Source organism: Schistocerca serialis, chromosome 5, assembly GCF_023864345.2.
Source record: "Schistocerca serialis cubense isolate TAMUIC-IGC-003099 chromosome 5, iqSchSeri2.2, whole genome shotgun sequence".
In the NCBI taxonomy this organism is placed as follows: Eukaryota; Metazoa; Arthropoda; class Insecta; order Orthoptera; family Acrididae; genus Schistocerca; species Schistocerca serialis.
In genome coordinates this window covers 517,163,332-517,307,510 of record NC_064642.1, presented here as the reverse complement: position 1 = coordinate 517,307,510, position 144,179 = coordinate 517,163,332, and the positions used below count along the sequence as shown (strand labels likewise).

The window sequence follows — 144,179 nt, the reverse complement described above, 5'->3', positions numbered from 1 at the left end:
AGGAAAGCTTTGGGGAACATAGTATCAAATAAGTCAGAAGGGATCTGTAACATTCCATCATAATCGTTATGGGAATTGGAAACAAAACGACTATTCACGTCGTTATGTAGAATGTATGAGTCTGGCAATATACCGTCTCACTTTCGGAAATATATCACCCACACAATTCCGAAGACTTCAAGAGGTGCCAAATGGTAAAATTATCGCAGAATCAACTTAACAGCTTATGCATCCTACTTGCTGACAAGAATAATATACAGATGAATGGAAAAGAAAATTCAGGATGTGCTAGATGACGATCAGTTTGGCTTTAGGAAAGGTAAAGACACCAGAGAGGCACTTCTGACGTTGTGGTTGATAATGGAAGCGAGACTAAAGAAAACTCAAGACACGTTCATAGGTTTTGTCGACCTAGAAAAAGTGTTCGGCAATGTAAAATGGTGCAAGGTGTTCGAATTTCTGAGAAAAGTATTGTAAGCTATAGGGAGAGACGGGTAATATGCAATATGTACAACAGCCAAGAACGAAGTGCTCGCATTAAAAAAGGAGTAAAACAAGGATGTAATCTTTTGCCCCTACTGTTCAATCTGTACATCGAAGAAGCAATGATGGAAATAACAGAAAGGTCCAGAAGTGGAATTAATAATCAAAGTGAAAAGGTACCAACGATATGATGCGCTGATATTATTGCTATCCTGAGTGACAGTGAAGAAGAATTACATGATCTGCTGAATGGAGTGGACAGTCTAATGAGTACAGAATATGGAATGAGAGTAAATCGAAGAAAGACGAAAGTAATGAAAAGTAGTAGAAATGAGAGCAGCGAGAAAAATAACATCAGGATTGATGCTCACGAAGTAGATGCAGTTAAGGAATTCTGCTACCTAGGGAGCAAAATAACCAATGATGGACAGAACAAAGTGGACATCAAAAGCAGACTAGCAATGGCGAAAGGGGCATTCCTGGCCAATAGAAGTGTACTAGTGTCAAACATCGGCCTTAATTTGCGGAAGAAATTGCTGAGAACATTTGATTGGAGAGAAGCATTCTATGGTAGTGGAACGTGGTCTGTGGGGAAAAAATGAGTCAAATGGCTCTGAGCAGTATGGGACTTAACATCAGAGGTCATCAGTCCTCTAGAACTTAGAACTACTTAAACCTAAGTATCCTAAGGATATCACACACGTCCATGCCCGAGGCAGGATTCGAACCTGCGAGCATAGCGGTCACGCGGTTTCAGACTGTAGCACCTAGAACCGCTCGGCCACTCCGGCCGGCTCTAAGTGAAAACTGGAACAGAAGAGAATCAAAGAATTTGAAATGTGGTGCTACAAAAAATGGTTCAAATGTCTCTGAGCACTATGCAACTTAACTTCTGAGGTCATCAGTCGCTTAGAACTTATAACTAATTAAACCTAACTAACCTAAGGACATCACACACATCCATGCCTGAGGCAGGATTCGAACTTGCGACCTTAGCGGTCGCTCGATTCCAGACTGTAGCGCCTAGAACCGCACGGCCACTCCAGCCAGCCTGTGGTGCTACAGACGGATGTTGAAAATTAGATGGAGTGAGAAGGTAAGGAACGAGGAGGTCCTGCGGAGAACTGGAGAAGAAAGGAATATCTGGAATACTTTGATAAGGATGGAAGTATCTAACGAAAATTGTTTCCTTTTTAATAATTTGTGAAAGTATCAATGATAAAATTGTTTTAATTAAGTATTCAACAAACCAGCATCTGACTGCGTCTGCAAATTTGCTTCGTGAACTGTTCCATTTTGCCAGTCACAAAACATGTATTTGCCTCAGCAGTCAACTTTAAGAGAATCATGTCATTTGTGCAATGACATTAAGATGGTACTGACAAATTAACTCTTGGCCCTGATGTTTACTTAATGAAATTATACCTTGACTTGAATAATGTCAGTTGTGCAATGGCATAAATTTGTTATTTGAAATAACTTTGCTGTAATAACTTTACTTACACCAAAATCGATTTCAAACCATGAACTGCAGGTATATATTGCATAGAGGTCTCATTTTCTTTATGTTCTTTCATTTGTGGATAACTTTATTTTACCACTCATTTTCATATTCAATACAAGCAAAGGATGTGGATTATGATTCAGGCTGTTAGATTTAAACACAATGTTGATCTCAAAACATATATTGTTAAAGTTTTAAGTCATACACAAAACCTACCATTTCCATCATCTTTGCAGCACGAATCACTCTTACAATATAATTTACAAAACGCTTACTGTGTCAAACCTTGGATATACAAATCCTAACTCTGAGCATTATCTTGCAAAAACCATTTTGAAATCATTATATATCTTCTCTCACTGTGGTGCTAAAGTTTTTGCTTAGGGTAAGTGCACAGCGAGCGCGGCTCCTTAAAACTGTCCACACACGTCTGCTTCCTCCGGGCACATAGCTGCGACTCCCGAGTTTTTTACTTCATGCGCCCGGCTCTCTTAACCATCAAAGATCCTCCTACTCAAAGATGTTATACTCATTCCACCTTGCGGTTGGCAACTACCGACTTTATTTTCTGGATCTACCCTGATCAGACCCTAGCACATACCTTTCATAATCCCCTGGTCTGCTGGACCAGAGTTTTGTGGGGGGATCTGTGCAGTTAGTAAAGATTTCCCCACGAAATTCGTAAAAAAAAATACAGTGTAATATACAATACAGAATATACATAGTATTCCAATTAAAAGATATTACACAGCACTAAAATTCACCAATAGAAACATAGAATGTGAAGTAAAATGCATAATAACATTACATTGTCAAATTGCAGTGAATCAAATAACATCAAAATGTACAAAACAGAAACACATAAATGTGGGGTAAAGATGTCAGACACTTAGATTATTAAGAGAAGTGTATCAAATACCGTCAAAATTTGCAAAACCGAGGAAATCAATGTGAGGTAAAATCCATAAGGTATTTAGATTTCGAAGTTGAATTGTCTCAAATAACGTCAAAAGTTATAATACAGAAATGTGGGTAAAATGCAGAATATACTTAGATTTCGAAAGAGAAATGTATCATATAGTATTAGAAGCTACGAAATAGAAGCATAGAAATGTGGCATAAAGTAGCTCAAATAACATCAAACTTTATCAAACAGAAATGTAGAATGTGAGGTAAAATACATAAAATAGTTAAATATCCGCTAGAAGTTAACAGCAAATGTGCATAAATGTGTCATAGAGAACTCTTAATGCAAGTGAAGTAATGCAATAAGATACTTTAAGTAATAGTAGCATTCAACTTAAAATATATGTCACATTGGGTGACAGCATATATTGACTTTCAGTTACAATCATTATCTTGTAGTTGACCTAGAGTACACGCCGAGTTTCATTGACAATAGTAAATTAAGAAGACATGTCACGTTAGGTGATGGTTTACATTGAGCCTAATTGTAAACTGCAGTAAAATGTGGGGTCTCAGGTGAAGAAACACACTGAGCCACAACTAGTGTCCATTGTACAATCCACGTCACATCAGGTGACAGTTTACACAGATTCTAATGGCAAACCTAGTAAAATGTGGGGCCTCGGGTGATGAAACACACTGGGTCACAAATAATATCAATTGTACAACAGATGTCACGTCAGGTGACAGGACACACTGACTTTAATAGTGATCAGTAGTACAATAAGGTTGAAGAAGAGTGGGCATCAGGTGATGGGACACACTGAGCTATGATAGTATCAATTGTAGAATCTATGTCAAGTCTGTTGACAACACGTACTGACAATCAGTTTCAATTATGATATTCTGTCAGTCATAGAACACATGTTATGTCAGGTGGTAGCTCATCAAAAAATGGCTCTGAGCACTATGGGACTTAACTTCTGAGGTCATCAGTCCCATAGAACTTAGAACTACTTAAACCTAACTAACCTAATGACATCACACACATCCATGCCCGAGGCAGGATTCGAACCTGCGACCGTAGCGGTCTCGCGGTTCCAGACTGTAGCGCCCAGAACCGCTCGGCCACCCTGGCCGGCGGTAGCTCATCTGACGTACCCTTAAAGTTGTGATATTCTATTTGTTATACGACACATTTTACGTGAGAAGGTAGCTCACACTGACTTTCATTATATTCTCGTAGACTCACACCAGTTATTATGTCAGGTGACAGTTCAGTCTGAGTCTCACTTACATTTACGTAGACTCAGGCTACTCGTTATATCAGGTGGTAGTCCACTCTGACTCTTAAACACAATCATGAGATTCTCAAAGATGCAGAACGTATGTCCTGTCAGGCGACAGCTTAGTCTGATGCTAAGTTAAAAGCATTTACAAAATACCTTTGTCATAGTGACAGAAACGTAATCTTAGTTACATTGACATTATCATTGTACAAGAAATTAATATGAAAAGTAATGCAGTGGACATTTGTTGCAAAATTTTTATGTATCTTGAAGGTAACAATAACGTCACATACTCTGTAGTAATAACAGTAATTAGTTTTATAGAATCTATGTACAAAATAATTCCTACTAAAGGTAGTACACCATAATAATAACACTATGCAGTGGACATTTGTTACAAAATAAATGTTTGTATGTATTTAAGGTGAATAGAACCTCATATGGTCAGTAACCATTCTGTATTGAAATCGTCATTAAGACTTTTTTTTACAAATGAATATTAATGATTACAATAACCTGCACAGTCACAGTTGTCATTTTAAACTTTACATTAAGTATTGACAGGTAATGGTGTAACAAATTTTATACAACCTTCTTAAATAGGAGTTTTGATAAAGTCTGAATAAGTATTCTAACTTCACAGAATAAATCTCACTTCTTTTCAGTACAATTGTTAAAAAAATTGTTTACCTATAAGAAGACAGTTACACAGAATCTTGGAATAATGACAAAAATATCTAGAACCGAAAGAAGAGTAGACAGAGGACTCAGAAAGGATATGGGGCTGCAACACAACATGGTGTGTCAGTTAAAGAATAACCAATCCTCTACCACATCAGTTCTTTTTGTGTAGACCACAAGGTTAATCTGTTATCAAGTGTTGAAATAATGTCAATAATGGAAATTGTTTGTGAGGAAAAGAGTAAACAAATTTACTCAAATAAATGATAGGTAGAGGCAATAAATAGGATATTAATTACTGTAGCTGAAAATGATGGTAGTTATGGTACACCAAAAACATAATTGTCATGGAAACAAAACACAGTAATGTTACATTAATGTAGAACGAAAATACGAACACACTTAAGGAACAGGCATTAGGAATGGAAAAAACGCTGAATTCAGCCAAGAATAGGTACTGTCATATCTTCGAAAATAATAGTGCAACAAATCAAAAGTGTGCATAAATAGAACAATATATGTATAGTAAGTGGCAACATAATTACCGTCACAAAGCACATTGTTTAAAAGAGTCTAGCATGAACAAAACATAAGCATTCAGAGAAAGTCCGGAAATAACTGTAACAAAAAGTAACATGTCGACTTCAGATAATAAAACAAAAATAGCATGCCAGCACAAAACAAAACTTTTAACTGAAAGCATAGATCATAAATTTATATTAATCCTGAAATAGGTAACACTAACAGAAAATAAAAGTGTAGAGACACATAAAGCAAAGCATAGCGCAAGTGATAAACAATGAAATAGTAACAGATGATTATATAATTGCTTGAAAAACACGTGAAAAGAGAAAAAGGCAACATAGAAGGTAGCAAAGAGACATCATAAAAGAATTGTGGTACTTGTGGTGCTGTAGGTACCACAGAAAAAACGATTGAAGAATGCTTGTAGTATATCATGAAGTAAGCAGTGAGTGGATCCTCAACAATGAGTCCAAAAACTGTCCAAATTGGACTCTAGTAATTCCAAGTCATCATATTATTTCATTGATGGCGTCTGAAAAATAGCTGAAAATTAATAAACAGTATACAGTCGGAGTATTTGCTTATTATAAAAAGGAAAGGGTCAGAAATGAAAGTTACTTGGTACATCGTAAAGTAGTTGATACTTGTTCTTAAAAGCTGCAGAGAAAATTAGTTGTTAAATTGTGTTCAAGTTAATCGTGAAACTTGTCAGAAAATCAGCATCACCATTTCTGGAAAATGTAGAACAACATTTCTCACACTTCATGTTGCTATGGTCGTAACTTCAGCACACAGTATTTGCTAATCATCACCTGTAATATCTAAGATCCAAAGCCTCAAAAAACACTCACTTTCTTCAAATATCTTAAAACCATCAGAATCATTAGTCTCATCTTCTTATATACATTGTCAGTACTCATATTACATCCTTTAGCTCGAAACCCCTAAGTGAACTACAGAAAAATTGATACCACTAGCTTAATATCAACATACAATGTGGCCTTCGTTCCTATAAAATCTTGTTACAGTTAGTGTAATTGTGCCATATAAACATAGTTCAATGTAGTCAGTAACAGAGGTAATCATCCAACAAACACTAGGAGCAAAGATATCATATAGAAAGTATCAACATCAATTTGATGACCGAAATTCTCAACTGTAATCTCAACTTCAAATGCCAAGGTGAAAAGAGTTTAACAGAAAACAATAATGTAATTCATCGCAATGTACTGAAATAATGCAAGGTTATTACAATAAGTAAGAAACCTATAACGCTCTGGAAAGAAAGCAGGTAACACTACTAAGCTGTCTCCAGAAAAAGATGTCTCTGAACTCATGTCTTTATCTAATGCAAGAACAAAATCAGGTGCTGTTATTTGCAGCTTTTACATGGGAAAATATTCTGAATGTTTGCACGTTGGAAAAGAAAGGTGCGCGACCCAGGCCTAACGACGTGAAAATGGTCTGTCCCACCAGCGGTGCATGTTGTATCCACTGTGGTCTACCACTGGCTGTGATAGGAATTTGTGCCACACAAGACCTTAGGAGGGTTCCAGGCTACCGCCACAGAGGCGCTACACGTCCGCAAACCATGCCTGGGACAGGGAGACATAATACAAATAAAATAGCTGGACATATGTAGCTGGGATTTGCTGTAATAAACCGAAGTAGTGAACCCTAAATGTTACCAACGAAAACGGTACTGACTATTCAATGAAATGTTTGCAGTTTGTGATATGATGTACACCACGCGATTTTTTGTATATAGTGTTTGGATTTCACGTGCATCAGGATGTGTTATACGGACTACTCGATATGGACCATTATATAACAGAAAGAATTTTTGACATAGATTGCAGGCTTTATGGGACAGCCTGTGGGAGTGGACCAGAACTTTGTCTCCTACTTGAAAAGAAATATTCCTCTTTGGTGACTTCACTTGGCGCAGCTGTTGGTCAGCAGCTCGCTTAATATTGTGTAACGCAGTTTGAATAATCTCGTGATTCCATAGACAGCGAGACTTCAGGAAACGTATGATTTCTTTAATCTTGTCAGGCGGATGTCGATTCTTTAAAAGAAGATGTGGAGACAACTGTGTGGAAGTATTTGGCAATGAATTTATTACCTCCTGAAACATGTGAAGGTATTTGTCCCAATAGTTGTATCTTCCATGACAAAAGATCTTACATAATTTCACCAATTCCTTCATTAACCTTTCTGCAGGATTCGATGAAGCATGGTATCTGGAGATATAAACGGGGAAATTTTGTGAGTCTAAAGGGGGTACATCGCCAAGTGCACGAACGAAACTGCAGCCCACTGTCGGAGATTACTGATGCTACATGACCCACTTCTTTCAGAAAATGTTTAGTAAAAGCACATAAAACAGTGCAGGCCATAGCTCTACGTAATGAGGTGAAAGTGACGAATGGCGAAGTTAATTCTATGCAGACAAAAACATAGGCATAACCTCTGTTTGTAGTAGGAATTGGGCCAAATAAATCAGCAGCCACTAGCTGATGAAGACGTAAAGGGGTGATTGGGAATGTCTGAGCAGCTGAGGATACAGTGGGTGGTTTTGCTCTTTGACAAAGTCTGCATCTTGAGAGGACTTGGCGAATACGTTTTTCCATGTTGAAAAAGTAAGATATTTGTTTGAGCAGCTGAAAACATTTGCACAGTCCATAATGTGCGTAGCTACGTATCATGTTTCATACGGCGGAACAGAATCATGTTATGTATTAAGTAATACTGTCGCAGATTGGTGTTATTAACATCGCGACATTGTTGTTTCACATATTTCCAGATCGAATCCGTACCCTGTTCTGAAGCAATGTTGTGCAAAGCATTGGAAACAAAGTTTTCATATGCGACCTGGCGCATGTATGGCAAACTGAAATTGTTATGGCGAAGGGTGTTGACTGGATCAGTATTGTCGGTGTCTAAAGCGCGTGACACAGCATCAGTTACGACATTTTGAGGTCCTGGTACATACACAATGGAAAAAGAGAATTCTTGTAACAAGAGAGCCCATCTCGCTAAACGACCATGAGATAGTTTAGCTGACGTCAAAAGTTCTAGTACTCTATGATCTGTGTATACTTTGGTGCGTCTACCAAAAAGAAAAGGTCTAAATTTGGAAAATGCCCATACAACAGCCAGAGCTTCTAATTCAGTGATGGAATAGGTTCTTTCTGAAGAAGATAATACTCGACTAGAAAATGTGATGTTTTTTTGTACCTTAGTTTCACGTTCAATGAACTCTTGAAAGAGATGAGCTCCAAGGGCTGTGTTTGAGGAGTCTGTTGAGATGCAAAAATCAGTAGTAAGATCGGCGTGGGATAACAGGGGTGCATCTATAAGAAACTATTTTAGTGTCTCAAATTCCATTTGAGCAGTATTATCTCAATTCCAGACAGAATTTTTTCCTGTCAATTTACATAAAGTTGGCGCATCTAAAGCTTTGCTGTTAATAAACCTGCGAAAAAAGTTTATCATTCCAAGAAAACTGCAAAGTTGCTTTTTAATGCGAGGAATCGGGATGTCATGGATTGCTTTTAGCTTATCAGGGTCCAGTGGAATTCCGGATGATGAAATAAGATGGCCTAAAAATTTGATCTGAGCTTGTCCAAAATGAGATTTTTCTAAATTTACTGTAACACCGAAGCTAGAGAACTAGAAGAAGTTGAGACAATATTTCATTATGCTGTTGCCAGGAAGAAACGGAAGTGAGAATATCGTCCACGTAAGTGGTAATCCTGTCTTTCAAATGAGGTGCCAACGTAGTACGTAGTCCACGGATAAAAGCTGAAGATGAGATTGTTAACCAAAAGGGGAGTCTGCTAAATTGGTAGAATTGACCAAAACAGAGAAAAGCTGTGTATTTGCGGCAGTTGGGATGTAATTCTATTTGGTGAAAACTGGACCAAAGATCTAAGGAGGAAAAATAGATACGCCGCGAAACTCTTGTAAGATTTCATCCTAAGTTAGTGGCCTATCCGTCTCTGGTATGATAATCGTATTTAACTGTCTTGAACCCAAAACAAGACGAATTGAACCATCCCGTTTAGACACAACATGTATTTGGGAATTGTATGGAATGGTAGCAGTTTCAATAATATTGTGAACTACCATATATTGGATTTCCTGTTTGACTTTGTCATGGTGAACTAGCGGTATCGGATAAGGTGGAACAGCAAAAGGGGTATAGCTTTTACTTGAAATTCATATAAAAAATCTTTAATTGTGCCTGGAGCCGTGTCAGAAAGATAGAAAAATGGGAAAACTCAGTTAAAATGGTATGTAAATCTTCCTTTTCTTGAACTGAATCGACTACCTTGATTTTATCCTGAATAATGTTACCAACGTCTGGTGTCGTATCGTCATTGTCAATGTTTGGGGAAGGACAAAAAATGACGTCAGTGTTACGTCTCTCGCGTCCGTCGGCCGTCGTAATTTAATATATTATTATTGTTATTATTATTTTTTTGATTGTTGCCGACTTACGTGGCGGGCCTTCATAAAAATGATATTTAAGTTGAACAATGTAATAAACTTTTCATATAAATTTCCTCGGCTAGTCAGTTGACGTTAAAGCAAAAGATCTTTAGTTATTAATTACAATTGCGACCCACACACGCGCGAGAGTATTTTTCTTACCTCCGTTAACCATTGTATTGTAGTCAGAGTCCTGGCTCTGGGTCTCGGCTATGCTACTGAAAATAAGAATCTTAAACCTAAGTATTTCTGCAACTTCGTGCGGCTGTGGAGAAAAATTAATATTATGCTAATAGCGGGCGAGTTTTCCGCTTCCGCTAATTTTTCATAAGTTAATATCGCCACGTAATGGCGTCGTTGGCTGCATCGGCCGCTGCGATTGTTGAGCTGTAAATTACTTGAATGCAGGTTAATTCAAGGAAGGCGGACATGAAATCGGGATCACCTCTTACAAATTAAAAGTGCACAATAATATTGAATAGTTATATTATATGTTTAACTCATACAAATATGCTTACATTTGTCAGCACACGCAAGATGTCCCTCTAGACACATTCAAGACAAGCGAAGAAGTAAGGTCGACTAAAAAATTAACAAAAGAGTGTAACTGGGCGTCTCTTTAGATCATTCTGTCATAAATTATTTCTTTGCAATCTAAACCTACACAGAGAAATTGTTATTTTACGGCTACATGAAAAAAAAAAATCTCTTACAAATTATGAATGTCTTCTTTATAAATATTGTCTTTTCGTAATATGGCACTGGGGACGCTATATTGCCCCCCGAAATGTTTATGTCATAAAAAATGTTCGTGTTTTTTGACATAAATATTTCCACTTTCATGTCCACAGTGTCCACACGCAGAGTTTTCTTTCACAGTTTACGTATGTCACATCGTATGTTGTAATTACTGAGGTGCGTTGCACACAAAGTGTAATACAGATGAAGTTCAAGGTATACAACCACGAGTTAGTCCGGAATATTTGAAGTCCCAGGGGTGTCAACTGTTCGCTCCCCATTTGGCGCGGCCGTAGGGAAACCTGGGGAAAACCTCGGCGGAGCGACAGACTAACTGCTTTGGTCACTTTCACTTAATTGTTTCTGGAATGTCATTGGAGTACAGGATGTGCATACAAATAGTTTTGTTGCACTATGCAAAAAATGAGGTCATTATAACAATTGATTGCGGTGTCGTTGATGATCTACGCCGCGACGTTTGGCTCGCGACGGCGTCGGTTGGTGTGTTCGGTGCTCGGCGTTCGCGGCGACTGCGGAGAGGTCAACGCCCGCTCGACGCCAGCGTGTGTCTCGCCGTCGCGGAACGTCAGAATCAGCTGATCGGCTGCACCGTTGGCGATGCGCTTCTGTCTCGGCCGGGCGTGGCGGAGTGGGATGATATCCGCCCCCCGCTCTTGTTGGCAGGAGTCAGCTCTGCTACGCATCTCCGACGTAGTACATGAAACATACACACAACCAACGTAATATTTGTTTCCCGCCGCAGATGGTTACGCTAGTGGGAAAGAAGAATTTATTAGTGCGGCAGAAGTTGTTAAGTTTTCGTCAGTTTCCGAGTGTCAAGCCAGCACTGTCTTGCAGAATACATGACATGGACCTTCTCCCGTGAATGCAGTTTTGATGCAATACTGTTTCCATCATACGTCAGTTTTTGTCTTGACAAAATTATTTATGTTTTCGCCGCACTCGCAGGCACTGGTGAGTGTCCCAATACGAGTTTAGCACAAACATTCGCCGTTTCTGCGGTCGCTGTTTTGCAACAGTCCACGCATCGCATTCCAATCTCGCATTATTGTGCTCACTGAAACTACAGTCTGTCCCAAAAATATTGACTGTGGGTTCACTTCACGTTAACAGTTCACATTTATAGGCAAATTCACAGTTTTTCGTGCGTAATATTGGCGTTTGGCGTCCTCACCGCTGTTGAACGTTCAATACTAGCACCTCACTGTCCATATCACAGTTTCACCTTCACAGTTTTTCACACTGCTTAAAGTAACTGTTTCGATTAGTTCACAAACACTAATGTATTTCATTCAGTCTGAACTGGATTTTGGCTAGTGCTGGATTTTACCAGTCTCTCGCACTAATTATCTCTTTTTATTTTCCACTTAGAGTCGTACTTGCCTTCAGATTTTTTGACTATACAATTGTATTTCCGTCTCATCTGAGGTAAGTCCCCATGTCATGTCTGCCCACTCATTGCGTACTTGCTCTCCAGAGCCAGGCTCGACTTTACAAAACTTTGCCTCTCGCATTATTGTAGACATTTTATAATCTAGGCCTAGCGTGCAAGTTCCTAGATTAATGTTAGATTTGTGACTTTTGTTTGCACTACAAATTCGTGCAAATCTCTGCCTTAGCAGATGGCAATATATTTTAACAGTGCATAGCGGTAGTCGCGTTTACTGATTTGCTTTGTACCTTGTCCATAACACATGAGGTACCTTGGGTGATGTACACCCTGCACTCATGTTGTTTAGTAAATTATGATTGAGCATATTTCAAGATCGGTATAGACATAAATACATGAAACGACTTATACACTATAATATTGAATTTCATAAGTTGCATTACTACTACAGTTCAAAAATATTCATGACACACTAATGAAAAATTCTTTCATCGTTACATGCTGTTGACTTTTTTTTTTTAAACATTTTTTTAAAGCATTTTTAAACATGACATTTGTAAAATATTCTTAAACCTACGTTCATTTTTTTTTTCAAAATGCAATTGCTTAAAAATACTATTATTCCTTAACATCTACAAAATTGAATCGCACTAATCTTGTGTGCCTCATTGTCTTTAAATATTACACTAAAATCGGAACATTTACACACAGAAAAAATACACTATAAACTTAACCTACTACACACAAAGGTAAACGTTGCTCTACTGAGCAAACTTCTTTAAGTCTTTGTAAGTATTTTTCTTGTTTACTTCGTAATTGCCTCCTTATTCGACCACAGGATGATGTAGTTTGCGTGACAGAAAGTATCGTGAGGTACCACTTCGATGTTATAGGTGTAGCCCTCGATAACACCAGGTTTTTCCGAAAACACATTCTCATAATCTGTAAGTAGCTGAGTCAATTCGTTTTGTTGTGCTTCAGTCAAATGTTCTGACTCCCTAACTTTCATGGCTATCAGTTTCCTTTTTTTTCTTCTTTATCTTCAGTAATAAATTCTTTAAAATATACTTGTCTTGTACTTAAGTCAGAATATAAATTCATTACCTGTATTCCTTCGAATCTCGTTTGAAAGCTCCGGCAATATTTACCGTGCACTTCCCGTGTCCTCAACAACGGCAAAACTACACGTCTATCCTCATTCATAAGGCTTACTTCCCCGCACAAGAGGTCGATTTTTGCGTCCCTCTGGCGTAAAAATTCCATCCCCAGGATGCAAGCAACACCTAATCCCTTAACTACTAGGAACGAGCTTTTCATTGCTTCATTTCCTACCGTAAACTCGACTTGCACCTGGTGCTTTATGATATGAGATTGTGCACCTATTGCACCTGTTACACGACAATTCTTCACTGGCAATACTGGTATTCTATTATTTTGACTCAAGTACTTGTAAAAATTTGCACTCATGACATTGGTTGACGCACCGGTATCGACTATTATCTGTATTGGTGCTCCATACATATCTGCTTGCAATATAGCCTGCACAACACTTTTGTCGGTTCGGTTACACTTCTGCGGTATGTCTACAAGTTCCTTTTCTATTTTTGTTCCTTCATTGTATCTCAGCATACAAAGTTTATGGCTGTCATCCGTGAATGTGCCCTCACTACACCATCCTGCAGCCAACAACGGAGAGCGTATTGTGGCTGTCTTTAGTTTAACGGATGAGCATTAGTGGGTTGACAGTTGTCTGTCACTTCCACTAACCTCACATTGTGGTTCTGGTTGTTGTTGTTGCTACTGTTGGGTTGCCCGCCCTGCCTCCCCGATGGTGTATTTTGATATTGTGTATGGCTCTGGTTTTGCGGTGGTCGGTTGTAACTTCCTGACATGTTCTGTGATGGACCTGGGTTGGCGTTCCATTGTGGCGCTGTGTTTTGTTGCCACTGTGGTGTCGGTTCGTTACGACCACGCCACTGGTTTCGGTTGTTCCGCCATTGCGGATTGCCGTTACCATTATATCCATTACTCATGCGTCCATCATGATGTCTCTTTCGATTTTCACGATTATAACCGTTGCCGTTATAACCATTGCCATTGTTTGTGCCTTGATTCTGTTGCCGGTGCTCTTGCCTATTCCCGTTACCATTTGGTACTAAGTTACTACCGTTACTGTGGCTGCTATTGTAATCGGCTTTGTGTTGATTATAGCCTGCATGGTTCCACTTGTTTTCGGTTTTCATATCTTCGATCAATAGGTCAACAGAATCCACTATTTCCATGAATTGTTCTATATCGTATTCCGGCACATTGATGAAATATCTTTTAATTTCACTGGGCAACTTCATTTTTATTAATCTGATTATGTCACGATCGGACATTGGCTCGTCCCAGTACCTGGTTTTGTTTATATACTTTTCGAAATATTTGCGTAACGTTCCCATCTTAGGATTGTACATTTCTGAACTGTACAACTCCTTTCGTAGTCTTTCTTGGACGCTATCGGACCAGAATTTTTGCAAGAATGCACCTTCAAACTGTTGCATCGTTAGACATTTTTCGGACACGTCGGTGGCTCACAGTGCCGCGTCACCTTGAATAAAGGAGACCACGAACTGTATTCTTTGTCTTTCCGTCCATGTCCTGGGAAACACATTCCTGAAGCTCTTAATAAATACAACAGGGTGGACATTTCGTTTTTCGCTATTGAAGGGTTGGAATGTCCTGTGTTTTATTACATTGTCCTCTTTTTTGCACATCTGATTGCTACATTCTGGGACATTCATCACTTCGTGATGTGCGCTGCACGGTATCGCGTGTTGCTCGTGCTCATAATTCGCATTAGGTTGCGGTTGCGCACTCGCACCCTGGCTACCGTCAGCGTTATTATAGTAATCAGTACGCGGAGTCTGATTCATGATCTGTCCGCCACTGTTTACATTGCTTTCCAACGCAGACAGTCTCCGCGCGACCTCCTGTTGCCAATTTGGCAACTCCGCAGTCACACGGGACTTAATCTGTGTTAATTCGGCATGTAGTGCGGCAGCGCTGGCGTCAATATTTACACTCGCGGCCGCAGTCGCTTGTTCTACAGCTGTTTTTACGTCGCTTTCAATCTTTGCAGATATCTCGCGATCCTTTACTTCTAGCCATTCATTTAATTCTTTTTCTACTTTTTGAGCTTGCACTTCCAAATATGCGTCAATACTTTTCCGTGCATCTATCTCCACATTATCCACGCGGTTGGTTAAAGTCTGGACATTGTCTTCAAGCCTAGCCTGCGATATCTGTAATTTTTGCATCTCTCCGGCTAAGCTTTGCACAAGATCGGGGATCTCTTTGCACGCATCCCGCATCTCGGCTAGTTCGCTTTGGATCCTATCTAGTTTCGCTTCATTGCGCTGCTCTTGCTCACGTAGCATCTGAGCCAGTTTTTCGTCTCTTTATTTTTTCCCTCTGTTCTGACATTCTTTCCTTTTCCCTTTCTTTCAGTTCTCTTTGTTGCTCTTGCTCATGGAGCATCTGAGCCAGTTTCTGATCTCTTTCCCTATCTCTTTCTTCTAACCTGCGCAGAAATTCTGCAAATGGGTCTGCAATCCGTGAGCATACTGGTGCCCCGCTTAATCTAGCACTCGATTGGCCCTCCTGCCCAGGCAGTGGAGTTGTTACTCTATTCCCATTCTGCTGTGGAGCGTCATTCACCGTCCACAGATCCTCGCCCCCCGCTCCGGAAATTATGTTATCCGAGGCGGTGGCTTGGGATTCGTTTACGTATTGCAAATGATCCTCACTTTCCATATTAACAGAATTTTGTTCTTCTGGTACGGATGCTTTAGGTTGTCCTATCTTACCCATACTAAATTCACTTTAAGCCACTGACAAATCTTTAACACTGATACACACACGATTAATTATCCCCTCCAAAAATAAACATATAAATACACAAAACACCGAAGGTATCTCATGTGCACATGGGTTCGATATTCCGCACAGAGCTACACAGGATACTTGCACAATAGGCCTTACCTTACTTATTTTTCTTTCTCGCAATCCTCTTTCTTTTCTACACTTTTTCCTCTCCAGATCTCCTCAGGGTGTGGTTTTGTTGTTGTGCATGTAAAAGAATTCATACAAGCATTAATATTTTACAACAATTAGACACATACATAATTACATTCATTACAATAGAATCATATTAATCGGGCCCCAAAGTTGCGGCGCCAATCTCGCGTCCGTCGGCCGTCGTAATTTAATATATTATTATTGTTATTATTATTTTTTTGATTGTTGCCGACTTACGTGGCGGGCCTTCATAAAAATGATATTTAAGTTGAACAATGTAATAAACTTTTCATATAAATTTCCTCGGCTAGTCAGTTGACGTTAAAGCAAAAGATCTTTAGTTATTAATTACAATTGCGACCCACAAACGCGCGAGAGTATTTTTCTTACCTCCGTTAACCATTGTATTGTAGTCAGAGTCCTGGCTCTGGGTCTCGGCTATGCTACTGAAAATAAGAATCTTAAACCTAAGTATTTCTGCAACTTCGTGCGGCTGTGGAGAAAAATTAATATTATGCTAATAGCGGGCGAGTTTTCCGCTTCCGCTAATTTTTCATAAGTTAATATCGCCACGTAATGGCGTCGTTGGCTGCATCGGCCGCTGCGATTGTTGAGCTGTAAATTACTTGAATGCAGGTTAATTCAAGGAAGGCGGACATGAAATCGGGATCACCTCTTACAAATTAAAAGTGCACAATACTATTGAATAGTTATATTATATGTTTAACTCATACAAATATGCTTACATTTGTCAGCACACGCAAGATGTCCCTCTAGACACATTCAAGACAAGCGAAGAAGTAAGGTCGACTAAAAAATTAACAAAAGAGTGTAACTGGGCGTCTCTATAGATCATTCTGTCATAAATTATTTCTTTGCAATCTAAACCTACACAGAGAAATTATTATTTTACGGCTACGTGAAAAAAAATCTCTTACAAATTATGAATGTCTTCTTTATAAATATTGTCTTTTCGTAATATGGCACTGGGGACGCTATACGTCTGACGAGAGCTGAGACTGAATGAAATTAATTTTGTTAGGATCTTCTTCTGCTTGCAACAAATGTCCAAAAAGAATCAAACTCCATCATCCCAGAGACGAATCCAATGATCTTCAAAATCTAAAATTGTTTGTATTTGTTCAAAAAATCGATCCCCAGAATGACGTCTGTAGTGAGAAGCGGAACTACACTCCTGGAAATTGAAATAAGAACACCGTGAATTCATTGTCCCAGGAAGGGGAAACTTTATTGACACATTCCTGGGGTCAGATACATCACATGATCACACTGACAAAACCACAGGCACATAGACACAGGCAACAGAGCATGCACAATGTCGGCACTAGTACAGTGTATATCCACCTTTCGCAGCAATGCAGGCTGCTATTCTCCCATGGAGACGATTGTAGAGATGCTGGATGTAGTCCTGTGGAACGGCTTGCCATGCCATTTCCACCTGGCGCCTCAGTTGGACCAGCGTTCGTGCTGGACGTGCAGACCGCGTGAGACGACGCTTCATCCAGTCCCAAACATGTTCAATGGGGGACAGATCCGGAGATCTTGCTGGCCAGGGTAGTTGACTTACACCTTCTAGAGCACGTTGGGTGGCACGGGATACATGCGGACGTGCATTGTCCTGTTGGAACAGCAAGTTCCCTTGCCGGTCTAGGAATGGTAGAACGATGGGTTCGATGACGGTTTGGATGTACTGTGCACTATTCAGTGTCCCCTCGACGATCACCAGTGGTGTAAGGCCAGTGTAGGAGATCGCTCCCCACACCATGATGCCGGGTGTTGGCCCTGTGTGCCTCGGTCGTATGCAGTCCTGATTGTGGCGCTCACCTGCACGGCGCCAAACACGCATACGACCATCATTGGCACCAAGGCAGAAGCGACTCTCATCGCTGAAGACGACACGTCTCCATTCGTCCCTCCATTCACGCCTGTCGCGACACCACTGGAGGCGGGCTGCACGATGTTGGGGCGTGAGCGGAAGACGGCCTAACGGTGTGCGGGACCGTAGCCCAGCTTCATGGAGACGGTTGCGTATGGTCCTCGCCGATACCCCAGGAGCAACAGTGTCCCTAATTTGCTGGGAAGTGGCGGTGCGGTCCCCTACGGCACTGCGTAGGATCCTACGGTCTTGGCGTGCATCCGTGTGTCGCTGCGGTCCGGTCCCAGGTCGACGGGCACGTGCACCTTCCGCCGACCACTGGCGACAACATCGATGTACTGTGGAGACCTCACGCCCCACGTGTTGAGCAATTCGGCGGTACGTCCACCCGGCCTCCCGCATGCCCACTATACGCCCTCGCTCAAAGTCCGTCAACTGCACATACGGTTCACGTCCACGCTGTCGCGGCATGCTACCAGTGTTAAAGACTGCGATGGAGCTCCGTATGCCACGGCAAACTGGGTGACACTGACGGCGGCGGTGCACAAATGCTGCGCAGCTAGCGCCATTCGACGGCCAACTCCGCGGTTCCTGGTGTGTCCGCTGTGCCGTGCGTGTGATCATTGCTTGTACAGCCCTCTCGCAGTGTCCGGAGCAAGTATGGTGGGTCTGACACACCGGTGTCAATGTGTTCTTTTTTCGATTTCCAGGAGTGTATTAAGATGTAGCATATAAGATATGTGTATCGACTTGAAATTGCAGACAACATTGCTGTTTATTATCTATACTTTTGCCAGGAACAGCACCACTGACCTTAGTATGGGAAAGTGTTGGAATGCTAGAAACAGTGGCGCGTTTTTGAAAAGCGGCTTCACTAATAAGCAAAATGGGATAACCCGAATCAAGGACTGCAGAGAATTTGTGTGTGCTTATCGAAATATTAATGAGAGGATGATGAACAATTGGTTGTAGTTCGATTAATTCCTGCAGAAGGTCCTCTCGTATATCGTCACAACGGATAACGTGTGATGTAAGATTTTCAGAAGAATCATGGCACAGCTCGCGCTGCAGCGAGCACACGGTAGGCAGAGCAGTTAGTTGCTATTGTTGGTGTTTTGTCTCACGCTGATGATCTCCATTGTTTCGTGGATTTGGTGGAAGAGCTTCTACTAACTGTACTGTTCTACCTGATGAATTATTGAAATCATGTCTGGGGAGGAAACAGGAATCAGGCTGATGAAATGGTACTCGTCTGTCATTGCTGTAATGCTGTTGGCTATCATTGTTTTGTCATTAGTTATGACTTAGATAATTATCATTGCTATTTGAAAAATTCTGTTGACTGTACCGATGAGTGGGTGGGGAGTCAAAGGTTCTGGTGCCACATTTGGTTTCTTTGTACAAAGGAAGTGTTGGAATTATTACGCTGATTCTCCAAGTTTCTCTGGTTGTTACTGTTCCGCCAATTATTTTGTGGGGTATTGCCATGTTAACTATTGTGGAACGACATTGATGGAATAAGATGATAATTGTGATTCCTGGATGGGTAGGCATTCACAACATTCTGCTGATACTGGGGTTGTGGAAGAAAGAGTCTTGCATTTCCATATTGGGGTCTATTATTCGGAAACTGCCTGCTGTTATTACGGAAACGGTTGTCTCTATTCTTTTGTGTTTCCGGGAAGAGAGTTGACTAGATCGTGTATTGTCTGTTTCATCCAGTTCAAGAAGCTGTAAAACATCACGAAAAGTCTTCAAGTTTTCTGTGCGATTCCCTGTCTGCAAAGGAACTCTCAATGATCTACGTAATTTTGAAATTCAAAGCTGAATGAGACCAGAAGGGGTGTAAGGTTCAGTTAAATGTTGATTCTGTTGAATCGTGTGGTCAAAATATTGTGTCAAAGTGCCAAATTGTGAGTTATAAAAAGGTGGTCTATTTAGCAACTGATCTTTCACAGCACGCTGTGAAGTCGGATTCCAGTAAGCATCAAGGAATTGTTGTGGGAATGACTGGAAAGACAAACATTGCCGTTCATTGTATCTCATTCGTGTTGCTGGTTCACCCTCCAAGAAACTGCAGACAAGTTCTAATTGATGTGCCACTGGCCAATTTGGAGGAAAAGCGAATTTAAATTGCTGAATCCAACCAAGAGGATGTAATTCATTCGAGTTTAAAATTTCTTATCGACAGGAAGTGTTTGTAATCTACATCGTCTTGGCGTAGAAAAGAAGGAGTATCATGGGGAAAAGGAAAATTGCCTGTGAAGGTACTACTTCGTACAGGGTAATCTTGTGCAAATGGAGCCTCTGAAGATAAGAATGGCGCCGGTTGTTGCTGGTATGCAAACGGATTTTGCTGCTGTTCTGGGACAAAATTAAAAGGCGCATTGTCATACTGTAATTGCTGCTGATTATCGGAGAGTATACTATGAATTGAGTTGACTTCTCGTTTTTGTGTTCATTAATAGTGATTTGTTTACTCTTAAATTTAGCCAGAGATTGGTATTCAGTTGTCTCTGAAAAGGGGCGTGGGGTTGTCTGATCTAATTCATTTTCTGCTTGAGCTTCCAGAGGAGCTACTCTTTCTGTTATATTTTCTAATTATGAGTGGAATTGCTCAACCTGTTTACTGACCTTTATTTTAAGCTGAGTGACGTGAGATGCCAGGGATTGGGTACATGATTCTAAGGCCTGTATGTGCTCAGAATGAGCAGCGGAAGTTTGTTGCAACTTTTCTATAGACTTAGGTGGAAGTACTGCATTGATTCTGTCCCTAAGGGCAGTAAAGTCGCGCTTACGCATTTCAATGATATCCTGTAATTTATTGTCAATTACTTCTTAAAATGTGTCGATAGTATGGGTTAATTTCTGAATGTTACCGGTAAGTTTTCATCACGTTTAGCATTGTCTGCACGGTATTGAGCAAATTGTTCATCACGTTTAGCATTGTGTGTTCGGTATTGAGCAAATTGTTCCTCACTCGATGTGTCACGTTCGCTCAGTAGTCGAAGAAAATAATCTAATTTACATTCAACTAGAGCTGAGGATGTCACCTCAGGATTTGGGTGTTGCAGCTCATTTTGCTGGTGAGGGTTGATAAAAGCTGTTAGAGAATTCTCAGGTGAAGCAATTTCTCAGTCAGTGGAAGAATATTGCAAGGGAAACAGGTTGTCGGAATCAACCACATGGCTTTGTGAAGGCTGAATTAACATGAACGAGTCATGGGAAACTGTTTCTAATTGGCTTACTACTATTCTGATAATCCGAAGGCAGAAGAGGAACCGATGCGGAATTTTGTGACTCTGTGGCATCATTACTTGCCGCAGTATTGTTGTCAAATTCCTGATCACTTTGTGAAGTAGGACAGTTAGTTGACAAAATTAGGTCATTGGGCGGTTGTTGTTGCTTACGCGATTTTGAGGAGCTGCGTAACTGCACTTTATCACCCTGTCGATTTGTTTTGGAAATCTTGAGGGAGACAATATGGCGGACAAAATCTCAAAATGGTCTTAATTCACAAGATGATATTTTGTACACAAAAAGTAAAAGAATTAGAATGGACACATAAAATCAGTATAAGCAGAAGCTAGAGCTAAAATAAATATTCACAACCGTAGCAGCAAACTCAATATTACGCAACTAGTGATGCAGCGCACAGCTGAAACAGTGGTGGCGAAATGAATGCTCGAAAACAAAGTCCACACTTACAGAAAATATATCCAAGAACGTCGCCACAGAGTATGTCGCCAAGTGAAAGTATGTAACCAAAATTGTTTCCTTTTTATTTTGTGAAATATCAATGATAAAATTGTTTAAAATTGATTATTCAACAAACCTGCATCTGACTGCATCTACGAACTTGATGCTTGCACTCTTCCATTTTGCCTGTAATGAAAGATGTATTTGCCTCAGCAATCAAGTTTAAGAGAATTGTGCCATTTGTGCAATGGCATTAAGATGGTACTGAAAAATTAACTCTTGGCCCTGATGTTTACTTAATGAAATTATATTTTGACTTGAATAATGTCAGTTGTGCAATGGCATAAAATTTGTTTTTCGAAATAACTTTGTTCTGATAACTTTAGTTATACCAAAATCGATTTCAAATCATGAACTGCACATATACACTCCTGGAAATTGAAATAAGAACATCGTGAATTCATTGTCCCAGGAAGGGCAAACTTTATTGACACATTCCTGGGGTCAGATACATCACATGACCACACTGACAGAACCACAGGCACATAGACACAGGCAACAGAGCATGCACAATGTCGGCACTAGTACAGTGTATATCCACCTTTCGCAGCAATGCAGGCTGCTATTCTCCCATGGAGACGATCGTAGAGATGCTGGATGTAGTCCTGTGGAACGGCTTGCCATGCCATTTCCACCTGGCGCCTCAGTTGGACCAGCGTTCGTGCTGGACGTGCAGACCGCGTGAGACGACGCTTCATCCAGTCCCAAACATGCTCAATGGGGGACAGATCCGGAGATCTTGCTGGCCAGGGTAGTTGACTTACACCTTCTAGAGCACGTTGGGTGGCACGGGATACATGCGGACGTGCATTGTCCTGTTGGAACAGCAAGTTCCCTTGCCGGTCTAGGAATGGTAGAACGATGGGTTCGATGACGGTTTGGATGTACCGTGCACTATTCAGTGTCCCCTCGACGATCACCAGTGGTGTACGGCCAGTGTAGGAGATCGCTCCCCACACCATGATGCCGGGTGTTGGCCCTGTGTGCCTCGGTCGTATGCAGTCCTGATTGTGGCGCTCACCTGCACGGCACCAAACACGCATACGACCATCATTGGCACCAAGGCAGAAGCGACTCTCATCGCTGAAGACGACATGTCTCCATTCGTCCCTCCATTCACGCCTGTCGCGACACCACTGGAGGCGGGCTGCACGATGTTGGGGCGTGAGCGGAAGACGGCCTAACGGTGTGCGGGACCGTAGCCCAGCTTCATGGAGACGGTTGCGAATGGTCCTCGCCGATACCCCAGTAGCAACAGTGTCCCTAATTTGCTGGGAAGTGGCGGTGCGGTCCCCTACGGCACTGAGTTGGATCCTACGGTCTTGGCGTGCATCCGTGCGTCGCTGCGGTCCGGTCCCAGGTCGACGGGCACGTGCACCTTCCGCCGACCACTGGCGACAACATCGATGTACTGTGGAGACCTCACGCCCCACGTGTTGAGCAATTTGGCGGTACGTCCACCCGGCCTCCCGCATGCCTACTATACGCCCTCGCTCAATGTCCGTCAACTGCACATACGGTTCACGTCCACGCTGTCGCGGCATGCTACCAGTGTTAAAGACTGCGATGGAGCTCCGAATGCCACGGCAAACTGGCTGACACTGACGGCGGCGGTGCACAAATGCTGCGCAGCTAGCGCCATTCGACGGCCAACACCGCGGTTCCTGGTGTGTCCGCTGTGCCGTGCGTGTGATCATTGCTTGTACAGCCCTCTCGCAGTGTCCGGAGCAAGTATGGTGGGTCTGACACACCGGTGTCAATGTGTTCTTTTTTCCATTTCCAGGAGTGTATATTGCATAGAGGTTACATGGAGGCTTAATTAAATATAATGCAAATAATTTAAATTTTTGTAGCTGACTGTCTAGTTACGCAGTCTTGTAACCAGTTGGCCCTGACTAGTATTACTCTGCAATCTGACTGCATAGAATAACAACAAAGAATGAAAGGAAATTTCCGATAACACAATTAATTAAGTCCCCAGCAACTATAAAAGCTACGAAACAACAAAGCACAAGTGTAACTCTTCTGTGTGTGGAAGTGTGATTCAATGTACACATCTGGCACGGTTCTTCCTCAATACGACAAGATGCTTTAAACGCCAATTACAATGAAGTAATTAAAAAAAACAGAAATACTATGATTGCACATAGAAACCAGAATTACACTCTAATACATGAACACAAGCCAGATGCTTTGTTGACTGAACCTGTGACTAAGTGGCATTGTTAGTTACGAAATTTAGAAAAAAAAAAAAAATGTTTTTTACCTTCATATATATTGACGAAAAATACACTCTGATCATTACAACATCGCCATTCGAACAACATCTGCTGTCTAGCCCATCAAAACAACTGCACACGACGTGGCCTCAACTAGTACAGCTATCGACATCCTCTCAGCAAGCACTGCCCACGGCATCATCTGAACTACCACTGCCCATGGCAACTTTCGAACTACCACTGTCAGTGGAGGCGGCAGAATAAAACTCTTTGGCGCAATCTCTGGCGCTGTGACTCAGTGTAGCCACCATTCCTATGCCCCTCCTCCACGGGCTAGAATTTGATGGTATTTTTGCCAGCATTGGTGGTGAAAATACCACCAAATTCGTCAGAAAAATACAGACAAAAATAGAAGATAATATTAATAAGTAAATATCACATAACTAGATAAATTTTTTCTTTGCACTGACCCTTCAATAACCTAATATATAAAATACAGTAAGGAATGCAAATGCTTTCATACATGTGATTTTACATAATAGTTTACACATATGTCATTTAATCAATGGCACCAGTAATGACAAATAGGTGTAGGTAAGAATCTCATAACATTTCATAAACAATAAATACACAAAAAAAATCAGTTTATACAAATATTCACATAAAATCTTGTCAATAGTTCAATAAACAAGTAGCACTCCTCAGAGTAGTTGACAGTTCCAACAGTAGCACCCAGCAATGGTCAGCAAGTGCAAATAGCAGTCTCATAACATTTCATCAGTAGATTTCAAACAGCTCCAACAGTGGTATCCAGCAATGGCGAGCAGGCGTAGACACCAACAAGTGACATCATTTCAGTAGAAACAGTTCCATCAGTGGCACCCACCAATGGCGAGCAGGCGCAGACACCAACAAGTGGCATCATGTCAGTAGAAGCAGTCCATCAGTGGCACCCAGCAATGGCGAGCAGGCGCAGACACCAACAAGTGACATCATTTCAGTAGAAGCAGTTCCATCAGTGACACCCAGTAATGTTGACAGGTACAGACAGCAACAAGTGACATCATCAGTAGTAGCAGTTCCATCAGTGGCACCCAGTAATGTTAACAGGTACAGACAGCAACAAGTGACATTATTTCAGTAGAATCAATTCCATCCGTGGCACCCAGTAATGTTGAACAGGAGCAGACACCAACAAGTGACATCATCTCAGTAGAAGCAGTTCCATCAGTGACACCCAGCAATGTTGAACAGGTGCAGACAGCAACAAGTGACATCATTTCAGTAGAAGCAATTCCATCAGTGGCACCCAGCAATGTTGAACAGGTGCAAGTAACAGCCCATAATATTCACTATCACTAATCAGCCAGTTCATCAGAGTTTATCAGCAGAAATTAAACATCTCCTAGTGGCACCCATCATGTTGAACAAGTGCAGGTAACAGTCCATAATATTCACTATCACTAATCAGACAGTTCATCAGAGTTCATTAGCAGAAATTAAACATTTCCCATCATGTTGCATAAGTGCAGGTAACAGTCCATAATATTCACTATCACTAATCAGACAATTCATCAGAGTTCATTAGCACAAATTAAACATTTCCAAGTGGCACCCACCAATGTTGAACAGGTGCAAGCACGAATAACAGTTTGAATGCACACACAATTGCTTTTACAAAATTATGAATAATGCTCTTACACGAAACATACAAATTATAATAAATACACAAATGATATCAGATAATTGTCATATTAAATATTACAAATACACAAATATCAGTAAACCTATAATATTTATGGGTGTCAGTGCAAGCTACAACAAACAAGTAAAATAATATTTAGGAGACAGGTCGGTACCAAGTATTTGGGATTAGGAAAGGAAAACACACAAAACACACTCACTCATAAACACACAAAACACACTCACTCATCTTTCATCCACGTTAAGTACTACTGTGTAATTGAATAGCGTGAATTGTGTAAATGCAATTCTGTCAAAATTTGATGTTCAACATGAGTATCAAGTAGTAGTGGCACAGTGTATAACAGTCAATAATAGTTAGTCAGCGTCATAGTCTTCATGTCAAGACCAATATTTGCCATGCCAAATCAAATGTATGGTTGCTGAACAACTGTCAATGTGTCAAGATATGCAAATACTTCCTCTCTCAAAAAAAAGTATATACTGCTTAGTGATTTAACAAAATGTGTGTGTAGACGATCTTCCTTCCACATGAGTGTTCTAGTTTGCCATCTTCATCCTCCTTGGTCCATATAAACCAACAAAAAAATATGCTCCTCACTTACTTCACCTCTTATCCACCAAAACTCCAATAATCATCAGCATCACATAAACTTAATACTTCAATAATACCTCTTACATCGATACATATAAACCTTATCATCAATATCATTTACCTTACCTCTTGTCCACCAAAACTCCACTAATCATCAACTTCACACAATCTCAATGCCTCAATAATACCTCTTCAATACGTCGATACACATAAACTTTATCGCCAATATCATTTCACTTCCATAACAACTCTTTCCTTTAGTCAGTCTCCTCAAACATGTACAGATAAAATCCTAGTGCAAACGTCAATTCATCATCCCATACAATCTGAAGACCCAGTGTCGACACACAACCTCTGTGTAATCCATCTGACCCAAATCTTCTATGCATTATGAATTATAAAATACATTTTGGTTACCTTTCCATCATTAAATAAAAGAAATTCATACATGACCTCTAATAGCATTTAGTTTGAATAACTTTCAGTAAGTAAGTACGAGTACGGAGAGTGAATGATCGTAATACTTCACAGTGTGTATACCACGTCAAGAATCATGGCAAAACAGAACCAAACATGTGGAGTATTTCTTGTGTCAAGTGTCACTTGCTATTTCAATTGCTCACGAAGAATGCAGTGTAATAACTGTCAATGGTCTGAACCTAGTGTTGGTATTTTACGTCGTTAGCTTCCTTTCTATTAGCATAAATTTATACAGCTTCTATAAAACCTCCAGCTCATGTGACTTCAATGAAGTTTCTTTTACCAATGTCGTTCGTAGAATTATAGCAGTTCATTTTCTTATCTTAAAATATAAAGCTCTGGGCGTAAGCAAAACATGCAATAGCGAGTAAATATACTAGTACAGAACATAATGTCAACAAATGGATGTACCACAATCCCTACAACGAGGCTCTGCCAAGCGAACAATCTATAATTAATACCGTAGTGTGACCCAAACTCCATGTTTGTACACCGTATATCAGCATTTCTATATACCAAATTAAAGAGTAGTTATGACAACAAAACAGAAATGTGCAAATATGCAATCCATATGCAAAGCAGCAAATATATACCTTACACAATAAACAGGTCACTAGCATCATATCAGCATAAGCAAATAAATGTTCATATGTAATCTTAATAAGTAAACATGAAGGCGCAAGCAGATAAATCACAAAGTATGTATAACCTACACATAACCATATCAGCACAATTAATCAGGTGACAATTATAATTTAAATAAATACGCACAGCAGGCACATAATAAAAAAATATGACATCAGTGAAAAAGCAAAGCAGCCAAGCGGTGCATAATATACACAAGTAACAACCCTGTCCATTAATAAAACATTGTCAAAATCAGCAAATGTACGCAAGCACGTCACTTCACAAGTAAATTCATAGAACATAAAATTTAGCACAAAGTATAAATCACGTAATCACGAGCAGCAAATTACGTCTAAAGTACGTACCTAAGTGGAAATATGTTACCTGAAAAATAAACTCAATTAATAGTTACCTTTTTAGTTTATTAGTTTCTTCTTCGAAACTACATTCTTCCTGAAAATTTCTCGATAGCAAGTCCTCTTAACGTCGGACACACACAGAATTTACCTGAAGTTCTTAAATATTTTATACAACCGTATCCTGAAAAATACTGAACGTTAATAACATAATTTATCAAGTCACTATAGCTTTATACTGAATTTAATCAGAGAAATTAGACTGTGTATTTGTTTACGACTGTCAGTGCATTCGCACTGAGCGCTCGATCAGCTGTAGGTACGCGTGACGTAGGAAGTAATTGTTTCCGGTCAACGACTACCTTGTGCGCCGCGCAGACTTGACTGTTGCTTTGAGTATGTGCCGCCGCCGGAACACGGCTTGTACTCTCTGCATGTTTACGTATAACTGTTAGTTTCTCAGAAGTCTGTCATTCCAAAAAAATTTTAACGTTCGATATATGATGTATTCCCTTAGAGCGCCGAGATTTAAGCGTTTCTACTTCGACAGTGTTATCATGAATAATTTTGCGAACTCTATATGGACAGTTATAAAGCAGAAAAAATTTGCGACACAAGCCTTTTCCTTTGTGAGACAAACGATGAGACTTAATTAACACCTTTTGACCAACTGACAAGGTTTTTAAACGACCAGGACTTTTAGCTGATTTCTCTCTCCTACCAGCCGCAGATGCAATATTTTGCAGAGCCAGGTTCACAACTTCAGAATGCCGCAGTTTCCGTGAAGGCGGAAAAGGAACGATTTCAGAAATGCGATTTGTCGGTGCTTTATTTTTTAATATCAATATAGGTGGTAGAGAAGTTGAATCATTAGAGAGTTCATTCAGAATGTTTTGAAGAATATGAAGATACTGATCCCAATTTCTGTGATTCTGATGACAATAAAGTCGACACAATTTATTGATTTCCTTCATTCATCTCTCTGAAGCGTTAGATTGAGGGTGAAAAAGTGAAATGAAAATTGGTTTAATCTTACGACGCCGTAGAGTACGAAGCCAAATTTTAGAACGAAACTGTGATCCATTATCTGATATAACTTTATCAACATGACCCATTTCTTTAATAAAATTTTTGATGAAAGCATTAGATACTGAACGAGCTGTTGCTTTGCGTAAAGGTGTAAAACACACATATTTTGGTGTCAATTCCACTGCTACCAAAATGTACGCAAAACCATTAGTAGAACGAACCACTGGACCGAACAAATCGACTGCAGCCATCTCGTTTAATTTCGCTGGAATGATAGGAAACAACGGTGCTCTGTGGGAAGTAGTTGGCGGTTTAGCCTTTTGACATAATTTGCATTTGGCAAGAACAGATCGAATACGTTTTTCCATATTACTGAAGTAGCAATTTTCTCGTAATTTATGAAAGCATTTTGTGAGACCAAAGTGTGCATAACTGAAATGTGTATACATAATTAATTTATTAACCCACTCATCAGGAATGCAAACTAACCAAACAGATTTGTCAACCGATTTTCGTTTAAAAAGAATACCATTGCGAACTAAATAATACTGTCTAATCGCTACACTTTCCTTTCTCCTCCACTTCTCCTTAATGTCCCTCCAGATTGCATCCTTGTTTTGCTCCTTAGCGATGTCCTGGAGCGAAGACGAAATAAAATTTTCAAACGCAACACCTTGAATATACATCAAACAATAATTTTTTTCTTTGCAGTCCTCCTCAGCACTTTGTTTCAAACTCGTAGGTGCACGTGATAAAGCATCAGAAATAATATTTGAAGAACCCTGTATGCAAACAATTCCTGTAGATACAGCACCCATCGTGACAATCTTCCATGTGTTAATTTTGTTGACGTAAAAAATTCCAGAGCTCGATGATCGGTGTACACCTTAGTATGTCTGCCATACAAAAATATGCGAAGTTTTGTGAAAGCCCATACAACAGCCAAGGCTTCAAGTTCCGTAATCGAATAATTCTTTTCTGATTTTGAGAGAACGCGACTTCCAAATGCAATAGTTTTCTGTACTACAACGCCGTTTTCTTCCATCTCTTGAAATAAATGTGCACCTAGGCCTTTGTATGATGAGTCCGTCGCCAAACAAAAATCTTTAGATAAATCCGGATGTGAAAGAAGTGGAGCAGCAACTAAAGCATCACGAAGTTGTTCAAATTCTGATTGAGCTTCCTCATCCCAACGCCAATTAGAATTCTTTCCAGATAGTTCACATAAACGAGGTGTGGCCAAATTGTCCAATCTAACAAAGCGTCTAAGAAAATTACAGACACCAAGGAAACTACGAACCTCACGTTTTGTAGTAGGAACAGCATAATTACGAATAGCGTATAGCTTCTCTGGATCAGGGAGAATACCTTCTGTAGAAATAATATGACCAAGAAATTTCACCTGAGAACGACCAAATTCAGATTTTTCCAAGTTCACTGTAATGCCAACTCTTGCAAAAATACGTAATAATGAATCCCAAATTTTGTTATGCTTTAAACAAATGTCTGTCGTAACACCAGACAAAGTGCAACTGACAACAAAATACGATAGCAACTGGAGCATTTACGTTCGAAATGAAAATTTAAAGTACGCAACTGACAGTAATGTGCAATCCATATCTTAAAGTGATTGACTCCTTCTCTAGATAGATTGATAGTTGAAGAGTTGTTTTGATAGATACAAAGAATAGTAAAAGAGTAGGCAGTGGTGCAGAAAACTAAAAGGGAAATAGCACCACTACAGCTCGGGGCCCTGTGCACGCTACGGCACATATTCACTTAGTGTAGCGAATCCCCTGAGGACTTAAATAGCCACACATAAATTCCAGTTTGTGACTTAGTGGCAAATTTGGCGGAAGTGCGTATGTAAATTGATCTAACCATGAACAAGCATGTATGTCATTCTTAGAATTGCGAAAGATCTTAAATTTCCTAACAGTTAAAAAGTGTTTACAGTCAAAGTTTTCCCCTCATGGCGACAAAGACCTACCGCGTCTGTCCCAGTCCGAAAGTCGATTATTCTCAAGTTCGCGCGCCTGGCGCTCTCTTGTTGCATCTCGTAAATGAAATACATTATTATCTTCAAAACCCGCTGCTATCGGTGATTCCAAATTTCTTCTACCGTCTTTTCCTACGATTTTGCTTTCAATTTGTTTGACTTGCTGTCGTAATGCCTCAAATTCCCTTTTAACACGTTCATTAAATTTTCCCTGATTTTCAACATGTTTATTTATGTTCTGGTACTCTTCGGTTTCTGCAAATGGCAATGGAGCTGTATTATCTGAATCTCTGTCCCCATTTAAACTAAGACTTGTCAGTTTATCTGAAATCTCCTTAACTCTTTCCGATAAGTCACCTATCTGTTCTTTCTGTTTATTTACGTCTTCCGTAAGTGTCGCGACTCGGGTTTCGGTATTGACATATTTAGTAGTTAACTGTTCACATTGTTGTGTTAGGTTATTTATTCTGTCATTTGGTACGGATTCCTCGATTCTTTCAAATATACTCTTTCTTATCGTGTGCACGTTGTAAATTTAACTCTGAAAATTTTTGTACTATCACGCGATCTCTTTCTTCCTGTTCTCTATCCTGTTCCTTTTGTCTGATTTCTATTGAAATTAATCTATTATTGTGAGCATTCAAAATCGGTTGTACCTCTTCTCTAATTTCTTTCTTTAATTCATCTCTCATGTTTTTAAAACATATCCCTATTCGTGAGTCTAACCGTGTTTCCATTTTTTTCATCTCTGTTTTTATCTGAGATCTGAACTGTGATCCCAAATTTAATATTGCACTCATCAACTGTTCCATATTAACTGGTTCGAAATTCTTTTCACCCCTAACATTTCCCGCAAAACCAACTTCTTTCGTCATAGCTGTATAGGTATCTGTGTTCGATACTATTCCAGAATCTTCTGTCGTTACTCTCGTATTCTGAAAATTTTTTGATTGTGAAAAGTTTTGAGTTGGTACCGGACTATTTTCCCTGCTTATTAAATTGTTTTCTACTTCATTATTCATCATACTGTTCTCCTGTGTTGGCGAGTTCGCCATGTTAACAATTTCGTCATTCTCACTATCCATCATTTTTGTCTGTTTCATCGATCGCGTAATCATTTACAAAACATACAAAACTCGTCACTATACGAAAATTACACACAATATGACACTTTATCACCAACAATACCATTCACACGAAATGCTTCCCTCAAATACGATTAACGAACAATTGAAATTTTCATAATTGCACAAAATTGTCAAACGCATATACAAGACATCAAAAATTAAATTCTGCAAAAATACCATTAGAAGAAAGAAAAGACAAATACAACTGTTCTCTACCAAATCTACACATGCAATATAGACTACAGTTACTAAACTACAAATTACTTCAACAATACTACTGTCTGCTATTTTTACTATCAGAGGATTTCCAAGGGACGATCCGAAGCAGCGGTCGCCACGTGCATGGGGGCTTCATTAAATATTACGCAAATATTTTCAAGTTTTACTCGCTGTGTGTCCGGTTACGCAGTCTCGTAACCGGTTGGCCCTGACTAGTATTACTCCGCAATCTGACTGCATAGAATAACAACAAAGAATGAAAGGAAATTTCCGTTATCACAATTAATTAATTAAGTCCCCAGCAACTATAAAAGCTACGAAACAACAAAGCACAAGTGTAACTGTTCTGTGTGTGGAAGTGTGATTCAACGTACACATCTGGCACGGTTCTTCCTCAACACGACAAGATGCTTTAAACGCCAATTACAATGAAGTAATTAAAAAAACAGAAATACTATGATTGCACATAGAAACGAGAATTACACCCTATTACATGAACCCAAGCCAGATGCTTTGTTGACTGAACCTGTGACCAAGAGGCATTGTTAGTTAGGAAATTTAAAAAAAAAAAATATTTTTTACCTTCGTATGTATTGACGAAAAATACACTCTGATCATTACGACATCTCCATTCGAACAACATCTGCTGTCTAGCCCATCAAAACAACTGCACACGACATGGCCTCAACTAGTACAGCTATCGACATCATCTCAGCAAGCACTGCCCACGGCATCTTCTGAACTACCACTGCCCACAGCAACTTCCGAACTACCACTGCCAGTGGAGGCGGCGGAATAAAACTCTTTGGCGCAATCTCTGGCGCTGTGACTCAGTGTAGCCACTTTTCAAGGTCTCATTTTCTTTATGTTCTTTCATTGGTGGGTAACTTTACATTACCACTCATTTTCATACTCAATACAAGCAAAGTATGTAGATTATGATTCAGGCTGTTAGATTTAAAAACAATGTTCATCTCAATGTATATATTGTTAAAATTTTAAGTCATACACAAAACCTACCATTTCCAATATATTTGTAGCATGAATCACTCTTACAAAATAATTTACAAAACGCTTACTGTGTCAAATCTTCGACATACAAATCCTAACTCTGAACATTACCTAACAGAAACCATTTTGAAATCATTATATATCTTGTCTCATTTACGTACTAAGGTTTGCTTAGGGCAACTGCGCAGCAATCGCGGCTCTTACCTTAAAGCTGTCCGCATACGTTTGCTTCCTGCGGGCACGTAGCTGCGACTCCCGAGTTTTTTACTGCGCGCACGCGGCTCTCTTATCCATCAAAGATCCTCCTAATCAAAGATATTATACCCATTCCACCTTACGGTTGGCAACTATCGACTTTATTTTCTGGATCTACCCTGATCAGACCTTAGCACATACCTTTCAAGAAGAAGGGTTTGGGGGTTAGGACGTTTGTTAAGACACGAGGCAATGGCTTTCATGGTACTAGAGGGAGCTGTAGAGGGCAAAAACTGTAGAACAAGAAAGAGATTGGAATACATCCAGCAGTAATTGCGATTAAGAGGTTGGCACAGGATAGAAATTCGTGGTGGGCCGCATCACGACTAAAAAAAAAAGTGGTGAGACATCCACTTACGTGTGTGACATTTTTGATCCAGAAAAGAAATCGTGATATCACATTTCAATGACGAAAATTTGAGTTTGATGAAAGTGTACGCAAAATTGATAGTGGAAAGAGATATTTTCTCTTCATCGTACCCTACGTCGGAAATGGATTTTCTATTCTCTTTATCATTCCCTGGCGACTATTGTAGCAGTTGGGCGCTCGGTTGCAGCATATTTCGAGAAGAGGTTTCCCTCACCAAATAAGCGCGGACCGCGCGGCAGGCTGGCGGCGCGGCCGTGCATCACACAGCTCAGCACCGCACTTGCTGCTAAATTGGCCACTGTGTTCCGAAAGCTCATTCCCCACTCCCGCGCCGTACGAGCCCCCTGCCAGCTGTTTGAGGGACTGCAATTTCCTGCGCCGCCCACGCTGATTTCCATTCTTCATCAGATACCGGCGCTCATTAATCAAACGGAGATAGCAGTCTAAAATTCCCGTCACTTGCCGTAGCCATCCTTATTTAGAATGAAACGCAGGTGCACTGCTATTCCGGATCCCTCTGTCTTAATTACGCTGTGTGTATAACAATTATAGCGTAACACATTTGCGCGGCGTACTCGCAGTGGTGATCTCACTCACCTCTTTCCGTTGTGACTCACATGAAACAAATTTTAACACTCACTTGTACGTTCTGCTTATCCAACCCCATTTCACGACTAAAGGCTAAAAACGAAAATAGCCGCGTCCACCAAACACAAACGCAGCTACTGTCATCATCGCTCGGTCCTAATTACGAAACCCGAATGTATCAGAACATTTCATTTCATATCTTAAATGATCTGTGCTGTGTTCAACGATAAATCTGATTACCGTCGGCGGTAAGTGCGAAGTTTGTAGATTAATGTCGTCCACAGTACAACTGACCACACACCTCTAAGAGAACACGTGTTGCGTGATTACTGTCCAAGGGGGGTCGGACGAGTTACGAGTCACGGCAGCTGTTATCTATCGTGCTAACATGTGGCATCACCATAGTGTCAGTAAATGCATTCGAAAGACCATAGCAAACAATACCGAAATGACCCAAAAGATGGCGACGCATGCAAGGAAGGCTCGGTATCAGCACTTGAAACATTCGCTGTGAATTTGTCCGTGCTACAGGATCGAAGTAAGCAGAGTGGAACAGCGTGCGTAGGCGAAAACTGCAGACAGAAATGCTATTCTGTGTCATGCGGCATTGCCAGCCGCTTTGGGTGACAGGGCACTGGTCTAGCGAACAGTTGCGCGTTGGATGGAGGCTTCTCGGTGTTGACACGCAGCAACGACGGGCTCACGGTGGAGAGGGAGTCCCATGTCCGCCATCGCTGACCTATCCGTGGCTTTTATTGAAGTGTATAAAGACGACCGACGTTTTACTGTGCAGGACTTATTGACGCAGCGGGTACGTTGACGACAGCAGCGTTCGGCATTTTACGGCACTACGTGAAGCTTCTGGATGTACCGATGCATTTTGGTGTCTGTTGTCCACTTTTTACGACATAACACCAATGTTGAGCTGACGTCAGAATTTTAAAATCGTTGATAATATTGGTCTCTTGAGGCGGAAGGAATGGGAAACTTTTTTGTAATTACACTCCTGGAAATGGAAAAAAGAACACATTGACACCAGTGTGTGAGACCCACCATACTTGCTGCGGACACTGCGAGAGGGCTGTACAAGCAATGATCACACGCACGGCACAGCGGACACACCAGGAACCGCGGTGTTGGCCGTCGAATGGCGCTAGCTGCGCAGCATTTGTGCACCGCCGCCGTCAGTGTCAGCCAGTTTGCCGTGGCATACGGAGCTCCATCGCAGTCTTTAACACTGGTAGCATGCCGCGACAGCGTGGACGTGAACTGTATGTGCAGTTGACGGACTTTGAGCGAGGGCGTATAGTGGGCATGCGGGAGGCCGGGTGGACGTACCGCCGAATTGCTCAACACGTGGGGAGTGAGGTCTCCACAGTACATCGATGTTGTCGCCAGTGGTCGGCGGAAGGTGCACGTGCCCGTCGACCTGGGACCGGACCGCAGCGACGCACGGATGCACGCCAAGACCGTAGGATCCTACGCAGTGCCGTAGGGGACCGCACCGCCACTTCCCAGCAAATTAGGGACACTGTTGCTCCTGGGGTATCGGCGAGGACCATTCGCAACCGTCTCCATGTAGCTGGGCTACGGTCCCGCACACCGTTAGGCCGTCTTCCGCTCACGCCCCAACATCGTGCAGCCCGCCTCCAGTGGTGTCGCGACAGGCGTGAATGGAGGGACGAATGGAGACGTGTCGTCTTCAGCGATGAGAGTCGCTTCTGCCTTGGTGCCAATGATGGTCGTATGCGTGTTTGGCGCCGTGCAGGTGAGCGCCACAATCAGGACTGCATACGACCGAGGCACACAGGGCCAACACCTGGCATCATGGTGTGGGGAGCGATCTCCTACACTGGCCGCTCACCACTGGTGATCGTCGAGGGGACACTGAATAGTGCACGGTACATCCAAACCGTCATCGAACCCATCGTTCTACCATTCCTAGACCGGCAAGGGAACTTGCTGTTCCAACAGGACAATGCACGTCCGCATGTATCCCGTGCCACCCAACGTGCTCTAGAAGGTGTAAGTCAACTACCCTGGCCAGCAAGATCTCCGGATCTGTCCCCCATTGAGCATGTTTGGGACTGGATGAAGCGTCGTCTCACGCGGTCTGCACGTCCAGCACGAACGCTGGTCCAACTGAGGCGCCAGGTGGAAATGGCATGGCAAGCCGTTCCACAGGACTACATCCAGCATCTCTACGATCGTCTCCATGGCAGAATAGCAGCCTGCATTGCTGCGAAAGGTGGATATACACTGTACTAGTGCCGACATTTTGCATGCTCTGTTGCCTGTGTCTATGTGCCTGTGGTTCTGTCAGTGTGATCATGTGATGTATCTGACCCCAGGAATGTGTCAATAAAGTTTCCCCTTCCTGGGACAATGAATTCACGGTGTTCTTATTTCAATTTCCAGGAGTGTATTTTCATGTGGTGGAGTGAGCTTATATCTTGGGCGTCCACAGTGTTACAAATCAGCACCATTTCAACCTCCTTCGAAAATTGTGTCTTAAAGGAATTATCAGATGGAGTGACAGAGCTATCGATTATTTATTTAATATTTTTTTAAATACACTACTGGCCATTAAAATTATTACACCACGAAGATGACGTGCTACAGACGCGAAAGGTTGGTGCCGGTGGCGACACCTACAACGTGCTGACATGAGGAACGTTTCCAACCGATTTCTCATACACAAAGAGCAGTTGACCGGACTTGCCTGGTGAAACGTTGTTGTGATGCCTCGTGTAAGGAGGAGAAATGCGTACCATCACGTTTCCGACTTTGATAAAAGAGGAACGCTGTGCTGGATCCCAATGGCCTCGTATCACGAGCAGTCGAGATGACAGGCATTTTATCCGCATGGCTGTAATGAATCGTGCAGCCACGTCTCTATCCCTGCGTTAACAGGTGGGGACGTTTGCAAGACAACAACCATCTGCACGAACAGTTCGACGACGTTTGCAGCAGCATGGACTATCAGCTCGGAGACCATGGCTGCGGTTACCCTTGACGCTGCATCAGAGACAGGAGCGCCTGCGATGGTGTACTCAACGACGAACCTGGGTGCACGAATGGCAATACGTCATTTTTTCGGATTAATCCAGGTTCTGTATACAGCTCATGATGGTCCCATCCGTGTTTGGCGACATCGCGGTGAACGCACATTGGTAGCGTGTATTCGTCATCGCCATACTGTCGTATCACCCGGCGTGATGGTATGGGGTGCCATTGGTTGCACGTCTCGATCACCTCTTGTTCGCATTGACGGCACTTTGAACAGTGGACATTATATTTCAGATGTGTTACGACCCGTGGCTCTACCCTTCATTTGATCCCTGCGAAACCCTACATTTCAGCAGCATAATGCACTACCGCATGTTGCAGGTCCTGTACAGGCCTTCTGGATACAGTAAATGTTCAACTGCTGCCCTGGCCAGCACATTCTCCAGATCTCTCACCAATTGAAAACGTCTGGTGAATTCTGGCCGAGCAACTGGCTCGTCACAATACACCAGTCACTACTCTTGATGAATTGTGGTATCGTGTTGAAGCTGCATGGTCAGCTGTACCTATACACGCCATCCAAGCTCTGTTTGACTCAATGCCCAGGCGTATCAAGGCCGTTATTACGGCCAGAGATGGTTGTTCTGGGTAAGGATTTCTCAGGATCTATGCTCCCAAACTGCGTGAAAATGTAATCACATCTCAGTTCTAGCATAATATATTTGTCCAATGAATATCCGTTTATCATCTGCATTTCTTCTTGGTGTAGCAACTTTAATGGCCAGTAGTGTATATTTCACTCAATTACGAGCCAACGCGTTGCCATCTTTGCTTCTCTCCGACTCATCGAGAACCTATGTCAGCTCCTACAGCAGTAGCGGCTCACTTGGCTCAAAATGAGATCACAGTGATAAATCTCTGATGCTGCATCTTACTTTTGACATATCACTAAATATTTACTTGAAACGGACTTCATGTACGGTCATCTACTAGAGGTAGACAGCAGTAAAATACGTTATAGATATAGACAGTTACTCAGAACGACAATAGCGAAAAATTCAAAAACATTAAACTTCACATTTAGGGGCAGAATTCTGTTGCGATCAAATGCATTATCCTACTGTTTAAAATTTTCTGTGAAATCGTACTTAAGAGAGAACACAGTCTCAAATGAAGTTTTATTTTGTATGTCAACCGGAGTTAATAAACTTCCAATTCAATAGTTTTGTCATAGACGACAATTTGTACCAGTCGGTATCTACATGGTGTGAGGAAAAACAGAGCTTGACTGATACTAATCTTTACACTAAATCAGAAATAATGCAATAAAAATTTTAGGTCAGCGATTCCATATGATATTTATTTTCACACAAAAGTCGCTCAATAATACTTGTAACTGTTGACAGTTTATACGTCGTCAACTTTACGCAAGAAAATCCACGTACATTTATGCACAACCATCCTGACGACAGAGTTCATGCAACAAGCCATATTCGGATTGACGTATCACATAGATGCTCAATATTTGTTAATGGTGCACGTTAGTTTGTAAATCCATTGTTCCGCAGTAAAAGGGTGATAAGTATTGGCACAGAAAAACATAACTTGTGAATAACTTACGTATATATATCCTTATATAAATGTAATTGTAATTTCATATTTCTATCTGTTTTAAGCGAGCGTGCATGTGATGATGATGATGATGTTCGGTTTGTGGGGCGCGCAACTGAGCGATCATCAGCGCCCGTACAAAGTCCCAGTTTTTACACAGTCCAGTCTGTCCACTGTCACATGATGATGATGATGATATGATGAGGCCATCACAAACACCCAATTCAGGGTTAGAGAAAACACCGACCCGGCCTGGAATCGAACCTGGGACCTCGTCAAAAAGTGCATGTGTGTGTGTTACATTACCCAGGTCATAAACAAGAGAAAACGTGGGGCTGCCTGTGTATAGGTTCAATAATAACATCAGTGTAGTCTCTAGTACTGAATAATCTTTGGACGAAAGAGTAGCAGGGGAACTTGCACCATTTCAAATGTTTGTCACTGGCTGGGACAGAAAGTAGCCAGTTACACGTATTTAAGTGATCGTTAGGGATAGTCAGTCATACGAAAGCGGTATCAGTTGCAGTGTTATTTAATAAGATAGACGGGCATATTATTAATGATAATGAAGCGTACAAAGTAAAGAGCCTTTGTTAAAAAAAATAAGCTTTTTTTCGTCCTTCCTCCCTGGCCACTTTGCTAGTAAGTACAAAGCTCTTACTTGAAAGATTTGGATAGGGAAGGTAAAATCTGGTAATATAAGAGACAATCACACAGTTCTCATCAGACTACGAAAGGGAGACGAAGTATCGACTGTAATGCTTTGTTGCCACAGCTGTTGTCTATATTATCGACAACATGGATAGACAGCAATCTCGTAGGGTGCTGAGAGATAGTGCGATCCAACTGGCTAACAAATATAGGGGCATGGTTTTCAAATAATGTTCTCAATTTGTCATTATATTTAATTGGAAGGTAACGTTAACCTATCAGTTGGTGGCAGCTTATAGTGTCAAATTACTCCGTTATATCTTAACTGAATTTTAATGATCTGTAGTTGATACATTTTTCAACACATTGACGGAAAAAAGCGACACCAAAAGTTATTAATGTAGAATAATGAAATTTCTGGAATACATTAGTCTAGGTAACAATTTAAGTGATTAATATTGCAAGAACAGAGGTTAATGTAAACCCATTGCAAATGTGAAATGTTGGAACTTTAATAACCGATGTAACTACCAACATGTCGAATGAAAGTGTGTAGAAGTGCGTGCATTGTGCTGTACAGCTGCCAGATGTCAGTCTGTGGATTGGAGTTTGTGGCGTTCGCTGGGTTATTCAGTGGTTTGGTATTTAACTAATTTCTAAATGGAAATGATAATCTTATTTTATTACATTGAGTAATTACTAAATAATTTTTCTCCCGGCTAAAGATTTGATCAAGTTGCTAAATAACTCCAAGTTAACGTCGTGTTTAAGTGTTGTCTGTAAGTTGTGTAAGTGTCACAAAATAACAGTTCATACAACAGATTCTATACAACTATTGATCAAGATGGAAGCAGTTATCTTCAGCAAAACGATCATTAAAACCATCGAATATCAGCCGCGCACAACACTGACGTATGTTACCAGAAACAATATTCTTCGCAACTCGTGCGTAATTAATTTCGGCTCCATGCATCAGCTAGAAAAGTTTGTTATAACGATCGTGCTATGAGCACTGTTTTTAAAGAACCAATCTGATGCGAATTATTTTCATTAAAATGAGTTCGGGACCACCGGTGCACATTTATTTTTACACATTTGTATCACCTTCGGCATTTATTCTGCAGAGTTGCGTAATTTGAATTTGCCGCTGAGATAATTGTTACGATGGCGGCAGACAATTGATAGAGGCTTTCTATTGTTAGACAAAATAAGTAAGTATTTGAAATGATTATTTAATTTTATAAACTATACGTTCATATTGTGCACTATTTAGACCTCATCAAGCAAACATTTGATTTGTTTCTAAGGAAAACACAGACAAGAACGTGATACAAATCGCTATCATCAATGGCTGCGCTCCTTGCAGCTGAAAGAAATAATTAACACAGATAATGCTTACTGAGAGAGGAATTAAAGTTACAAATAATTATTCACTCACATTTATAATAATAATGAACTCTATTTTCAAGTAATAATTAACAAATAATTACAATTTCTTAACAGACCTCAGTTTGATATGCGTCTTGCGTGCTGAACCAACAAAAGCCAACCAACAAAAGGTAAAAACAAAGGAAGACAAACGCAGATCATAAAAGCAATTTACAATTATCATTGTCTTTGTATGATACACATCGATATGTCTAATTACATCGTAGAATATTATATAAATAATTAATTCACTATTTTTTTCATATCCCGTATACATAATGTTTATAACTGTTAGAGGCATAATTTCCTCTCGTCGCACTGTAACGTAAAATTTATCTCGTGGATGTTACAATGCCCCTTGGGCTGAGAAAAAATTAGTTTATCTATTGTATATTTTTTTTATCAGTCCACGTAACCCACGTAGATTTGCTATTCTCAAGATGCATATGTTTAGTTTCAATGTTGTTTTAGACATGACAAAATTATAGTTGAATCGACTACTTTAAATGACTTCAGTGACTGTATTATCTCGGAAATTGCTGCTGATACTTCCCGGATTAACTTATCCCCCCCCTCCACCCATTTGGGTTCACTGGACTCGGAAAACCGGGAATAAAACCGTCCAAGGGGCTTCAAGAAAATACAGACACCTACTTTTAACAGTCAGGCTTGACACGATTGTAATAAAATATGCTGGAAATGCAAATTTATGACTCTGTTGTAAGCATCTGAGACAAGGAATGTTTCTCATTTTGGTATGTCACTCATTTATCGAATGTCATAAGAATTTGCTGCTGACGTCGTAAGACCGCCCTCGTGTCGAGCCGTTGGACCGCAGACAGGTAGTGGCTGGTGCTGGACCGTCCCCGGCCGAATCGGTGGGGCGTCGGCTGCCGTCGGCTGCACCGTGGTTTGGATCTGCTGCTGGCTAGAAGTCGCGCTGCAGCAGGCCTTGTTTCTCCTTTGCCACATCCCACAGTTTAAGACGGGTACACGAAATGTCAAAATATAAGCATCAGTGACAAGATAATTACTATTCTCATCCTGTGGAAAAGTTTATTAGTGTCCATTTCACTTGCATTCACACGGATGGAATTAGACTGTTTTTGGAGTATGTTCTGTATTTTGACACTGCTCAACACAATGTAGTGATTCACATGTAAGTTTATCACAATATGCACATTTTGAACACTGCACCTTTAATCATACAGTTGTCCGTAGTGTGCTTCGTTTACTTAAGCGGAATGTAAATATTTTCGCGACGCGCTGCGTAGCCAACGTTACATTATTGTTTTGCCGCGCGGCTGGCTGTACAGTCTGTCACATTAAATTTGGCACGCGGAGACGTTTCATATCAAACTACTAAAGGTCATCAGTTCAAATTAACTATTAATACAGCCAACAGCACTCAACGTTCATAGCGTTGCTGCTAACTTTGACGCTCCAAGAGCGTTCATAAGGTTACGTGATCACAGTTTTTATCACTGTTCGTCATTATTCACAATATAAATCACAGTTCTTCACGCGTCCACCAGTTCCTGCGAAACACGTTTCACTGTTCTCATTGCTGTCAGTAGTTTTCCACAGTACTTAACAGACAATCTATATGCAAATGACACTTTTCAAGGTATGAGGTCTGGTATACTTGCACATAAGTTCATATTACCATGACTGAATAACAAAATTTAAAATTTTACACTGTCACATGAACATGAGACAATATAAAACTTTCAGAATCTGCTACATTATCTTGACCATGAGATCATTACTGAACTGTCCAGATAACAGTACATTTCCATTTTTATTACAGATACATATATTTATATATTTTATTTTTTTATTGGGATTGTTATTTACCATGTTTTTGGGACAGATGTCCATGTTCGGTTTATCTAACAGGAATGTTGCTCATAAGAGCATTTTAAATGACTTTGTAATGAAACCGTGTACGTAAATCAGTACACATTCAGATTTTGCTTCACTAGTGGTGAAAGCAGTTTATTTTACTTTTTATTTTTTTTTTTTTCAGTCACACAGCTCACACACCACCAACACTCACTACGTGTGTAGGACTACATGACTCAATCCTATGAAAATATTTTTGTTATATCCATTCTACGAACAAATATATTATTTAAGCATTCTAATCATTTCTGTGCTACGTATAGAAAGGTAAAATTCCTCACATTTAATGCAATTACACTCAAGTGTTTATCAAGTTATTTGTCCCCTTTAGAGTAAAAATACATTTATTATGGAGATTCTCTACTCCTTGTTCAAATAATTCAAGAACATTACAGGTAATACTTGACATGAAAGTTTATAAACTAATACATACATAATATTATCACATTGTTACTGCTAATTATTTTACCATAAACATTATATTTACAGTTATGGCGTAGTGCACTTGCACTTCTGATTGGTCCTTTGTATATTCACTTTGCTTTTCTTAGTGCAGGGGACCGAGTATGATGCTGTGCAATAGGTCTTGTGCGGATATACTTTCATACTATACTGGTAATCTTTTATGATTCCAGGGCGTTCAGAGAATACTTCGAGGTACCCGGATAATAATTCTCTTAATTGTCCAGCCACAAGCATTAATGCAAGTTGCCTCCTGTACTTTCTCTTCTCTTGTTGTGACGATGTCACTCATGTTGCTGGGCCCATCGTTATTTCCATTTTTGTGACACATCTGTGGGTGCTTATGATCCAACACTAACAACTTCTGTTCGCTGACAGAAAGATTCACTTTTCTCATCAGCAGAAGGTTCGCACCGAACTCTCGATTCAGCATTAATGTTATGGGTCGCTGTTGGTACTTAAGTGCACATGTCCCACAGACGAGATCAATTACAGCTTCTCTTTCCCGAAGGAAGTCAAGACCCTGAAGCACCGGTACTGACAAGTTATCCAGTAGTAGGAACGTGCATAATAAGCGATCATTTCCCAAGGAAACTTCCACCTGTGTCTGGTATTTTATACGCTGTGCCTTTTTTCCCAATGCCCCTATAACTGTACAATTTGCAACCGGCAAAATCGGCAATCTCCTTATCTCCCATACCTTCTTGAAAAACTGCGTGTTCATAACTGATACATTCGCACCTGTGTCAAGCAGAACAGTAGTTGTTACACCATTTACAGCTCCAGTGACACTTGCTTGGATATTTTCCCTTTGTGGCTTAACAGAGACAGCAGGTTCCTGATATAGCTCATCTTCGATCCTGTTGCCATCCTGATACCGTATCATGTTTATTTTTTGTTCTGTCGACCTATTGCCTTCATTGTTGGCCTCGGTCACCTGGCGAAGGCCTACAGGGACCGAAATTAGTTTGTTGGCTTCTGAGTGTTTTGTTTTGTTTCCGAAGGTACCTCAACTATTCTAACATTTTGTGAGTTTTCAGTCGGAGGAGGCCTGCTTGGATCCCACCACGGTGGATCTTGATTGCTTGGTGTAGGTATAGCCTGTACACAATTTATTAGCTGACCTGAATTGATAGAATTTTGCTGCGGCTGCCAATGACTTGGCCCTGGCTGCCCCAATATTCACTGTCACCCCGCATATTTTTAGGCTTGTCTTTATGTGGACTGTCTGACCTGTTGTCATTTCGTCTCTTTCGGTTGTTATTGTTTGGGTTTTCATTGTGGTACGGCCTCTGATTACCATTCGGTTGTTGGTGTTCTTCGGCCTTTTGATAATTACTGTTACTATTATTAGGATAACCAAAATTTTGGTTGTAGGGATTCCTACCACTAATATTATTATTGTATTTTCCGTTATTATACGCTTTACTTTTATTTTTCTTTCGACTACCTTCGCCCCTATTTCCATTATTTGCATTTAATGAATTTTCTATTAGGACTAATATTATTGCTGATCACGTCAGAATTTTTTCTGGCGTCTTCTTGCACTAGATCCAGAGAATCAATTACAGACAGAAATTCTTTCAAATCGGCGTCTGTAACAATAAATAATTTTTCTCTAATATGTATGGGTAATCTAGCTTTTAACACTCGCAATAAGTCTCTGGTGGTTACTGGCTCATCCCTGTACCGGGTCATGTTAATATATTTTTCAAAGTACTTTCTTAGGGAACCTCTCTTCGGATAGTACATTTCTGCTTTGTAAACAATTTTACGGAGTTGCTCTTGAGTAGACGGTGACCAGAATTGATCAAGGAACGCCTTCTCAAAGTCGAGGAAAGTCTCGCTAGTTTCTGCTGCATTTAATACCCAGAGCGACCCATCACCAGAAATATGTGAAACCACAAACTGTATTTTATGTTCTTCCGACCATGATTTTGGAAGAAAACTTTTGAAGTTTCGAATGAAGACTACTGGATGTATGTTTTTCTTGCTTTCTTCGTTAAATATTTGAAACTGTCTTCATGCATCAAAGTAGTTAAGTGCATGGAATTGCTAAAATTCGCAGGTGGTGTGGTTACTTTATTACAAGTACATTCTATTTCACTATTATTGTTCCTTGGTGTCACATATTGCTCTGGTAATATCGGTTGATTACCAAAATTTGGTCTTCTTTGTGGTGCATTAATATTCGCCGTCAGATTATCTGCGATCTTTTGCCTGTCAGTACTAGTGTTGTCATAACCGCATACTGTCAGATTTTCAAAGTTTTGATTTTCAGAGCTCAACACCCTGGCTACTTCTGTTCGGACTTGCTTTCGGATTTCCGAGGGAATGTCCTCCTGCATTGCTTCCACAGCGGTAGCCAAGGCTTTGAATTGGTTCACTAGTCTACCTACTTCAGTTTGAAGACTATTGACCTGAACTGGAATGTTTGTTAACGGTTGAATAGTGGTTTTTACAGCATCGATCTCCTGCTTAAAATGGGTAGTAATAGTATTATCACGATCGACCGACACTTGATTTATCCTACGGACAATTTCTTTATTTCTTTCCAGAAGGATATTATTTATATTTTCCATAAATTTCTTTTCCTTTTCTTGGTCCCTGAGCTCCTGTTGCGGTTTTTCTATAAGCTTTTCCTGTCTACGTTTTCCTTTTCCTGCTGACGTTGTCTTTCACGCACCTGCTGTTTAAGCTCGCGTTGTTTTTCACGCTCCTGCTCTTTAATAGTAAACTTTTGAAATAGTGCTGTTAGCATATCCTGTATGGACATAGCTTGAGCATTGATAACCTCTGCCCCTTGCCCAGAAGAAATATTGTCATTAATTCCTAACTGGTTGAATCCAGGAGTGTCAGTTTGTTTTGGTAACTCCTCGGATTTACTATCACTCGGGACCTCAGTTTCTAAATTATCGTTCATAATTAAATTTTCTAATAATTCGACAGAAATATTTATAGATTGTTCTACCTGAGACTCTGATGTCATCTCTGCGTCAGTATGTTCATTCGGTTTATTTTTATTTTGTTTAACCATTCTATCACCAATGTAACACAACAAATATATAAATCACTAACAAGCACCAATTGACACAAAATAATCTTGTAACTAACACATATACACAAATAAAACTCAAAAATATTATTCTCGCAGCCAGAATATTTAATTAATGCTACTTATGGCTGCAAGTACTGATTTTAATTTGGGATTGTACACGCACCGAATGTTGTTACTGTGCTGCTATGTATTTAGTGAAAGAAGATGTCAATGCCCATTAAACAAATAAATAAACCATGATTAATAGTTTGTTTTGATACCCCATGCCTATAATAGATCACAATTTCAATTATTAAAATTAATAAATGTGCATTAGTGGCCCCACGTTGGGCGCCAGTGTGGTGTTCGCTGGGTTATTCAGTGGTTTGGTATTTAACTAATTTCTAAATGGAAATGATAATCTTATTTTATTACATTGAGTAATTACTAAATAATTTTTCTCCCGGCTAAAGATTCGATCAAGTTGCTAAAGAACTCCAAGTTAACGTCGTGTTAAAGTGTTGTCTGTAAGTTGTGTAAGTGTCACAAAATAACAGTTCATACAACAGATTCTATACAACTATTTATTAAGATGGAAGCAGTTATCTTCAGCAAAATGATCATTCTTCGGCACTTATTCTGCAGAGTTGCGTAATTTGAATTTGCCGCTGAGATAATTGTTACGATAGCGGCAGACAATTGATAGAGGCTTTCTATTGTTAGACCAAATAAGTAAGTATTTGAAATGATTATTTAATTCTATAAACTATACTTTTATATTGTGCACTATTTAGACCTCATCAAGCAAACATTTGATTTGTTTCTAAGGAAAACACAGACAAGAACGTGATACAAATCGCTATCATCAATGGCTGCGCCCCTTGCAGCGGAAAGAAATAATTAACACAGATAATGCTTACTGAGAGAGGAATTAAAGTTACAAATAATTATTCACTCATATTTATAATAATAATGAACTCTATTTTCAAGTAATAATTAGCAAATAATTACTATTTCTTAACAGACCTCAGTTTGATATGCGTCTTGCGTGCTGAACCTACAAAAGCCAACCTACAAAAGGTAAAAACAAAGGAAGACAGACGCAGATCATAAAAGCAATTTACAATTATCATTGTCTTTGTATGATTCACCTCGATATGTCTGATTACATCGTAGAATATTATATAAATAATTAATTCACTATTTTTTTCATATCCCGAATACATAATGTTTATAACTGTTAGAGGCATAATTTCCTCTCGTCGCACTGTAGCCAAAAATTTATCTCGTGGATGTTACAAGTTCCATGCCTGTTGCACTTGGTTAGTCAATACAGGGACGGTTATTACTGGTCGAAGATAACAGTGGAGTTGTCGTCCGGTGATGTCCAATATGTGTTAGATTAAAGGCAGATGTGGTGACAGAGCAGACCCAAGCAACATATCGACAATATGCAGAGCATATTGGGTTACTACAGAGCTACGTGGGGGAACGTTGTCCTTTTGGAAAACACCACATGGAATGCTTTTCATGAATGGCAGCACAGTCGAATTACCATATTACTGCAAATTTGCGGTCAGGGTGTGTGAGATAACCACAAGATTGCTCCTGTTGTCATACGGAATCGGACCGCAGACCATAACTGAGGTCCAGGTCCAGTGTGTTCAGGGAGCAGACAGGTTGGTTTCAGATCCTCAACTGGCCCCCTCCTGTCCAAAAGCGGCCATCGGTGGAACATAGACAGAACAAGATTTCATCATAAAACACATACACCCTGCGCTCCAGTGAGCTCTCGCTTGACACCACTGAAGTCGCAAGTGGCAGTGGTCTGAGGTTCGTGAATGCACGCTACAGAGCTTCTAGCACGGAACTGTTCTTGAAGTAACCGATTCGTAACAGTTCGTTGTCACTCCGGTGCTAATTGCTGCTCAGATTGCGGCTGCAGGTGCAGAACACGATGGTCTTCCCTCTCGGTGTGCCACGTGGCCATCAGTGTCTTCCTGCGACTACCACTGACAGCAATTAATTACAGTGGCTACATTCCTGCGAAGCATTCTGCAACATCGCAGAAGGAACATCCTGCTTCTTGTAGCCCTATTACACGACCTCGATCAAACTTGTGAGGTGTTGATAATGGCGGTTTTGTCCCCTTAAAGCTGTTCTGCACTATCATCAACTCACCACACCCAGTCTCAAAGGTAACTAACGCTCACGACCGTTACAGCATGTATTTAAGGCAAGCCTGATTTGCATCCTCATTCTGGCGCTACTGCAGCCGCTCCTATGTGACTGGCGCGAAATGTCAACAGAAATCATCTTCCAGGTGTAGAAACAGGCCTACCAATTTTAATTTATGTCGTATGACTACTGCTTGGTGTTGCGCTTTTTTCGGACAGTGTATTTTGTGCTACTAGTCATATGTCGGCTCTGTTTTTTGTTGGGAACACTACCTACTTCGTTAAGGTTACTGGCAATTAGCACGCATGATTTCGCTCATACGTAGAATTGTTTTGTTTTTATCCTAACACTACCGAAAAATGCAGTGCTTCACAACAGCTAAATATTCATGTGAATAGGATATACATCCTAATCTATATCGCACCCTCTCTCTGTCCATCACCTACTACTCCTCCCTCTGCCCTCCCTCCTCCCTATCACTGCTCCTCGCCCACTCTCTGTACATCTCCTCCTCCACCCTCTCTCTCTGTATCCATTTCCTTCTTCCCCCCTCTGCCCATTTTTTCTTCTCTCCACCTTTTGACTATGAGCTTTGTTTACTGTTACTGTCAGCGAAACCTTGATCAGGAAACGATGCTGTCGAAAGTGAAAGTAAATTGTATACATGGTACGACAAAATTTCTCTTGCTCCTGCTTCTATGAGGCAGGTAGCTACAGTGACATTTCACGCAGTGTTAACCTTCGAATGTGTAGAATTACAAACTTTCAGACTATTTAGATTTCATAGCAATATTCTAATCATAAACCGGTAAGCCATAAATATAACTATCTTGTTTCCTGTTAAAACCAACTGCGAGGAAGAAAACAAACAGTACATTGTTATGTATACAATTTTTGTTTAAAATTATCTATGAGGAAAAAAAATATATGTCTAACGTTTTAATGCTCTGTCATCATTTTTGAAATCGATTAATGGAAAGGAAATAAAATCGCATATTTTTTACGGCATACCAGGGAATTATATTTCCATTCCCACTGTCGGTTTTAAGTGACACCCTGTACATTACAGTTTAATAAGGTACACAGCCTATTTTCGTCTGAATACGAGGGTGAGTCAAACGAAAACCTTAATTTTGTAACAACAAATCGAAAGTTCGCGCCGTTATCCTGTAAGTTGGTAAGCGTGCTACAAACAGCGTGCAGAATCGTCTGCAGGTGGCAGCATAGTGCAGATGCACACATACCGTCGCAGTATCAGTATATAAATGGCCGCCCCATTTGCAACTTGCATCAGGGAAGAACAGCGTTCTGTTATTCGGTTTTTGCGTAGTGAAGGTTGAAACCTACTGAAATTTATCGACGAATGAAGGTTCAGTATGGTGATACATGTTTTTCACAGCAGCAAGTCTATGAATGGAGTAGGAAGTTCGCAAATGGTGTGACTTCAGTGGAAGATGCTTCTCGTCCAGGTCAGGCACAACGAGTTGTGACTCCACAGAACATTGCAGCAATTGAAGCCTTAGTGAAGGAAAACCGCTAAGTGACAGTGAATGACATTGAACTATGTTTACAGATTAGTCATGGGTCCGCACACCACATTGTGCATGATGTGCTCCAGTTTCACAAAGTGTCTGCAAGATGGATGCCACGACAGCTGACTCCTGAAATGAGAGAATGACCTGTTGATGCATGTGAAAAACTTCTTCGGCGCTTTGAATGAGAAGGTGATGGCTTCCTTCCAAGAATCGTTACTGGGGACGAAATCTGTGTTCACTTCCACCAACTGGAAACGAAGACAGCGGGCAAGGAATGGCGCCATTCCTCATCACCAAAACCAAAGAGGCTTCGAAGAGAACCATCAGCAGGGAAGGTTATGCTTACTCTTTTTTGGTACGAAAAAGGCGTTGTTTTGGAGCACTGCATGCCTAGAGGGACCACTGTCAACAGTGCATCATACACAGATCTCCTAGAAAAATCATCTGCGGCCTGCAATCAAATCAAAGCGATGTGGATTGTTGTCAGCAGGTGTCCTTTTGCGACATGACAATGCAAGACACCAAACTGCCCGTACAACAGTTGCAACAATCACAGACATGCATTTTGAGTGTCTGTCTCATCCACCATACTCACCAGACCTTGCCCAAAGTGATTTCCATATGTTTGAACCACTCAAAGACGCAATGGGAGGAAAGAAGTTCTGTTCTGATGAAGAGGTACGCCACGCGGTGCTTGAGTGGTTGTGCCGACCACCAAAAGAATTTTTTTATAAAGGAATTTATGCACTTTTTAAGCGCTGGAGGACTTGCATTGAGCGTGGGGGAGATTATGTTGAAAAGTGATACAGCTTTGTACCACTTCTGCACAATAAATAATATTCAAAAAAATATTTAAGCTTTTCATTTGACTCACCCTCGTATTTAGTAGAATATCGTGGAATATTTTCACGTACATCGGTCAAAAGTTTTTTTCTAAAAACGTTTCCTCTCTCTCTCTCTCTCTCTCTCTCTGTCTGTCTGTCTAATGCTGATGAGCCAAAACATTATGACCACCTACTTAATTGGGTGTTGGTCCACTTCTGAAACGCAACTTAGCAGTGATTCTGAGTGCAATGGATTCGACATGTACTTGATAGGTTTCCGGAGATTTGTGGCACCAAATGCATACGCACAGGTCACGCACTTCCTGTAATTTACGGGCCGATGGTTTATGGGTGCAGAGCTGGCACACGACAGCGTCCCAGTTGGGTTTCATGGGACTCAGATAAGAAGAATGTGATGGCCAAGATATCGACGTCAGTTGATATAATGCTACCCAGACCATTTCAGCACGATTCTAGCCTTGTGATAAGAACGGTTATCTTGCTGGAACATTCCGCCACTGCTGAGGAAGACATCAAGCATGAACTGTTCACGAAATCCAAAGCTGTCATCGTCCTTTCGATTACTACCGCAGACCCCATGTAGACCCAGGTGAATGTATCCCATTACATAATACTGCTCCCATCGACCTGCGTCCGTGGCGCGCTGCGTGCTTCGAACAGCCGTTCGCCTGGACGACGATTATCGAATTATTTTAACAATAAACGGGTTCATCCGACCAGGCGAGACGATTTCGTTTATCCGCTGTCCAATCTCGATGACCCCAAGCCCACTGTAATCATTACTGACCATGTTGTTGGATCAAAATGGGAACATGTAGGGGTCCTCTCCTGTGGAACACCATTTTCATCACTGTGCTTTGAACCATGTGCACCAAAACACTTGTGCCTGCGCCGGCACCGCAGTCAGTCGTCAGAGCTGTCACAGATTGCAGCCTGTCTGGTTTGGAGAGCGGGCAAGCGGCCGATCCGTATGTTTCGTTATGAGGTATTGGCGTCCAACTTCTAATTCCTATTCTTGGTTTCAGAATTCTTCCACCAATTTTCACACATGCTCACGGCAGTAGCACTCGAACAGCCGAGATGCTCGCTCCCAAGCACTGGGCTACAACAATCTGGATTTTGACCAAGTGGCGTAAGTCCGCGGATTACCGCATTTGCGCTAGTTTTCCGATCCACCATTGGTGTCTTCTCCGTTCTTATACTTCTCTTACCGCGTCACGTGTCCTCAGCGTCATCAGGCAGCATAGAACTTCACAACGGGTAGTGGTCATAAACTTTCGGTCCATCAGTGAAGAAATATCCGTTATCCTGCCGCAAGATGCCATCGCTGTTGAGGAAGTCATCAAGCGTAAGGTGTTACAGGTAGTCCGTTCGTCCGTCTGCTAGAGTATCGTATAGAAGTCTGAAGAATGCTGGGCAAAAAATTTCTAGATTTTTGGTAACGATGTTAAACGACGACTTGTCTTTATATGGTTGTACAGATTAGGTTTATGGTTAGTCGATGAAATGAGAAGACTCGTTTTCGAGTGGTGGTATTTTATCCCAGTCACGTTTGCAGGTTTTGCTGATCTAGTGTTGTATTTTGCTACTGGACAAGTGAACCTGCCCAGTACAACCTGCTCGCTGTTCGGAACTTTGTGTTTGTGTGCGCCTGCCTGGCACATCCTGACTCCTTGTTCAGGGTGGCCAGGTAGCTTGGGTACGTAGAAGCGTAGCCCCTCCCGGAAGTTTCACAATGAGCGGAGCGGAACACGTTGTGTCGTGTATCACACAAGCAGAGTGAGAGTAAAATGAAGGTGATTTGTGTATCAAATTACTTGTTTCCTGTGAAACTAACTGAATAGATATTAGAGAGTCTACAGACTGGTTTGATGCGGCCCGCCACGAATTCCTTTCCTGTGCTAACTTCTTCATCTCAGAGTAGCACTTGCAATCGACGTCCTCAATTATTTGCTTGACGTATTCCAATCTCTGTCTTCCTCTACAGCTCCCTCTAGTACCATGGAAGTCATTCCCTCATGTCTTAGCAGATGTCCTATCATCCTGTCCCTTCTCCTTATCAGTGTTTTCCACATATTCCTTTCCTCTCCGATTCTGCGTAGAACCTCCTCATTCCTTACCTTATCAGTCCACCTAATTTTCAACATTCGTCTATAGCACCACATCTCAAATGCTTCGATTCTCTTCCTGTTCCGGTTTTCCCACAGTCCATGTTTCACTACCATACAATGCTGTACTCCAGACGTACATCCTCAGAAATCTCTTCCTCAAATTAAGGCCGGTATTTGATATTAGTAGACTTCTCTTGGCCAGAAATGCCTTTTTTGCCATAGCGAGTCTGCTTTTGATGTCCTCCTTGCTCCGTCCGTTATTGGATATCTTATTGCTTAGGTAGCAGAATTCCTTAACTTCATTGACTTCGTGACCATCAATCCTGATGTTAAGTTTCTCGCTGTTCTCATTTCTACTACTTCTCATTACCTTCGTCTTTCTCGGATTTGCTCTCAAACCATACTGTGTACTCATTAGACTGTTCATTCCGTTCAGCAGATCATTTAATTCTTCTTCACTTTCACTCAGGATAGCAATGTCATCAGCGAATCGTATCATTGATATCCCTTGAAACACGTATGTTGTGTGGTGGCGATGGCAAGGCATTGCAGAATCTTTGACCAGAGAGCTGTTTGTCGTGGCTAGTCTGCGCTTGACCGCGCGAGTGTTACGAGCAGTAGTCTGTCGGTAGCAGTAGGCCAGTGTAATCTATGGGTAGTAGTAGTCGAGTTCAGTTGCGAATGGCAGTCTGTTAGCACTAGTAGTCGAGTACGGTCGCGAGCGGGACGCAGCCGCAGGCGTCGACATGGGTCTCCGGTCAAGATGCTGAATGAAGTATATTGTTAATTAAGGTAACCAAGCTGCATTGCGCACGTCAGATAATGTAAAGTTTATTTATTGTAATTAATTTTCAACAAGTGCCCCAACAATAATTTTGTTTTCAATACATTCTAACAAAACAACCATTTAATTGAACGAACGATCTCCTTCCATTTCCTTTAAAGAAAAGTTTCAGTTAAATTAAAAAAAATAATAATACTTGCAATGCATTTCCTCCAAGCCGTGGCTAACAATAAGAGCAGAAAATTGACTTGCAGTTTCAATGAGGTAAGAAATTAATTCTGATTTTTGCACAGGGCCAAAGACTGATATGTCGGTCTAATTGAGTTTTCATTATCGCTGAAGTTTCATTAGCATTGAGTTGTCTTTCATTATTTTTGTGGGAGCTTACACTTGAGACAGATTGCGATTTTTCAAACATTTAACTGTCATTGTCAGTACATTTCATGCAGGGAGGTTACACTTAGCTCAATGACCATTTGCATTTAAAATAATATCTTTTAAATTTCGGTGGGGAGGTTACACTTGGTGACACCCAGTCCAGGATCGTATTTCGTTGAGAATCTTTTGAAAAACAGTCAGATATCTGCTCTTATTTGCTTAGATATAATTAGGATTTGGCGCAACGCTTTTACTAATCTTGTGACTTTCTTTCTACAGGTCAACGGCAATTCGTTGCTCTGTTGTATTTGTGTTTGTTGCCTTTTTGCATTTGTGCTTATTTGTTTTGTGAATAATTGTGACTATTGGGAAAATGCCGCGAAAGACTGTGAATAGTGTATCGCGAGGTATTACGAACGAAATTACCAACTTAAACAACTTCACCGATAGGACTTGTGACACGCAGTGCAATGATGACAATCCTGCGTTCATTAACAGTCAGTTCATTCCAACCAGCAATAATGATGTAGATCTTAATGATGAACAAACGAACTCAATTGTCTCCTCTGTTAATGTGACGACAATTGATGACGCGGGGCACTCTATTGTAATGCGCGCTGCCGAGCTTAACACACCCGATTTGGAGAATTCAAGTAACGTACAGACAAATATTTTTAATGAAAATGAACAGGATACACAAAGTACGCCGGATTTATTTAATTCCGAAATAATGACTGATAGTGTACATTTTTGTAAAATGCAGAATGACCAAATGGTCGCACAAAACGTGACAATTGCACATATACCACCACACAGCACTTAGAATGCAACAGCTACTTTTGATTTGAATCAATTTATGGCAGTAATGCTACAGTTTAAGAACGACCTTATTGTAAATTCCAAACAACAGAATGAAAAATTAGACAAACAGAGTGAAGATAACAAACAATTTAAAGAATATCTCAAACAACAACTTAGTGAACAGAACGAACAGTTAAATGAAAAATTAGACGACAATTCCAGACAGTTAAATGAAAAATTAGCCGACAATTCCAAACAGTTAAATGAAAAATTAGACGACAATTCCAGACAGTTAAATGAAAAATTAGACGACAATTCCAGACAGCTTAGTGAACAAATTAGAGCCGTTGCCGCACAGTGTCATGACACTAAGGAACAGCTGCGCGAGGAAATCGATGCTTGTTCAAGAAAAAGTAGCGAAGAAATTAGGTCTGTTGCTCAGGAATTAAGGGAAATGCAAACAGCTACAACAGAAACACTTAGAGCGGAAATTAGTACAGTCGCTAAACAATGCTCTGAAAAAGCTACACAATTACGCGACGAGTTTAAAGCAATGACAGCAGAACTTTCGCGCACAATGGATGAAAAGATCGACGCGAAATTCGACCAACAGAACACTCAGATTGACGAACGCTTTAATCACCATATACGAAACAGTGATACGCGTTTCCGTAAATTTATTCAGGATCAAAACAAAGTAAAACGACAAGTAATGGAAACAATCACAGCACAGAGACAAGAAGACAAATGTAAATTGTTCGCGAAAGCGAAGACATATGTAGATAACAATATTGCTACAGTGTCCGACAAAATTAATACTATCGAACAGTCGAACACAGAATTACGTGACGAAATTTGCGATCTTAAATCGAAATCAGACACATACACAACAGATTTTCAGACAGTGACAGATAGACTCAAACAATTAGAACTAACACAGGATTCCGATGTAATTCAAGCTGACGTTAAAAAACTGAACGAAACTACACGTAAGTTGCAAAAACAGATTACTGCGTCTGATTCTAAAACCGATGATCAGGTTAAAATACTGACTGAAAAATATGATGAATTGGCCAGTCGTATTGACGTTATAGAAAGTAGTAATGACAACAAATCACACCATACTTCACCGGTTTCATTCAGTCAAACACCGGAATTTCAAAATCTACAACAGACAGTCAATGAGATCGATTCAGCTAATCACTCATTACGGAGAAATTTGTCAAATTTACAGCAAGAGGTAACAGATATGAAAAATATTTCAGTTAATAACTCAACACAGCAGACGCCACTTTACGAACATTTGTCAGACTTACGCAGTGCGTATAATTTGAGCAATTTACAGCAACTACGCGACTTAAAATCTGAAAAGCTACGCAACTTGAAATCCGAAATAACACAGACGAACAGATTCACACACAAATTCAGTGACGAGAACGTTGATTATAAGCAATTTGCATTTGTAAGAAAATGTAAGGAATTTAATAATGGCAGAACACAGATACACGATTTGCACTGTACACGACAATTTATTTTTGTACTTTCACCGCTATTACCTGTAATGGAGAAACTAGCTTTGAACCTGAGGCGACAATTTGCTATTGTATTTTCATCAGCATTACCTATTATGCAGAAACTGGAATTAGCAAGAATACAGCGATTTACTTTTGGAATTTTACCGCTATTGCTTGCAAGGCAAAAGCTAAAATTTATTTGCAGTGCGTAAATTACCTCAGGGGATTCATTACGCTTTAATGAATATGTGCCGTAGCGTGCATAGGGCCCCGAGCTGTAGTAGTGCTGTTTCATCTTTAGTTTTCTGCACTGCTGCCTTCTCTTCTACTATCCTTTATATCTATCAAAACTGCTCTTTAACTATTGCCCTATCTAGAACTAAGAATATGTAATGAAAACCCGATATGACAAATCTTTTACCGAATGTAACAATTTTCAGTAGGCACTCCCGTAATGACAACTACCGCCGTAATTTTAATTACAGATAAAATCGTAATCATCAGTATGTATAAAATTTTGAGCAATCGGAACCACATTTTTGTAACAATAGATGTTTTTCACTACAATAGCATGAAACTCAGCCGCTTAGCATACCTAACCAACAATGCAGTCTACAAGGTCAACCAAACTTTAATATTTCGCCGCGTGCACGTATAGTCCCAGATCCAACAAATAGTAACGCACGGCAGCAAAGGAACAACTACGTACAGAAAACACAGTATTTCAATTCCTATCGCAATGCACCGTATAGGAATGACTATTACGACAGACGTAAAAATAATGAGCACAATTATCAGCGTACATTTAATAACAGTCTATCTTATCAGCAGCAAGAACATTAGCAACAACAAGTAATCATGAATGAACCAGGCAATAGGTGTCATCTATAGCGTAACACATCAGTATGAAATAACAGAGCAGTTCAAATAGTCGAAATGCCACAGCATCCTCCCGTAAATAATAGCACGTACGACAGAATTTGACCAGACACAGTACAGGTTGCATATTCCAGTAACGTAAGCAATAATTTAGACACGCAGAATCTTGTTCACAAAAATGTTATTAATTTTGACGCCATCCGACACACGTTTGCATTAAAGACAGAATCACGACGTACGTAGACGACATTCTCATTGCAGAAGCTAACTGGTCTGAACACAATCTGATTCTTGAACAACTGTTACAAACTTTTCGTGCACAAGGACTTACAGTTAATCTTAGTAAATCGCACTTTGGCAAAACTTCTATAAAATTTCTTGGACACGAAATTCAGCAGAAGGCATTGCGCCAGATCCGGAAAAACTTCAAGCTCTACGTGACATTACTGTTCCTACGACGAAGAAGCAATTACGCAGTTTTTTGGGTTTAGTTAATTTTTTTCGTAAATTTATTCATCACTCCGCTTTAGACACGCCTAGATTATGCCAATTAACAGGTAAAACAGTATTTGGTCTTGGGATAAGCAAGCACATTCTGAATTCATGAACCTGAAACATGCTTTGTTGAATGCTCCACTTTTATCGCACCCAGATCTTACTAGAAATTTTTCCATTGCCACCGACAGTTCCAATACCGCTTTAGGCGTACACATTTTCCAGGAAATTGAAGAAGATGGCTCAACAGTAATTAAAAACATCGCATTTGCAAGTCGCATTTTGTCACCCGCTGAACGAAATTATTCCGTTACAGAATTGGAAACATTATGTGTTGTATGGGCTTTTACGAGATTTCGGCAATTTCTTTATGGCAGACATACCACCGTCTACACAGACCACAGAGCGATACAATTTTTACTTTCGGCTAAATTCACTCACGACAGATTAAGCAGATGGAAACTTTGTTTGCAGGAATTTAATTTTACAATAGTTCACATTCCTGGCACACAAAATGTTATAGCAGACGCACTACCGCGTTCTCTGAGCAACAATCAGCAAGACGTAGCAACCAACTTCTGCAAAGCAAATTTCAGTGTCATGTACATTCAACAAGTTGCATTTGAAAATTTTATTTCGTCGACATTACAAGACATAGCAAAAGAACAAAATAAAGACAACGTGTGGAAAGAAATTAAACACCTTTGGCAAGATAGGAATAATGTTACGATTAGAAACCATTACACTGTACGCAATGACATTCTGTTTCGCCGCTCTCATCCAGTCAGCAACAACTGGTTATTATGCATTCCTGACGAACTGGTTAACAAATTAATCTGTACACTCATTTAAGTTACGCACATTACGGACCCAGAAAGTGTTTTCTTATACTGAGACAGAACTGTTATTTTACCAACGTGGAGAAACGTATACGACGAGTTTTAGCGTCATGTAAAATTTGCCAGAAAGCTAAGTCAGACACCACTTCACATATTCCTCCTTTATATCCCACTGTACCTGTTAAATTAAGACACATGGCAGCTGTAGACATTTTTGGTCCGATTCCGAGAACTAACAGAGGTTTTTGCTACATCTTTGTCGCTGTTGAGCTCACTTCAAAATTTGTTACTTTCACTCCGTTACGCAAAGCTACAGCTAAAACTGTTTCGAAAGCATTTGTAAAACCTTTTCAATTTCATGTAGGGCATGTGATGAAAGTAATTTCTGACAATGGATCACAATTTCGTTTTGCTACATGGACACGTATGTTACGAGCTAGAAAAATTTCTCCGATCTATATATCCAAGTACCATGCTTCTTCGAACCCCTGTGAAAGATTAATGAAAGAAATTGGTAAGCTGTGTAGAATATACTGCCACAAAAGACATATTGATTGGGACACACACATATTCTCATTCCAAGGTGTAATTAATTCGATACCAAATGAGTCCACTATGCTATCTCCGTCTGATATACTGAAAAACGTTGAACCACCAAACAAAATTAAAGAATTAGTAAACTTCCCTACCTGTCGTCGACTAAGACACCATGAAATAATTGACATTGCGCTGAACAACATCAAATGTGCCGCAGAGCATCGGAGAAGACAACAATTACAGGTTTGTACGCGCCGAGACTTTCACGTTGGACAGAAGATATTAATACGTACACACTATTTATCCAGCAGAATAAAAGGTAAGTGCAGTAAATTTGAACTTCTATACGCAGGTCCATATCGGATTCGCAGCATTCCTCACCCCAATGTTGTACACGTCGAAACTTTGAGAACCAGAAAATCCAAAGGCAATCACCATATCTCAAACATTAAACCGTTTATTGAATGAAACCACTTTATGATGTAACATGCTATGATGCCATTTACTAATTTTTTTATGACCACTTATGCAATTATATTCACATGACTAATTACTGATGATTATCGTATTTTTTCTTGGCAAGTGCCCGGCAAGGTAAGGTTAGCAGGTCGCTCTTCTTGTCGTTACACATCAGACCGTGCACATTTTCCATTTTTTTGTGTGTATGATTGTATTCTAGTTTTGTTTGTATGCACTGTGAAATAGTTAAGGTATAACACACCAGTTGACTTTGACACATTTTTGCCCTATGATATCTCAACATCGTGACTATTTACATTTTCCTTTTTTTTGCTGCTGCATTGTGATTGTACATTTTTTGCCTTTGAACACTGTCTATGCTTTTGACGTATTACGTTTTCTGTCATGTTATGCTGTATGCTTAATTGTGTCACCATTAACCAGTCATTATATAGTGGGTATATGATTTAAATGCAAGACATTAATCTTTGTTCATCATTTTCAGAAAGAAATAACGTGTAAAGGAAATAAATTAAACAGAAATGGGAATTTCACCTACGGAATAAACGAAAGAAGATGCAATAACTTTATGAGGAAGAGTAAATGGATCAGGATTAACAAGCATTAACAAGAATATGCTATACACATCGTAGAATAGCAGTCTTAACTAATTTTTTCTTTCAGAATACAAGGTGATTGATGCAGGCTGTCAGACAGAACTACACATCTTAGTTTTAATGATGAAATATGCTAGAGATAAGGAATAGTTGTGTAATGAGTAATGAAGTAATTTTTTTTTTGCAGATGATAACACAGCTGTACAAAATAAAATTTTTTTTTCGTTGCCAGGGAAGTTTGAACGAAAATGGGATATTGTTATGATACTCATTCTGAGTATATTTGTACTTTTTCCAAATTGGCTCTGGTTTTTGAGATATAGGTTATTTGTGGAAATGAGAGTTTCATGTGGATAATATCGACTGCAGGGTCCATATATGGTGTAATGTATTTGCTACCTGTTTTTTAATTAGTGATATTGTACTATCTTTATTAAACAATTGTGCTCAGGGAGTGCATCTGTGTGGTTGAGGATTACATCATGCAAACATCACACTGTCAGCATGTGTTCAGTCCTGTTGTGCGGTGCGTGTGTTGAAGATATTGAGGGTTGTGCAGATTTGAATTCGGCGGTACTCGACATTCATTTGTTGGCCGAGGTAATCCTCGCAACAGCCGATAGGTAGCGTTCAGTATAAACAAGAAAAATGGCGATGGTCGAAAGTCACACACATGTGCAGTGCAGCTTCAAGGAGATAGAACCTTTTCATCGTGACGTAGCAAATAAGAGGTGAGTATTCATTTCACACAAAACAATTAATGATGTTTGTTGGATGTGATTGACACGCAAATGCAAGAAATTTCTGCATAATATGTAGTATTTGTGCAATTTTGTTTTAGGAAAACATGAGTTCTTCACGCCGTCTTTGCGTGAACCATCCAGATGAGTTCTGCTACATTTGTGGTGAATACGTTCTTCAAAAGAACAGGAAGAATATCACTCCTTTTGTGAAGGAAGCGTATCTGGCATATTTCGGAATTAAACTTGGAGATCAAGACAAGGCGTGGGCACCCCATAAAGTTTGTAAATGCTGTGTGGAGTGCTTACGGCAGTGGACAAAACGAAAAAGGAAAAGCTTAAACTTCGGAGTGCCTATGGTATGGCGAGAGCAGAATAACCATACAGATGATTGCTATTTTTGCATTGTTAATGTGAAAGGTTTTAATAGGTTCAAAAAACGAAAGTGGGAATATCCCGATTTGGAGTCAGCAAGAAGACCGGTGGTGCACAGCAACGATGTTCCTGTACCAACCTTCACATCATTACCCACGCTAACATCATCAGATGACGATGTGCACGGCGAGGAATGTACAAGTAGTGGTTCGGAATACGAAGGACGTGAGACACAACCCCAGCAGTTCGACCAGAAGGAGCTCAATGACTTGATACGAGAACTCAATCTTTCAAAGCAAGCATCAGAACTCTTAGCACCCAGGCTTAAGGAAAAGAACTGTCTTCATCCAAGTGTTAAAATAACAGCTTACCGGACCAGAGAAGAAAACCTTCTTCCATACTTCAACCAATAAGAGGTTATAGTGTATTGCAGCAATATACCTGGACTTTTACTTGAATTGGGGCTGCCGGAATATAGACCAGAGGACTGGCGTCTCTTCATAGACAGTTCCACTAGAAGTTTAAAATGTGTTCTCCTACACAATGGCAATCGTTACGCATCTATTCCAATTGCCCACTCAACAAAACTTTGTGAAGCATATGCTAACATCAAGATGGTTCTGCAGAAAATTCAGTATATGCAGCACCAGTGGTTGATTTGTGTTGATTTGAAAATGGTGAACTTCTTGCTTGGACAACAAAGTGGATACACAAAGCACCCATGTTTTATCTGCATGTGGGATAGTAGGGCAAAGCACGAACATTGGAAGCAGAAAACATGGCCTCCAAGGGAACATATGGCTGTTGGTGAAGCAAACATCATTAATGAACCTCTGGTTAGTAGGGACAAGATTGTTCTTCCACCATTACATATTAAGTTAGGACTAATGAAGCAATTCACCAAAGCTTTAGACAGAAATGGTAATTGCTTCACATACATCTGCAATACGTTCCCTGGACTCAGTAGTGAAAAACTTAAGGCAGGAATATTTGATGGTCCTCAAATTCGCAGGCTCATCAACGATACCAATTTTACAAGTGTCATGACTGTCACTGAAGCATCGGCCTGGAACAGTTTTGTCGCTGTTGTAAAATGTTTTTTGGGCAATCATAAAGCTCCCAATTACGAGGAACTGGTCCAAAATATGCTCACTAACTTTCAAAACTTAGGAGCTAACATGAGTATAAAATTGCACTTCCTTCACAGCCACTTGGATCGATTTCCTCGTAATCTAGGTGATTTCAGTGAGGAACAAGGAGAGCGGTTCCATCAAGATATGAAAGGAATAGAGGAAAGATATAAAGGAAGATGGGACAGGCATATGATGGCAGATTATTGCTGGAATCTGCAACGTGACTGTTCTGAAGAGACCTATAAAAGGAAAGCGTGCAGGAAGCGGTTCGTCATGGACGGAAAATGATATACTTATAGAGAAACTTTTCAATTATGTTTTATACGTGGACAAATGCCTATCAGGTTTTCATAGAAGCTATTTATAAAGATTATTTTCTTTTTTCATTGTAGTTTGTAGCGCTCGAGTTCAGTATTAGCAATTTTTTCTAATTTTTTGAATAAATCATGCATTATCTCAAAAACTAGAGCCAAACTGCATAAATGGTTGCTATATTCGTTCTCAGCACCACTAACCCATCCTAAAGCCACTCAAATATACTTGGCAAGAAAATGAGTGTTGACCAGTGTAATGAATGCTGATGAATAATGATGAAGAATATGCTACTATGAATAATGAAGTTTTTCTTTACAGGTGATGGTGATAATGGAGTTATGATGATATAGATAATGAAGTTTTCTTTGCAGATGTGGATAATGTTGAAATTATGTTTATGCTATGTAGTTATTTAAGTATTTGTTGCAGTTCGTTTTGGCAGCAGGTGTTATATTGCATAGTATAATGACTGAAGGTTTTGGAAAGGACAGCTATGGAACACATTTTTATACACATTTCACTACCTGTTAATTCGAAGTTCACTACTTTTCAGCATAGTATGCGTTTCTTCTTTCAGCTCAATAATCCATTTTGTATTTTTTCCAGGAGAAGCCTATCATGATACTTACTAAACCTGTTACTTATTAAGCCTATACTAGTACTTGCATTTTTTTTACCCACTTGTGTCACAACCTTGCTACAGCTGACTCATGACGAATGACGTTACACATTTTTCATTTACAGGAACAACCTAGAAGCAATTTTTTTTTCTTTTTTTCTTCTTGCTTTCCCTTATAATTACCCAAAGCAATGCATTGCTAACTACCTGGCACAGAAACACAAAAAAATGTATTACTAGTCCCAAATAATGTTACTAGTTTAAGAGAATTCTGAATAATACTGATCAGCTCTGAATAGTATGCCACTTCAGTAGTGACTTCTTCATGATACAAAAAAATATATATAAAATAATGCTTTGTAACTGGCTAATAACTGCCACTGTTTATTGTAATGAGACTACTTATAATGCCCATGATTATTAATGCTATGACTGTAATTAACTGATTTTTAATAATGACACCTTAATGATCTGAATAACACTGAATGATGAACAATGTTTTATACTATTCAATACTTGCTGGCCACTGAGTGCCAATAATTAATGTCACTAAATGAATTATATTATTAATTATGCCATTAATTAGCTCCTGTTTTCAATTATGACTTTTCATGTTTTGGTAACTGGCCACTGAGTGCCAATAATTAATGTCACTAAATGAATTACGTTAATAATTAGGCCATTAATTAGCTCCTGTTTTCAATTATGACTTTTCATGTTTTGGTAAATGGCCAATGAGTGCCAATAATTTGTATCACTCAATGTATTATGTTAATGCGAGGCCAATAACTGACTCTCCTTTTCAATGAAGACTTCTGATGAACATTATTCTGTCATACTAAATATGCTTTGTAACTGGCCAAGGACTGCCACTGTTTATTGTAACACGATTACCCATGATGCCAATAATTTAATTTTATGAACATTATTCTGTAATACTACATACTTGGTACAGAAATGTTCAATAACTGGGCTATGAATGCCGCAAACTACTACTGTAATTCTCAATGAAGCCTATTATGTGACTTAATGTCCTTCACCTTATGAGCTAACTACCCTGAATTACTGCAATATCCATTTGTCCTGTCCATCCTCATGATCATGGAGCACTATATTTGGTTTTTGCACTAATTCTACGTTGGTGTGCCTTGTAAGAGCATGGTGTTGACACGACATGCTGTCCAACACCGTGAGCGATGAAGACGTTATTATGGTCCCACTGTTTGGTGTACCTGATGTACTGCCAAAATGATAACAGGAAATATTACTACGACATTTCAGTGTCTTGGATACACTGATAAATACTTCTGGGAAAAGAACTGCAAATTGTCTCACTTGGTGTTGTACTTCTCTGGAAAGATATGGACTTTTAGTGCAGCTTCGTGCAACCTAAGTGCTACAACCATGATGCAATCCTTCCTATTCCTTCCCTAATTCTTGTAAAATGAAAAAGTCATATACAGTACGTGTGTATTTTTGCCGTTTATAATACATTTTGTGATTTGTTGATGTATTCTCAACTTCACTTCATGTACACTTATGTCAGTTGTCAAAATGATTTTTTACCTTTGCGTTTATTTGTTATGAAAATGTGCAAAAGTTTTTCAGTGCACTTACATTATGTGTTAATATGTTTTCTACTGAACTTCAGTGCCTGTGCACTTTTCTCATTTTTTAATATGATTTGTACTCATTCTGTATGTTCAACACTTCAGTGCGTATGCACTTATGTCATTTGTTACTCCTTGTATATACATTTCGTCATTTGCTAATATGTTCTGAACTGCAGTGCATGTGCACTCATATCACTTGTCAACATGATTTTTTTTTTGTCATTCTATTTATTTGTTCTGAAAATGCTAAAGAATTTTTTCAGTGCGTGTGCACGTTATTATCCATCAAATAATTTGTATATACATTTTTCTGATCTGCGAATATGTTTTGTACTCATATCTTGTCTTTGTCTGAAATGTTTTGTACTCGGTGCATGTGCACAACATTTAATTCATGTACTACATCTAAATATTCTGTTGATTAATTAAAGAAAAAATTTTGCCGCGCTTGGCAAGTCCAAATGACTCACCATCGCTGCCAAATTTTTGCCCCCCCAGTGGAGGGTTATGAAACACGTATGTTGTGTGGCGGCGATGGCGAGGCATTGCAGAATCTTTGACCAGAGAGCTATTTGTCGTGGCTAGTCTGCGCTTGACCGCGCGAGTGTTACAAGCAGTAGTCTGTCGGTAGCAGTAGGCCAGTGTAATCTGTGGGTAGTAGTAGTCGAGTTCAGTTGCGAATGGCAGTCTGTTAGCACTAGTAGTCGAGTACGGTCGCGAGCGGGACGCAGTCGCAGGCGTCGACATGGGTCTCTGGTCAAGATGCTGAATGAGGTATATTGTTAATTAAGGTAACCAAGCTGCATTGCGCACATCAGATAATGTAAAGTTTATTTATTGTAATTAATTTTCAACAAGTGCCCCAATAATAATTTTGTTTTCAATACATACTAACAAAACAACCATTTAATTGAACGAATGATCTCCTTCCATTTCCTTTAAAGAAAAGTTTCAGTTCAATTTAAAAAAAAAAATAATACTTGCAATGCATTTCCTCCAAGCCGTGGCTAACAATAAGAGCAGAAAATTGACTTGCAGTTTCAATGAGGTAAGAAATTAATTCTGATTTTTGCACAGGGCCAAAGACTGATATTTCGGTCTAATTGAGTTTTCATTATCGCTGAAGTTTCATTAGCATTGAGTTGTCTTTCATTATTTTTGTGGGAGCTTACACTTGAGACAGATTGCGATTTTTCAAACATTTAACTGTCATTGTCAGTACATTTCATGCAGGGAGGTTACACTTAGCTCAATGACCATTTGCATTTAAAATAATATCTTTTAAATTTCGGTGGGGAGGTTACACCCTTCACCTTGTATTTTAATTCCATTGCTGAACCTTTCTTTTATTTCCATCATTGCTTCCTCGATGTACAGATTGAAGAGTAGGGGCGAAAGGCTACAGCCTTGTCTTACACCCATCTTAATACGAGCACTTCGTTCTTGATCGTCCACTCTTATTATTCCCTCTTGGTTGTTGTACATATTGTATATGACCCGTCTCTCCCTATAGCTTATCCCTACTTTTTTCAGAATCTCGAACAGCATGCACCATTTTATATTGTCGAGCGCTTTTTCCAGGTCGACAAATCCTATGAAAGTGTTTCGATTTTTCTTTAGCCTTGCTTCCATTATTAGCCGTAACGTCAGAATTGCCTCTCTCGTCCCTTTACTTTTCCTAAAGCCAAACTGATCGTCACCTAGCGCATTCTCAATTTTCTTTTCCATTCTTCTCTGTATTATTCTTGTAAGCAGCTTCGATGCATGAGCTGTTAAGCTGATTGTGCGATAATTCTCGCACTTGTCAGCTCTTGCCGTCTTCGGAATTGTGTGGATGATGCTTTTCCGAAAGTCAGATGGTATATCGCCAGACTCATATATTCTACACATCAACGTGAATAGTTGTTTTGTTGCCACTTCCCCCAATGATTTTAGAAATTCTGATGGAATGTTATCTATCCCTTCTGCCTTATTTGACCGTAAGTCCTCCAAAGCTCTTTTAAATTCCGATTCTAATACTGGATCCCCTACCTCTTCTAAATCGACTCCTGTTTCTTCTTCTATCACAACAGACAAATCTTCACCCTCATAGTGGCTTTCAATGTATTCTTCCCACCTGCCTGCTCTCTCCTCTGCATTTAACAGTCGAATTCCCGCTGCACTCTTAATGTTACCACCGTTGCTTTTAATGTCACCAAAGGTTGTTTTGACTTTCCTGTATGCTGAGTCTGTCCTTCCGACAATCATATCTTTTTCGATGTCTTCACATTTTTCCTGCAGCCATTACGTCTTAGCTTCCCTGCACTTCCTATTTATTTCATTCCTCAGCGACTTGTATTTCTGTATTCCTGATTTTCCCGGAACATGTTTGTACTTCCTCCTTTCATCAATCAACTGAAGTATTTCTTCTGTTACCCATGGTTTCTTCGCAGCTACCTTCTTTGTACCTATGTTTCCCTTCCCAACTTCTGTGATGGCCCTTTTTAGAGATGTCCATTCCTCTTCAACTGTACTGCCTACTGCGCTATTCCTTATTGCTGTATCTATAGCGTTAGAGAACTTCAAACGTATCTCGTCATTCCTTAGTACTTCCGTCTCCCACTTCTTTGCGTATTTATTCTTCCTGACTAATGTCTTTAACTTCAGCCTACTCTTCATCACTACTATATTGTGATCTGAGTCTATATCTGCTCCTGGGTACGCCTTACAATCCAGTATCTGATTTCGGAATTTCTGTCTGACCATAATGTAATCTAATTGAAATCTTCCCGTATCTCCCGCCTTTTCCAAGTATACCTCCTCCTTTTGTGATTCTTGAACAGTGTATGCGCTATTACTAGCTGAAACTTGTTACAAAACTCAATTAGTCTTTCTCCTCTTTCATTCCTTGTCCCAAGCCCATATTCTCCTGTAACCTTTTCTTCTACTCCATCCCCTACAACTGCATTCCAGTCGCCCATGACTATTAGATTTTCATCCCCCTTTACATACTGCATTACCCTTTCAATATCCTCATACACTTTCTCTATCTGTTCATCTCCAGCTTGCGACGACGGCATGTATACCTGAACTATCGTTGTCGGTGTTGGTCTGCTGTCGATTCTGATTAGAACAACCCAGTCTCTGAATTGTTCACAGTAACACACCCTCTTCCCTACCTTCCTATTCATAACGAATCCTACAAAAAATGGCTCTGAGCACTATGGGACTCAACTGCTGAGGTCATTAGTCCCTTACTACTTAGAACTAGTTAAATCTAACTAACCAAAGACATCAAAAACATCCTGCCCGAGGTAGGATTCCAACCTGCGACTGTAGCGGTCATGCGGTTCCAGACTGCAGCGCCTTTAACCGCACGGCCACTTCGGCCGGCTACGAATCCTACACCTGTTATACAATTTTCTACTGCTGTTGATATTACCCGATACTCATCTGACCAGAAATCCTTGTCTTCCTTCCACTTCACTTCACTGACCACTACTAAATCTAGATTGAGCCTTTGCATTTCCCTTTTCAGACTTTCTAGTTTCCCTACCACCTTCAAGCTTCTGACATTCCACGCCCCGACTCGTAGAACGTTATCCTTTCGTTGATTACTCAATCTTTTTCTCATGGTAACCTCCTCCTTGGCAGTCCCCTCCCGGAGATCATCATGACACTTATTCAAATACAGGCCACATGTCCTGTGGATACACGTTACGTGTCTTTAATGCAGGGGTTTCCATTGCCTTCTGCATCCTCATGTCGTTGATCATTGCTGATTCTTCCGCCTTTAGGGGCAATTTCCCACCCCTAGGACAAGAAAGTGCACTGAACCTCTATCCACTCCTCAGCCCTCTTTGACAAGGCCGTTGGCAGAATGAGGCGGACTTCTTATGCCGAAAGTCTTCGGCCGCCAATGCCGATTATTTATCAAAATTTAAGCTTAAATGCAGGAATGCAGAAATCAGTGGCTTGCATATGAATAGCTACTTACACCCATAGTTCGAGTAGTACCTCTGCTCTAAGGAGTGAAGTGCTTGTGCAGAGAGACAGCGTGCTCGACTTAGGCATAAGACTTTGGTACTTGACAATGTTGTGTAAGTACATTCAGGTGAATGAACCCACCCAGCAGCCGCCACAGTAGCAGAGGCTGCTAATGCACACTAGTGTGGTGGAGTGCAATTGACAGGGAGAAACAGGTTCGAATCCTGGTAAAAGAATTTGTAAATCTGTGGTAAGATCTTGTGGGACCAAACTGCTTAGGTCACCGGTCCCTAAGCTTACACACTACTTAAACTAACTTGCGCTATGGACAACACACACCGACGCCCGAGGGAGGACTCGGACCTCCGACTGGGGGAGCCGCGCGGAGCGTTACAAGACGCCTAGACAGCGCGGCTACCCCGCGTGGCGAATCCTGGTGGTGAAGAAGCTATTAATCACAGTATTTCACCACAAGGAAGCAGAGATGTTGGCTAGCAGTTCCTGATCAGCAGACATTACGCCATTATCCTGAATAAACTCCCAATCTCTTCATAATGTGACCTTACTGAGGGGTCACGTGGCTCTCTTGTTGGTAATCCAACCGTGTGATGGGTACGTTCAGCACGGCGAACCCCTTGCTATTTTTCGAAAGAGTCAGGATATTTGTCGGAACCAGGTTCCCTCTCCCCTATCGTCGCCATTAACAAAGCGAACATAAACACGCAAATACACCATATACATACTCACTATCGTCACCTGTACTTGAGACAGTTATACCTGAGAAACATGAAATGGACGCAGCCCAGGTAGTGTCAGTTGGAACAGCTTGTAGCAAGTCTTCAGTCACGTGCTTCATCATCAGCATAATCACTAATATAGACATTCGTGCTCAGTCAGAAAATGTAATTGTTTTGAGTTCTCGCTCAAATAAACAACAATGAGGTTAAATAAAACAGTTATTGAAGTTTCAGAATTTTTATTTCTTAGTAATGTCCTTACAACAATAGTAGCTGTAAATAAGTCACATCACTCTATTTCACTTTTTCCTAATCAAGCATCCGCCTTCGCGATGACTTTTCCAAGCCAGCCATATATTGTCTGAAAGAACAAAAACACGTTTATTCGTAACACATCCAGTTGCATTTGTATGTTTTTATCAACATATGCTGAAAAACGTATTGAAGATTTGCTGTGTGGTAATTAATCGGTAGCTGTAAAGTAACAAGGTAAAATGTTTTAAAGCGATATCGCAACATCATTTCTGGATAAAACAGAGGTTTAGAAAAACCGTGACTTGATAAGATTTTATTAGACTGTAGAATCAACAGAAGGAGCACAGCCAAAACATACTGTAATCTAAGTGGAAAAAAATAAGTTGAAGAGCTTACCGCCAGACGTTTATTTTACAAGTACATTGGATCCTGCAGAAAGGGGTATATGGAAAATGTTACGAAGACAATGATGTACATATCATTTAAGTACTGTAGTACATCGTGTCTAGTTTTCATAATCTGCGATGTTTGTGATCTTCGTCCGTGGTCGCGTAAGAGTCCAGAGGCGCTAAGAGCGCTAAATTTAAAATATTTTCTCGCGGCACTACGAACAATATTATACGAAGTGAATCACCGTTTTAATATCGCCCCTCTTTTGTTGTTGTTCGTCAGGGAATCAATTATACTAAGTACATATACGATCTTTAGATGAATAAATTATTGTTATAGTTCAAATTTATAAACGTTCGCTAATTATTTATGACGGTATCTGAGTCACTGATGCTAATGGAATAGTAACTAACAAGAGAAGGAGTCTTGCTGTTTAGGAAATATATAATTTGTGATGTATTTGTCATTCTGTCTGAAGTGAAATGACCTGAGACGGTTGATGCTCATTTTATTTTGGTGAAATTTCGAAGCAGCAACTCCGTGATTTGTTTCAAATAATTCCACTATTAGTTACATATTAAATACAATGCTTTTGTGCTGCATGTCATCGCCAATAAAAGCATATATTCTATCATTTAATCTGCTTTTAAATACGTGGCACTTTATAATGCAACACAATGAAATGATTTAACATTATGAAATATTACTGAAATACATTGGTAATGTTGACCATAATAAATGTAAAATGGTGATTTTTATGAGTTTCATTGAGGAGAACCGTCAATAGAGTAGATGGAGTTGTTCAATAGAATGGTGTTTAATTCAACCTTACACTTCACTAAATTACACGTAAGACATTTAATATACTCGGAAAGGTTGCAGAACGAATGAATTCATGGTTGCCACTACTTTCTGTAACAATATTAAGATCCTAAAGTCTTTATAGAATTTATCTTTGAGTCTAGTAATATATTTACACTATTTGTTGGGAAATGTCAAATATGTGATAGAACAAATGAGACATCTACTTCCACATCTGAATCTGCACACCACAGTCTGCGTTATGGAGGGTGGTGGAGGGTACTTTGTGCGCAAGCATCACTTCACTTCCTCCCTTTCTTGTTACGTGGGAAGAAAGACTGTTGGTAGGCCTCCATTTGACCTCGAAATCTTAATTTTCCTTTCATGACCTTTTTCCGGAATATACGCAAGGAGGAATCAGTACAGTAAACCACACGGTTACCCACAACGCCACTCATGTAGCGTGTGCCACTGGAGTTGGGAAGCTTTCGCGCTCACTAAATAAAACGGACGAAACGCACTGCTCCTCTTTGGATCTTCTGTAATTCCTCGATCAATCCTAACTGTTATACATCTTACAGTGACTAACTAAACTGAGTGCTTAAGCCACAGTATTTCTTATCACGCTCGGCAATGGTGTATCTACAGAAAATCATTGCTAGCGAAGAGTGGGAATTTTGTAATGAATAAAAAATCTATTTCCCGAAATTCGAGAAAGAGCGAAGGATCCTTTTGCCCCACTGCCCCCCGACCCCACACCCCCACCGACCTCCTCCTATTTCGAATGCCTGCTGGTGTGACGTACTTAATATTAGCTCTCTGTTATTACAAATAAAAATGGTTCATATGGCTCTGAGCACTATGGGACTTAACATCTGTGGTCATCAGTCCCCTAGAACTTAGACCTACTTAAACCTAACTAACCTAAGGACATCACACACATCCATGCCCGAGGCAGGATTCGAACCTGCGACCGTAGCGGTCACGCGGTTCCAGACTGAAGCGCCTATAACCGCACGGCCACACCGGCCGGCTCTGTTATTACAATCGTACATAAAGTTAAGTCATTTCATTGTAATTAATTTCAGTACAATCTACACCCTTTAATTCCTCCCACATTTAAAAGAGCCCCGCCCGTAGAATTCATGTATTTTAAGACGTAGCAAGATATGAAGGCGACTTTGCGACATGTTTTTTTTTTTTTTAATTCTCTGCTCTTTTTGTAAATTAAAGAACGGTTGCGAGCAAAAGATTGTTTCCCATGGAAGGCACTTTGTTCATTCTAAATTTACTCATAATAAGAGTTGGTTCTGATGTTACATAAAATACATTTTCCGTTACTATACATAAAGTTGCTTGAAATTATCCGTATTTTTTAATAACGATCTTGTATACGTTCGTCTGTTTCCCGTTTTCATAACTGGCTTCTCTTTTAGAAATAATCCACAGCATTCCTAACAGCATAAATCCGAAGCTAGGACCACGTCCTTTTCGCAGAGACATAAGACCTTTTGTGGGTGATGGCCTCCACTTCCAAATTCTTTAAAGTCCAATGCCAGAGCACTGCACGGATTACTTTTGCGCGTTTTCTGAAAAGCGTCTGATGTAACTGAAGCGCCACAGTGGATGTGTTAGGTCGAAGTACTTCTAGACATGTAATTTGTTTCATAAAAACATCAATGTTCCAATTGATATCAATTACTTAAAACATCAATAAATATGCATCACTCATATACGAAATACTTTGCTCTTATTCGGAATCTATGACGAATATGAGATCATTTTCTCCTCAACATTGATTTTGACATCCTTTTAGTGACTTTTGTTTTGTACGTAAACACGGTTCAACCAATATATCATATACATGGTTTGTATGCACACTATTTTGATCCACTGAGCCCTGCTGAAAGTTGGCGTTCCTCATCACTGTTTATTGACCAAAGATTTATTTGAGGCATTAAGGTACTTTGTAAATTTGACGTAGGCGTTGTTTGACGCCATAAGAATGACATCACAAGCCTCCATAACAGCAGAAGTCGCTTCAGAGAAAGGTTGATAATTACGGAGTTTTCCGCGAGCTGGACCAGTTACTATGATGGGAGCAACAGTTTCAGCGGATTCGGTTCTAATAAACAGTATGGTGGCAACACTGAGAAGACACAAAATGAAGGCGAGCTGTGCGGTTTTTGTGGTGCCAATTATTAAATTGTAATAAACAAACATCACAGAACATTTATTTGTTATTCATGAATTTCTAAATCGTCTCAAACATAATATGAAGATATTGACTAGCAACTTTGGAAAAGCCAACGACTACAACATAGGTATGTCCACGGAAGTTACAGATTTGACAATCGGCTGACTGGGCCTCACCATTCACGAACAAAACATGGAATCAAAGCCAAATCTCAATTTATGAGAAGGAGTCGAAGGTAATATGTGTGCCGGAGGTTACTTCTTTTGGTCATCAGTCATCTCACTGGTTTGATGAGGCCCGCTATGATTTCCTTTCCTACGCAAATCCCTCCGTATCAGAGTGGCAATCAGTTATTTGTTGGATACATTCCACTCTTTGTCCTACTCTGCAGTTTTTGCACTTTGCATCTCCTTTTAGTGCCATAGAGGTTACTCCCTGATGTCTTCACCCACGTCCTACAATTGTGTCACTCCTTCTCGTCAAAGTTTTTGACCTGTTCCTCTGCTTGACAATACTGTGTAGAACCTCCTCATTCATTACCTAATCTGACCGCCTAATTTTCAACGTTCTCCTGTAGCACCACATCTGAAACGCTTAGATTGTCTTCTGTTCTAGTTTCCCCACAGCTCGTCTACCATAACCATTCAATGCTGTGGTCCAGACGTGGATTCTCAGAAACTTCTTCCACTGTTTAGGGCTGCCATTTGATGCTAGTGGACTTCGTTTGGCCGGGAATGCCGTCTTTGCGTGTTCTGCTAAATCCCTCCTTGCTTCGTCTGTCTAGGATTATTTTGCTTCGTAGCAGAATTCCTTGACATCGTATACCTCTTGATTCCCATTGTTGATGGTAAGTTTCTCACTAATCTGATTTCTGCTACTAATAGTAACTTTCTTCTTTCTTCACTTTACTCTCAATCTGTGATGTGTGCTCATTAGAATGTTCATTCCATTCAACTCGTCCTCCAGTTCTTCCTCAGTTTCATTGAGGATAACACTAACATCAGCGAATCTTATCAGTGACATCTTCTCAATCTGTATTTCACTCCATCTCCTGAACCTTTCTTTCATTTTGTAGGACAGCCACAAATCTCAATCAGTATTTTTTACTTGTTAGTTTAGTTCAGTTTGACAAGGACGTCGTAAAAACCTGTGAAATTTACATTGTGTAATTTCAAAAGAACGAGTTAAATTTCCAATATGATAACTTACGTTCAAACTAATTGGCTTGTTACCTTGCCGAAAACAGAGATTAAGCTGGTGGTAGGTATCTCTAATGTCTATGATCATGTCTTTTATACCAGTTTAACATTCCATACCCTAACACTTTCTAAGTTCCACAGTTTCTGACGATGCTCTTGTTAAACTGCGTGATACTTTCCAATAAAAGACATTGACTGCAGCTTACGACTGTCTTACAAACTTTGTTTCAACAGTAATTGTTGCCTATAAGGAATGGCTGTTCTCGCTTTCTTTTATTTCCGCCATTGCTTCTTCTGTGTATAGACTGAACAGCAGCAGATACAGACTATAGCCTTGTATCATACCCTTTGTAAACCGAGCCCATTATTCTTGGTCTTCCATTCTTATTGTTCCCTCTTGGTTCTTCTACATATTGTTTACTACCTGTTTTACCCCGTAGCTTATACCTACTTAGTGATAATCTAAAGACTCACTGGTTGCACCTCAGGCTGCCAGCTTACCTCATAGCCCCTGGCCTCCATTCCCTCGGACAAGCAGTCGCCTGCGACGATCCCGCATTCGCAGTAGCCGCTGCATCCTGTAACTGTGATACAAAAAGGCACAACGTCAGCGATTGTAGCACATGCGTGACGGAACAGACGTGTCATTTTCCTGCCATCTAGCTTCATAAGATTATTGTCTCAATACACACAACCTTAAACAACGGTTTAAACAAAGGACGATTCATACAAAAGAGGCATGTAACAGAACTTCAATAAACACCTACATCTACGTCCATACTCCGGCAGCCATCTTACAGTATGAGGGAGAGGGTGTTTCTGGTACTACCACCTCACCATCTACCTACTGCTCCCTTGTCTGTTTCACTTGCGAAGTCGCTTGCGTAGAACGACTGCACATCAACATCTGCATTAGCTCTGATGTGTCTCATTGTACAAAGTTTTTTATTAGGTTGCCTTCTTGTCTCTCCGTCTGTTCGGCACAGATTCTGTAATTGATTCTAAACTAACTTTCCGATGTGCTAGAGTTACGGAACTTATAACATAGCTCAGATCTGGAACAATGCAGTAAAAATTCGCTTTCATGTCTGTCTTATCAACATGGGTGGGAATGGGAGACAAAATGATTGCTAAAATCTGAAATCTCACCTGCTCTGCAGGACAGGCGTGTTGTTCAGATAGTGGCAGAATGCATTCGAGGTGCCCATGGTTGAGCAGAGAGAGGGAGGAAGAGGAAATAGATATCACTTTCTTGTCTGTTTGCATTGATTTTAAACTAACTTCGTGATGAGCTGGAAACTTGAAATTTTAAATATGGCTGAGAACTGGAAGGCAGCGCAATATTAACTCTCTTTCTTGTGCAGCGTGTGACGGAGGACACATTTCTGTACCTATGCCATTTCGCGCTTTTCCTGTTCTAGTCATAAAGGGATCGCGGGAAGAACGATCGCTGGTGCCCTCTGAGTGAGTTTGATTCTCTCTGATTTTGACCTTCACTCTCTTTTTCGCGAGGTATACAGAGGTTCGTTCAGTCAGGTGAAGAGAAACTGAAATAAGCCGGAAATTCACCACATGTCTGCGTTGTAATGTCATCAAAATGTTTGAAATCGATTGAAAATTTCAGACACACGCATAGAACAATAAAATTCAGAGAGAGTACGGTCTGGGAACACTGGAGCGACATATCACTTCCTGCAATATGTCTTCATGAAATGAGAATAATTATTTAAATGAAAATTAATTATTAATATGTCACATTTTTAATCGGAATAAAAAGTATAAAATAATTTCTCCCAATCACCACTTACAGATAGTCCTGATAACTTGTGACGAAAATACTTCTAAGATTTAAAACGAAAAACATCGGGTGCATGCAATACATAATTGGCACATGAATACTTCACCTCCTTACTACTGCACTGGTTGCTAATTGACACAAGCGTAGTTCACCAACTTACTATTATCTGCTGCATGCACTCCAAGTTTTTAATTTTAAATGTTACAACTAACTTCACGGCTATTAAAACTTCCTTAATTTCGTCAGTTGTATTTCTGTGGGGTTATGAATCTCTACGGGGCTAAGAAAAATTATTTACACTCTTTAGTTCGATTTAAAAACGTGGTCGATTAAATATTCATTTTCATTTGCTTGATTATTCTGTTCCGTTAAGAGCGACGTGTTGATTTCTATCTGCGAGGAATACAGTCACAAATCTCGTCTGGGACTCGAAAACTCGTATTCTGTTTTTCTAAACGACAATGAGAATTAAAGCAATAGCCTTCGTCAAGTCAAGGAAGACAGCATGAATCTGGGCGTGATGTCTACGCCTCCCTTGTCTCATGATTGAACAGAGTGAGCTGAATTTCGCTACATCCCTGTCTGATGGATCCATGTTGATATTTAAAGACAACTTTTTAGTTCTTCAGGAATGCCACAATAGGTGATTATAAAATATGTTCAATAATTCTTAGATTGATGTCAGCAACATAGGCCTGTCGCCCCTTCTTTGAAGCAGTAATGACGTGCACTTTCTCCAGGTACTAGTTGCCTTTCGTTGCCCCCGTGACATACGATGAAGTACTGCTAGAAGGGGTGCAAGTCCATTTGCATGATCTCTGTAGTTTCTCACAGACAGAGTACACGCAAATAATTTGGACAATACCTGTGCAGATGGCGTGGTAAGGAAGCGGACAGGAATAGTGCTGGGGGATCCGTTGTGAACGGCTATTGCACAGTAGGAGAGGTGGATTTAGACTGCTGAAGCCTACGCAGAAATCGTAAGCTAAAACTAGCGAGTAAGTAAACTGTCTAATTAACTGGTTATGTCAAAACCATCAATAATTCGACAAATGTAGATATTCAGAGACAGTGTTTTCTCCCGAGAGTACCAAGAAAGCAAGTCCAACCACATGCTGCCAGAATGAAATCTTATAAAACAAAAAAGAGGAAAAACGGTTGAGTAGCGGACAATGTCGCTTACTACGATACTTACAATGCAAAATAAAGAACATATGTCACGTGGAAGTTGTGTCAGTTCCATGACAACCTGTATTACCAGAAACAAAATTTTCTTCTACTTCTTCCACATATTTCCGAAATAGTAAGGCCTTGGGATGTACTGGTAACTATGCTTTATTCCATTTATTCAGCGATTGGAAACGTTAGGTGTTCTTGCAGTACTTTCAAGCGAAGTTTTCAGTGTGGTTTTTGCTTGCTCCTCTGTTTCTTCTGGCATAAATTTATTGGCATTGTGTATAATCGCACGTGCCTGCTTATGCAGAAATTCCACTACTCCTGCTGTGTGCGAAGACTGCGGTGCCACTCTGTGTAGCAAAGAGATAGGAATGAGAACGGTCGAAGTACCGACCTTGAAAATGACAGTCAATTTGGGGGCCCTACCTTTGGAACAAAGGTGCTGAATAACATAGAGCTCTCGACAAGAACGCTTTTCAGTTCAGGAAACACGTTATTTTTTGCATTCGTTACATCATCCAGTCCAGTCAACTTCCGCTACTGACGATCGCTTCTCACGGTGTCGATATGGCATCATCTGCACCATCAGAGTAGCACAAAGCAAGGGGAATTTGTTCTGAAAGAAGGCTGCCTTCCAGCCGTCAATAGTAGTGTTAGTGCTGTGAAAAACGTGTGAGCGAAGCCATTGTTATTCGAGTAGTAGCTATCTGGTTGGCATTAGTAGTGGGCAATTAATAGTAATTAATTGTTTTTTCGATTATTTTAATGAAGCAGTTAATCGTATCGACTGATTGTATCCTGAAAGCGATTATTCGATTAGTTGTTATGTTGCGGTTTATTTATTTCTATAAATCATTGTCCTAAACTTACTTTTTATGATTAAAAAGCTTGTTCTAAGAGAACCGGTGTTATCATACTTCCATTCCTCGATTGTTGGACTTAGTAAATTCATTTACCTGTTAAGTATCGTTTTCTGAACTTTACACGGTAATGGTAACTGGGGTACTGAAGTACATGATTGTCTTTTACATTCGCATTGTTAATTTTCAAGTTATTCATCAGATGCATTATATTTCCTAAACGTTCAGGGACTTGAATCACAACTTACATTTACATCAGCCTTTATCACCTTCTTCAAAATGTTTCAGTACTTCACTTGTTTTTCTTAGTCCCACGATTTTATTTTAGCGGCAATCTGCACGTTGGAAAGTGTACCACAATAATAAAGCTAGGTTACAGAAGTAATTCCGACTGCCTGAAAGACGGGCGGGCAGAAGAGGGTAAATAACACTGCTGCCCATGTAGTCTCACCACTACATGGGAGGGTGAATGTTTACTTATTTCCGTCCTGCTTTGATTACTCTCTGGTTCGAGCGCATCGTACCAATTAGCAATTATGGTATAATAAACGACACATGTAACAAGGTCTGTTGACAGCACGTCACAGAGACGTTCAGGTTCGAACACACGTGTTACTTTTACTTCTCAATAGACACACACAACAGAAGACTATGACATGCTATATAAGAGCAACTACTGTTAGATCTCTGATGTTGGCAACATCTGTGAACAGAACACAATCGGCATGAAATGTTCCGCCTTATGCGAACGTTATGCAAAGAATACTAGGGAAGAGTCCGTAAAGCTATACCTATACAACGAGTTAACACACAACAGACATCAAACAAAAAAGGAAAAATTGAAGTAAATAATCTTACGGGTGTACGATTGTGTAACATTAATTAACTTCAAAGAAATATCGTTATATCCGAATTGATTATCAGAATAATTACGATTAATCGATTAACAGCAATTAATCGCCCAACCATAGTTGGCAAGTTAACGTCACAGGAAGTGAACACTAAGGCAGTGTGCGCGGGAAATAAGATGAAATGACTGTTGAATACAAACCCTAATGAGCATTAGTCGGAGCAGTACGCGTAGAACAATAGAGTGAAGTAGTTCTTCAGAGCGTCGTAGTCTCAACAATCAGCCACAACGCTGACACAAACCTAACGGTGTTAAACAGTGGCAGTTTATCCGTGTGCCACGTGTAGCACATCTGTACGAATGCGTAGTGTCTGTTCTTTCAGACAAGTCCGAAAGAACAGATACAACGCGTTCATACAATTGATTCGACCTTCAGTGCGATTGCGCAATATCGTTCGGCCTGCAGCAGGAATCTAAAGTTAGCGAGCATGTTGGACATGGAAGGGGACTGCGTATAGGTGGCTCTAGGCGGGAAGGATAGTCTCCCCGGAAGAGTGTCGAGACAGTCTGCGCACTTGAGACGAACACCGTGACCGGATGGCGCAGTGGTGAACGCAACTACCTAGTCAGCAGGAGATCCGGCGTACGAATCCCGATTCAGCACGTGGGGCACACATTTTCACTCATCGCTGCTGATTCTGCATAAATTCCCGATGCAGCTGATTTCATCAATTTCTTCCATCACCTTCAATTTACCATACATAATGTGTACTAACTCACTACTGGTTCGGTGATGTTTCATCATCATGCAGATTTCTACTTAAATAGTTACCCATAATTCTTTTTACATGATTCAGGGAAACTACAGTAAACAAATTAAAGATCCCTGGGTGTGGAGTTTGCACGAAGATTGTTTCGAATGTGAGACCAGCCTCAGCTGCTGAGACACGTTATTCAGGACAGAGGTTGGAAGGGAAGTAGAGAAGTAGCAGGGAACTGGATGCTTAAAAGGAGTGATCGGGCAGATCATCTGGAAGTGCACTCGTGCACTCGTAGACCGATGACGGAGTTCGAGTACCGGTGTGGCACACACGAGGAATAATCATAAAGTTTTAATTATCACCTCAGAAAACTTGATGATGAAGTTTATTCGTACTCTACATGTTGACGCTTCAACCTTGTATGTATCAGTCTGCATCTTGGCTTTTAGGAAGTTTCCACTTCGTTGTCATTCTGCAAATGCCTACCACGCAACATTTTCGTCGTACGAGGAAGAGTCCACTGGGTGTCATGTCAGGACAATACGTGAGTGTGAGGCAAAATCTGGTAGCCCCAAGAAGCAGCACGTTGGACTGTGTCCTGTGCAGAATGAGCACGGGCTTTGACGTGAAGCCAATAAACCTTATAGCTCCCAGTGAGCCTCCTCTAACTTCGTCAGGATATGCCACAATTACATCTCTTTGACGGTTTGCCTCTTACGAGAATAATCTGTTAGCAACACACCACGGCAGCCCTAAGAACGCAGCAGCACCTTGCCCGATGGTGGCTGCGTCTTCGCCATTTCGGTACTAAGGATTCTAAATGTTCTCACAGCTTGCTTTGTTCCTCTGTCTCGGGGTCGAAACGGTGCACACAGCACTCCCCTCCCCCCCCTCCCCAACTGATTCGATGACGAAAGAAGTCATCTGGATCGGCCTGACCCAGCTGCGACATTTTCGCTGCGTCATCGGTTCAGCTGGCCTTTTCAGTGGGCATGAGCTATCGCGGAACCCAGCATCCGGAGATCTCTGTAATGTCCCGAATGCGTGCAAGATGTTGTAAACTGTTCTATGAACATGATATTCTCGTTATCCACTATAGCTTCGATTGTGATAAGGTGGTCTTCAAACGCTAGGGGCTCCTCTTCTCTTGTGATCCCCGTCATACAGACTTGTTTGACCTCACTGGAACCAGCTGCCGCATCTAACCACTGTGTCACACGATGGCGCGTTGTTTCCATACATTTTCATCTAGCGTCGATTGTGGCAGCGTTTTTTTACTTTTCAATTGAGGAAACGGCTAATTCTACGGTACTTCACTTCATCAAAGGGCTGCCCCATTTTGTTTATGCTCATTCAACGGCGCGATATGATACTGTGGTGCCAAGATGACAACCTTACTTAGTAAGTGCTAGTAAACTGCAATTAGTCAGATTACGAAGAGGAAGGAAATACCGTACAAAGAACTGACTTCGGGGGCAGGCACAGGCGCAGGAACAGCTGAGATGCCACCGGCAAGCGAATGTAGGATGCAATAACGTGTTGGAGGGAGGAGTTGGGAATGAACTGGTACGCCGTGGTCGACGCTGCCCTGTAAGAGGCACAGACCAGATTCAGAACGACGTTTCACGCCGAGACGGAAGCTACCTGCCTCCTGCTGCTGAAAACCTACCACGGGTGGCTGCAACTGAGTCGCGACATAACCAAACTTGCGTCCTCAAAAACCGAGGGCCACCATGGACAACAATAGCCGGACACGCAGTCGCAGACGACCCAAGCGGACCAGCCGAAGTTCCGCCCAAGATAGTCGACATCGGAGCAGTAAAGGCGACACAAGTCAACGTGGAGCCCCTCCCGCGGGCGATCTCAAAGGTCGCCCCGAGAACAGCGATCAGTATGACGGTTGAGAGCGAAATATGTGGTAACTCCAGCAATTCCAACTAGGGTTTACGGAGGCCTCCCTCGGACAAAAGGTGACTATTGGAGTTGTTCCAAATCCCCCCACCCCCCTTATTCACAATTGGGAGATTAGTCCACCCATAACCCAATAGTCCCTTAAAATTCGAAACGAAAAGAAAATTCCAAATTAGTACACATGCATGCAACGTAACTTAATAAAGGCCAGACTTTGTACCCAGTACTTCAGAAGACTGGAAAGAACAACGTGCAACTTGCAAACTCTCAAGGGGCCCGCTCCACCTCTCCCTGAAGGAGACTGAAAGGTGCGAAAACAAACAGACAAGCGGTCATTTCATCAGTGCACCTAATGATATCAAGGTGGACGCTTGCTGAAATATTATACCTACTGGACACTGACTTCCGGCCGTTCACACGTGAACTATTTCGTCAAACCAATACCGAATGACGTAACTGTATTTTTTTTTTCAGACGATTATGATTTTCCTACTTGATTCTTACAGGCACATTTGCCGATAATGTTACTGCAAAACACGATGGGCCACGAGAGAGTTTCCTAAAACAGTTTCCTGTAAGGAACGAGCGGTAATAGACTCAGAAGAAGATACAAAGAGTAACATATGAGACATGGTTCGTACCTTTCCCAGCGCAGCTTTCGGCGACTTCGATCGCAGCTGCTTTGTTCTTCTGGTCCTTCATTAGCTCAGGACAGTGATTGATGTGTTCCTTCAGAAGATCCACGTCGTATTCACCATCAGAGTTGATCTGAAAACAAACATAACGTAAAGAATTTTGCAGTGATAAGTGACAACACAGCAAGTAGGGAACTCAAAGAGACCTTTGGGGAAAGGAGAAGTACCTATATGAATATTAAGGTGCTCCAATGGCAAGCTGATGCTAGACAAAGGAGGGAAAGCTGACAGACGGAAGGACAACTTAGACGGTCTTTACAGTGTGATTCCTTGATGATGTTACAAACTTTCAGGTACGCTGTGGAAGAGTAAATGTATCAATTTGAGGCAATGGACCCTGGCCCGCAAACGACTGGGTCCCAACCAAAAATGTTCTAATATCTGTGATAGAGGAATGAATATATGTACCAGTACTGCTGTTGCCAAGTTTGTAGAGTAGTCAGTCCCGACGAACACTGAGATGTAGAGGTTGGCATACTATGTACTGATATGAACAGTCCTGGTGTGCAATGTATGTGTCATAGCAGAACACTGTGTTTACAACTTGACGTAATAACTGAAATAAATCGTTGTAGCTACGTCATAAGTTGCATTAAGAAGAGATTTCTTTTATTTCCTGATGGTGATTAGTTTTGACCACCTATGTCCAGGATCAAATAATCCATTTAGTAAGCGTAACAATTCAAGCGAAAGCCAATGCACAAAAACTGCCCTGCGGTAATGGTCAGAGCAGCACTATGGCCGACTTAACCACAGTAAAAGGACAGACGCAGGTGCCCGACACTAGTCACTATCAACAAATAAAGAAGGATACTTCTTAATGCAGCTTATGATAAAGCTGCAATCATTTATTTCAATTTTAAAACAAGATGCGGAATTATTTTTCACCTGCTGCATGTTGCAAGTTCGTTGATGTACTAACGTCGTTCAGCCCGAATCAAATGGAGTTGCAGGCTATGGGGGAACTAGGAGACATGATTTTCGTATGTGGACAAACAAATGGAAGCAGCGGAGAATCGAGCGACTTTCCAACGATTAAGTGAATGAGGGCAATTCGTACCACAGTACGACGATCGAACCCTTCGACGAACTACACGGGCTCCCAACTTAGATGATGCAGTGCTTGCTCGAGTGGATGACGTGCTTGCAGTCACCAGTCTATCAGCTGCATTACTAATGAATGTTTCGCAGTATTATGTGGCGAGTATTAAGGATACCATCAACAGAGAGTGCATGCTTTGAATCCTGCTGACTTCGAACTTCGTGTTGTATTCAGTCAACGAGTCTTTGGGAGCCTTGCAGTCGATCATCTATTGCGCATGTACATTTCACGGACGAGGCCTCTTTAATCACAGATGGCACGCTCATGACTTGCAATAACCATGGTTCGATCGATGAGAATATCTACGCTAAAGTTATCAAGAGCCATCAACACAGATTATCCGTCAACGTGTAGGCATATTCAGTTACAATGTAAATGGTCAGTTTCTTCCTTGTCCCCGCTAAAATGCACTAGTGTATGAAGCATTAATGAGAGACATAACACTCAGGTTCCTGGAAAATATCTGACTTGTTATTCGTGAACGGATACCGTACTACGTGATCGAGGCACATCTCATTTTGGTCTAAGAATTCGTGAACACCCGAATTAGCCATGCCCTGAAAAGTGGATAGGCAGAGGACGTCACTTAATTTCTCCTTGTGGGGCCATGTGAAAAGTCTTGTGTACGAGACGAATGTCGAGAATGAAGAGGGACTCCTGGTAAGAATTCTCGCTGCCTGCAACACTGGGGTATTAGGATGGGTATGACTGTACAGCGATGCCATGCCTTCACTGACGGTAGGCGGACTCCATTTTGAACACCTGTTGTAAATTTTACAGTTTGTGAAACAGGTAAATGGAATTCATTATTACTGTACCGCAGACTTAGGATTTTCGATCTCTCGACTCCAAATTATGTACATCGTTACTAGTCCATCAACAGGGAGAATTCTATACGTCATGGCTAAGGTGCAGATGTTGGGGCCCTTGGTTTGACCCCTGTGCGAGGTTATGGCGGAAGTGGAGTAGATTTTCGCTTACAGCTTTCGGCTCCGGCGTTTCCGGACTAGGGTACTTTACCTCAAACTTGACACATTTATCCTTATACATAATCCCTGATCGTTTGTAACATCATCACGGAATCACCCTATACAACGGAAACAAATTTGAGGACATTATTACAGAAAGAGAAAAGGAAGGAAATGAAGATGAAATGGGAGATATAATACGTTGAGGAGAATTTGAGAGGCCTCTAAAAGACGTAAGTCGAAACAAGCCCTTGGAGAAGACGGTATTCTTTCTGAATTACTGAGATCCTTTTATAAGCCAGCCATGACAAAACTATTCAGTCTTTCATGTAAGATATGTGAGACAGTTTAAAAGCACTCTCCACACCTTACCGGTGAACTAGCCAGTTGGTACTGAACCTAGCTTACTCCTCTTCAAATTTCACCGTTCCACAATCACTATGCACTCGATCATGATGCTGACTTATCAAGCCCAAACTCTTTTACCTTAACATCAGGGCATTCACTGATCAATATTCTTTAACACAGTATTACGCACCAAATTATACAAATAACTCAGCAACTTTGAAAACTATTACTTTCCAATTATCCTTACCGTCTGTACACCACAGCCCCATTCTTTCTCTGTTAGAACCCCCTGATAACTACTACAATAATGCTTAAGTGCAGAAAGTGCGGGAAATAAAATATCATCTCTAAACTTATCTTATTGTATGCAAAGAGTAATGCGGTTGGGGGGGGGGGGGGGGGGGCAGCTGCTTGCTGTTTCAACAACATGGAAACCTGTAGCCTAGAGGGTGAGTCCCTGGGTCGTGGCTAGAGCGAGAAGGGAATGCCTCCCAGATATGACTGATAGAAGGGAAATAAAATGCCTTCCACTGAGCAAAAGGCACACCAGCGTCTGATCCACGGTCGAAGGTTGCTGACAGCGTCTGTCTCCATGTCAGGAGCGGATGACATGTTGGGGGCAAACAATGGAATATCACGTGACAAACCTCCTGGAGAACCACATGGACACATTCACCGCTAAACGCCCCGTACTTTCAAATCATTCCTCAACAGGCTGTCGAGGAGGGCAGTTTTGAGTGGGTCCACGTTAAAAACGAATATAAGGAGTGAAAATCAGTGCTAGAACATGAAATATTCGAAGTGTATATGAAGTGAGAAAACTAGCAAATGTGATCCATGAAAATAAACGGCTTAGTGCCTCATAGTCTCAGAGTGTATTTCCCAGAGTATTAAAGATTTTATCCCATATTCCGATAAAACTGTCTTTTTAAAGCTGAGTGCCAGTCCAGTGAACATCAACATCATTCAAGCTTACGCACCAATGCTGATACTCTTGAGCAAGAAGTGGACTCATTCTATGACCAAATAAAGAAAGTACTTACCCTTAATACGAAATTAATATAATATTAGGAGACCTCATAGCCATACTGGAAAACAATGGGAGACCCCATAGCCAAATTGGAAAAAAGGCAGATGTGTACATTTGTTAGAATCTTTTGCTTTAGGAACATGAAACGAGAAAGTTAATCACCCAATACAATTGTGCCAGGAACAAAACATGAAATTCGCTGATAATTTGTTCAAATTACCACGAGGATGCTTGTGCCATATAGCTATACATGGAAATATACGGCAGACAGCAAGGTAACGTTATTCGCAACTAGACAGACTATATTTTAATCGATAAGCGTTTTGGAACCTGAGTCACCAGACCATCCATTTCTTCCAGAACAGATGATCCATCTGGCCATACTCTACACTTAGTGTCTCTAAAAACAAAACTCGTAAAACAGAAAGCTAAACCTAGGACAGTAAGCACTCCATCTTCAGGCCACGAGTGGCCTACCGGGACCATTCGACCGCCGTGTCATCCTCAGTGGAGGATGCGGATAGGAGGGGCGAGGGGTCAGCACACCGCTCTCCCGGCCGTTAAGATGGTATTCTTGACCGAAGCCGCTACTATTCGGTCGAGTTGCTCCTCAATTGGCATCACGAGGCTGCGTGCATCCCGAAAAAGGGCAACAGTGCATGGTCGCTGGATCGTCACCCATCCAAGTGCCGGCCATGCCCAACAGCGCTTAACTTCGGTGATCTCACGGGAACCGGTGTATCCAATGCGGCATGGCCGTTGCCCAAACCTAGGACAGTAGCTTATGAAAAACTGAAACAGCCTGAATTGATAAATCAAGTGATCATATATATCAACAGTAAAATAGTGACCACAAAGACCTCCTTGATTGATGAAGAGAACTATATCAAAGTTAGGAAGAGATGAAAACATTATGATAACGACTGCTTAAGAGACACTAGGATGTGAAAGAAAAGGGGTTTTAAAAAGAAATGGATGCCTGATGAAATTCTTTCATTGGTGGGTGAACGCCGAAGGCAAACCCAGACGGATCTAATAGTTTACAATAATTTTTAGGAACATACGTGGTCGGCAATCAGAACAACAGAATATAAATTGTGGCATCTCGAATATGAAGACACTGAAAGCTTGCAAGTTCCCCATGATGTTTTTAAATTATATAAAAAGCTACAATATGGAAGAAGAAATGTCTCTTTGGTAGCCAACAAAAATTATAAAATAGTTCCTGATGAGACAGAGAAGAAAGAGATATTGAAAGACAGTATCAGGAACGTCTTTCCAAATGACAAACGAAACGCTGAGATTTCTACGAACGATAAGGTAACAGGACCTTCAGTTATGAAAAAAAGCGACCGATAAAGCCACACGAAACTGTTAAAACAATGAATCCACAGTACCTCATGAAATTCCATTTGCACTCATTGGACTTCTTGGTGAAGAAAGTATAGGAGTCTAGTACAAACAATTTTAGCAAAATTTGCATTGCTCCTAATTTCAATGCCGTATCAGCTTTCATTTCCTTGCCAAGAAAGGCGAATGCTCTAATATGTGAATTCATAGACTCATTAGTCTTATGAGCTATTTGCTGAAAATATTTCTGAAAGTCATTCATCGAAGGTTATTTGAAAGGTGTGTGAAATGTTTACGTGCAAGAGAAGCGCCGGCCGAAGTGGCCGTGCGGTTAACGGCGCTGCAGTCTGGAACCGCAAGGCCGCTACGGTCGCAGGTTCGAATCCTGCCTCGGGCATGGATGTTTGTGATGTCCTTAGGTTAGTTAGGTTTAACTAGTTCTAAGTTCTAGGGGACTGATGACCTCAGCAGTTGAGTCCCATAGTGCTCAGAGCCATTTGAACCATTTGAACCAAGAGAAGCAATAGTTGCAGTACAAGTTCAAGTGAAAAAGTGCTATGTTCAGGATAAAAGTGTGAGCCTTTCTTGAATTGATTACAAACAAGATTTTGATTGAGTACAACATCATAAATTTACGAAAATTCTCAAAAGAATGGGTATAGACGAGAAAGACATTCGCTGTATAAATAAAGGTCATCAACTTAGTTACTTCTGTAGAGGGTACGGCAAGCGTGCGTTATGTCACCTCTGCTATTCAGTTTTTTACTCAGAGAATATATTTCAGGAAGCACATTGTGATTTAGAAAATGGCGCAAAGGTTAATAGAGTCTTCATCAACAACATTCACTATGCTGAGGATACTGTGCTGATTGCTGATGAGTCAAATGATCTTCAGTAACTCGTCAACGTAGTAGGAGATAACGACACGAATCTACATCTGAATATTAACACTAAAAACACGCGTTTATAATTGTCCCAATTTAGCATAACGCCTTTAAAAATGCAGATCTACGATTCAATGGCTCCGTAATAAAAAGAGTGGACAAGTTTAAGTACCTTGGAATATGGTTCTGTGAAGAGCAGAGATAAAATACCGCTAAGAAAACTTCAGTAATGCTATCATAAAATTCCAGAAAATTAGATCGGTACTTGCACACATTTCTGAAGGATGCACACTAACATACGCCAAAAGTAAAGATGATCAAGGCATTTGAAATCTGCTTTCAGCGCAGAAAGCTTAAAATACCTTCTACATTGAGAATAACTAACATCTAAGTGTTACTACGATTAAGCAAACAGCGAGAAACGTGAGCACCATTAAACAGAATAAATACTGTATACTTAGGACACATCGTGTGAAAGAGCAAATATACACCTCTCCAGATGAAAAAGGCAAGGTTGGGGGTGAAAGAAGAAAAGGACGAAGAGGAATATTTTGGTTATGTAACAAAGCAGTAGACAAGATTACCAAGTGCAGACCAACTACTACAAACTTCGGATCATAGAATAAAGATAAATACCGTGGTCACCAACTTCCATTAATGGATAGGCAGAAGAAGAAGAAGAAACATCCTCAGAGTTCAAGAAGAATGTAATAATACCAATTCCGAAGAAGGTAGGTGCTGTCAGGTATGAATATTGCCGAACCATAAGTTTAATGAATCATACTTGTTAAACACTGACGCAAATTTTGATCAGAAAAATGGGAAACTAGCGGAATTCGACCTTCGGGAAGATCATTTTGGGTTCCGGGGAAATTTAGGAATACGCAACAGATGCTGACTCTAAGACTTATCTGAGAAGAAAGCCTGAAAGAAGGCAAACCTAATTTTATAGCATTGTAGATTTAGAGAAAGCTTTTGAAAATGTTGATTGGACACAGTCTTGGAAATTCTGGAGGTAGTAGGGATAAAACACATGGAGCCAAAAGTAATATATGGCTCGTGCAGAAAGAAACCAGAAGAGTCGAAAGACGTGAAAGGGAAGCATCAGCCGCGAAGGGACTGAGACAGCGTTGTAGCCTTTCCCAGATGTTATTCAGTCTGAAGAATGAGCAAGCAGTAAAGGAAACCAACGAGGAATTTGGATAGTTCAAGGAGACGAAATAAACAGTTTAAGGTTTACAAACGGTATTTAATTCTATCAGAGACGGCAAAGGACTTGGCAAAGCAGTTAAAAGGAATGGATAGTCTCTTGAAAAGAGTTTGTGAGATAAACATCAAAAGAGGTAAAACAAGGTTAATTCATTTAATAAATGGCATTATTTTTATGCAAAGACAAGGACAAGGCTGCTTGCTTTTTACATTGTTGTTGTTTCGGTCCGGTATCGAAAACCGCGCTCATCGTCAGCGTACATTATGTTGCGTGCTACAGGTTACGTATTATGGGAGACAATATGTGCTTATAACCTGTGGTGTTTTGCTTTAATGTCTATTACTTACATGTATGATGGCTACAAGACACTTCGAACACAGAACTGAAATTATGTTCCGTTGAAATAAGTCAGATGGCGCTGACGGAATTTGAGCAGAAAGTTAGGCGTCAAATAGTAGTAGACGATTTCGGCTGTTTGGGTATCAAAATAACTGGCGATGCCAAAAGAAGTGTCCACCAGCAACAAAAATCAAGAGCAATGAAATATTTATTTCATCAGTTATAATAAAGTACCTTAAATCATTTCTGGTGTCATTAAAGTCCAAGGAATTTGAAAATTTGTTTTTTTCCTCAACAATAAAGCAAAAGTAATTGGAGAAGTTGTTGACCCTTCCCTCATTTCTGTTTGAAAAAAGAAGCTACATCGTATCTGATTTTCGTTTCCTTTGACCTGCTGCAGGACACCAGTAGCCTCTAACTGCAAATGGACCTCCGGTGGCGTGTCTGTGACATCAGTTTGTAAACGTCACCAAGAATGTATACTTTGCTCAGAGGGGAACGAAGACACGATCAAGACTTATGAATTGTAAGTTATCTCAGAGTCAAGGATCTATTCGAGGTGGGTGGATTCCTTTCCTTCATAGAGAAAACCTTTGTTGAGAAAACCTTGGCAGTTACTTACAGTGATTGATCGTTTCTTTCCATCCTACTGGCTGTGCTTAAAATTTTTTACAATGAAATTGTTAATCACTGACGATAGGACATAAATACATAGCAGACAATACAAACGAAACATTGAGTACTAACAGTGAATATAGAATTAAATCAGGACGGCATAAAATTTCGGATGCTGTTCAGGAATATATTCTGAGTATTTTGCTATAAGAAGTCTGTGGTGTCCGGTAGCTCGTTAAGGAGTAATTACGTTTCTCTTGATTTGTTGCCTCCATTTATTTTTTAATTTGTATGGCCTCAAAATATCTGATCAGCGGTCCAGATGACGACGATGTGAGCTGTGTGTCTTGTTTGGAAACAATCTAGCTCCATTCATATGTTCAGGTTGCGTCAAGAGCTCGTGCAACACACTGACAACTGGTGGCACCATTGTCAGAAATGGTAGGTAATACATTCTCTTCCAGTTACCGTGTTCTCGCATATCTCGTACAGTTCTGCCACGGGATGATCCAAGTTCTCGTAGGAGCCCACGTAGAGATGTAAAACAAATGTAACGTTTTTGCCGTCGCTGAGTATTAGGTCGACGTGCCGTTCTTCCGTTGCATCCAGTTGACCCATAGACAGTGTGACATAGGCCAACTCTCAATCACTAAACCTACCCTTCTATGCATGTATTAAATCGGGGACCTAGAACCGACGGAGAGGCTTCGTCCCACCATAGCCCTCAGTGGTTCACAACCCCACAACTCACATCAGTCCACCCACCCCACCACCGCCTCCCACTGAACCCAGGGTTATTGCGCGGTTGGGTGTTTGCGTGGCAGAATAATTATGGCCTACGCATACGTGGAAACGGTGTTTGCGCAACGATTGCCGACACAGTGTAAGTGAGGCAAAATGAGGAGAACCAGCGTGCATTCGCCGAGGTAGGTTGCCTTAAAAACCATCCACAGACTGGCCAGCATAGCGGACCTCGACGTTAATCCACCGGGCAGATTCGTATCGGGGACCGGCACCCCTTCCCGCTTGGGGAGCAGCGCGCTATACCGCTCGGCTAGCCGGGAGGGCAAACCTAACTATACTGCCCTGTATCATTGCGTATGTCCAACCACCACAGGGAATCTGTGAGTAGTGAGCATGGAGGACGTGGACAGGGACTGTGGCTAGATAGCGCTGGGTCAGCCGAGAGGCGTGCAGAGATAGTGTGCACAGCCATGATGAGAACCGTGTCTGGCTGGCGCAGTGGTTAACGGCCGGCACGGTATCTCAGCGTGTTCGGTCAGAGGGTTGCTAGCCCTCTGTAATAAAAAAAACTGAGTAAAGGAATCCACGATCAACTTGAACGGATGTCTTGTGACGTCCACCCGGACCAAACGCAACGAACAATACCGAAAAAAAATGTAAAAAAAGGTTCGAAGCCCACTGATGACGATATAAAAGAACGCAACTGCCTAATAATCGGGAGACCCCGAGTTCGAATCCACGTCCGCCGCACATTTTCATTTGTCGCTGCTGATTCCACTTAATGCAGCCTAGCATCTGACATCAATAACCTCTTCTGCTTGCCTTCTCTTCCCCCCCCCCCTTACCCTTAATTTACATATCATGTAAAGTGGGCGTCACTGTTCTCAACAGCAAGTTGTTGTTGTTGTTGTCTTCAGTCCAGAGACTGGTTTGATGCAGCTCTCCATGCTACTCTATCCTGTGCAAGCTTCTTCACCTCCCAGTACCTGCTGCAACCTACATCCTTCTGAATCTGCTTAGTGTATTCATCTCTTGGTCTCCCTCTACGACTTTTACCCTCCACGCTGCCCTCAAATGCTAAATTGTGATCCCTTGATGCCTCAGAACATGTCCTACCAACCGATCCCTTCTTCTTGTCAAGTTGTGCCACAAACTCCTCTTCTCCCCAATTCTATTCAATACCTCCTCATTAGTTATGTGATCTACCCATCTAATCTTCAGAATTCTTCTGTAGCACCACATTTCGAAAGCTTCTATTCTCTTCTTGTCCAAACTATTTATCATCCATGTTTCACTTCCATACATGGCTACACTCCATGCAAATACTTTCAGAAAATACTTCCTGACACTTAAATCTATACTCGATGCTAACAAATTTCTCTTCTTCAGAAACGCTTTCCTTGCCATTGCCAGTCTACATTTTATATCCTCTCTACTTCAACCATCATCAGTTATTTTGCTCCCCAAATAGCAAAACTCCTTTACTACTTTAAGTACTGTGAGCGAATGGAAAAAATTTGTTCGAATTCGCGACACGCAGCGCATACCGTCGACATTTACACTGTTGTGCATATGCATGGTGTAACTATATTCCATTTACAGACCTTGAGGATAGGTTCCTTACAACAAAACAAGAAATGGAAGTCTGATAAATGTGGGCACTAAAATGTATACCTGAAGAGATGTGAGCACTTGTTCATCCTGGCTACTGAGAAAGACATCTCTTCCACTGAAATTTTTCTCCTTTTGGTTCATACTACTTCCTCCCAAAATGCGGAAAGAGCTTGCAGTAGAAGAAATGTGTTTCACAGTATCAAAGATTAACAATTGCTCACACCTCCTAAGGAATGCGTTATAGAGCATATGTTTACCAAACATTTCTTTCTTGTTTGGTGTAAGGAAACTGACCTCAAAATCTGTCCTCCAAGTGTGCCAGACAATTAAGTGTGATTTACTGAGTACGCATATAGATGTAGATGGAAGGAAATATAATCACACCCTGTATTCTCCATGTAATACAGGTTCAAAGATAAATGGAGATAGTAAATCAAACAAAATTTAATTACTTTTTAGCGACACACTGGAGACCAAGGATCCCTTGTACCAAAATATACGGAAAATATCCCTGAACAAGAGTAGAAATTTTTTCGGTGGAGTTCTGGTTCAACATAGGTAACAAAATGTTATGTTAAAGCGGTGACTTTTATTGAAAGAGTTTCAAATTGCCAGCTAGCTAAACTAGTCAGTCAACTGATTTTAACTCAACATGAGCGGCCTAAGCGCAAATTCCCCTGGTGCGAGCGCAGCAACAGGACTTACCCCATGAACGGACTTCAACATGCAGCCGATAAAACACTGAAATCAGAAAGAAAAATGACATTTACCATTGACTCCTTAATCCAGTTGATACCTTACGAACTACCGAAGCACAATAATATTGCTACAAAATTTGTATGTATACAAGTGATAGGATTAACACTTTGGAAAAAATATAAATCTTAAATATTAAACAAACTATTTAGTGTAGTAGACTTACTAACGCCCAGCAATAACTTTTAAACGATGAGATTCTTCGGGTTCAGAGGAAAAAAAACTATTCCTCTACATATATGCAGGGATCCTTGTGTTTCGAGTTACAAAGATCTCCTGATGGCATTCTAATTGTGGCAAAGAACACAAAGGAATGGGAGGGCCGGTTGAACGAAATTGATAGTGTCTTAGAGAACAATTGTAAGACACCCATCAAGAAAACTAGAATAAAGGTAATGGAATGTAGTGGAATCATAATTAACAGCGGAAACTGTCGTGGTTGAAAGTATAGGATAATATAAGCCAAAATGAGCCAGTAAACATACGGTCTGCTTCAGTGTGACTTTTTGTCCTAGTTGGTACAAATATGTTTGATTCATTGAAGATAGTTATAATCTCTTTTCAAGTAGACTGCTGGTTCTCAGTCTGGCGGGAAACAAATTAACATTTTTGAACGGTTAAAAAGATGGGCACAGCTATGTTTAGGTCATGAAATAAATTATTTAAAAGTTGTTTTTATTTTTATTTGTTAAATACGTAAACGGATAAAAGTCATTTGTCCATACAATATGAAACCATTAAGGCATCGAAACGGAATATGACAGAGATTGTCGTTAAGGCTCAACATAAACAAATGTGTCGTGCTTAATTGTGTAGAAAGCCCCAGTATTTTCCGAGTGCACGATGCAGACCAGTCATTGAAGCAGTGATATACGTCAACTGTCTGGATGTACACGTAAGAAGCAATTTATGGAGAAACGACCACATAAAACTACTCGCAGATAAGGCAATGCCACACTGAGATTAATTCGAATAATCCTCAGGAAGTGTGGTGTACTCACAATTTAGTTGACTTAGAAAACCCTCGCTTGCCCAATATTTGAATATTGCTCGTCAGTGTTGGATTAGAACCGTATACGACTGACAGTGGAAATACAGCAGATCAATAGAAGACCAGTGCTTTCCGATACAGGTTCAATAAGTAGGCACCAAATCGTCTGACAAGCGCTTAGGCAACTGCAGTGGCAGAAGCTACAAACAAGGTGTTGTACATCATGGTGAGGTTTGTTGTTATTATGATAGTGTGTATTTGTAAAAGAGTGGACCAAAACATTACTTCCTCCTACTTATAAATCGTGAAAAGACCACGATGATAAAAGTAGACCCTCGCTTGGCCAATCGTTGAATATTGCTCGTCAGCATTGGATTAATACTGTATACGACTGACAGAGGAAATACAGCAGATCTAAAGAAGACCAGTGCTGTACGATACAGGTTCAACAAGTAGGCACGAAATCGTCTGAGAAGCGCTTAGGCAACTGCTGTGGCAGAAGCTACGAACAAGGTGTTCATCATAGTGTGGTTTATTGTTATTCTGAGAGCGTGTATTTGTAAAAGAGTGAACCAAAACATTAAATCCTCCTTCCTATAATTCGTGAAAAGACCACTATGATAAAAGTAGAGCTATTTGAGCTCATACAGATGCTTACCAACAATAGTTCTTTCACGAACCATTCGTAATTGGAACAGGAAACGAGGGCGAGGGAGGAGCAGTGGTACACAAGGCACCCTCCGCCAAGTACCATAAGAACGCTTGGGGACTTTAGATCGAGATATAAAGATTGAAATAGATACGAAGAGTAGGTAAAATTCCATTACCGTAGTAGTCGCTGCCGATGTTTAAAAAAGCTCTCGACACTAAGTTACATCTGTATTATGAGATACACTTTGAAACATCCCCTTAGAAAAATTTATAAATGACAGTGCTGGAAAACCTTTACGTTATTTGATTTTCAAACAGCTGAGCAAAACTGAACGTACTCAGACATTTCTCTCTTTACATATTCTGATCGTCACTAAACTGACACAAAATATTTTTAGCGCAACGCAATCTGACTTTCGATAATCCCTACAAAGGAATGGCCCTGACTAATAATAACCTATACCTTACATGAATCACTTACCTCACAAAATCTTCGGTACTCAAATTACTGCAGTACAGCGAGCGCCAATACTGCCAGCAAAATAAAATATTCTAACTACTGAAGGCACTAACTACTGATAGGCATAGTTAGCAAATGAAAGATTTTGATCGAGAACAAACAATGTATTTACCTTAATAGTGTAGTATATATATGACATCCAGTCTTATAAATTTCCTCTTTCTGACGGACACATGTCCATATCGTCCGCTATCAAAAAACTCTTACATCCCTCTCCCCACATCCACCACTGCTGGTGGCTCACCTCCAACTGCGAAACGCTACGCGCTGTTCACATCCAACTGCCCAACACTACAATAGCAAATATTCCAACAATGCAAACCAGCCACAAGCTGCACCCAGCACAGTCAGTGATTTTCATACAGAGCGCTACGTGGCGTTACCAACATAAAAACCTAAACAGCCTACTTACAACCTTGTGATATACCTGTATAAGTTAATTATAGGAGGTGGACAAAAATATGTAAACACCACCAATACAACAGTTTAAGATGATTAATTCGGCGTAGGAAAACCTTTGGCATTCTATATAGCTTCCAGTCATCTCGGAGTGGATAAATACAGTCCTGCATGGTTTTCAAGAGCGTCTTATACCATTCTTACTGCATAATAGTGGCAAGTTCAGACGACGATGATGGAGGTTGATAACGATCACGCTTCTCTCCAAAGTAGACCACAAAGGCTCTATGACATTGAGATCTGGTGATTGTTATGTCTAGAGGAGATGCGACAATTCATTGTTGTGATCACAAAACCAGTCTCGCATGATGCAAGCTGTGTGAACAGGGCCCCGTTGCGTTAGAACACAACATCATCGTTGGCGTACAAACATTGCACTATAGGATGGGCAATTCCGTTGCTAAGTTTCTCGCTGTTCTTTTTTCTGCTGCTTCTTATTATTTTCGAGTTTATTCTATTTGCTCTCAGTCTGTATTCTGTACCCATTACAGTGTTCATTTCATTCAGCATATCATGTAATTCTTCTTCATTTCCGCTGGGGATAGTAGTGTCATCAAGGAATGTTACCATTGATATCATCTCATTGTGAATTTTAATTCCACTCTTGAAGCTTTCTTTTTGTCCCATCATTTCTTACCCACTGGGCTCTTAAGATATCGCGATATGGCTGCCCAAATCATCATCTAACGCCCTCCATGTTTCGCACATGGGGCGTAAACCTGGCCACAAGTTGGAAACAATGTGAAGCAAGACTCCTCCGGTTAAACGACATTCTTCCACTGCTCCATAGACCAGGTATTGTGGCTTCGGCATAATGTTTTCTTGTTAGGAACATTTGAATAATTCCAGCTCGCCCTCCAAATACCTGCTTCTGGAGCACTCTTCGTGACGTTTTGGTGCTGACAGCGTTTGCGACATTGAGTTCTACAGTAACTTTTAGAGCTGTTGTCTTCTTATTAATCGTAACAATCCTTTTTAATGACTGTCCTCAAGATCACTCACCCCACGCTTTCGTCCGCCTTGTGACTCGACAGATGATATTTTTCCGCTTTCTCTGTAAGCGTTGTAGACCTTCGATGCGGTGCCCCTTGGAACACCAAACACTTTGCCAACCGTGACTGACATGTATTGAGGACAGTGGTCAGGTGCCGTTCATGGTCAAATTCTACAGCGCATCCTGCAAGCTTAGCTAGCATCTGAATTTAAGCATGCATTTCTCGATGCATATTCATATTTATGTCCAATCCTGTACATCATTCAGCATGTGTTGTAAGTAATGAAAACATTTGTTTCGAGCTATTGTCAAGAATGTTTAACATATTGTAATAACTGATCGTCATCACAACCTTTATTTAAAAAAAAAAAGGAATGAATTGAAGACAAAAGGGGAAACTAATGTGTAACACAGTACATTTTATTAAAGATTTTTCACAATAAACATTATTATTCAGTACTCAGTTAGCAGTCGCCTGATTCAAACAGTGCAGTTAGTTTTATTAAAACACTCTATTCAAAGAAATGCAATCATATTTCGGTACCTACAAAGTATTTATTACCTAAAATTTCTACGGGGATGAAAGGTATGTTTAAGTTTGACGTAAATCAGTTAAAAGCTCTTTTTCTACATATTTCAAAGTAAAATTTTAATTTTAGAAAAATTATTTGTTAAGTTATTGAGTAACGTTTGAATAACCTGCACTATATTCGTGTAATCTATTTCTCAGGTTTTTGCCAAAATTACTACGCAAATTATAAAATTACTGACATTAACAAATTTCTGTCTAGACAGAATTCTTGCGGGAAATGCGAGATTGTAAGTGTGGGTGTTGTGCTCAAATTCTGTGAGCCTGTGTTAAGTTTTTGCCTTATTAAGTTAATGTCAGTCAGTCTGCGAGTAACTTACGACTTGAAAGATACTGCGCCACTCCTCTCAAGATGTTTGTCATTTCCCTCACTTGTCTGTGAAAATTTCGTCGTGAATATCTGAGGTAATTTTAGTAAATGACGAAAAAAGCGAACAGACCCGACCCTAGACAACGAGCAGGAACGAAGAGAGAAATATAATTAAAACTTAATTCTTATGTAATCACCCCAATCATGATTAAGTAGTGTAAAAATGGTGATTACTCATACCTAATTGGCACTTGACTTTGCTTAATATTTAACTTCGTTCCATACTTCTTGAGACGGAATGATACACAAAGCAGACAAAGATACATTCTTCTAGGACGACTGATCAGCTTGCCTATAGAGTGTGGCTCCTCTGACTAACTTACCTTCTCCTCTGTTGTTGTGGCCTTCTTGTTGGTTTTGAGGCCATCCAGACTATCTGCAGACAAGGAAAAGCAGCAGTCAGAGACATCGCACATGTATCGATCACTTCACAGCGCGGAACACTGTTCAAGACGCAAAAAATAATTAACGACACAAAGGCAGTTGCACATTTTTCAAAAAGAATCTGTAGAATTCTTGGGATCCTTAGTTTTAGTTATGTTAAATTGCTCAAAATAGTTTTGCAACCCCCCTCCCCCTTTTCTCTCTCTCTCTCTCTCTCTCTCTCTCTCACATACACACACACACACGCGCGCGCGCGCTTGCGTACACACTATAGGTCGTGTGAAATTACTCTGATGAGCCAAAACATTCTGACTACCTGCTAAATAATATGTTGGTCTACTTTGGAAAACGATACAGCAGTGTTTAGTTTTCTTGAGGTACGTGGCACACAGGGCGCCGACTTTCCAAAATTTTTGTGTGTGCATACCAATCGCGGAATGTAACATATGTTTTCTTGATACTCTCGATATTTTTAAAATTATTACTTTCCATTTGTAATCTTTTATGAACACTGCCGGTTTCACAAAGATCTGTACTGTGGTAAAGTAAAATATACCGGTACTACACTGAAGCGCCAGAGAAACTGATACAGGCATGCGTATTCACATACAGAGATATCTAAACAGGCAGAATACGGCTCTGCGGTCAGAAAAGCCTATATATAAGACAGAAAGTGTCTGGCGCAGTTGTTAGATCAATTACAGCTGCTAGAACGGCAGGTTATCAAGATTTAAGTGAGTGAAGGCGGCGTCATAGTTGGCGCACGAGCGATGGGACACGTCATCTCCGAGGTAGCGATGAAGTGGAGATTTTCCCGTTCGACCATTTCACGAGTGTACCGCAAATATCAGGAATCCGGTAAAACATCAAATCTCCGACATCGCTGCGGCCGGAAATATATCAGGCAAGAATGAGACCAATGAAGACTGAGGAGAATCGTTTAACGAGACAGGAGTGCAAACCTTCCAGAAATTCCTGCAGATTTCAATGCTGGGCCATCCTTAAGTGTCAGCGTGCGAACCATTCAACGAAACGTCATCGATATGGGCTTTCGAAGCCGAAGGCCCTCTCATGCACGATACAAAACTTAACACCTCACCTGGGCCCGTCTACACCGACATTGGACTGTTGATGACTGGAAACATGTTGCCTGGTTGGACGAGTTTCGTTTCAAATTGTATCGAGGGGGAGTGGGGGGAGACGTGTACGGGTATGAAGATAACGTCATGAATCCATGGACTGCATATCAGCAGGGGACTGTTCAAGCTGGTGGAGGCGCTGTAATGGTGTAGGGCATGTGCAGTTGGAGTGATATAGGACCCCTGATACGACTCTGACAGGTGGCACGTACGGAAGCATCCTGTCTGATCACCTGCACCCATTCGTGTCCGTTGTGCATTCCGAGGGACTTGGTCAATTCAGCAGGACAATGCGACACCCCACACGTCTAGAATTGTTACAGAGTGGCTCCAGGACCTCTCTTCTGAGTTTAAATACTTCCGATGGCCAGCAAACTCCCTAGACATGAGCGTTACTGAGCATATCTGCGATGCCTTGCGACGTACTGTTCAGAAAATATCTCCACCCCCTCGTACTCTTACGGATTTATGTGCAACCCTGCAGTATTCATGGTCAGTTCCCTCCAGCACAACTTCAGACATTAGTCGAGTCCATGCCACGTCGTGTTGCGTCCTCGCAGGGGTCCTATACGATATTAGGCAGGTGTAGCAGTTTCTTTGGCTCTTCAGTGTATAAGCATACGTTGAGACTGCCCTAGCTCAGTCGGTAACACAGCTGACTTAAAAGCAACGGAAATGAAATCAAACTCAGGTTCAAATGTACTTGGACGAATCGACAGACACGTAGGCGTAACGTAAGCGATACGGGCCCGTCTGATTCCCAAACACAAAATATATAACCTATCATTAGCTAACGTAACTTTCATTACAAGAGGTAGAAATAGGAATTTAATGGAGTGTGTTATAAAATCCCATGTAATACAAGCAAAGAGATGTGTATAGGAGCAATTCTCAGTATAGTATTTCAGCTTTCCATACGCCTCCAGTAATCACGCAACGTTCGGAAATTGCGAAAATTTTTGCCCAGCGAAGAGCTTTTGTTCCGTGCACCCCGCCAGGTGACATCTACTTTGCACTAGCTATTAATGCGGTAATACCCTTTGAATCTACAATATAAGTTCCAGCGTCCATCAAAACCATTGTTTCAACAAACTAAACGATTACAATTCAGATTAGGTGAAAACAATTTCATTAAAATCTTAAACCGCACCGCTGGTATGTTTTAAAAAAGAATAACTATTGAGGCAGTGTGTAACAGTCTGCCGGCCGGAGTGCTCGAGCGGTTCTAGGCGCTGCAGTCTGGAACCGCGCGACCGCTACGGTCGCAGGTTCGAATCCTGCCTCGGGCATGGATGTGTGTGATGTCCTCAGGTTAGTTAGGTTTAAGTGGTTCTGAGTTCTAGGGGACTGATAGAAGTTGAGTCCCATAGTGCTCAGAGCCATTTGAACCATTTTGTAACAGTCGGCGACTGTTTTTCTGGGGAATTCATTTGACTTGGCAAAGGAAAGGCAACGAACGGTGGAGTGTGTTGCTTGGTTGTGGAGTGTGTTGCTTGGTTGCCTTTGCCTTGATATGTTTTACAGGTCATAAATTTTAACTTGCATATCAGTATTTTAATAGTTCATTACTTTTTTGATAAAATCAAGTGAGAAATATTTATCTTATTTTGTTTGTATCACACTAAAAAATTTGTTTGTGCGGTGCAGCCACAAGATTACTTGTGTGGGTGCTCGAGCCCCGGCGCGCCCACGCAGTCGGCGCGCATGTGTCGTACCAGATGTCCACGCACAGGTCATGTAATTCCCGTAACTTACATCCCAAATGTGTTCTCGGGGCTCAGAGCACACGAATTCACGAATTAGGTGTCAGAATTTCAGTATAACGCTCCTGAAACCATTGGTCTTGTGACACGGACAGTTATTCTGGTGGAAAACACCGTCGCCGTCGGAAAGGACATCTAGCGAAAAGGGATGCAGGTGGCCCACTGCAGTGTTCACCTGGTCCACGACTCTCCTGGTGACTGATTATCAACACTAGTCCCATGGAAGCCCTGACGAGATCGCCGCCTATCCTGCTTTACGAAGCGGACAAGCTTCCGATCTCCACAATCTGAGATGAGCGCGGAAGCCCAACTGCTTCATGCCTGTTCGGGGTTTCGTCGTCCGTCAACCACTTTTCATAGATGCTTACGACAATAGTACGTAAACAGCTCTTCGCCATTTCCAAGGGGCTCATTCTCAGGTGCGGGGCCTTAATAATCTGCCCTTTGTCAAAGTCGCTCATGTCAATGGATTTCCCCATTTACCACCATTGGCGTCGCGGATTGGTTTGCCATTCGTCTCTGCCCCAATTATACATTTTTCTTACCACATCACTTGCTGGCAACGGACCAGGTGGCGTTCAGTCAAACGGTGAGCAGTGGCCATAGTGCATTGGGTCACCAGTGCATATCTGAATGGCGATTACGTAGGGAAGCAACATAAAGGCCCAGCTTTAAATTTGTCCTAGAAGCTTCAGTCTAAGTAGACAGTACTTTCTTGAAAGCCTAACGGAAGTTAATATTTGGGGAGTCCTAGCCAACTGTGCTGCCAAAATACCAAGCAAATGATCCTCCCGCAGTGCAAGGTATCGTCTTTCACAAAGTAAAATCCTTGTGAACAAATTTAAGGAAATGATGGGAAAAGTGAAGGACAGTCGGAAGTTTTGGAAGCCTTGATGATCCTTTCCAGTCGCAGAGACATGTTAGTGTCCCTGCCAATATTCACCATAGTGTTATAATTTCTCTCATATGTTTGTATCTCGTCTTACAGTTCAAGGAGTAACGAGTGACAAACGTTTCAAATACATCTTTTCGTTTCTCCTTTGACATCCCAATTTTATGAATATATTTTATACTTCCTGAGTTAATTAATGACGAAACAAATTTTTTGTCTCATTAGCCTATCTTTAGAACTCAGATTCCGTTCCCTCTTTCGATTTTTTTTTCTGTTTTTACATTGCAACTGCAAACGCAGCTACTTCAATCGCCTCGTCATTCAAATAATGATTATACAATCGTTCTTTCTTCTTCAGGACTAGAGCCCTTGATCGGCATAGCCCCCGGCCTCCGCATACTTGTGTAGTCTGCTTTTGTCCTCCATCCTCGGTTCTTAGACTTCGTAAGGTCAGCCAACACGTTACCATCCATCTAGCTTGAGGTCGGCCCTTCCTTCTGGGGGAATACATCTTTCCTTTCATTATCTTTCTGCGTATTCTGTCAAGTACCAGCTTCTCTGAGATTCGATGTATTTTACTATATCTTTGCTTTGTATAAGATGTGTTTCGTAATCATACCTTACTCTCCAACCTTGTGTCCCTATATCATATGCCCATAGATCTTCCTCGGGGTTTTTCTTTCATTAACAGTTTCATCTCAACTTTTTTTGTTTTTGCAATCAGAGAATTCTTAAATAATTGTAAGTTAGCGTACTAGGCTATTTCCTGCTTGTAATATTTCACTAAATCTTTGCCTCACATTACAATTCACAGCAGTGGAAACATTTACAGGCTCAAATAATGGCTTACCTTACCTACATATACAGGGTGGTCCATTGATCGTGATCGGGCCAAATATCTCACGAAATAAGCGTCAAACGAAAAAACTACAAAGAACGAAACTTGTCTAGCTTGAAGGGGGAAATCAGATGGCGCTATGGTTGGCCCGCTAGATGGCGCTGCCATTGGTCAAACAGGTATCAACTGCGTTTTTCTTAAATAGGAACCCCCATTGTTATTACATATTCGTGTAGTACGTAAAGAAATGTGAATGTTTTAGTTGGACCACTTCTTTCGCTTTGTAGTAGATGGCGCTGTAATAGACGCAAACATATGGCTCACAATTTTAGACGAACAGTTGGTAACATGTAGCTTTTTCAATTAAAATACAGAACGTAGGTACGTTTGAACATTTTATTTCGGGTGTTCCAATGTGATACAAGTAACTTTGTGAACTTATCATTTCTGAGAACGCATGCTGTTAGAGCATGATTACCTGTAAATACCACATTAATGCAATAAATGCTCAAAATGATGTCCGTCAACCTCAATGCATTTGGCAATACGTGTGACGACATTCCACTCAACAGTAGGTAGTTCGCCTTCCGTAATGTTCGAATATGCATTGACAATGCGCTGACGCATGTTGTCAGGCGTCGTCGGTGGATCACGATAGCAAATATCCTTCATCTTTCCCCACAGAAAGAAATCCGGGGACGTCAGATCAGGTGAACGTGCGGGCCATGGTATGGTGCTTCGACGACCAATCCACCTGTCATGAAATATGCTATTCGATACCGCTTCAACCGCACGCGAGCTAAGTGCCGGACATCCATCATGTTGGAAGTACATCGCCATTCTGTCATGCAGTGAAACATCTTGTAGTAACATCGGTAGAACATTACGTAGGAAATCAGCATACAATGCACCAGTTAGATTGCCATCGATAAAGTGGGGGTCAATTATCCTTCCTCCCATAATGCCGCACCATACATTAACCCGCCAAGGTCACTGATGCTCCACTTGTCGCAGCCATCGTGGATTTTCCGTTGCCCAATAGTGCATATTATGGGTTTACTTTACCGCTATTGATGAATGACGCTTGGTCGCTAAATAGAACGCGTGCAAAAAATCTGTCATCGTCCCGTAATTTCTCTTGTGCCCAGTGGCAGAACTGTACACGGCGTTCAAAGTCGTCGTCATGCAATTCTTGGTGCATAGAAATATGATACGCGTGCAGTCGATGTTGATGTATCATTCTCAATACCGACGTTTATGAGATTCCCGATTCTCGCGCAATTTGTCTGCTACTGATGTGCGGATTAGCCGCGACAGCAGCTAAAACACCTACTTGGGCATCATCATATGTTGCAGGTCCTCGTTGACGTTTCACATGTGGCTGAACACTTCCTGTTTCCTTAAATAACGTAACTATCCGTCGAACGGTCTGGACACTTAGATGATGTCGTCCAGGATACCGAGCAGCATACATAGCACACGCCCGTTGGGCTTTTGATCACAATAGCCATACATCAACACAACACGGGTAATGTATCACGAAGCAAATACCGTCCGCACTGGCGGAATGTTGCATGATACCAAGTACTTATACGTTTGTGACTACACAGCGCCATCTATCACAAAGCGAAAAAAGTGGTCCATCTAAAACTTTCATATTTCTTCAGGTACTACACGAATATGCAATAAAAAAAACGGAGGTTTCTGTTTTAAAAAAAAGCAGTTGATATCCGTTTGACCTATGGAAGCGCCATCTAGCGGGCCTACCATAGCGCCATATCGTTTCCCCCTTCATGGTAGACGAGTTTCGTTCTTTGTAGTTTTTTCGTTTGATGCTTATTTCGTGAGATATTTGGCCCGGTCACTATCAATGGACCACCCTGTAAATTCTGCATACCCTGTGAAGTTCAGGGCAGAGTGTGCGTAGCATGGTACCGAATATTAAGCTTTCTTCCAGACCCAAAAGTGCATCGTGCGAGGAGATAATCACGCATTAAATCCCTCTGGGCATGCTGTAATATGTCAGTCTTTGAATTCACAGTACGTAAGGGAGCGACACGCAGGGATCTGAAGAATGTCTATAGATTTTTCACTTAAAACTATTTAAGAGCAATTTATGAGTGTGCTTTCGGTGACACATATCATCCATCTTCAAGAATCTGACAAATCTGATTGTTCATAATATTTGTAACGTTCTTCTGTGAGTCAAAAAAACCTGTGACAGTTTGTGACGCCCTTCTTTTTACACATTCAGTATCCCGTATTAGTCCTGTTCTGTACGAGACCCACGCATGATTCGTAAGCAATCTCCTTTGAACACTTTCTCCATTATCCTGGCATCTTACTAAGAACCGAAGTCTGCCACCTGCTTTCCCTACGTATGAGCATCTGTCATCATTCCATTTCGTATCCCTAAAAATTATTATTGATGGTTTTATGAGTTTACTGATTCTAATTGTGAGTCACTGATACTGCACTCATAGGATAATACATGTTTTGTTTTCCGGTTTTTGAAGTGCATAATTTCTTATTACTATAAATTTGAAGCAATTTGCCAATCGTAGCGCCACTGTGAAATCCCAGCAGGATCTGACTGAATGATTTTGTATCGTTTCTCAGGAAATATTTTACTATAGAAAACTGCATCACACGTGAAAAATTTGAGGATGATATTAACATCGTCAGGCAGGTCACTGATTTGCGACATGAACAACAAGCGCCTCAATGCCCTCCTCTGGGGCATGGCTGAAGTTGCTTGTACTTCTATCGCCGACTCTCCACCTATGATAAAATGCTGTTACCTACGTGCCGACAAAAGCCCAAGCCAGTAAGAAATTTTATTTGACAGCCCATACGAACCTATTCTTGTTAATAAACATAGTTGTGTAAAGGAGTCCAATGCTTTTAGGAAGTACTGCGTCTACATAACTGCCTTGACCCTTGACTTTCAGGATGTCAGATGAGAATCGCCTAAGTTTGGCCATGTTCTGTTCTCCTCGCCTTAGAATACGCCATTGTGATGTGTTTTATGTTATCTACAGTGTGTTCATGCGTGCACACGGATGCTTCTCAAGGATGAAATCATTTTTCTGGCCATCTTAGCTAACGAACACGGAAATGCGAAAAGATGTGGACTTACCTAGGTTCTCAGAGGCCATGCAGTCCTTTAAATCCTTGACTGCTTTTGTCAGGTCTGGCTCGTCTGCCTGGAAAAAGACAGTGTCGCAGTGTGAGATACGCAAACTCCATTGATTGCATACAAAAAAGCGGGACCTAGTTTTACTGAAAGAAACATGCAAGACATGTGTAAGTTCTCAGGATAGAACGCTTGCTGGTATCTTTAACAACCCTGAACTATTTATTATTACGTAACTGGCTTGACCTTCTTTCCAATCTTTTTATGACCTGGAAACAAATGTGCAGTTAATCATCTCATCTTATCATTTGTACAGCATCTAATTTGTTCGTAGTATATTGTTATAACCTAGCTTCGGTTTTTTGCCTTTGGGTGCAAAGAGGAACACGTTTTGTTGTTGCCCAACACGCGAACATGCTACGACCTATCTAACGGTTAGAATCAGACTCCTGTACAATTAAATTATCTTGTAGAGCAATGGCGGAGTCCGCCCGCTTCGCAACGAAGCCAAACAAGAAGTAGGTTCAGAAGAAGAAGAGAAATGAAAATAAAACAAGTTTAATAAATTTCAGCCTGGATGTTACAACTCTGAACTAATAGGAAATTGGAGCCTTTTAAAGCTGAATGGTAAGTTAATTCACACGATTGGAACTTTTGATGTGACTACGGACCTGCCTCCATCTTTTCAGGTTAAAATTTCCTCCTCTACGGCGCTGTTTAGAAGTTTTTGTGAGGGCATCAGGAAGCATTGAAGGAATGTAATAATTCTGTTGGGAAGTATACGCTTCCGTCTTGATTTATCGTTTATCAGTGGATTAAAACACACAACTGCCCATTAAAATCGCTACTCCAAGAAGAAATGCAGATGATAAACGGGTATTCATTGGACAAATATATTATACGAGAACTGACATGTGATTACATTTTCACGAAATTTGGGTCCATAGATCCTGAGAAATCAGTACCCAGAACAATCACCTCTGGCCGTAATAACGATCCTGATACGCCTGGGCATTGAGTCAAACAGAGCTTGGAGGGCGTGTACAGGTACAGCTGCCCAACGCGATACCACAGTTCATCAAGGGTAGTGACTGGCGTATTGTGACGAGCCAGTTGCTCGGCCACCATTAACCAGACGTTTTCAATTGGTGAGACATCTGGAGAATGTGCTGGCCAGGGCAACAGTCGAACATTTTCTGCATAAAGAAAGGCCCGTACAGGACATGCAATTTGCGATCGTGCACTATCCTGCTGAAATGTAGGGTTTCGCAGGGATCGAATGAAGGGTAGAGCCACGGGTCAAAAAAAAAGGTTCAAATGGCTCTGAGCACTATGGGACTTAACTGCTGCTGTCATCAGTCCTCTAGAACTGAAAATGAGTCCACGATCTGATTTTTTTGAACATGAGTTTATATACACACACATTTGGTTTGTTATCACAGTCACCCTTGTTTCTGTGAGAAAACCTGTAATATGCAATAACCAAACACACGACACATAGCAATATAACATAATTTTAACGAAACTCTCTACAGTTACGTACTTGCCGCCGCTGTGAGAACAGGTCAGCATACCATCGTTGTGCCGTTGCATTCAGTGAACCCATACAGAGGTGATTGTCGGCCAGCTCTTCACCAGTGAAATTATCCATACACATGTGTATCGCTTTTAAGGTACACGTAACACGTCTGAAAAAGCATATACAGGACAGAACCTGTCAGAGTTGAATGCAGGCTTGGAGGCGAAGAGTAAAATGGGAGTACCGTTGTCAACAGCAAGCACAGTGAACGAATGTGTAGAAGACACAGAGCGTATACCGTAGACATTTACATTGTTGTGCAATGTTTTCGGAACAATACTACTAATTAGGGCAAGAAAGTAAACGAAATGCGTTTAACTCTGTAACGAGGCTCAGCAGGCTTGTGGGTCGCTTATATTAAAATATTCCGAGAGTGTGCTGAATGACGTCTGAAAGTTTGTTGGTGGAGTTCTTGCTCACCCTGTACATAGCCCGCCTGCCACGTTATTTTTCCCTCACTGAGAAACAATGTACGAAACAAGCAAGTGGATTGCCACGAGGGGCGGCCACCCTTACGAAAATACACTGCTGAGCTTAAACACCAAGATAAGCCGCGGCCAGTCAGTGGGCTTGAGGGGAAAGAAGTCGAAACACTGTTTAGGACACAGTGGTGTAGCGATAATAAGGCAACAGGGGACGTCAGGAAGCTGAATGTTTTCGAAACACAGGGTGAGCGATGGAGCGTCCCTTTACTTCATCGACGAACCCCGAACTCCTGACGCCTCGTATGCTAACGATCTTGATGACCGCTACTGACGTGTTCAGGAAATCGTTCCGAAAGTCTCATCTACTCGACTATTTTTTAAGTGAAGTTGTACGATTATATATCGTATTGTTAGCAGTACCCAAAAGTGGGGATATCTAGCGTTCCACGTAATACTTAAAAACCGGGACAGGCCACAGAATCGGGTATTGGGCACTACTACCCGAGCAGGACATAAGCAGCGTGTGCAAAAGAAAAGATGGCGACTGAAAGGTATTCGTTTGACCCACTCCATGTCCCTAACGGGGTACTCCGGTGGAGACAAGAAAGTGGAAACTACCGAGTCGGCATGACGTTTCAGTTACTGCGAGTCCGCTGAAGTTAAACGAATTGGAGCAAAAGGAGAATTACCAACTCAGTCTGAGCCGGGCACGATCTACGTCCGGGGGGAGGAAGGTAGGAGTAGTGAAATGTTCCAGACGGTAACAAAACGGCGCATCGTCTCTCGAGGCATATTCGTTACTCCATAGCGAATACATACGACCTCCAACAGGTGTAGCTTGAACTCCTCGTCGGCTTACCTTTGCGGGGGCTGCCAGCAGCATCGCGCTGACGACGACAGGCAGGAATGTCCTCATGGTGGCTCGCGACTGGAGGCTATGGCGCCGATCTGTTCGCTCGCAGCTTCACTTGTACCGCGCCATTATGCTGCCTCATTCCACGTGACACAAAACTTGACAGGACGGCTAAACATAATTTACTGTCAGCTGGCTCTGGCGTAACGAGCCGCGTTTCCTCCGCTGTCGCAAAAGTCTGTTCAGCTCTCTTCCTGCTGTCAAGCCGGAGTGTCGGCCTAACATGACAGGCTGGGAATACAGTTGTATTGTTCTCGCCTGTTGTGCGACGTCCTCAGTGGGTAGTTTCCGCATTTGTCGCCCGCCGCTGTGGCCTAGGCTCTACGCGCTTCAGTCCGGAACCGCGCTGCTGCTATGGTCGTAGGTTCGAATCCTGCCTCGGGCATGGGTGTGTGTGATGTCCTTAGGTTAGTTAGGTTTACGTAGTTCTTAGTGTAGGGGACTGATGACTTCAGATGTTAAGGCCCATAGTACATAGATCCATTTGATCCATTTTTGAACCGCACTTCTCAGCTTGTATATGGCACTTTTTTTTTTTTTTTTTTTTTTTTTTTTTTAAGAAGGGAAAGTCTCCTCTTCAGGAATCAAAATGGATTCCGTAAACAGAGATGTTCTGAAGCTCAGATCGCTCTCGTTGAGATCTGTGGTGCCCAGGTTGCTGCCATGTTCTTTACCTTCCTAAAGGCTTACCATATTGCTCCACACTGCCAATTATGTGGCATAATACGAGCTTCACGAGCATCGACTAGATTCAGAACTTGTTAGTGCTCATAACTCAACATCTAGTTTGAAATGGGACAATCTCGACGGTTGTATAGGAAATTTCTCCAGAGTACTCCAAATGAACGGCACAAAAAAATTACAAAAATTTTCTGATATTTTCTTGTAACAGACCCACTGTGTACAGTGGTTCGTTGCAGATCGATAATGTCATTACGATTTATTCGATCTATTGCTCCAGTTACCTTTGTTTCGGTGAAAATACCTTCACAACGGCAGGAAAGCCAGTAATAGGCAGTCACCATAACCACAACGCAACACAAAGAGCGAACGGACAACCATCAGAATCAAGAGCTGCGATGTGGCTTCCTTCGCAGTGGGAACAGTTCACCGTGGCGTCGTTGCACCGCTCTTCCATTGATTTTAATGAAACCACACATGAAGGGCAAGACGGCCAATGCATGACGCCCAACAGTTCATCATTAAACCTGTCCATACAACTGTGCATCACTGCTAACGCACAACTAACACCACCTGAACATAAACCATAAATAGAACCGAGCAGTACTTAAGGCAAGCTTCAGTTCGAAGAATAATGTGGGCATTACAATTGCCAACAGCAAGAACCGAGAGTGAATGGAACATGTTTGTTTCCAAACAAGATACACAGCACATACTGTCAACATTTGATATTTTCAGTCGAATACACACACAAAGGTAGGCAGCAAGTACCACCCAACAAACTCGGAAACCATGTCGGTGGAGTTCACGTTCACCCTGTTCATTAGTCAAACGGCTAACGTCGCAAGGTCCCAGAGGCTGTTCGTGGACGAAGCTGTTGCGTAAAGCAAGGCGACAACGACAGAACACTGTAACCAAATGTAAGAGCACCGACAGTGTTCCGACGTCTCTTGCAGAGACTGGCATTTCACCCCGAAAGTAAACAAATGTAATGCATGACACATAAATAACCAGAAAAGGTCAACTACTATTCAATCACCGCAAACGTTAAATACCGTAAAATGCCTGGGCGTAAAAGTCTGAAGTGATGTGTGGTGAAATGACCGTTTATAAATAATTGCAGGAAAATAGGAGACAGGCTGAGATGATTGGGAAGTATACCAAGTAAACGTAATTCATTCCCCGAAACAAGTAACTCATGAAACGTTCAACCAATTTTTTAGTATTGCTGTCTTGTCTGGGAGCCATACGAGGTAGTACTACTGGAAGAGATGAACAACATCCAACCTTTCGTCACGAATTCATCGTGGTGTCACATATGGCGTAAGCTCATAAGGTTTACAATTACAATCGGACTTGGTCCGTGAAGCGAAATATTACTCAACAAAACAAAAGTAGTTAAAAAACGTCATTGTATTCTGCCAAAATCGTGACCAAGTGTACGTCTGGAGCAGCAAGTCACCTGACGGATGGTGTGTCTGGACCGGACACGTCATTAAAAAGGAACGTGACTCGTCCGACAAGGCGACTCATTACCACTGATCCACGGTCCAAATATAGTTAGTCCCATGGCCACTGTGATCGTCATTAATAACGTCGTTGGGTGAACGTGGAAATAAGTAGACGTCGTCTGCTGCGGAGTCCCATGTCCAACAATCTGCACTGAAGGTGTGCTCCGAAACACTTGTGCCTCCAGCAGCACTGCACTCTGTCACCATGTCTGCCACAGATCACCGCCTAGCCCGCTTTACAGAGTGAATAAGCTTCCGACACCCTCTTCCTGTGATGAGGCGTGGACTTCCAACTCCTTGTCTCCTGCTTGTGGGTTTCACCGCCCTTAAACCGCCTCCAACAAATTCTCACGACACACGAGAACAGCTTACCACCATCGCCGCTCATCCCAGTCGCAGGTTCTTTGCCAGAGTTGCTTCCGCCAGCAGACGTCGCCATCAGCGGCCCACAACGGCGCTGGAATGACTCCCCATCCGTGTCTTCTCCGCCTGTATACTTTCTCCACTCGTCACGTGCACGCAACGCCATTCGGCGGCATTCAGTGTGACAGTGGTGTGTGTGAATTCTTAAGGGACCAAACTGCTCAGGGCATCGATCCCTAAGCTTACCCACGACTTAAACTTACTTATTCTAAGAGCAACACACACACCCATGCCCGAGGGAGGATTCGAACCTCTGGCGGATGTGGCCGCACATCCATGACATGACCCCTCGAACTGCGCGGCCACTCCGCACGGCTTTGACAGTGGTCGTAATGTTTTGGCTCATCAGTGTGTTACCACATGAGTCGTTGCTGAAGGCTGAAGTGATGATGGAAGGAAAGATTTGCTGGAACGGCCCAAGACATAATACTGATGGGTGTTGAAGTGGGATGCTGCATTTACGCTGAAATGGAGAGGATAAGAGGAAAGCGCTACAAAATTACTTTAAATTGATTTAAGGACTGATCACCGAAACATCTTCGTTTATCGTAGTTTTAACGCACGTCATATCCCTTGGGGCTCCAGCAATACAGACAACAACAATCTACTGTAAGCGACAGACACCACACAGAAGGTTATATATATCGACGTCTGCGGTTAACACTTAAGTGTTTACAGAAGGTGTTTTTGAATCTCTTTCAGACTGTTTCTTGAACGTTCCATTCTCGAATCGCACGTGGAAAAAATGAACACCTATATCCTTCAACGCGAGCTCTTATTTTTTTATTTTATTACGATAGTGATTTCTCTGACAGAGTGGCTCAACAGAATATTTTCATGTTCGGAGGAGAAAGTTCGTAATACAATTTCGTGAAAAGATCTCGCCGCAACGAAACACACCCGTGTTTTAATGATTTCCAACCCAAATTGCTTACTATATCCCTTCTACCCTCCCCCCTCAGTAGTGAAAATACAAAAGGAGATGCCCGTCTTTGGATTTTTTTGAAGTCCGTCAGCCCTGTCCGGTATGGATCCCTTACAGCAATGCTCTGAAAGAGAAAAGACAAGCTTGGTGTAGGAAATCTCTTCAGCAGATTAATGAGTTGGGGCATAGACTGACGTGCGAAAACATTATGACCACCTACTTAAATGTATGGTGGTTCACTTCTGGAACGCAGTTAAGCAGTGATTCTACTTACCATGGATTCGACAAGTACCTGATGAGTTTCTAGAGGTTTGTGGCAGCAGATTCCTATGCACAGGTCACACACTTTCCATAATTTACAGATGGTTTGTTTGTGGTCGCGGAGCTGGCGCTCGATGGTGTCCCAGCTGGGTTGCATCGGATTTAGATAAGTCGAATTTGACGGCCAAGACATCAACGTTAGTTCACTATGATCCAACTCAATCCACTGCAGCACGATTCTGGCCTTGTGACATGGACAGCTATCCTGCTAGAAACGGAAGACATCAAGCATAACGGGTTACAGGTGGTCCCTTATAATGTTCACGTAGTCCGCAGCTGTCATGGTGCCTTCGATTACTACCGCCATGTCCCATGGAAGCCCAGGTGAACGTCCCCCATGGCACAATACTGCTCCCACCGGCCTGCGTCCAAAGCGCGCTACATGTTTCGAGCAGCCATTCGCCTCGATGACGGCGTATCTGGACACAAATATTGACCTGGTTTAACAATAAAATTCATCCATTGGGCCAAGCCACACTATTCCACTGATCCGCGGTCCAATCTCGACGATTCCCGTGCCCACTGTGATCATAACTGTCGATGTGTTGGGTAAACATGGGAACATGTAGGGGTCCTCGGCTGCGGAACACCATGTTGAACACTGTGCACTGAGCGGTGTGCTCCAAAACACTTGTGCCTGCGCCAGCACTGTACTCTGTCCTCATATCTGTCACAGATCGCCGTCTGTCCTGCTTTGGCAGCGGGCAAGCCTCCAACCGCTATGTTCCTGAGGTATGGGCGTCCAACTTCTTGCTGGCTACTTGTGGTTTCAAAATTCTTCAACCACTTTCCACAGATGCTCACGACAGTAGCACGCGAACAGCCGACCAGCTTCGCCGTTTCCGAGATGCCCACTCCAAGGCACTGGGCTACAGCAATCTGGATTTTGGCAAAGTAGCGTAAGTGGGCGGATCTCCGGATTTGAGCCACTTATCGTCGCTAGAATGATTCCCCATTCGTCTCTGCTCCGCTCATAGGCTTCTCTTACCGCATGAAGTGCCCTCAGCGCCACCAGGCAGCATACTTCCTCGCAGTGGTCAGTGGTCAAAACGTTTGGGCTCATCAGTGTATTCACAGTAAGGTTTCGCAGTGATCCAGAAAATATTTGTATAATGACAAATCTAGTCACGACAAATAAATTTATTAATGAAGTAATTAATTTCGGTCAGCTATGACCATCTTCAGACCAGAATGAATCCGGTACATTACACATATCATGTCATTATGTGTATGTATGGTACAGTCACATTAATCAGTCATACGAAGTTGGTATGACCTTGTGACATGGACAGCCATATGAAGCTCGAATGGCTGATTAATTTATGTACCAACTACATTTGTCATTTTTCGGGGTGCACTCCACCTCGTGATACCAATTGAGGAGCTACTCGACCGAATACTCAGTGACACGAATTGTGTAATGTACAGGGTCTACTCGTGATGAAGATGGTCATAGCTGACCGAAATTAAGTACCTACTTAGGAAATTAGTAGCTCCTTCTAAGTTATTCTGCCAATAAAAGGCAGCATTTTCTATGAGATGTTTTCAGTTTTAGTATTTGTAATCGTAATCAATGGATATTTAGTTGACTTGACAATCTTTAAACTTGTATAATTTATCGTGTAACCGAAATTTAACGGATTCTTTTTTAATAGTTCGTGTGGAGGAACTCTCATTTCTATTGATCACGATCGATTGCCACTTTTCGCACAACACAGGTTTCCTGACAAAAACATTTTATGAAGAATAGCAAAAGCCCTCTAGCGCTTCATCGGCTTAATAAATGAACTTAAATAAACAGCTGTGGTGTTGGTTTTAACCTTCTGTAAGAAAATATAATCGTAGTTAACGTTGTGAAGCTGAAGTGGACAGGATCCATGTAGCCATAGATCTCCAAGATGAAATACGAATATGGAACTCAGATGTCTCCAAGATGAGAAACGATCTAGAGGAGGTCTATAGATGATGTACAGGCGAAATCAAGAAAATACCGCCCACAACAAAATTTAAGAGGTTTATGGAGAAACGAGATGCAGCTATATGAATATCAAGGGCTCAAATGGAAAACCAGTTATGAGCGAAGAGGGGAAAGCTGAAAGGTAGGAGTACATTGAGGATCTGTACACGGATGATGTAACTGAATGCAATATTATAGAAATAGAAGAGGACATAGATGAAGGTGAGATGGGAGATATGATATTGCGAGATGAACAGGACAGGGCACTGAAAGACCTAAGCCTAAACAAGGCTGCTGGAGCACACGAAACTCCCTAAGAACTATTGATGCCAGCCTTGAAAAAACTATTCCACCTGTTATGCAAGGTATGTAAAACAGGTGAAATACCCCCAGTCTTTAAAAAGAACACAACAATTCCAATTTCAAAGAAAGCAGTTGCTGAGAGATGTGAATATTAACAAACTATGTTTAATAAATCGTGGTTAGAGAACACTGACGCGAACATTTTACAAAGAATTGGAAATCTGGTAGAAGCCGTCCTATTGGCAATTTGTACAGCAACCAGACTGCAGTTATGAGAGTCGAGGGGCCTGAAGGAGAAATAGTGGTTGAGAAGGGAGTACATTAAGCACTAAAGGAAACCAATGAAAAATCTGGAGAAGGCTTTACAGTCCGGGGAGAAGAAATAAAAAAATTGAGGTATGCCGATGACATTATTATTCTGTCAAAGATAGTAAAGGACGTGGAAGAGCAGTTGAACGGAATGGACAGTGTCTTGAAAGGAGGATATAAGATGAACATCAACAAACAGCAAAACAAGAATTATGAAATTTAATTGAATTAAATCAGGAGATGCTGAGGGAATTATATTATGAAACAAGATGCTTACAGCAGTAAATGAGTCTTTTATTTGGGCCGAAATAGAGAGGATGTATAATGTAGACTGGCAATGCCAAGAAAAACGTTTCTGAAGACGAGAAATTTGTTAACATCGAATACAGATTTATGTGTTAGCAAATCTTTTCTGAATGTGTTTGTATGCAGTGTAGCCATATATGGAACTGAAACATGCATGATAAACAGTTTAGATAAGTAGAGAAGAGAAGCTTTTGAAATGCGGTGATACAGAAGAATGCTGAAGATCAAAGAGGTAGTTCAAGTAACTTATGAGGAGGTTCTCACAGAATTTGGGAGAGAAGAATTTGTGGCACAACGTGGTTAGAAGAAGGAATTAGTCGATAGGACACATTCTGAGCCATCAAAGGATCACAACGTTGGGATCACGGATTTACTTCAGACTTTGTACACTTTTAGTATGCCATTGAAACAACATAATGTGAAAGTAGTAAGGTGCACTATTCTGGCAATTCCGAGAAAATCACGAGAGAAGTTTTACGCGTCTATTTCGTAACTGATGTATCTGTGTGAAGGTGCCGGGTGTTACAGTTCATAGTACTCAAGTGATTAGCGTTCGATCTACGCAAGACGAACGTATGTGAGGCGACGGTTTGACTCCATCTCACATTTAATTTTTAATTTACGTTTTTTTCATCACGGGTCATATTATTTCATTTACATGACATTTGCGAGGTAATATAATTTAAAAACAACGTGTATTTAATTGAATTTTTAGTGAATTTTATGTTATTTGACTACTTAGTGCAGGTGTATTTTTTAATATCATAAAATTTTCACTTGTACTACAAAAATGGAGGTTTGAGCGGGAGTCGAACCATCACTCCACACATGTTCATTTGACGAACTTCGGACGCTAAACACTTTTTATTTTTATTTTTTTGCCAAGGCACAGGGTTGTTCCCTGTTACTGAAAAACTTTATTGCTTGCACCCACTTATAGTTCAGACAATTGTTTCCTCTCCAATGCTCAAATGTATATTCAACATTCTGCACATTTCAATTTAAAAGTACAAAACTTGCGAAGTAGTACACAGTAGAATTCACTCGAGAAATGAAAATTTTCAGTTCTTATTTTCAGTCAGATTGTGTTGAACCAGAATTAGCAGATGTATTTTGTTGCCTACGAAATGCTTTGCCAGTTTTTGACACAGAGCAATTTACTAATCTACTGATTGTCAAACGCCGTGCCGACGGACATTCAGTAGCCAACGTGTCGTCAGTCCACTTCGTCTGGTCGTACAGGATGAGTCAGCGAAATCGTCGACTTTTTCTTCACGTCCCTAGATAGGGCTTTCCGCATATCAACAGCACTTTCATCAGGATCACCTGAACAGTATTCCAAAACAGTCCTGTATACAATGTACCCTAGGGTCTTGTACATGTTTATTGCAACTTTGTTGGAGACACGTACGAACAGATCAACAAAGTAGGCGCGCTTTTTCTCCGACACGTCCTGGAGCCAGGCCATTAGTGTTGCCGCCAACCCCAGTCGACGGTACTCTGGTGACACCGGCAATGCTGTCACGTAACCCTGCCAGCTTTCTCCGTGGCCCTCTACCTTGCCCATAATGCAACCAATGATTTCCCCATTTGATGATTCTGCCACTTGAAAATATTCAGGCCAGTGAGCGAGGTACTGCATGTAGAAAGACAAGCCATAAGTTTCAGTCAGATTCACATTATTGAATTTGAACATGTCATTACAAGTGAAGGGCCTCAGGGTTGTCATGCTTACAACTCTCGAAAACAAGCTTCCAAGAACCTATTCAGTAATAGTAGAATCAATCCAGTTAACAGTGGTACAGTACCCAACTCCGAGACACACTAGCATCTACCACTTGACCACCATGAACTCCGACATTCGGCACCTGCGCACAGACACATCAGTTATATAGACGCGTAAATCCTCTCTTGCGATTTTCTCGGAATTGCCAGAGTAGTGCACCTTATTACTTGCACATTATTTTGTTTTGATGGCCGAAAAATTGAGTACAAAGTTCGAAATAAATCCGTGACCCCAACCTCGTGGCCTCCCTTGTTAGTATTGGAGGGAAGTGTGAGGGGTAAAAACCGTAGAGAGAGTCAAAGATAAAAATATAGTAAGCAGATTCAGAAGGATGTAAGCTGTAGTAGTTATTCGAACTGAAGATCACAACAAACAACAGGGTGTCCCAGGAGGAGGAGTGAATATTCAGGGATATCACAGGAACGATCATTTGGAGCAGTAAACGTTTTATGGATATATGCCCTACTCCCAATGATTTCCGAGACAGAACACAGTTCATGTACATTGTTATTTATTTTCTATTTTATTAACTATACTGCCAGTTTACACTAGCACACGTGTACGATAGTTAGTAAACATCACAACATGCGTTACACAAAGTATCAATCAAAATTACATTTGCTGATTGATTTGGAAGAGGGGACCAAACAGCGAGGTCATCGGTCTCATCGGATTAGGAGAAGGATGAGGAAGGAAGTCGGGCGTCCCCTTTGAAAGGAATCATCCTGTCATTTACCTGAAGCGATTTAGGGAAATTAGGAAAAACCTAAATCAGCATGGCTGGAGACGGTTTTGAACCGCCGTCCTCCCAAATTCGAGCCCAGTGTGCTAACCATTGCGCCACCTCTCTCGGTCTGAAATACGTATTTTTAAAACATTCACCTCTGAGCGTTGTTGTATACATCACATTACAGCTGCTGTATAGTTCTCAATAAACGTTGAAATATTTCACCGTCGCCAGCCGCTGTGGTCGACCGGTTCTAGGCGCTTCAGTCCACAACCACGTGGCTGTTACGGTCGCAGGTTCGAATCCTGTCTCGGGCATGGATGTGTATGATGCCCTTAGGTTAGTTAGGTTTAAGTAGTTCTAAGTCTAGGGTACTGATGACTTCAGATGTTAAGTCCCATAGTGCTGAGAGCCATTTGAACCATTTCACCGTCATCGTCAGTGCATTTGTGTACCCTAGGGAACACATGTTGTGTTGCTTGAGTGAACCCTCTGCATGTTCCCTAATAAGCATCCACTGTTTGACCAAGCTGTTCATCTCGCGTATTTACCTTTCGTTTGTACACCTCAGATTCATCCAACCCCATCAACAAAATTCTAATGACATAAGGTCTGACAATCTTGCTGGTAAGCTAAATGCACTTCTACGACCAATCCAGCGATTAGGATAAGTGAGTTTGAGATGTTCCCTCACACGTCTGGTAAAATGTGCATGGACACAGTCAAACTGGAAATACGTTGCAGTCCGCATGGCCAACGGAATACCCTCAAGGTGCTCAACACACCTATTTCACAAAAAGAGCAAATAATTCTGCCCCTCATTCGAAAAGGACTGAATGTTGTCGATCATGCCGCACCGAACATTGATCGAAAAACGAAGTTGGAAATTGGTTTCCACTTGCAGCATTTGGATTTTTCCTGCGACCATCGATGATTATTACATGTGTTATTGATTACCTGTGTAAACGTGGCTGCATCAATGAATAGTATTAGTGGAAGCAAATGATGACTGGTGTTTAATGATGTCAAAATTCAAGACGTGCGGTGCTGTTATCAATGTAAAGATCGTGGACGCGTCGTATGTAAAACAGGTACAAGTTCTCCGCATGTAATGTTCGCCATAGACATGCACAAACGACACTTATGCACGTAGAAAGTCGCCGGCGCTGGTAGTAGGACTACGTTGTACCATTGCAACAATATGTTGCCGTTCCTGCACAAACTGGTGAAATGTACTTTGATAAGAAAAATGGGAACTTGGAAGAAACCTGTTTCGTGAAGTGTGCTGAAATCTTTGGTATACTCTCCACGATCAGGAAATTTCCGAAAGCGCTCTTCAACAGCAGCAGGAGCACTACCATCGCAGAAGGCGTAAACATATACCGTACCTGTGTATACGTCATTAGTGTAGATATGTCGTATTTTTGACATTGCGTGTAGAAACACAGTTCACCGACGACTTTCGCTGATACACTCTCCACCTCTCGCACTACTCCACCCACAACACCTCATGGATAACTGCGCATTCAACGTGCTAGTTTCGTGACAGAAAGACGTCCCGTGCAAATAGGATGAAAGCAATGACCTAGTTTCGGCTAGTGTAAGACACGTGCGTGCCTGACTAGCCCCAAAAAATGTGGATTATGTGTGTTCCGTCCCGGAAATCATTCGGAATAGGGCATATGTCTATATGAATACTGACAATTTCTCCTGGAACACCTTGTATAGAGTTTTTGTATTTCGCAAAATTTAGCGGAACACCTATTTCCACATATTTTTATAATGAAAGGGATTTTTAAACTTGTTTACACCATTTGTAGTTAATTGTTAATTCACTGTTGGCAATAACTACATTTACTGTATCTTCTATGGCCGGAATTTTTTTTGTCGTAACACATGTCTACATTCTCTGGAATAGTCTTTGGAACGGCTTTCCCATTGTAAACCACCATCATATGAGTAAACATTCGTGTGATCGAACTACTTCGTGTGTGTGTGTGTGTGTGTGTGTGTGTGTGTGTGTGTGTGTGTATGTATGTGTATGTCAGTGAGTGAGTGAGAGAGAGAGAGAGTGAGAGAGAAATGGTTCAAATGGCTCTGAAGGTCATCAGTCCCCTATAACTTAGAACTACTTAAACCTAACTAACCTAAGGACGACACACACATCCATGCCCGAGGCAGGATTCGAACCTGCGACCGTAGCAGTCGCGCGGTTCCAGCAGACTGTAGCGCCTAGAACCGCTCGGCCACCCCGGCCGGCAGAGAGTGAGAGAGAGAGAGAGGGAGAGAGAGAGAGAGAGAGACTTTACACTACCTGTGTTTTCAAAGTACAGAAATTGTCTAATCATGCTTGGGATTTGGTGAGATATGCACCTCCTCGAAAGCGGTCAAAATGCAATAAAGAGACACACTTTTCGATTTAACACAGAACTAACTCAGTTCTTATTTTAGAAAGTTGTTTGATAGAATTCATTGTTAGATCAAGTTACAATAAACCCTCTTTCCTTCCTAGTTTTTTACTGCAGGGTACCACGATGTCAAGGAACTTTCATCACAATCTGTGGACATTACACGTTCATCATAAAGTCATTTTACATTTCAACAGCCGTCTGAGGACCGATAGCGGTAACGGAGCTATTCGACTAAATAAACAGTATTGTCAACAGAGAATTACTGCTGCCTTTACTTTATGCTAAAAATTAATCTGTATTTACAAAAAGCCATGTTCTCAGCAAGCCTGTTTGCGACGGAATAGCATCACAAAACGGAAAATGTAGTATGTGTAGAAATCTGAAATATGCCTTTTTTTCTGGAAATGGACGCTAAAAGATCTGATGACTTGAAAGGTAGAATGTTGCGATCGCAGCTATGTAATCTAAATTGTTACGTATTTAATGCGCAAAGACAGTCAGCGCGTTTTGAGGGACAATTTCACGCTCCCGCAAATGAATTAATGTTCATTTTCGCTGTTGGAAGCGCTGGTGTTTATCGACAAACGCAGCGTCACCGCCACGGACGGCGACCTGGTTGGCAGACACGGCCGTTTTGCGGTCCCACAGCTAACAGCTGGCTTCGCGTATTGTGCCATGATACGGCGCGCAGTTATCCCTCGATAATTGCGTCCCTTCCGCTCATTAAATGGAATACGCCGCCGGTCCCCTTCCGTATTTTAATTGCTTCACGTGTTCTGCTAAATTCGCTTCACGTTTATCGCTAGCAGTTTGGCTGATCGCGTAGCTGTCGACAGAATGTAGCTGAACACGAGTTGCAGAGTGCGAATTGTTACAAAGTATTAAGTAAACACGGCCTCATTACTGCAAATGGTACCGTAGTTTTGGTGTTTTTTCAGTGCTCTGATAATGCCAGGCTGCGGGAAAAGGAGGGTGATACGAAACAGTTCGTCCAAATTTATATAGAAAGCAGAGAAAATTTAGGCAAAAAAAAATTATAAGAGGAATGAGAAGGAATGTACGAGTGGCGCTCAGTAGGTAACGCAACACATTTTTTCTTGGCCAACTGCGGTGGAAAAAAATGCAGACTTTGTTGTGGGACACTGAATAGTGTTCCCGCCTAAGCCACTATAGTTTCTTGGAGTTGCGATAGGTGGTGGTGAATCACATCATCATCAGTGTTCTGCCAAAAGGCAGGTTTTTACATGGTAGTTCTCCAGGCTGTCTGGTCTTCTGCCATCCTCTTCAAGTCTGCATAATTTCCTCTTCCCTTTATGTCGTCTATCATCTTGTATCTCTTTCTTCCCCTCAGTCTCCTCCCACAAACCAATCCTTCCAAAGTATCTGCTAGGAAGCACTCCCTTCTCAATGAATGTCCCAACCATTTCTTTTTCCTCTCTCTTGCAACCTTCAGCAGACATCTTCTCTCACCAACCCTTTCCAATACTCTTTCATTACTCACTCTTTCCATCCAGCTTATTCTCTCCATTCTCCTCCACTTCCACATCTCAAATGCTTCTACCCTATTTTCATCCTCTCGTCTCAGAGTTCATGTTTCTGACCCATACAGTGCCACACTCCAGACAAAACATTTGCCAAGCCTTTTCCTTAGTTCTTTATGTAATTTGCCACATAAGAGTCTCCTCTATCTGTTGAATGCCTCCTTCGCTATGAAAATTCGAGTTTTCACCTCCTAGTGACATCTCAAGTCTTCAGTTATTGAGCTTCCAAGATATTTAAATGCACTTACTTGGCCAATGGTAGATTTTCCTATTTTAATATTGGACAGTCTGCGTCTTGTATTGATGACAATATTCTTTGTTTTTGCTCTGTTTATTTGCATCCCATATTCCACACAAGCTTCATTCAGATCTTTCAGCATGTTATTCACTGTCCGCTCTCTTTCTGCCACTAATACCATGTCATCAGCAAATCTTATACATTCTATTCTCTTTCCACCAATGCATATTCCTCTTTTCCCATCTAAGCTTTTCGCAATAATCTCTTCAAGGTATACGTTAAACAACAGTGGGGAAAGGCAACAACCTTGTCTAACACCTCATCCAATTCTGCTTCCTTCTGACATTTCATTTCCAATCCTTATGCTTACTATCTGTTGTAAATATAGATTCTGTATCAGTCGTCTCTCTTTCCAATCTACTCCTTTCCTCTTCAAAATATCCATCAGCTTGTTCCACTGAACTCTGTCAAAAGCCTTTTCTAAATCTATAAAAGCAGGAAAGATTTCCCTACCTTTTTCCATATATCATTCACCTATAGTTCTTAACAGGCCAATAGCATCTCTTGTTCCTTTTCCTCTTCTAAATCCGAACTGCTCCTCTGCAATCCCTCTATGCAGCTTGCCATATAGCCTTCTATTCAACACTCTCAGCAAGACTTTAGCTGCATGAGAAATTAGACTGATGGTCCGGTGCTCTTCACATTTTTTAGTGTTTCTCTTTTTCTCTATTGGTGCCATAACTGTTGCAAGGAAGTCCTCTGGCCATTCCCCTTTGTCATATATCTCGTTACAGAGGTAGACTGTTTCTTTTCTTGCCTTGTTTCCCAGACTCTTCAGCAGTTCTGCTGGGAAATCATCAATTCCACATGCCAACCTATTCTTCATCTGCTTCAGTGCCTTTTCTACTTCTGCTTCCGAGATGGTAAATCCCATACACATAGCCTTCAAAATGGCGTCTGTAACGGAGGTGCTTTGAAAGCTGTCATTGAGTTTCGTTTGTCGGAAAACCGGAGCATTGCAGATAGTCATAGGCGCTTGCAGAATGTCTACGAAGATCTAATAGCGAACAAAAGCACGGTGAGTTGCTGGGCGAGGCGTCGCTCATCATCGCAGCAAGGTCGTGCAAGCCTGTCTGACCTCGCGCGTGTCGACCGGCCTCACACAGCTGTGACTCCTGCAGTGTTGGAGCGTGCAGACACTCTCATTAGAGTTGATCGATGGACCACAATCAAACGCATCACTGCACAACTGGACGACTCTGGTGATAAACTGACACACTCGTTCACTAGTTGACGTACTGAAATACGTGTGGCCCCTCGGTCTCTCGGCCTAACAGAAGGCCATAAAGAGCAACGAACGATCATCTGTGCGGAATTACTTGCGCATTACGGGTCTGAGTGTGACAACTTTTTGTAGAAGATATTCACAGGCTATGAAAAATGCATCCATCACTCCAAACCGGAAACTAAACGCTAATCCATGGAGTGGGGTGGCAACTTCTCCCCACTGAAGAAATATTTCAAATTCATTCCCTCAGCCAGTAAAATCACAGTGACGGTCTTCTGGGACTCTGAAGGGATAACCCTGATTGGTGTCCTTCATCTCGATGGAAAGAAGCATTCTGTGTCGCTGTCATGAAATTGAAGGAACGACCTGAGCGTGTTCATTGGCACAAAAATTCAATGGAACTTCTACTTCTCCATGACAATGCAAGGCCTAATACCAGTCTGCCCACCTGAGAGAGCTCACAAAACTTCATTGGACCCTTTCTTCCTCATCCACCCTACAGCCCGGATGCCGCTCCTTCCATCTGTCTGGCCCAGTGAAGGATGCACTACGTGTGAAGCAGTACACGGATGATGGGCAGGTCACTGAAGCAGCAACGTATCGGCTCTGGCGTCAACCGGTATAGTGGTAAGATGATTGCGCACAGGTCTTCCCGGTAAGGTGGCGTTCGGCCGGCGCACGGAACGGAGATTGTGTTGAAAAATAGGGTTTTGTAGCTCAAAGATTGAGGAATACGATTTTTTATTGGAATCATGAATGAAACCAACCAGCTTTCAGAAAAAAGCATTCCATTACTTAATGAACGCCCCTCGTGTCTGCTAACAAGTGTGCGATAAGAAACCGCAACGACACAAGGTATGTGACAGATTGATGACTTACTAAAAACCTGTATGAGCCAGCCATCGTGCACGGTAAGGACCACGTGGAGTGTCCTCACGCTTCTGCTAAGAAGGAGCTCGTCTCGTTTCTGTGGCTAGAAGGAGGCAGCTCACCGGCGTGTTGTTGACATTACCAGCAGAAACGTTTTGTCCGTCACTTTCAAATATTCTTCTTTCGATCTACACTGTATTTCAACAGCGAGATGATAGTATGAATCACCTGATTATTACTACGTGACTCCTTGGGTGTTATATTACTTAATTAACTTGTTTCTGTGAATTCTCACGTCGCGTGGCACCCAGAAGAATCTTACCTCTTCCCGCGGTCTTTGTAGGCTACAAAGGGCATCTTGTATCTGCTGAGATACTTTACCTGCTGGGTATGAACACTGTAGAGCGTGAGAACCACTCGCAACATCCCGCCGGCCTCAGTGTCTTCAAGATATCGCGTAATCCTACATCATACACAGCGCACCCTAGACGCAATTAGATCTTGAATAATCTACATCTATACTCGCAAGTCACCCTAGGAGTGTATCAGAGGGTACTTAGTGTAGCATTTCCACTTGCCCCTGTAACGTTCCTTAAAAAAAATGTGTTTTTGTTTTGCCAATGAATATGCAATGTGTATTGTATGTGTTATGCAGGTTTACTGTGTGATGTATTGTTGAGCAAATTTGTATTTAATCAGTTTTACTGTAATCCAAAAAAATTAAGCAATTTCGTCTGGAAAACCAATACGCAGTGCCCATAATGAAATCAGTCCCTCTGAAATTTACCCTGTCTCGTCAGCACTGAGTTCTATGGCCCTGTACCATGAACTGATAAAATTCCCTATGCAAATAAACTATGAAATAGTGCTCCTTAGCTCTAGAGTCGCAACGAATGTAATCTTGGTATTCTGTTCTCTCCACAGTAGGCATAGAAAATATTCAATCTTGGCACATTGAAGTGCCATGCCGGCCGTAAAATAGCTTCATACAAAAGAATTTCAGTAGATCAGTTGATAAATGAATAACCTTGCAAATGTTCAGTGAAAATACTCGATATTGGTTCAGCGCTGTGCAATGCTGCCTGCATTCAAGCTGTTACAAACATTGTCACTTTTCTGATTCTGGGACATTAATATTTTTCTGACTCTGATTAAAAATGATTTCTTTAAAAAAATAGTCATTGGGTTCAAATAAACACTATATGGAAGAGGATGCGGTACTGATAAGGGGATATCCTAGGACCAAATGCTTCAGATTGAAAATTTTATTCAAAATCAGGTTTCTGCTTCACAAAATCTGACAGGAAACATTTTATATTAACTTCAAAATCGGTGAACTTCTCAGCTGTTCTACAATTCTTACTTACTGTCGTAATTAAAAACACTTGGCTTGTTACATGACAAAAAGTCTGACATCGTTTGACAAAATAAATTCCAAAATGTGACTTCTCTTTATCAGAATTACAGAACAGACAAAATATTACAAATCGGGTGATGGAAAACACTTGTTTTCTACATTTAAGGGTCAGCACTGTAAAAATTAGCGAAAGCCACATTGCGTTGCTGCATACTTAAAACTAAATACACAAAATTTCATTACCTTACAAATTTGTTCCAGTTGCTTTACCTTTGAGTTACAGTATCAGTTCATTACTGTTCTCTAATTGCCACGGACAATGGTCAATATTGTTAACTTCTTGATAATCTTAAAGCCATACAAATTAATAATACACACTTCATACTTTTATAGGAATAACTAAGACCTAACATTTAATGGCTCTGTGTGAGCACAAATAATGTCAGTCATCACTTCATTCTGTAAAAATTGTATTATGCTCCTCCCATAGACCAACTACTTAATTCTCACAGTTAGTCACAAGCTGTAAGTCTTACATCCTACCTATAACAAACTGCAATGGCAACTGCTACTGCACTCCGCGGGCCCCTACTTAAAATCGATTCTGCCACTCACGCAACATCTTTGGTTCATAGGTGTCAAAAATACAATATCTTCTATATATGACAATCGTTTCAGGTCACTTTTCATGAATTATATCACAAAATCGGGCTCCACATACAAGTGAACCAATCCCGTCTCCAGCCATCCTGATTTTGGTTTTCCGTGATTTCCCTAAATCGTTTCAGGCAAATGCCGGGATGGTTCCTATGAAAGGGCACGGCCGATTTCCTTCCCCATCCTTCCCTAACCCGAGCTTGCGCTCCGTCCCTAATGACCTCGTTGTCGACGGGACGTTAAACAACACTAACCCTAACAAGTGAACCCCTCACGCCCTTTTACATCTGAAGACTTCTCTCCTTTGAGAAAGACCTGCTGTGTTCTGTTTTCTAGAATCTCATCACTCCAGTCAGCTGGTCAGCTGGTCAGATATCCGATGCGCTCACATTTTGTTCATTAGACGGAAATGTGGGGCTATATGAACGCTTTCTGGACGTCGAATACGTGAGCAAGGAAAACCATAGAACAGCCATGGGTGTCCTCCTACTCAGCTCCATCAATTAATACAGCTGTACAGTCGTGATACTGATTTCGAATTTCGTAAACAATTGATTAAACAGTTATTCAGAAGTGCCGTCTCTTCTGCACCTCATTAAATATAGGATTACCTTCAGCCCCCTCAGCAACTGAGGTGACGGTCGTTCCGTCCCAGCCTTCGTGCTTGAGCGGCACCAAATACCTCCAGTTCATGCTTCGTACAGATCCAATATAGTTTGGTTACTCACGGAAGATTTGAGAAAATTAGTTCTAAGGCCAGGTGAGTACTGGTTGGGTATGCTCGTGAATGTGAAGCAACCATGATTGCATTTTCCAGAGTGAGAACGTGATGCTATGGCTGGATGCCTTAACATAGAGACTTGGTCTGGGACCAGTCCTGTAAGCACATGTGGCGACCCTGATACCCCCTCTAAACGTGGTGGATAGCATTACTGACCTAGCGGTAAGTAGATCTTTATCTTCTATCTTGCCTTAATATCGACATCGACTGCGCCACCGGAGTAAGCGTTATCGAATCAAAAGGATAGTGCTGCACAGTAACTGAATACACTGAAGTGAATTTTCAGTGTTTGTTACGCAGCAACAGCTGCGGAAACTTTTGCAGCCTTTTTTGAATAGTAAATGAGATCGACATTACCACCACCTTCATCTCAAATTATCAGTTGAGTATTGTATAACTGCATCGACCAATTTTTTTGGTTTCCTTTTCAATAATTAGTGTTCTGTAAACTTTGCAACGAATCTCCGTATTTTATCCTTTGTCATTTACAGGGATCCATCCTAAGTGGCACGGTAATTTTATTGAATTGAAAACCAGTTACCTTTCTTAACAAATGTTAACGAACGTTGTGGAGTATTAAAGTACATAAGTAAACTTTGTGGAGTAGTAAAGTGCATAATTATTTACTTGCCATAAGTTTCGAAATACTTCACGTAATTTTTAAATTTCGTCAGAGTGCAATTATTAAGAGAAGATTTAAATTATTCATTTTAATGATCCTTCTTACTGAAATAACAAAGCTTATAATTGCATGTGTTACATAGTTAAGAGTTTTTCTAATATTGTGTTGTGACTAAAATGTTCAGCCTAGATTAGAGTCTATTGATAGACTAATTTCTGGTCCACATGCCAATAGCTGAGCCAGACTTAAATTTAATGTCACAATAACAGTACTGTTGAAGTACAAATGCGATTCTTACAATTTGTGTGTATTATATTAAGCAACTAGCTACAACTGTTCAAACTACACTTGATTCAGGTATCACATGTTCCATCTGAGCTAAGTAGTACAAGGAAGTAAAAGCTCCTTGTGAATACAAATAGTGATCAGTACAAATGAGACAATTCCGTGAAAACCATTTCAGTGGTTGTAATTTCCAATAATTAAACTGACAAAATGAACCCCCTGTCCAAATCAGTACTAGTCCACAATTAGTAATCACCTATAATGATTATTAGCTTCTTGCTGCAATGTACAGATAGCATCTCTTATTAAGTGCCAGTTGTTACCTAAACGTATTAATACTCCTCCAGTGTAGTTCAAGAAAAACCACTGGTACAGTACTTGCTAAATTGCGCTACTGCCTAAATATCTTGTCAACAGAACCTAATTTAAGTATCAGGTGAAGTCAGTTCCAATAGTTAACTTTCGTTATAAACCATTCTAGTAATTGGTACTACTTTACCTACTTACGTTGGCGACCGTTTTCTTCTACGTAATTACAATGTACTTGATTATTAATAAAACCTTGGCTCGGTTCCTGTTTATTCTGCTACTGTTTCCTTTCAATTGATATTGGGAAACACGTTACTAGATGTGACCCAACGATTGCGCTTGCAAACTCAAATTTATTGCAGTAAATGACATTTCAGAAAGAAAGTTCCAACTTGAAATTACTTCAAGGACATTTTTATACAGGAGTGGGACCCAGTACTGCAACCCAGTAACTGTTTTTCCTGTTAACTAACTACGATAGGTACTAAATATGTTGTGAGTCACAAGTAGCAAAGTGTGCTGAGGTTTAAACTTGAAATGGTTAGACATAAAGTTTTGTGTTGGAAGGGGAACCGAACCCAGCACCCAGCGGAGAGTCACAGGCGTCAGCATTGGTGGGGATTCCCGATCGCGTGTGGCATCATACGTCCAGCTGAGCGTGGGTGAAGTAAAGACTGCGCGAAGGTAATTGGCGAAGCAGGTGCGGTAGCGTGATCGGTGCTCGATTTCATTGTGGGCGGTTTGTAAGTACTGCCAGACGTCAAGGCGTGATTTATTGCCATCCATCCTTTTACCCATACAATCGCATAATTTCTGGTGGCGGGGAAATGAGTAATCCCGGGATTGATAAAACTCCTTGGGGCAACAGACTCCGGCGGAACGCGGAGGTAGCATGCGACGAACTGTCCATCCAGTTTCCAGTTGTCACTGGTGGCAGTACACGTCAGTCGTTGGGCATCGTCATCCACGACGTTGATGCTTGCACGAAGACGTTCATTTGTGGTGAATTTTCCACGTGCAACATGGTACCATATTGCCTGGACTTTGGATGGAAGGAAACGCCGGTGGACATGACGCCACACCGTGGACCTATGCGTCGACGGATATTTGAGTTCGATGTTGTTGCGAGATGTCTAGCGAAATAGTGCGCTGCAGACGTCTTTCGTTGGAGGAAGGTGCGTGCTCATCAGCACTGAAGTCAAAGATGAAATCAGAAATGAGCGCCAGATGGTGCGCGATATGGGCGACTGGCAGTGACGAAGATATGGTCGTGACAGCAAGTTGCTTGTAAGTGAGACGCCGTCGTTCCACTGCTTGTATACGGTGGCCATGTACAAAGATATCGCACGAACTCGCACATTGACCAGGCCGACTCCCCAACCCCTCCCTCCCCCCCAACCTCCCCCCCTCGCCACCTCCCCCACCCCTACCGGGGGTTGGGAGGGTAAGTGTATCGTAACGAACGTTAAAGCGCCTACCGGTCGTAAGAAAGTATCCGAACGTGGCCTGGAGGTTGCGATCATTAGTTGTTGGCAGTGGGAGTACCTGTGCATTCAGGACCATTTCGGACGCCATATGATGTTTGAGGTATTCGACACGTTGTGGAGAATCAGATACATCAAAAATAGATCGCAGTGGAGCGAGGTAGTGTGGAGCCGATGTGGATAGCAAAGTATCGTAGGTCCTGTACGTACGGTAGCGGTGCTAAGTCTTTGTGTACGAGACCTCCTCCAATAGGCATCAAAGAGGATTTAATCACATTCATGATACCGCCCGCTGCAGTTCCATACGTTGATGTCAAATCAATTACCATCTGTGTTTCGGCCCGCGAGCGGTCAAAGAGGAGAAGGTCGTCTGCATTTGCACGACAATGAAAAGTTTGCTGTCGCCAAGTGAGACCAGAAAGGTGGATCCTCAGGCTCCTGATCAGTGGCTCCAGAGTAGTGTCGAAAGTGAGCAGCCTTCCGTTATGAAACGGCGTAGGTCCACTAGTCCCGCCACAGTCAAGGATTCGGCACTGCCGTACAGGCGCCGGAAGATAGCAATAATGGAGAGTAGAAAATCCAATCTGTCCACTACATACAGTAGAAAACGATGCCCCACCTTGTCGAAAGTGCTGTAAAAATCAACCGCAGCGGTGCGGAGACTGCACGCCGCTGCCAATGCGATCAAATCGGGACATTCCCCTGTGGCTGTTTCTGTATTAACTCAGCCACCCGGAGTTGTTTATTCTTGGGACAGAATGCAAAGGAGTATCTTGCGGCAACGCTTTGAAAGGAATCGTGCAGAACTTCTATCGTCGCGTTAAGCAGAGCTGGCGGGCGGTAATGTGCTGTCGTCGCTCCCGGGCTCCGTTTGTGGATGGGTATAACAATGTACCAAAACCTGGCGGTACGGCGTAATCCGTCGTCAATAGCTCAAGAAACATTGCCTTCACCGCGAAGCCATTAACCGAAGGAAGGTGCGATAAAACTCTATCGGCAGTCCGTCGATGCCATATGACATATTCAAAACACCTTTGTTGAGTGCACGTAACCGACTCCGTTATCTCGTCCACCTCGTCGCCGGTGAGGACGCGTGTGAAGTGTGGTAACACAAACTCCTCAGGGCCGCGCGGGATTAGCCGAGCGATCTGAGACGCTGCAGTCATGGACAGTGCGGCTGATCCCGGCGAAGGTACGAGTCCTCCCTCGAGCATGGGTGTGTGTGTTTGTCCTTGGGATAATTTAGATTAAGTAGTGTGTAAGCTTAGGGACTGATGACCTTAGCAGTTAAGTCCCATAAGATTTGACACACACTTGAACGTTTGAAACGCCTCAGGACGGGGACCAGTAGGCTTCTGCTGGTGCATTGTGCGATAGTGGTCTACAAAGGTATTGACAATTTCGGTCTGACAAGTGACTTGCTGGGCGCGACGGGCGTACACCTCATCGATAACTCGTTATAGTCGTTATTTCCCATAGGAGGTGACATGATGCATGATGAGGTGTTTCTGTGCAGCCGAATCCTAACGTCTGGTCCTCACAACGGCCTCCTGCAGTCTACGGCGTGTAAACGTCATTAATGTGCCATAATTCTGGTCCATTACTTCTGGGTTTCAGGGATGGGCGGCCGGGCGGCTGGGAATCCATGTCGCGGAGAACGACGTAGCAATAGTCGATAGTGTGTAGGCGCCAAACAGCTGCTTCCTAGCCTTACTGAACCAGTGTAAGTCGATTGGCAGGTTTATTTCAGTCTAGCCACCAAGTCAAGCTCGTATAGTGCTGAGACAATCGTCATTTACAAGTGTCCCACGTCTCGGTAAAGCGTCGAAGACATTCAGGGTCGTGGATGTGGTAGGTGTTTCACTTCCACGATGCACGTATGCGCTAGAACAAATATTGTGGGAGAAGAATGTTGCAGATGTAGGCGCGGTGGTCTGAAAGGGCCAAGGTAAAAGATCTGCATCTTGGACTCCACCGATCGCTACGCCACGTCCGAAGTCGTCACCAGAGGAGGGGTAACTGTCAGAGCCTGCGAATTTCGGAAGAGTGGCCAAATGTACTTTCTGTAGTAGTGCGATGTCACACCCAGTGCCCTTATCATCTCCCGCAGCGGTTGATTTTTCACTCGGGATCTTTTTTTAGCGCTCATCGTTGCTATTCGGTGAGGCAGCGGTGGTCCATGCTGTACGCCACCTGACGGTGTTGGCGTCTTCTTAACTAGATCTCCGTGTGGGGGTAAGTCAGTCCCCAGGGAGTGGTTCAGGTCATCTTCGATGTCGTCACTCCACGCCATCGACGGCGCTGTCGTTGCGGCGTGCATATGTTCCAGCTCGTCTGTAGGGCTTCTCGGCGGAGGTCGTAACGGTGGAGTCCATCAGTTCAGGTTCACCTGGGCGAGCCGGCGGAGTAGGTACCGGAACCGTCAGATCCGGCATCGCGCTGCCGTCATTCTTGTCGTCGTGCCGGTTTCCCGAGTCCTCGTCGTACCGGATGGCCACCCCCAACCTCAGGGGAATGTGCGTTGTTTCTTTCCGACACCGTACGCCGCCTCCTCTTCCTCGGTTTAGGTGAACGATCTTTGTGTGTTCGTCGCTTTGTGTCGGAAGGGAGTCACGGCGGTCCAGGATGAAAGCCGTCACGGGGACGGGATCGACAAGGAGGAGAGCGGCAGTTGTTGTTGTTGATGGTGGCGCCGGAGTCGCGTCAGGTTGTATGACGCGTTGACACCGGCATTATCTGTGGCAACTCGAAGGGACATTGGTACGTGGTCTGACAACGAATTTAAGGGGGAAGAAGAGAGTGCCTATGCGTAGCTGATTGGTAAAATCGTCGTCGGAGTCAGTGGAGCCCCGGTAGCGATCGACAATTGGGTGATCCACCCCGGAAGACATTCAGATGTGAGGCGCTCTTCTTTGTCGCACACGGATCTTGGGTTGGCGGTCATTTATAACGACCGCGCGGAGTCCACTGATTTGTAGATAAGACGGCACGTGGCAATGGAGATCGATGGTGATATTTTGCCGTTAAGAACGGTGTACATTAGGAATTCCGCCCAGCGTTCATCAAAGCGGAAGACCGCTATAACGTCTTCCGCCGGGACCTGGAATAGGAGTTGGAAATCTCGGATAGTATGCATACCAAAGCCTGCTGGTCGACAGTGACCGCACCGACTTTGCTGTCGGCATGGCAACAGCGTAGTCTTTCTTTGGTGCCACGAAGTATTCGTTCATACCCCACATCATTGACAACACTGACGTACACCGTACTGTATAAGATAGACAAATGGATTCCAAAAATGTCGGAAGCTGGGATCTTAGCTACGTCACGTAGGAAGCGTGCCACTTCAAAAGCTTTCGGTAGGATGTAATCGTTGCAGAAGGCGAATCATAGTGTGGATTCTCGGAATATGTTGACCATGCTTCTAGCACAGGTAAGAACATTTTAAGTGACAGTCGTCTAAAGGAAACAAGTGTGAGTGTGCACGGTCCCCAGCCGGAAACACGCAGCACTTTCGCACTGCACGGCTGCAAAAACCGGAGTGTTCGTTAGACTATCAGGACGTACATGGCCTTATATTCTTCGTCTATAGTATCTGATGCTTAAGTTTGCGGGTATCAAAACATGTGATATGTATGGTCGAATCTTTTGATTGTATTGACATAGAAGCTTAAATTGTTTACGCCCCCCCCCCCCCCAAAAAAATAGTTGTTCCAAATGGCTCTGAGTACTATGGGACTTAACAACTGAGGTCATCAGTCCGCTGCACTTAGAACTACTTGAACCTACCTAACCTAAGGACACCTCACACATCTATGCCCGAGGCAGGATTCGAACCTGCGACCGTAGCAGCAGCGCCTAGAACCGCTCGGCCACAGCGATCGGCTACGCCCCCTCCCCCTCCCAAGGAACATAGTCATTAACTGGTATTTGGCATGAATTTTAACCTAATATCTCCACTCGTTTCTGAGAAAAAGGGATCTGTGCAGACGGTGACTCGTTTGACTGCATTGAATTAGAATCCTTTTAAAAAACGGAAGCATATGCGAGTGTAAGTCTCAAGCTGAGACGCCTTGCAAACAGATGTACGATACTGCAACTAGAGCTGGTACTGTAAGAGAACTCTCATCTACACTATGCTAACTTCACTTAAAAAGAAAAAACAACTATCCAAGGGTTCGGCTGGAAAGCAACCCCAACTGCACTTCTTCTTCTCCTCTAGAACCATCAGATGTTTGTCCTTTTCGTTCCTTATCGACTAACTATCAAGAAAATTTATTTGGGGAAGAAAATTCACTTTAAACTTCTATTGACACCATCTTTAGCGTCGGCCGAGGTGGCCGAGCGGTTCTAGGCGCTTCAGCCTGGAACCGCACGACCGCTTCGGCCGCAGGTTCGAATCCTGCCTCGAGCTTGGATGTGTGAGTGTGTGATGTCCTTAGGTTAGTTAGGTTTAAGTAGTTCTAAGTTCTAGCGGGCTCATGACCTCAGAGGTTAAGTACCATAGTGCTCAGAGCTATTTGAACCATCTTTATCTCCAAAACAGTATATTTCTGCAGTCGTGGAATCCAGAAACTGCCTGGCCATCATCAGACTGTTATAGTTAACAGATGGGTAGGGATATGTAATTGATGATTAATTTCTCTCTTTTGTCTCCTGTATTCAATAAATGAACGAGAAACGCTATAAAATATGGTCTGTTTAATACAAATTAATTACCGTGTACCAGGACACCCTTATGACAAAATTCTAATTTAACAGGAAAAGCCATCTGTAACACTAGCCAGTCCGAAACATCAAGAATTAACAAGATATTACGCACTTTTGAGCCTGATGCGGTCTGTGTCTAGTGAAGTCTTGTGTCTTACGCAGGAAGCATTTCGGGGTTACCATGGAAATGTATAAACGTATTGCACAATGTTGACAACTCCCTGTTGAACTAGACATAGCCAATGTGCTGAGCTGGCAATCAGTTGGAAAGCTTTCCGTTCGCAGATGCTGCGAAGCCCGCTGTTGCTGTACTGACTGGTAGCTGAAATATCTTAAGCATAGCCCAGTTACTTTTATTTGTATTTCTGTAACTATGATTTGGATCTAAAGCATAGTTACAAGTAATGGATAGGCTCCCCGACGTTAACTCAAATATCGTAAACAAAGAGCCGAGGGAACCATTTTGATGGCCCTACTCTTCGGTAGCTGTCGTAGTAATTTTTGTTTTTTGTGTCTTGCATGTACTGCAAACTAGAAGCTCATTCACCTTAAGTGATTCGCTTTTTTAGCATTACATGATACAATTAACAATACGAGCAAATTTTTTTAAAAATATTATTCACGTTAAGCAGTTTTCCTTAAGAATGCTTTCATTGGCACCACCTCTAACATCAAGGAACACAAATGAAAAGACAACATAACATTGTTTTACAATACTAACATCCACAAAGTATTTCATAAGCTGCACATAAAACACAGTTTCATATTGGAAAAGTAAACAGTGCAAGAAACTCTTTCTTCATGACCAAAAAACACTACTCAAAATTCAGCGGAGAAAATGAAACAAATGAGTGCGTACAGTGCAAGTTCTATAATGTTAGGTAATGTGGGAGATTACGTGGGTGATGATTAACTTATTCCATATGTTTATTTTCTGTGTTCAATAAACTAATGCAAAAGCGCTATAAAGTTTACCTTGTACTAAAAAAATGAATTGCAACTTGTCATGGTAACTGTGGTGTCACCGCCAGACACCACACTTGCTAGGTGGTAGCCTTTAAATTGATCGTGGTCCATTAGTATACGTCGGACCCGCGTGTCGCCACTGTCAGTGATTGCAGACCGAGCGCCGCCACACGGCAGGTCTAGAGAGACGTCCTAGCACTCGCCCCAGTTGTACAGCAGACCTTGCTAGCGATGCTACACTGACAAATACGTTCTCATTTGCCGAGACGATAGTTAGCATAGCCTTCAGCTACGTCATTTGCTACGACCTAGCAAGGCGCCATTACCAGTTTATATTGAGATTATAATTAATGTATCATCAAGAGCGATGTTCTCCAATTATGGATTAAAGTTAAGTATTCAAGCAACTCCGTACTTTATTTAGTAGACTCAACTCCTTTAATTGTTCCAGACCTTACACCAGTCTGTGTGAGCTTAAACGCGTGCATTTCGGCCTCCTCTAGCAAAACGGTGTTGGCTCTTCTGCCAACACATCAGTAACCTTACAAACAGAAGTCTTCTATGACAAAACAAAGTATGCACAACAAAGTCGTCCCCAAATCATCACGAATTAGCAAGATATTATGCACTTTCGACATAAAAACCATATGTTAATATGAAGACTACCCTGAAAGTATGGAAATGTATCAGTGCTCGCAGACACAAAATGAAATCCAGTTAACAAACTATTCAGCGCCCCAATTAAATCACTACGATTGTTTCTTCATAAAAAAAAAAACTAAAATATAGCTCAGCAGAAGCAGGAAAAGATGCAACAACTGTGTAAATTAGTACGTTTATCATTTTTAGATCTACTGGGCGCTGAACCAAGATAGCAGAAACAAAGTGGGAGAAGTTTTCAAAATGCTTCTTTACTGATTGTCTACCCGACAGACTGTAACTTTGTGACAGAAGAAGTAAAAATCTAGTCTGCCGCAACATTGCAACCGACAGCTACCACAGTCTTCCCTTTGAATGGTGAATCTCTCTTTGCCCTAGGAATAGACAAGGGAGAGTGGTTGTAGTTTCAGCCTAGGACGAGCTACCTGGACTCAGAATCATAAAGTTTCTAACCTTATGTCATGCCTTAAGTGGACCGTTCAGAATATTTAATCACAATGATATGAAAATATGAGGTAAATGTAGGATGAATCGCAAATTTACAGGTCGAAGTCCACAGTGTTGCCAACTATATTTTGGGATATCACGTCTCTAGCTACTGGCAGCTAAGCTGCATTTTGTGCGTCTCCCACTCCATTCTGAAAGACATGGAGCAGGCAACTGCATAGTTAACCAATGAATAAGCGAACGAATTTAATTTGCATTTTTGGAACTAGGGATAGAATGTAAATCACAATTAAGAATAGTTTTCAGATTCACCGACTGCAGACGATTCAACATAAATTACGATTAGGAGGAAGTATTTGCGCGGCCCAGTTCTTTAGTAGCTGTTGTACTTTTTTTTTTGTCTTATATGCACTGCAAACTGAACAGCTCAAATGCTGGACACATTTCAACAGCAGCTGTTTGTGCGTCGTTATAACTCATACTTAATCTCTGACAGGGTAAATGCCACTAAACTGTATGTTAATTGTATCGACATCCCACGCCTCCACACACTACACAGGCAATAAATAAATTATTTACAATATTTACACTATTATTTTTACATTATTTAGAAATTATTTACGCTGTCTATTGTTCGTTTATCTGAATGTAAATTTCTGTTGGAATTAAATCCCTTTCGCTAAGAATTATTGCTACAAGGCCTAACACTGACGATAGCTTTAGAGATAGATAAGCAAAGTCCTTGGATAACAGTTGAGATAATTGAACTGGCGGAGCGCTGAATCACGTAAGTCGAAACAAGGCATTTGCAGTAGACGACATTCCCTCAAAATTATTGAGATCCTCTGGAGAAAATACCATGACAAAACCCTTCCATCGAATATGCAAGGTACATGCTACACGAAAAATACCCTTAGACGTGAAGAAGAACGTAATAATTCCAATGCCAAAGGTGGCAGTTGCTGACGGACAAGACTATTACTAAACTGTCGACCCACGGTTTCAAAATACTGGCACAAATTATTTACAGATGTAACAAAGAAAATAACTAGAGAAATCCGGGCTCAGGGAAGATCAATTTCGTTTCCGGATATATGTAGGAACACGCGAGACAATACTTACACTATCGCAGAAAGTAGGTTGAACAAAAGTATACTTATATATCTAGCGTTCAGCGATTAAAAAAAAATTCAATGTTGACTGGAGGACACAGTGATGTTCTGAAGATAGCAGTGATAAAATACAGGGAGCCTGAGGTTATTTACAACGTATATAAAACTAGACGGGGGTTGAAGGACATGAAATTAAAATTAGAGCCACCAACAGCGTCATAATCAGCCACAAGTAGACTGCCATTTAACGTAGTAGTCTATTAAAACAATTGTAATATGTTAACTCTCGTTTGAAGTTTATGATACTGTAGATGCTTCGCTAGTGTGAAAAATCAGGAACTAATGGTAAAATGAACGTCCCCAATTACCAAACGCTGCGTAGAAACTTAACCTCAAGCTCTTACTGACACTTCTGTTTCCCTCTGTCTCAGATGCACTGGATGTGGACAGGGCTAGTGAACAGACGCAGGCCGGCCGGAGTGGCCGCGCGGTTAAAGGCGCTACAGTCTGGAACCGCACGACCGCTACGGTCGCAGGTTCGAATCCTGCCTCGGGCATGGATGTGTGTGATGTCCTTAGGTTAGTTAGGTTTAAGTAGTTCTAAGTTCTAGGGGACTAATGACCACAGCAGTTGAGTCCCATAGTGCTCAGAGCCATTTGAACAGACGCATTTCGCTCTCACTAGCAAAGCAATATCAGCGATTATACTGTAATTAACAAAAGTGCATGATATAATTCGTTATTTTGATGATTGATGAGAGAATAGCTGTATCGCTTAATGAAAACATATTTTGCACAATGGAGACAATAGTGTCAGAGTTTTATTTTGCTTTTTAAGTGTGCTGATGACAACTGCTTCTCCCATCTTGTTGGCAGAAGCATAAATTGGATTTGCTCTGCGCTCACTCGCCGGGCCCATTTCTTTGCGAGTATTTGAACCCACTTCGCCTCCTTTTTGGAAACCATTACGTCATGACAATAAAAGTATTCTTAAGGAAAACTGTTTGTAAGTTAATAATGACAAGAGGAAAAGAAAGCGATCTCCTCATAATCTTCGTTGGACTACTACGTGTGAAAAAGAAAAAAGTTAATCGTGTTTGGCGAATGAGTTTCTCAGATCGGCGGAAAAAATAATTATGACAGCTACTGAAGAGGAGGACCGTCTAAATAATCTCCCATGCTCTCTATTTATAGTGTTTGAATTGAAGTCGATGAGTCTGGATATTATTCGTAACTAAGCTTTAGATGAAAATCATTGGGCTAATCTTCAGAATTTCAGCAGGCAGCAAACGCTATTTTCTGTTTACGAAGTTTTTACTTAACACGCAGAGGTTCAAATCCCCGTCAGACCATCTTGATGATGATGTAGCTTTGTCCATTATTTCCGTAAATCGACTATTTTTGACATGTATTGCTCATCTGTCCATCTGTTAAATCTTCTTTTCTTAGGGACGGGCAGAGGTGTCTAATTGAAATTTATTTTAGGTACTAATGACTAAGGTTTGTTAACGGTGAAAAAAAATTAGGTTTTAGTTCAGTGCAATGAAAAGATACAGCTGTCGGCAAAGATCCCTTTTTCTCTAAAACGGGTAGTAATATCAAGTTGAAATTAATGTCAGATACTAATGTCTACCGTCCCTTGAGGAAGTAAATAATTTAAGCTTCCAAGTCAAAGCAGTGAAAAGCTACGGCGATATATGTCAAATTTTTGAAACTAGCAAACTCAAGCATCAAGTTTTGTCGATGAAGAAGGTATAAACACGTTTGTCCTCTCGGTCTAGCAGTAAAACACTTCCATGGAAACTGGAAGCCGTGGGGTCGGTTCCCGGTCCGAACGCAAATTTTTGAGACTTCATTCTTACCTAAGCTTTACCTCTCAATGATGTGCGGACCTACGTTACGCTGTAGATCCTCTTTGGCCGAATGGATAACCTGGGTAGATTACATATGCAAGTCGTCGAAGTGGTGTTCTGCAGAAAGACTTGCACTTGGGCACTGAGCCACGTGAAATAATAATAATGGTTGTTATTATTAATATTATCTATAAACATAATTAAGTTTGTACAGAATCCTCAGAACCCGAGTCCTGTTCGCACTTGTCTGGTTATTTAGGTAAACTTTGCCCTCGTTGATTACATACCATACTCTTTACACAATGTGCTGCATGAGGAAAGGTCACTACGTTATTACCTACGACATAACATCAGAGGAAATGCGGTTTAAAAACGTAAATGTGAGACAGTGATCGATATCTGACCTTCGCGTTTACAGTGAGCCCATAAATACGAGGGCTATCCACAAAGTACATTACGTTTTCGAATTAAAAATAAATAAAGTATTGGAAATTTTTTTTATTATATACAGATGAAAGCCACACTTAAATACTACTTTTCTACATAGTTGCCATTTAAATTAAGGCACTCATCGTAGCGATGGACGAGCTTGGAAATTCCTTCGTCGTAAAATTCGGCCGCCTGCGCCTTCAACCACGTGGTTACCTCTTCTTGAAGCTGTGCGTCATCAAAACGCTGCATAGCCAACCACTTCTTCATTGCTGGGAATAAGTGGAAGTCGTTCGGTGCCAGGTCGGGACTGTACGGCGGATGAGGAAACAACTCCCACTTAAAAGATTCGAGAACTTCACGAGTGGCATTTGCCGCGTGGGCCCGGGCGTTGTCGTGAATCAGCGAGATCTTTGAGCCCAACTTTCCCCTGCGCTTGTTTTGTATTGCTCTTCTGAGGTTGTGCAGCGTTTGGAAAAACCTTTGAGAGTTTATTGTAGTGCCTCTTTCCAGGAAATCCACAAAAATCACACCTTTTCTGTCCCAGAAGAAGAGGTAACCACGTGGTTGAAGGCGCAGGCGGCCGAATTTTACGATGAAGGAATTTCCAAGCTCGTCCATCGCTACGATAAGTGCCTTAATTTAAATGGCAACTATGTAGAAAAGTAGTATTTAAGAGTGGCTTTCATCTGTATATAATAAAAAAATTTCCAATACTTTATTTATTTTTAATTCCAAAACGTAATGTACTTTGTGGATAGCCCTCGTACATACATCAGCACACAGTCACAAGTGGATGGCCACACTTCGGGCAGAAATTTCCGAAACCTACCGTGTTGCCAGTTCGTCCAGCTGGCTGTTGTGTGACTTTATTTCAGTGATTAAAACACCAAATGAAAAACACTGTTTGAGTAAGTAGCAAGTGAATTCTGATGTGGAGGAACAAGATAATGAGTTTATCGAGATCGTTACAATCAGCCTCCAGAGGGTGTGGAGCGTTCTCCTTTACGAAACAGTCATGAACAATTCCTGTGTATAGGGTGACCGTCTGTTGGAATGACATATGCCTTAGATCCGGGTTCGATTCATACATAAGGGAACCATTCATGACAAGCACAAAGAGACCCTCTTCACCTCTGGGAATGAAATTTGAACAACGTAGTATTACAACGTGGTTCTAAAGCCTCATTAGACATGTCCCTACGCTACCTACTTTAGGACAGTTGGGGAAGGGTGGGAAATGACAGAGGCGGTAATTACACCAGGTAGAAATTGTATCACGATTTTTATTTCTTACATGAGCAGATCATTACATTAGGTCAACGAGCACTTATTTCGTATTGTGTGTGAACTTGAGATGTTGAAAATACTGGCGATAGACTGGGATTCCAACTCAGATCTCTCCTTTTGCTGGGTTTGACGCCTTTGAGACGGTGCAGCTTCATCATTTCATTGTTTCCCCAAGGTTCCGAACTCCTCAAGGCCTCCATGAAGCGCGTGTCTCGATTCGAATGATGATCTGGCACAAATGTTTCTATCGTACCATTTCAACTTGTAGCATGCGCGCACCAAATTACAGGTGACAAATAGTTATGACTATAAACACCTCTCCGTGCGTTTTCAGGTCTGACTCGAAGTCAGACACAGAACTTCTCGTCACATCAGTTCAGGTTCAAACATGCCACTTTCAGTAACTAGTGAGAAAAAATTGAAAAAATGGATAGACACCGTTTCTTTGTATGCAGTCCACGACGATTTTAAGTCCAGGGTTCGACTCCCAGTCGGCACAGAACTTAACCTCATGACGTATGCAAATTTCTGGTGAAATAAAGCGATTTTTAATGTCTGTTCGTGAATACAAGTCGGTGATGACAGTTCGTTGGTTCGAATACCGGCAGGTGAAAACTTTTTTATCCCGTCGTTGTAGTTTCAATCAGTTTACTATTTATTGCATTTGACTGTTCTTAGTTAACAGTCCGATTAGGTGCTGGGTTATAATCCCATCCAACAGAAAACTTTATGCCTTGTCATTTCAAGTTAAAACCTCCACATACTTTGTTACTTGTGATCGAAACGAATTTAAAACCTTTCATAGTTAACACGAATTATAGTTATTGGATTGGACGGGCAGATCTCAGACTAGTGCCAAAATTTTCGTTATTTAATTTCAAGTTGCAAATTTATTTCTGAAATGTCATTTACTGTAATAACTTGAGTTTACAAGCGTAACGGTTGTGTCATCTCTAAAATAACCTGTTTTGTGATATTTACATTATCATGATATTAATTTGCATCTGGATCTATAGACATACAGAACAGTTATATGTTGTGGCCTCTTGAAGTAATCATTTTGTGTCGTCAAGCAAGTGTCCCGAAAACAAAGCAGACGACCTGCAAGAAAGCTGGATCATGTGAGTTGCACACAAATCAGGCGAAAGGCAATTCAGGTTGTTCGGATACTTTTCAGTACGAGAGTACATGGGACAATGCTGACTGAATTCAGCATGGCTTCATCAGGAGCTTTCACACCGTTTCCATCCGTTTCCTGTATTCTGAACGTGAGTCGCAGTCACTGCAAGATAGATATTCATCATATAACGCAAGCTACACAGGAAAGCGAATCGGCAGACGATGCTACTCTGCCAGAAAATTCTAGCGGCCTGCTGCAAAGGTCGCTCGTAGAGCGAAACTAAGAGGGCTTGCTGATAAATAATGCCTCCGAATGTTTCATGTGAAAACTCTGAAAGCTTGTAAAACTAAACAAACGTTATTGACATTCTATATCTTCATTCCTCATGTCTATATATTTGGAGTCTTCCGCCACTGTAGGGCTCGTAATTGTAGAATGTAACATGGAGGTATATAACTTAGCTACGTTGTTGCGTGGCAAACAGCGTGTTGTAACAGAGTTTCAAATGCGAATTTCGTCCACACATGGAGTACCATCTCCTTCAACATGACAATTCGAGACCACGCAAGAGCACTGTGACGTCTGCAACAACCATACTCCTGGGCTTCACTGTCTTCAATCATCCTCCATACCATCCCGATTTTGCCCCAACCAATTTTCGTATAGCTTTCTCTGTCTGCGCTATAAATCCTCGATAAAATGCATGCTGAAACACCAGACACTTCGCCGAACTTCGTTGTGGAAACTCCCGTCACACAAGTACCAAGCAGCAATTTGGCCACGTTCGAAATCACTGATTTCTGACATAATGCTCACATGGTTTTTAATGTGATAATATCCTCACGATAAATGTTGGGTTTATTATTTTAAATGCACTGCATATTTTTTTGCATCTGAAGCGCCATAATCGTAGTATTGAAAGCGTTGTGTTCAAAGAATGTTATCTGTCGGAAAGACTTTTGTTTATTGACCATATAAACTCTATCCCCTTCAAAAATAGTCCCCATTACATGTGGTACAGTTATGACAGCGCTTCTACCTATCCCTGAAACACTTCTGGAACTAGATCTTTGGCACAACTTTTCGTTATCTCACGAATGCGT

General features: G+C 41.4%; 2 protein-coding genes and 1 pseudogene across 2 annotated transcripts; all 3 read right to left on the bottom strand.

Moving 5' to 3' along the window:
• Nucleotides 1–70,123: 70,123 nt before the first annotated feature.
• On the bottom strand, nt 70,124–109,472 carry LOC126481280 (uncharacterized). Its single transcript, XM_050104917.1, has 7 exons — nt 109,347–109,472; nt 106,487–106,553; nt 98,655–98,707; nt 93,707–93,742; nt 82,744–82,870; nt 75,248–75,330; nt 70,124–70,265 (listed from the first exon to the last, which is right to left on the bottom strand). The coding sequence occupies exons 1-7, from the start codon at nt 109,401–109,403 to the stop codon at nt 70,218–70,220; spliced, it is 471 nt and encodes a 156-aa protein (XP_049960874.1). The 5' UTR covers nt 109,404–109,472; the 3' UTR covers nt 70,124–70,217.
• LOC126483010 (5S ribosomal RNA) lies at nt 86,893–87,009 on the bottom strand (annotated as a pseudogene).
• A 7,880-nt stretch (nt 109,473–117,352) lies between the features above and the next one.
• Nucleotides 117,353–117,947, bottom strand: LOC126481599 (N-alpha-acetyltransferase 20-like). The gene has a single exon (XM_050105465.1). The coding sequence runs from the start codon at nt 117,863–117,865 to the stop codon at nt 117,353–117,355; it is 513 nt and encodes a 170-aa protein (XP_049961422.1). The 5' UTR covers nt 117,866–117,947.
• Nucleotides 117,948–144,179: the final 26,232 nt, after the last annotated feature.

Coding starts and splice junctions, on each gene's coding strand:
- LOC126481280 (XM_050104917.1), bottom strand. CDS start 109,403: ATGAGGACATTCCTGCCTGTCGTCGTCAGCGCGATGCTGCTGGCAGCC. Junction 98,708..106,486: donor CATGGCCTCTGAGAACCTAG/GTAAGTCCACAT, acceptor CCTTGTCTGCAG/ATAGTCTGGATGGCCTCAAA. Junction 82,871..93,706: donor TGTTGAAGTCCGTTCATGGG/GTAAGTCCTGTT, acceptor GTTTGTTTTCAG/ATCAACTCTGATGGTGAATA.
- LOC126481599 (XM_050105465.1), bottom strand. CDS start 117,865: ATGACAACCCTGAGGCCCTTCACTTGTAATGACATGTTCAAATTCAAT.